This window comes from Neovison vison, chromosome 6 (genome assembly GCF_020171115.1).
Source record: "Neovison vison isolate M4711 chromosome 6, ASM_NN_V1, whole genome shotgun sequence".
NCBI classification, from domain to species: domain Eukaryota; kingdom Metazoa; phylum Chordata; class Mammalia; order Carnivora; family Mustelidae; genus Neogale; species Neogale vison.
Genome location: NC_058096.1, coordinates 209,297,930 through 209,427,702, shown reverse-complemented (window position 1 = coordinate 209,427,702; position 129,773 = coordinate 209,297,930). Strand labels below are relative to the sequence as shown.

General features: G+C 43.1%; 3 protein-coding genes and 2 pseudogenes across 6 annotated transcripts; 4 read left to right on the top strand and 1 right to left on the bottom strand.

Moving 5' to 3' along the window:
• Positions 1 to 12,731: 12,731 nt before the first annotated feature.
• On the top strand, positions 12,732 to 13,489 carry LOC122910690 (annotated as a pseudogene).
• Positions 13,490 to 23,918: 10,429 nt separating this feature from the next.
• Positions 23,919 to 47,657, top strand: ZNF502 (zinc finger protein 502). Of its 4 annotated transcripts, XM_044253767.1 has the most exons (5): positions 24,065 to 24,683; positions 33,732 to 33,845; positions 34,385 to 35,194; positions 44,394 to 44,468; positions 47,430 to 47,657. In XM_044253767.1, exons 2-5 carry the CDS (start codon positions 33,791 to 33,793, stop codon positions 47,465 to 47,467), a joined length of 978 nt encoding a protein of 325 aa, XP_044109702.1. In that variant the 5' UTR covers positions 24,065 to 24,683; positions 33,732 to 33,790; the 3' UTR covers positions 47,468 to 47,657. The 4 variants fall into 4 exon arrangements, with proteins under 4 accessions (XP_044109699.1, XP_044109702.1, XP_044109701.1 ...); XM_044253764.1 differs by lacking the exons at positions 24,065 to 24,683; positions 44,394 to 44,468; positions 47,430 to 47,657 and adding an exon at positions 23,919 to 23,991 and having other exon boundaries at positions 34,385 to 37,671; XM_044253766.1 differs by lacking the exons at positions 44,394 to 44,468; positions 47,430 to 47,657 and having other exon boundaries at positions 24,065 to 24,679; positions 34,385 to 37,671.
• A 3,609-nt stretch (positions 47,658 to 51,266) lies between these two features.
• On the bottom strand, positions 51,267 to 56,258 carry KIAA1143 (KIAA1143 ortholog). The gene is made up of 3 exons (XM_044253762.1): positions 56,087 to 56,258; positions 52,302 to 52,446; positions 51,267 to 51,616 (listed from the first exon to the last, which is right to left on the bottom strand). Exons 1-3 carry the CDS (start codon positions 56,192 to 56,194, stop codon positions 51,402 to 51,404), a joined length of 468 nt encoding a protein of 155 aa, XP_044109697.1. The 5' UTR covers positions 56,195 to 56,258; the 3' UTR covers positions 51,267 to 51,401.
• Positions 56,259 to 56,359: 101 nt separating this feature from the next.
• On the top strand, positions 56,360 to 129,378 carry KIF15 (kinesin family member 15). Its single transcript, XM_044253761.1, has 35 exons — positions 56,360 to 56,473; positions 67,414 to 67,456; positions 67,976 to 68,159; positions 69,979 to 70,055; positions 75,585 to 75,622; positions 78,866 to 78,963; positions 80,487 to 80,666; positions 83,127 to 83,336; positions 85,524 to 85,649; positions 85,816 to 85,938; positions 88,588 to 88,711; positions 90,995 to 91,071; positions 91,303 to 91,512; positions 92,430 to 92,607; positions 94,504 to 94,645; positions 96,564 to 96,705; positions 103,649 to 103,846; positions 104,904 to 105,011; positions 105,644 to 105,749; positions 107,139 to 107,304; positions 109,839 to 109,989; positions 110,198 to 110,283; positions 111,236 to 111,305; positions 111,708 to 111,794; positions 112,395 to 112,499; positions 113,823 to 113,945; positions 118,014 to 118,160; positions 118,728 to 118,829; positions 119,121 to 119,285; positions 121,076 to 121,182; positions 123,834 to 123,906; positions 124,379 to 124,416; positions 127,902 to 128,067; positions 128,288 to 128,419; positions 128,761 to 129,378. Exons 1-35 carry the CDS (start codon positions 56,455 to 56,457, stop codon positions 128,821 to 128,823), a joined length of 4,164 nt encoding a protein of 1,387 aa, XP_044109696.1. The 5' UTR covers positions 56,360 to 56,454; the 3' UTR covers positions 128,824 to 129,378.
• LOC122910919 lies at positions 64,934 to 65,253 on the top strand (annotated as a pseudogene).
• Positions 129,379 to 129,773: the final 395 nt, after the last annotated feature.

Sequence of the window (129,773 nt, the reverse complement as noted above, 5' to 3'; positions counted from 1 at the left end):
ACCTGTATATTTAGAATTCACTTACTAGACTCAAGAGCCCCTTTCTTTATCCCAATCCTCTTTACTTAGATATAAATTAATTAGAACTTGCCTGAGGACACCCACTCACCCCTGAACTGCTGGGTCGCACTTCTGCCCAGGGGATCTGCCACAGTGTGCTCCAGGCCTCTATCCTCTTAGGCACCAGAAACAGAAGTCTCATTTAGGGTGAAATTGGAGCTTTTTCCAGAGTCACACTGTTTGGTAAGGTCACTGAAGAGTTTTGGGACGGTCCTTGATTGAAAATCCCGTGGTGGCTTTTTTTGGGCATGTCCTCTAGGTTGAAGTGCAACACTTTGGCACAGGCTTTCTTGATTATCAAAGTGCTTGGCAAGTAACAGTGCTCCACAAATAGCATTTTTCCTTTTTTTCTGCGGGGGAGTTACAAAGAATTGCAGGGAAATTTTGGAAGGGAGGAGAGACAATTAGGTACAGCTGGGATGAGGATCAGGAATTGTTTTTGTTCTTTTTTTAAATTTTATTAATGTATTTGACATTGACAGAGAGAGAGCCAGAGAGCATGAGCGGAGGGAATGGCAGAGGGAGAGGGAGAAGCAGGCTCCCCACTGAACAGGGAACCCGACACGGGGCTCAAACCGAGGCTCCTAGGATCACGACCTGAGCCAAAGGCAGATGCTTAACCATGTGAGCCACCGAGGTGCCCCCAGGATCAGGAATATTTTGTGGATGAGGCAGATTTGAAGCTGAGGCCTGACCAGAACTCCTGGGACCCTGAGTCCTCATGTGAGGCGGGTCACAGATTCTTCTGAGGGCTGTCATTTCTCTTCCGTGGCAGCTGCTGGTGCCAGTTCCTAGGCGGCCGCTGTGGGAGGGCAGTTTTGAGTTTGTACACAACACAGATCCATTGGTGGCGGTTGCCTGGAGCCCTGGCTGAAAAGAAGCCTGAAGTCAAGGTCAGGCTCAGCAGTAGAAGAGTCCAATTTTTCAGGTACCTGTAATGGTTACAGTTCCTAGTACTGCCTTCATTGTGGCTCCCCTTGTAATGAGATGATGTTAAAGGGCTCTGGGGCAGTTAGGAGGATGAACATAACTGGTCAGTACAGGAGCTTCTGGGTCGGAGAGCTCTCTGATCACCGCTGCATATATCTGGGTATGCTATATTTGCAAGTGCATGTTATTTATAGGCACTACAATTGTGTTTTACATTTGCACCCTGATCCAGGTATTAATTTATTAAAAGAGTATTTTAACATTTTCAAAGAGGTGAGCACCTTTAAATTCTCTATTTCTTTTATTTCTAATTTTATTGCATTAGGGCCCAGAAATGTGTTAAAATTATTGTTCTTTTATATATATGTTTTTTTTAATATTTTATTTATTTATTTGACAGGAGAGAGAGAGAGATCACAAGTAGGCAGAGAGAGAGGGGGAAGGAGGCTCCCTACTGAGCAGAGAGCCCGATGCGGGACTTGATCCCAGGACCCTGAGATCGTGACCTAAGCCGAAGGCAGAGGCTTAACCCACTGAGCCACCCACCTTCCCCTGTCCTTTTATATTTACTAAATATATCTTTTTGTTTTCAAAATATAACGAGAGGTATTTCTATTTCTTTGTAAGTTCTTTTGGTTTGTTAAAAAAAACTCACTTCATTATTTGTTACTACATTCTTTGGAGTAGATACATACAGATCAGTTATAGTTTCATTGTTTTGCATATTTTTGTGTTTTTCAATCACTGAAACCTTCATTCTCTCAAGACTTTTCCTTCCGTGCCTCCCATGCTCTAGATTCTATGATTTAATATTTATTTCTCACTTAAGATCGCTTTTAGTTCCGGGGCACCTGGGTGGCTCAGTGGGTTAAAGCCTCTGCCTTCGGCTCAGGTCATGACCCCAGGGTCCCGGGATCAAGCCCAGAATCAGGCTCTTTGCTCAGCAGGGAGCCTGCTTCCCCCTCTCTCTCTGCCTGCCTCTCTGCTTACTTATGATTTCTGTCTGTCAAATAAATAAAATCTTGAAAAAAAAAGATTGCTTTTAGTTCTAGATACCCGAAAATCTGACACACAATAGTGCGAACAAGAAAGGATAAGAGATGAGGCCAAAAAAGTAGGTAGAGGCCAGGTTACCTAGTTATCCAAGCATTTATTTTATGTTATCCCCACCCCTCTAAGCTTTTATTTTGTCGCAACAAGAAGCCAGTGGGAGGATTTAATGGGGGTGGGAGGGAGTGAAGGGGGAGTTGCGGGGTGGGGGGGTGTGGAGTTAAGATGCTGGATGCTGACTGGAGAATGGACTGTAGGAGAGGAAAAGGGGAAGCAGGGAGCTGGGTTGGGAGGCAGTCCTTGCAGAAGACCAGTAAGAGGGGACGGTGGCTGAAATTGGTATAAAAGTGGAGACAGTGGGGAGAGGCTGCCATCAGGATGCGTGGCAACAGAACTTGCTGGAGGGCTGGATGTGGGGATAAGAAGGGAAAAAGAGCCAATGATGACTCCTGAGTGCTCCCCTCAGAAAAGAGGACCCAGGCCTGGGGGTGCTCAGCAGATAGATGGTATTCAACGCTGGGAGCCTCTGTAGGTTTGTCCTGAGAAGGGAGGGCCCACAGGAAAGAGAAGGGGGCAAGGATCCCAGAGAACTGGTGGAGGAGGAGGAGCAAGACGAGGAGGACAGAGTAAAGCAGGAATGAATCTGCAGAGGGGCAAATCCAGAGAGAAGTTTTTAGATGGAAGAAGTTCTCAATAGTGTTTCAAAGGCAGCTGAAAGACTGAGAGAACAACAACTTAATCTTGAATTTAGTACAATGGCAATCATCCGTGACCCCCCTGAAAGCCATTTTGGTGAAGTGGTGTGGAGGGAAGCTGGACTGGAATGGGTTTAGGTGAGAAGCTGAGGAGAGGTAACTTGAATGGAGCAGAGAGCAATGGGAAACGGAGAGGACCCGGGGGCGGGAGTGTCAAAGGAGGTCTGCGTTTAATACACAACATTAGGGCACGATTGTATGCCAAGGTTGGCAAGGGATCACTACTGACTCGGGACTGCAGAACTCTGGGGTCAGAATCTGAAAGGACTTCTCAGCCCCAACTCTACTAAATCTTTAAAAAGTTCCTTACAACTTACAGCCCATTGACAAGTCCTTGAGACAGGCAGAGTAACCTTCCTTTAGGAAATTAACTCAATACTTTGCTAGAAGCAAAAGGCAATCTTAGCCTAATGTTAGCCCCACCTCCAAGATCTTGTAAATCTTCTTTAACATATAAAAATTCCGGGACGCCTGGGTGGCTCAGTGGGTTAGGCCGCTGCCTTCAGCTCAGGTCATGATCTCAGGGTCCTGGGATCGAGTCCCGCATCGGGCTCTCTTCTCAGCAGGGAGCCTGCTTCCCTTCCTCTCTCTCTCTGCCTGCCTCTCCATCTACTTGTGATTTCTCTCTGTCAAATAAATAAATAAAATCTTTAAAAAAAAAACATATAAAAATTCCTTTGGAGGGGCACCTGGGTGGCTCAGTGGGTTAAGCCGCTGCCTTCGGCTCAGGTCATGATCTCAGGGTCCTGGGATCGGGTCCCGCATCGGGCTCTCTGCTCAGCAAGGAGCCTGCTTCCCTCTCTCTCTCTCTGCCTGCCTCTCTGCCTACTTGTGATCTCTCTCTCTCTCTCTGTCAAATAAATAAATAAAATCTTAAAAAAAAATTCCTTTGGAAATTTCCTGTATCTCTACTACCCACCCCCACCCTGCCAAGTACATGTTTGCAATCATCCTCCAAGCATATGGCCCACTGATACACATCTGATGGGTCTCATGACTAAGGTTTCACCAGACAGTAGTAAATGCCCTTTTCCTAACAACAGCTGACCCCTGGCTTCCAAATTCCTTCAAGACTTAAGCTCTCTTTATCTCCCTCGCAACTTGAAAAGTATTTAACCAGCTACTCCTCCCCAGTGTAGTTCTGCCCAAGGATCCTGTCCCCTCTGCTTTAATAAAACCATCCTTTTTGCACCAAAGATGCCTCAAGAATTGACTGTTCACTCTGAACCCCAACATTTTCACATCAAGTAAACTCTACCCCCAACATGGGGTTCGAACTCACGACCTGCAAGAATTGTAAGCTCTTGTGAATGAGCCAGCCAGACGCCAAGAAATTGGCAGGGTTTTTATTTGATGGACTTGCTATGCCTTATAATTTTTTCTATTTAAAATAATGGGAAGTAAGATCCCCTTAGAATTTCTTCTCAGAGAAAGACCTGACAGTTCAGGCATAGACTATTAACAATCACTAATGTCATATGACTTCCCAGCTTTGCCTTAGTTTTAAGTTTTTAATTACTTACCTTGGAAATTACTTAACTTCATTTCTTCCAGAACTGGCAGTAGGATTGATGCTCCAGAAAGTCGTACCATGGATATTTTGCTTTCTTTGCCTCCTCCCTGCACAGAATTGGAGCTTTGCATAAGTGAGTTTGAGGCGTGTGTAGTGATGGAGTAATGGTAGTCAGAAAAACTAAATGGAAAAATGACTTGGGAAATTATCACTATAACCCCCAGCAGCAACAAATTGTTCAATTATTTTGTGGTTCTGAAAGGGTATTAGGGGTTCCAAAGGAACGGGACAGCAGAGCAGAACCTGTTGTTCTACCTTCCTCCACAAACTTCCCTGATCTTTTGGGTAGGACCAAAGGGAGTTTGTGGTCCTGCTGGCCTGTGTGAATGAGGTCAAGAGGGCCACTATAGATTAACCAGAGCGGAGCGGGGAGTCAGAGAAGTGGCTTGGGCATGGTCCTCAAGGGGATTAGGAGGTCACTGACCTGCCTGCCTAACTTTCCCAACTGTACCATGCAGCATTGGGCCTGTCCACCGTCCAGTTTCTCCCTTTCCCAACACCGCATTGGGCAGTCCCCCTAAGAGGACTGATGAGATACGGTCCGATCAGCCAGCCCAGGGGTACAAGAGGCACTCTGGGCAACCACACCATGTAGGGTCCATGGGGACGATTGTGGTAGCCCCGACGCACAGAAGTGACGGCGGGAAAGGTGGCTTTGAAAAGGTTAGGTTTCCAGGTACCGGTATTTCCATCGTAGCCGGTGAGTTTACGTTTCAAATACCGGCTTAGGAGTTTCCACGCGGGTTCCACGAACCCTAACCAACGGCCAGTCCTCGCGAGTCGTTAAGCCCCACCCCCACAAGGAGCGACCTCAACGTGCGCGTCCCAGCGGTACCACGCATGCCCAGGGGGCGTGGCTCGGAGGGCGTGGCTCGGAGAGGAGGGAGAGAGGAGGTGGGAAGGGTGGGGCGTGCTGAGCCCTGGAGTCTGGGCTGCACCCATGGCTAACCCCTGTCAGAGTGTCCGGTGTGCCGGCTTGCGAGAAATCCGGGTTCGGCCGCAAGAAGTGGCGCCACCCGCAATTTGTGAAGAAGTTCTATCACGATTACAGCGCTACTCAGGCGGTCCGCTGGGCCGCGCTGTGTCTCTGGGTGCAGGGCTTGGGGGAGATCCGCGCTCCTCTGGGCGTGGCGGGACCGCCCCTGTACACGGAGGGGCGGGGCAGAAGGAACGGTGAACCTCCAGGCTTTCTGGGAGCTGTAGTCCTTCAATTGCCCCCAGCCGGCTGCTTTCAGGGTTGCAGGACTACAATTCCCAACATGTGCTGGGGCGCTGGGTGCTCTTTGTGGTTCACTGTCTTCAGCTGAGATTTTGTGGCTCTCTTTCTTTACCCCATTCCCTTTCAGTTGCTTTGTTGTCGTTTCCTAGGAGCCGTTTGGTTGCTTCTGTATCTCGCAGTGTTTTTAGGGAGTCTGCGCTCAGTGCGTAAGTCACTGTACAGTAAGAACAATAGTTACCTAGTTGTAGCTCTCCTGTTTGTCCTCTCCGATGGAGATGAGAAGAATCTTTGTGGCGCAGTTCTCATTCCCATGCAAACGGAGCCACTTACAAAGCTGGACATTTCATCTTGGGTCTCATTGATGTTATTCTTTTCAGCTATTTTGAAATATACTTTGCTAACAACATGGATAAAACACTTGACAGGCATTTTTACCTGGCATCTCTATGAAGGAGGTCTATGATCCCCATTTTACAGTTGTGGAAACTGTGGCTTAGAATGGTTAAGTAGCTGCCTAAACCTCACATAATTTCTCTGCACATTTTGAATCTTAACCTGGAGCTCTGCCTCCCTGGTGTATACACTTTGCGTGAAAGAAGATGAGTGTTTGCAGAATTTTGGCAGAAAGAGCTGAAAGCAACTTAAATGATATAACTTTGAATACAGCTTTGCGCAAGTTCTTTCTGTCTTACTTCAACCTCCTGAATGCCTGTAACTCTCAAATATGCATTGGGTGTTTCAGGAATTCACAAACTTTTTTTTTTTTTTTAACTATTCAGATGGCCTTACGTGGTGTGTTTTAAGGTTCCGGAGAATCAACGGTGATGTTATAATTTTTCAATTATCAAATTTAGGACCATCAGCCAACTTAGTACATTGCAGCTGGACAGATCTGCAGTGCCTGATGCTGCTGGGCAGTGAGCTCTGGGAAAGGGAGAGATGTCCTACAGCGCTGGCAGCTGCTCCTTTGGTTGGGCACTGTCTTCTGTAACACTGGCCTATGGGTATGTGAGTTCCTGGATCTTACATGGCTCTGGCTGGCTTCTTGTTTTTTGTTTTGTTTTTTTTTTTAAAAAGATTTTATTTATTTATTTGACAGAGAGAAATCACAAGTAGATGGAGAGGCAGGCAGAGAGAGAGAAAGAGGGAAGCAGGTTCCCTGCTGAGCAGAGAGCCCGATGTGGGACTCGATCCCAGGACCCTGAGATCATGACCTGAGCCGAAGGCAGCGGCTTAACCCACTGAGCCACCCAGGTTTTTAATAGTTTTCTTTCTTTATTTATTTCTAAGATATTTATTTATTTGACGGGAGAGTGAGACAGCGAGAGAGAACACAAGCAGGGGGAGTGGGAGAGGGAGAAGCAGGCTCTCTGCTGAGCAGGGAGGCTGATGCAGGGCTTGATTCTGGGACCCCAGGATCATGACCTGAGCTGAAGGCAGAGGCTTAATGACTGAGCCACCCAGGTGCCCCTTGTTTTTTATTTTTATAAGAAAAGTGAAGTTTAGATATTTTGTTATTTATTTATTTATTTATTTATTTGACAGAGCCAGAGAGCTCGGAGGGAAAGGGAGTAGCAGACTCACTTGCTGAGCAGAGAGCCCGACCTAGGACTTGATCCCAGGATCCTGAAACCATGACCTGAGCAGATGCTTAACTGACTGTGCAACCTAGTTGTCCTGGCTTCTTGTTTTTAATAAGTTTAATAGTTTGAAAGTGATCATGTGGTAGATATGTGTTTTCTTTCACATGTGTTTGTGTGTGTGAGAGAGAGAGAGAGAGAGACGGACAGACAAACAAATAATGAGTCCAATAATTTCATATGAACCCATGGCTGTTCTCAACCAAGGACCTTTCTATAGATTACAAGGACAGTGGTGGAAAAGCTGATTTATGTATAATCACCGCCTTCGTACTTCATACAGAGAAGACTTGTCTCCTACTGGAACAGCTGTGATGAGAATTCTTTGCCGTTTATATCTTGCTCGTCTGTGCCAATGTGCTATTTTAGGGGCAGTGCTAATGGTTCAGATTGTAGAGTTCCCTCACATACATTTCCAGTTTTTTCCTTCTTTGGGCTTAAAATGTAATAACATTATTATTTTAAATGGCATAAGTATCTTTGTTGATGAAGAAATTCTATTGCCAAATACTTGTCCTTTTAAAAAAAGATCTTATTTATTTATTTGATAGAGAGCACAAGCAGGGGGAGGAGCAGAGAGAGAGAGAGAAGCAGTCTTCCCACTGAGCAGGGAGCCTGATGTGGAACTCGATCCCAGGACCCTGAGATCATGCATGACCTGAGCTGAAGGCAGACGCCCAACTGACTGAGCACCCTGGCACCCTCAAACACTTGTCCTTATGAAAAGAAAAAGCAGTGTCAGAGAATCTTGATGCAGTGTCCTGCATTCTGCATGACCAAACAGGCTTTATATACTGAAGGATGGTCCTAGTCCGGCCCTTTCTGAAGACAAGTTCTCTCCCTTCTATTTTCTCTGGGACCTTACTTCTTCCACTGTCACTCTTTCTCTTATAACTTCACCCTCTCTGTTCACAGAGTAACAGAAACCTTTTTCAATGAATTCAGGTCTCTCCATTCCCTCAAAACTAGGCAAAAACAATTTTTTTTGGTTGGGGAGGGGTAGGGGAGAGAGAGAATCTTAAGCAGGCTTCACACCCAGCTCAGAGCCTGATGCAGGGCTCGATCTCACAACCCTGAGATCATGACCCAGGTGAGCTGAAACCAGAGTCAGATGCTTAACTGACTGAGCCACCCAGGTACCCCTGGCCACGTTTTCTAAATTTTATTCTACCTATTATATTCCTTCTCGATGCACTTCCAAAATTAAAAAAAAAACCAACTTTCTATAGATTACTGCCAGTTTCAGAACAAAGATTACTTATAAAGGGGCAATAATGGCTGGTTTGGAACAAGGATAAAGAGAAGTATAAGTATTTTCTTTGTATGTTTTAGAGTTTTGCCAAATATTCAACTGTATTCTAAGAAAACAAAATTAAAATTGAAAAAAAAAAGCAAAACTGACTCTTTACTGTCCATTCAGGCCCAGTCCTTTAGAAGTGCCTCTCTTCCTCCTGCTCCCTCCATCCTGCATAGACCTCATAGCAGCACATGGAACCCTGGACTGACAAAACTCACCTGCTGATGCACCTGCCTGCCCAACTAGACCTTGAGTATCTGCGCTTACTAATTCTTCCCACCCATGTCTAAAACATGGCCTAGCTCGCTGCTAGGCTCGCTGCTAACCACAGAGATGTGGTTATGGAGTCCGTCATTTCTATATCAAGGCCATGATCTAGAGAGAAAATGTAACCTCTCATATTCCCTCTTTGCAAGCATAGCTTTCATGGAGACTGGGACACCTTAGTACAAATGTTGGAAAGGAACTGATTTCCCCATCAGTCCCTGACCCAGTACAATCATCACAGAGACATGGGACAATGACCGTAGCTCAGAATCTTGGACACCTTCCAGATGCGCTTAGAAGATGCACTTGATCCAAGTGGAGACACCTTCCTGTCTACTGGAAACAAGTTTTCAATTCAGGAGAAAAAGAAAGGCCCTGCTAACCTGTATGTGACAAGATATTTCATGGGTAGAAGTAGAACTCAGATGAGTTGAAGAGAGAGACATCCCAAGGACAAGAGCTCTATCGGCTCAGTCTGTCACCAAACTCAGGAAGCTCAGGCTCATCTTTTCTCTCTCTCATTGAGTCCATCTACTAGTGTGTGTGTTACTGTTACTGTTACTGACCTGTCTTCCCATATGCAACTTTCCCCAGTCCATGACCTTCTTGTCTTAAAGGCCCCCTGGGCTTCTAAGACTCTTCCGCCTCATTGAACTCAGGTTTGTGCCTCAGAAAAGGTGTGTGGGAAAGTATTTTTTTAAAGATTTTTATTTATTTCACAGACAGATCACAAGTAGGCAGAGAGAGAGGAGGAAGCGGGCTCCCCACTGAGTAGAGAGTCTGATGTGGGGCTTGATCCCAGGACCCTGAGATCATAACCTGAGCCGAAGGCAGAGGCTTTAACCCACTGAGCCACCCAGGCGCCCCAGGAAAGTATTTTTGAGCAGAGGTTTTTCAAATGGCCTCAGGACAAGCCAGGTTAACCCTCCTTCAGAGGGAGAGACTTGGAGCAGGTGACAGTGATCCTTTGAGCACGTTAGGTCTCAGGGTAAAGCCCAGAACTTGATATTGGAGCAGATCTCTGACACTGAATGAGCGCATTTAACTTTATGTATGAGGAAACTGAGCCCAGAGAGGTCAGGTGACTTGCCCATCCTCACACAGCCTGTATATGACCTTGCACCTGGGAGTAAAGTGCCCTTCACACTCCATTGGCCTGTGTGCTTGTCTTCTTCCACACCTTTACCTGCTAGAATCAGATTGAGATGAAAACTGGCTATGTTCTGGGGTACAACAGTGGTTCTGAAACTTTGTTTCAGATTAGAATCACTTGGAGAGCTTAAAATAATATTGACGTCTGGCTGCATACAAGATCAGTTAAATCACAACTTCTGGGCTGAGTTCCAAGTGACCGGGTACCGGAACCAAGGCAAATAGCTTGACTTGGCTGTGCCTGGGAGTGAGGAAGGGTAGGAGAGGACAAGTGGCTTGGAGGGTCCAGTCCCGTTCTGGCATCCTGTAAGCCTATGATTCTGGTAGAGGGAAGCAGTGAGGCAGGGGGATTGCTTTGGTCTACTGGGATTTAGGACTGTTTTTAAGTGGGACCTGCATCTACCAGAGAATTTTGATGGTCTACAAATTATTTCTGCATCCAGAGGAATTGGACCAGTCCACCAGGCTCTCTTGATGCTGCCATTTAGAAATAAACACCCTCACTGCTTGGGGACAGGGGAAGGGCTGAGTACGTGACAGAAAATTTCTCCTTGACCTCCGGAGAATATTCTGACAGTGTCTCTGTAGATGGAGACAAACGTCTTCTTTGGATAAGAAGCCTTTAGATGATTTGAACATAGGTTTACAAGTACTTTTTTGGTAAGGTAGAAAACTGTAGTATTTAAAAATTAAGAGCCAATTTTTTATGATTTGAGAACCAAATAAACTTAGATTGATAAATTGTTAAATGCAGACACTGGTAAGAATAAAAGCTAAGGGATAAGGGGTTTTATCAGTCATTTCTATTTTTGTAAATTTTACATTCAGTATAGTCTAAAACTGGAGCCTATCTACCTCTATATATTTCTATGTATCTCTATGTGGCTTTGAAATGTGTCACTATATGGTAGGTGCCAATTCTCCTGCCTCACCCATATTTTCTTCCCTTTGGAGAAGTTGTCACACTTGTTCATACCAGCGTAAGTAAAGAGATGTTTGGAGTGGGCTAGGGCCTCTGTAATGTGGCCAAAGAAGAGAGGGAGTTGGCTAAGAGGGCTGATCCCTGGCTCTCTAGGCTTCTGCTTGGACACCTGGGAAACCCTTATTCATTCTTGACCAAGTAACAGGGCACCTAGAGGAGTGGGGTGAAACAGCTCTAGCCAGCCAGATATCCTCCATGCAGTTCTCTCAGCTTACATCATAGCTGTGGATTACCCTCAAAGATCTTCAAAGTTCTGGGTTCTTCTGATTTTTTTTTAGTTTTCCTGGGAGTCTTGCTAGGGATGTCACAAACTAAATCAGTCTACCATAAGATTTTGTAGAGTGATTATATATTTCCATGTCTGCCATGATCATCTGCCCTCTCAGTCCCTGAGATAGCTCTTTGCTCTTGGTGGGAAAATATGTTAAGGAATGGTTATATATTATTTTTCAATGTACAATTTTATATAGTGATTATTTTATAATTATGTTATTAATCTCATTTTATAGAGCAATTATGTACATATATATTTTTGACAGAGCGAGAGCACATGAGTGCTTCCTGGGGGTGGGGAGGAAGGGGCAGAAAGAGAGAAAGAGAGACAATCTGGGTAGGGCTGGATCCCATGATCCTGGGATCATGACCTGAGTCAAAATCAAGAGTGGCATGCTTAAACTGACTTAGCCATCCTCCCACCCCAATTAATATTATATAATATAATAATATAATATTATAATATTACAAACTTTGCTGCAGGCTTCCTGCAAGGTCAGCTTCTATCCAGAGGGCAGGTTCACCCAGGGATGGGGCCTTTCCTGGGGCTGCTGAATCCAATGGTCCAGTGTGGTGGGACAGTGGCCCAGTTGCAACAACTGTCAGCTGTGATGGCTACAGGAGTCAGCCTTCCATAGGCTGCACCACAGATTAACTTCACCCTCTGATCAATCCTGCTTCCTCCCTGCCCTGCCACAGAGGTCGAGAGCTAATCCATATCCTGCTTGCCAAAAATCAATCTCAAAATCTGCTTCCAGAGAAACTAACTCGAGACAGCTGAGAGCGGGAAGGAAGGCAATTTGGAGGGATTTTGGAGCTAGATTGCATCCCATCTGGCTGGAAACGAGAACCCCTTCATGGACTAGGTGGAACAACCATGGCCCGGATACAGCTGGCAGTCTAAGCATTAACACCGTCACGGGCAACGGGATAGTAATTGCTTATTGCCACTGAAGCAAATAGAGATGCTTTGTGTATCAAGAAAGCTGAGACCCAGACCCAGGATTAATTAGAGTGGTCAAGCTCTGGTAAGGTTAGTCAGTTACCCACAGGAGACCTGTTAGGCTGTGCGGTGTGTGTGTGTGTGTGTGTGTGTGTCCACCTCATCTGAGCCTGCAGCAATGTGTGTGTGTGTGTGTGTGTGTGTGTGTGTGTGTCCACCTCATCTGAGCCTGCAGCAATGGCCCACCATGTCCCTAATAAAAACAAGTGCTGTCTCTCCATTTTCTTCCTACAACCAGAACGATCGCTCTAGTTCTTCTTTATTCTCAAGTCCCGCCCTTTGAGCTACCAGTTAGGGAGAGAAATTGGTACTCCCAAATAAGCAGGCGAAACGGGGTCGGATACAGAGGAGCGGAAGTAGAGAGTTTTCGTTAGAGCCGTAAAGTGCGGCTGACTGTTTCCCTTTCGGGATAACGACATCTCCCACTGTCACTGTGGGCTTTCCCGTGTCAGGGGAGCTGCCCGACCCTTGCTAATTCAGTTTTTCCCATTCCAGTCTTCTCCCTATCGTCTCCCCCTTCGCCCTGGAACATGTTCAAGAAATTTGATGAGAAAGAAAATGTGTCTAACTGCATCCAGTTAAAAACTTCAATTATTAAGGTTATTAAGAATCATGGGGTGCCTGGGTGGCTCAGTGGGTTAAAGCCTCTGCCTTTGGCACAGGTCATGATCCCAGGGTCCTGGGATTGAGCCCCGCATCGGGCTCTCTGCTTCCCCCTCTCTCTCTGCGTGCCTCTCTTCCTACTTGTGATCTCTGTCTGTCAAATAAATAAATAAAATGTTTAGAAGAAAAAAAAAAAGAATCAATTCATAGAGCAATTTCCAGTTGTGGAACCATGGCTTACTCATAATGCCTAAGAAAGAGGCTGTCAGAATAGTGTGGTGCCATGAACATATAGAAATCCTTACAGTGAATGGAGTGTTACTATTTTTTAGACAAAGAGAAGGGCCTTTTTATCCAACCCGAAACTTACTTCACAAATATCCTTTTATCCTGCGGCACCAGCAGGTTGATAAAGGAGCTTTCAAATTTGTACTCAGTGGAGCAAATATCATGTGTTTGCTTACTCTTCTCCTGGAACAATAGGTAGGATTGTTGCAATCATGGCAGAAGGAAAACAGTGTGCTCTGTGGGTTAGAGTCATGAAGATGTTTGCATAAGATATTGAGAAAGTCAACAAAGGAGTTGACATTGAAGATGTCCATTGTTTAAATGATGGTCTGTGGCATATAAAAATATATCAGTGAGGCTCAAAACAAATACAGTTAGGCAAACTGTGGATATGGTGCTTTATCATTGTTTTTGTCTGTGTCTGACAGCATGAAGACAACACTCCTGTGGTTATGCTGGATAAATTCAATGGATGCTAAAAAAGAAAAAAAAAAAGAACTTGTTATCACCTTTCTTGGAGACAATGCAGGCATCTCTCTGCAAGGCAGCATCACTATCTATAAGACCTGTACCTGTCTTCTCTCCCAGCCATCAGGCTATAACTCCCCCAGAAGAGTGGCATGACCCAGCTGGGAGAAGACATGTGGGACTGAATTCTCAGGGTACTTGACCTTTGTGGCCAGACCACAAAGATGGGAAGCTCTCCTGAAATACAAGATTTAACACCCTGGCAAATGCCCCAGAAGATAGTGTGATCTCAATACTGGGGATGGCTCCTGGGAGGAGGGGGCAGAGAGAGAGGGAGAGAGAATCTGAAGTGGATAAGGAGTGTGGAGCCTGATGTGGGGTTCGATCCCAATATCCTGAGCTCAGACTGCAGCCAAAATAAAGTTTCAGCCACTTAGCCAACAGTGCCAGCCAGGCGCCCCAAGATTATTGTATTTTTATTTTTGCCAGGAATAACTTCACTTGAAACCAGTGGCTATTTCTGGAAGGGGTATGAATTAACCAGCACACTCTGGAATGAAAACCATCTTCCTTTTCAGAGGACTCAAACAGGCCGTTCCGAGGTATGCCAGAATATGGCCTACAGAGAAATACATTTTGTTTAAGAATAAAAATAACAGCGTGCCTGGGTGGTTCAGTCATTAAACATCTGCCTTCCACCTAGGTCATGATCCCAGGGTCTTGGGATCAGGCTCCCTGATCTGCAGGGAAGCCTGCTTCTCCCTCTCCTACTCCCTTTGCTTGTGTTCCCTCTCTCACTGTGTCTCTCTCCGTCAAATAAATAAAATCTTAAAAAAATAAATAATAAAAATAACCAAAATCCGTCAGGGAACTGCTTTTCTGTTTAGCAGAAACTTCTGCAGGGCCAAAAAGCCTTAGCATCCTATCTGCAAATCAGGGTTCTATGCTACCAGAGACCGGGAGGCTGGAACTGCCTTCAGGCTTGGGGATGAGCCTCTTAGGAATGCTGGGAATTCAAGGAGGGCCTGTCCAAGGGAGATAGGTTCATCCGGCTGGTAAAAATGGTACTATGTGTTTTAATCTTTGAAGACTTAAAAATAATACATTTAGGGGCACCTGGATGGGTCAGTGGGTTAAGCCTCTGCCTTCGGCTCGGGTCACAATTCCAGGGTCCTGGGATCGAGCCCCATATCGGGCTCTCTACTTGACGGGAGCCTGCTTCTCCTCTCTCTGCCTGCTGCTCTGTCTACTGTGATCTCTCTCTCTCTCTCTCTCTGTCAAATAAATTTAAAAATCTTTTTAAAAATAATACATTTAATTTCTTGGGGCACCTGGGTGGCTCAGTGGGTTATAGCCTCTGCCTTAGGCTCAGGTGATGATCTCAGGGTCCTGGGATCAAGCCCCGCATCGGACTTTCTGCTCAGCAGGGAACCTGCTTCCTCCTCTCTCTCTGCCTGACTCTGCCTACTTGTGATCTCTGTCTGTCAAATAAATAAATAAAATTTAAAAAATAATACATTTAATTTCTTGAAATTTCTGAAGAGTTTATAATACATATGCATGGCACACCAACTCCCGTCTTTGCCCAGGACCTCCTCCCCTTCGTATTAGCCACTGTGTTTGGTTTCCTGGGTACCCTTCCAGAATGTTGTATGTATATGCAAGCAGGTATGATATATTTTCTATATCATATATATGTGTGTGTATACCTATACACATATATACACATGTATATTTTAAGATATATTAGTCTGTAGTGTATTTTTAAAAGATTTTATTTACTTACTTAACAGATCACAAGTAGGGAGAGAGGTAGGCAGAGAGATGGGAGTGGGAAGCAGGCTCCCTGCTGAGCAGAGAGTCCAATGTGGGACTCGATCCCAGGACCCTGAGATCATGACCTGAGCCGAAGTCAGAGGCTTAACCCACTGAGCCACCTAGGCGCCCCTATACGCATATATTTTTATATATTATATATCTCTCTATATATATGTCCTTCACCCCCTCCCATTTAAAGGTACAAATTGTAGTATACTAGGCACAGGTTTTTTAAATCTTGCTTCTATTCATTTGATAATATCTTGTAAATCATTCTTTCAGCACATAGTTTTTTTTATCTTTTTCTAAGGCTGCATGGCAGCCCACTGAATACATTTACTATAATTCATTTAGCAGCTCACATTGGAATAAACACTCATACTCAATAGCCTTTTGATATTACAAACAATGCTGCAAGATATATTGGATTATATTATTCCACTGCTGGCAAATCTTTTTTTTTAAATGATTTTATTTAATAACTTTTTTTCACAAAATCTTTTTTTTTTTTTTACAAATTTTATTTATTTACTTGAGAGAGAGAGAGATGGCGTGAGCATGAGCGGGGGGGAGGGACCGAGAGAGGGAGAAGCAGACTCCCTGCTGAGCAAGGAGCCCGATGTGGGGCTCGATCCCAGAGCCCCAGGATCATGCCCTGAGCTGAAGGCAGATGCTTAACTGACAGCCACCCAGGTGCCCCTTAAAAATTGCTTTTAAAATTTTATATTTATTTAACTAATCCCTACACCCAACATGGGGTTTAAACTCATGACCCCGAAATGAAGACTCACACTCTTCAGACTGAGCCAGCTAGCCACCCCTCTATATGAAAAAGTTCTAAAAGATTTGTAACTTGGGGTATTTCCAAATAAATGAGTAGTTGATATTACCAGTAAGATATGCTGTTCCTGAATTCTTCTGAGGCTTCTAGCAACAATCCTTTCTCTCTTCAAGGTCAATCTCTCTTCTACCAGATTGTTTCCCCATCTGTGTTTAGAAACGTTGTCTAATCTCTTCTACCCTCAGAAGCCCTCCGTAATCTGCCCTTCTTCTCAGCTAATGCCTTTGTTCTCATACCCATTACCAACTCACCAGGTCCATGCCTTCTGTCTCTACTTTTCCTTCTGCCCATCATTCCTCAACCCACTCCTCTTGGAGCTAGAGTCAACATGGCCAGATAACTTCTTGAACATAGGATAATAGATCATGGATTATTCTGGCCCATTGAACCTGTGTACCCAGGAGCGGGGGGGATCCACAGGGGAGTTTGAAGTAGCTGGTGGAGGTGGAGAGGGAGAGAAGTATGCTTTTATCCATGATGACCATTCAGACGAAGATGATACAGAACCCAAATGTGAGGTCTGGAGAAATCAGGGTTGGAAGATAAGTATTTGGGGGTCGGTTCCTAGAGATAATGGTTGAATTGAAAGGTAGGACCTTCACAGGTGCTAATACTTCTCTGTCCTCTAGAATGTTCTGATTCTAAGTCAATCACAACTCCCACACCCATTCCGTGTATAACATTTGGCCTGAAGCCTGGTCTCCAGGAACCCATTTCTTCATCTGGGAAGTGTGAAAACTCTACCCATCTTATGAGGTCTCCAAGGACTCAGTGTCATAGTACCATCATCATTGTTATTGCCCTTTCCTCTCCATGTGGAGCAGAGGAGAAAACTCAGCACATTTCTTTCCTCCCTTGAGCCTCATCTCCACTCTGTGAGGTCTGGTCAATGGACATTATCTATTTTCCATATGAAGATACAGAGGCCCCAACAGGGGCAGTCTTGTTCAGGGGCCCACAGTGCAGAGGCCACTTGCCCCTCCCTGCCAGAGGCCATGCCCCAGATACCTTCACCCTATCCCCAGCCCTACCACAGATGACAGTCCTGTTGATTGAGCTCTTTATGTGTGTCCTGAGGCAAGCTGTGGATGGAGTGAGATGGGGTGTCTTGGCAGGCTGGTTGAGTGGCACCTGCTTACCCCATCTCCACTGGAGTCTCTGGCCCCCAGACTGGAACTGAGGCTATGTCAAAGTCTTCACTTCCCTGGAGAACCCCTTAAGCCATGCTCTGCTCTGTGGAGTGCCTCAATTCACTCGAGAAAATTTCCAGATGAGTAGGTCTCTCTCTGTAAAAGAACCAGAGTGGATGAGGAAGAAATTCTTGAAGATTTGACACTCCTGAGTTTGGGAAGAGCTGTGTGCTGGGGAGCTGGAGCTTATTTGTCCTAACTTCAGTCCCCCTCAATTTAAATCATCTCTCCTGGATGCCCAGGGAGTCCCAGAAGGGCCTATTCAGGACCCAAAGAATAACACTCTCAGGCAGAAGGATTTATTTCATGCCAAGGAAGTCAAGTAGCGAGTGAGCATCCCACTGCTGGGACATGCAAGTCAAGATCAGGATGTCCCTGGAAGGAAGAGCCTAGAAACAGTGCAGGGGCTTAGAAAAGAAGCTTAAATCTCAAGAGCTAATAAAGGAGAAGGGGACAATTCCCAAGCCAACTGAAAGCAACTTGGCTAAGTCTTCTGTAACATACCCTGGTCACCTTTATCCAATGCTCCATCACCTTGGCCCTACCCTTGCTTGGGTTGCCAAGGCAATTGGCCACACTGTTGAACTGAGTTATGGTGACATGGACTATGGGTTCCAGGTGTTCATTGCCGGGCTTATTCTTCTGGGATCAGATGGGGCCCAGGCACTGATGTGGGCACCACCTAGAACAGAACCTGGGGAACAAGGGGAATGTCACTCAGCTCTGCCATACCCCAGTGTAGTGTCCCAGGCAGGGGTCACAGGTCAAAGCTGGAACTCAGGAAGCTGAAGATGTAGCCTGAGCCTTTTGGGAGTGTCTGGGTTTAGCTGTCTTTTCACGTAAGCACCCACTACAGGACAATCCAGGACCCATTGCTGGCAAGGAAGGAAGAAAGACATTCGTATCCTGGCCATCCTACTTTTTTTATGATTTTATTTGTTTATTTGACAGACAGAGATCACAAGTAGACAGAGAGGCAGGCAGAGAGAGAGAGAGGGAAGCAGGCTCCCTGCTGAGCAGAGAGCCCAATGTGGGACTCGATCCCAGGACCCTGAGATCATGACCAGAGCCGAAGGCAGCGGCTTAACCCACTGAGACACCCAGGTGCCCATCTGGCCATCCTCATTAACCCCAAGCTCCAGAAGGCAGTTTCAAGTCAGCTCTTCCCAAAGGGACATCTCCCACTCCTCCTGATCACCTCTCTGGTCCTACCCCCCATTCAGATGCATATTCCAGGGTGGGTGCTACAATCCTGGTTTTTTTTTTTTTTAAGGCCTTCCTTGTAGTTAGGTACACATCAGATGCCTAATAAGTACTAAGGCTGTTGAGTGGGCAGATGCATGGGTGACCCTATGGATCTGGCCGTGTGCAGTGAGTTCCCCTCCCCCACCCAGCTTTCTATTTGTTCTTCCTCATTAAATCTGCACAGCCACTCTGTACAGTAGATTCTATGAGTGTCCATCTCTCCTGTCTGCAGGCAGACAGTAAAGGCTTCAGGGTTAAGAATGTTGCCCAGGTCACAAGTGGTGGAGCTGGATTTGGACCCAGATCATAAGAGCCTAGATCAGGGAGAGACAGGTCTGGGGCAGCTTATAGCAGAAGGAAATCCTGCCCCAACCCCTTCCTGAGAGCCCAGCTGCTCACTGCATCCATCAAGTCAACTACTCTGTCAACAGATTGGGAGGGAAGTCCATGAGGTCAGAATTCCCTTTTAGCTGGTTCTACCTGGCAACAAGCCAGGGGCAGGGAGGCCCTGGGGCTGCAGCTGGCTCTGTCTCTAATTTTGGAGCTAGAGATGGAATTCCCACTACAGCTGATATTTGAGCTGACTCCATCTCAGGACCTGACACGTACATGCTGAAGAAGATGTTAGCACTTGCCCCAGTTCTAGAGAGCCTGATGGAGGTGACACTAGCCTGACACTTGGGAGTTATGGTAGAAACAGGTCTTGAGGGGTGTCTGGGTGGCTCAGTGGGTTAAAGCCTCTGCCTTCGGCTCAGGTCATGATCCCAGGGTCCTGGGATCGAGCCCCACATCGGGCTCTCTGCTCCTCCCCTCTCTCTCTCTGCCTGCCTCTTTGCCTACTTGTGATTTCTCTCTTTGTCAAATAAATAAAATCTTAAAAAAAAAAGAAACAGGTCTTGAGCTGTTTCTGGCTCTACAGTAAGCCCTGTTTCTGGCTCTGCATCTGGAAGGAGCCCCAGAACTGGTGCTGGAGAAGAATAAAGAGAAAAGTTTACCTACATAACTGACTTTCTATGTGCCCTTCCCCAAACAGGAATGATCCTACTCCCTTGAAAGGAATACCCACTCCGTGAACCCCACCCCAGGTGGCCTCTCCAGTTCACAATTCTCTTAACCCTGTGACTCTGCCTCAGTGGGCTCTAGAGGTTCCATAAAAGGAGAATAGTTCTTCAGGTCTTAGTTACACAAATTGATATGCACAGGGGCCACCTTTTGCTTGAAACATGGATGGTGCAGGGACTGCTAGATATCCTGCAAATTCTGGTCAGGCCAGGTACTCAAGATGAGAGTGAAGGCACTGAAGAGAGTCATGTGTAGGGCAGAGTCAGAGGTCTGGCCTGGCACTCCTCACTAGGCTATTTTAGCACATTTTTATCAGTATGGGTCCCAGAGGACAGAGTCAGCACAATTCCAACCCCTCTGAGGCTGTCCTTGTGATGGAAGTCTTGGTCATTCATCAGACCTGACAGAGAACCTGTGGACATCTGGTCTTCCCTGTGACATTCTTCTCCCAATGGCCATGGAAGAACCTGCCCATTCTCCATGCAAACAGACAACAAGACAAAGGTTTGAGGCAGTTTTGTGAGCAGATCACTCACCATACCTCTGTTCTGGGCCCCAGTTGTGGAGGTTAGGTGATGGAGAGGGGCAGCCAGAGCAAGATGGAACTATGGAAGGGATGGGTCTCTCAGGAACCAATTCATCCCACCTTGCACTATGCTTCCTGGGCTAGGGAGTTGGAACTACATTCATAGCTCCTTTTAATTCATTTCCTCATGCAGGGAAAGGCCCCAGACTTCAGCCCTCTCATGGAAATCAATCAGATTTGATCCATGAGATCCAAGGTTCTGCCAGTTCCTCCCCAACTAGAACCCCTATACTCTCCCATCCTTCTCTGTGGAGACAGGGGGTCCCCTCTTGTTTTATTTGGTCCTGTTATCCGTCACTGTGGTCAGAATATGAAAGAATTCACTCATATCTAAGGAAGCCTCAAGGATGTCACATCTAATGTATTGCAGATATGACTACTTACAATGCCTAGAGTAATTGCCTGACTCAGACTTTAACTGAGCCCCAGGGATTGTGTTGAATTATCTGTGTCTAGGAAAGTGTCTTCATGTATTAAGTGCTGATTGCCACCTTTGTATGAAAAATTAACACGTGATTATGTTGTGCATTATATCCCCAGTACTGATTTAACTTACAACTGGAAATTTGTACCTTTTGACTATCTTCTTCCAATTCCTCCTCCTCTAGGTGTGGTTATTACTTTTTAATTGTGTGTTGAGTTTGGGGATATCTCACCATATCTTTTAATACTTAGTGCCTCAGAAGATCTAAAATCTAGCACTGACTATATTCTGTGTTGTCCTCTTGGGAAGAAGACCTGAGTTACTAGCATGGGTATCTCACTTAGATTTTACATATATGTATATAGTGTGTTGTTCATATTACTTGCTTTGATGATAACCAAAAACAACCCCCACCGAGTTTTGAGTCATTGTATCCTACAGAGAAATTCCTCTCTGTGGGCTACATGCTTCCTGTATACTGGCTGGGCTGAAAAGCTCAATTACAAGTAGTTTCATCTTTTCTAGAGAAAAAACTTTTAGGTGAACAGACCATACCTTTTCATTTATTTTCCTTGTGTAAGTGAATCAGTTGGGAAAGTATTTGGTGGCATATAAAGAAAAGTCAACTAGGGCAGATGGTCTCAAATAGGTTAATTTTTTATCACTCAGTAGGGTGTCCAGGAAAGGCAGTCTGTGGCTGGTGTAGTAACTAACCTTTCCTTCAGTCAGCCCATTCTTACAATGCGATTAACATCTTCATATTTGCATATCATGGTTACAAGATGGTTGCTGCGTCATCAGCCTCAAAACTGTGTCCCAAGAAGGGAAATGTGAAGGAAAAAAAATTTCCAACTCAGTCTGTTCTTTTTAATTAGGAAAACAGTGGGGGCGCCTGGGTGGCTCAGTGGGTTGGGGCCTCTGCCTTCGGCTTGGGTCATGATCCCAGGGTTCTGGGATCGAGCCCCACATTGGGCTCTCTGCTCTGCAGGGAGCCTGCTTCCTCCTCTCTCTCTCTCTGCCTCTCTGCCTACTTGTGATATCTGTCTGGTCTGTCAAATAAATAAATAAAATCTTTTAAAAAATTAGGAAAACAGTGGTGTTCTGGAAGCTCCACCCATAAGCCCATATATTTATCTCTTAGGCCAGAACTGTGTCATATGGCCAGCTCTAGCTGAGAAGAAACTTGAAAAGTTTGGGTACAGTGCTACTCTGAATAAATATTTGGTTTGGTTAGTAAGGAGCATTATGAGAATGGATACTTTATGGGCAACATGTAGTGTTTGCCATGGTATCCTTGCTAAAATGGTGATCATCAAATCTAAAATTTTTGTACATAGTTCTGGCCCCTTTAGAGATAGTATAAGGAAAAAGGAGACGATCTAGACAAGGACAACTTAAATCATGAAAAGGGAAGGGGAATTGTCTGCTGTAACCTGCAAAGGGCATTGGATTTGGAGTTAGAAGTTCTAACCTTCTGATCTTATTCTTTAACTTACAATCTGTGTGATATTGGTTGTATCCACCTCTCTTAGCCTTTTTTCCTTGATGGTAAATTGGGCACAGAGTGTTAGAGAGAAATAGATATTGGGTAAGCAACTATGAATGTTACTGGTTGTTGCATCTTGCATAGAAAAACAAGATATCTGCATGGCATATTCTTCATGTAATCTCTTTTGAAGGGTGGTTAAATATGATTTACCAGGAGTTTCTATTTCCCAAAGGGGAGTGACATTCAACTATTTAGAGTATGTGCCTTAGGCAATATGGGGGAAGAAAGATGATATTTCCAGCAGTTTTCTCTCCCATGTACAAGAAATACACATCTACTTGGAGGAACTACTTCATGTAACTTGTTAGAACATAGACTGTAACCAGCTATCATATCTCCTATGAATCTGGTAATGATGCATTTGAAACGATTTCTCATGTATTGTTGGTGTTCCTCAAAAATTTCATGATTTTAGTGACCTACTTATGTTTAGGGATGAAACTCTAGATGGATCAGTATCAGTAATGGGATTGTAATTCCTCAGCTCAAGGACGAATTCTAATTTTGGTGGTTTAGTCAGTCATTCACGAAATATCTACTGAGCGCCTACTATATGTCAGCCACTGTTCTAGATGTGGTCATCGTGAATAAGAGAAAGAAGGTCCCCACCTTCATAAAGCTTATATTCTACTGAAGGATACAGCAGATGTATAAACAGGTGAGCTAGATGGCCCTTCCTTTTGGATGTTCAGAAACTTGTTCCCTGGATGAAATTAATGACATATTTTTCAATTTCTCAAAAATGCAAATACCTGAACTTTACTTTTGTATTTGATTAACAGATTCAACACTTTGCCACACACTGCTAAACACTGGGATATGTATCTGCTTCGAGTTGTATAGAGATAAATTGGGTCCTTTACAGTCACCCTTGGGTGGAATATTACACGTATTGCTCTCTAATAATGTTTGAAAGTGGACAAGTGTGTGTATTTAGGAGACCAGCTAGAGCTGGAATTACTTGTAGGGGTGACAGTGAGAGTAAACACTAGCGAAGGTCAAGTAAAGATTGGCCCTGGGTCTTGAAGAACCAGTAAGACCTGAATGGCCAGCGTGGCCGACAGTAGGCAGAAGGGAGGGAGAATATTCCAGAAGGGCAAATCCTGGAAAGAAGATCCAGTGTCAAGAACAAACAAGAGATTTCAGGGGCCCAATGGGAATTCACTTAGGATGGAATGTGAGTAATAACAGAATAAGAGATATTCCCCGGTAAGGTCATTGTGTGGGGGCCTAGAATGGGAATTTGCCCATTATTCCCACTAAATAGTGGATCCTTCAAGATTCTTAATCAGGCTATCCTTTAGCAGATGGAATACACTAGTGCCTCGATGAGACAGCCGATTCCGACTCCCACTCAGCAGTCTCTCCAACCCTAACGCCCACCCCAAATACAGTTTTCCTTAGGGATGAGGTGGTCACCGTGTTCCGAGCAAAGATAGTGTTTAATGGACCCTCAGGCACTTGGCTGGGTAGGTTTGGAGGGAAACCAGGACCCCCCGCATCGACCTTCCTTGAGGACCCCAACGAGACTCTCCTCCCGCTTCCTAGAGAAGCGGCGGAAGGATGCGCGAGACGAGAGGCGAGGAGCCGCTAGTGACGCACTACCGGCCGCGCCACTGCTTTTCCGGCTTGGGGGGAGGGTAAGCCCGTGCCCTGGGCCTGCGCGCACCTGTGGGACCATAGTCGCCACCCCGCGGGGAGCCCCCGGACCTCACGGTGAGCGGGCGGGGCCTCAGGGAGGGGAAAGGAGTGGCTCCAGGCGCCTTAGGCTGGGACGGCTGGCGGGAGGCTTCTGGAGGAAGCCCGCCCCGGCCCCGCGTCCCCTCGGAGTGCTGTCTGCGCGTGCGGCCCGGAACTCCCAGCGGCTGCCGCATAGGGCCCGGCACAGAGCTGGCATCTAAGAAGATGGTGGCGGGAATGAACGAATGAGTGATGACTGAGTGATGATGGATAGATGACCAAGAGCTAGGACCCGTGTTCGGAAACGAAGTCTCGGGGCTCAGAGTTCTCGGTTTGGATACCACCTGCTCCCCCGCCATCAGTCCTGCTGCTCAGAAACTTTTTTTAGGGACCGTCGTACTAGGACCCGGCAGTAGTGTAGAGCGCACGAGGTGGCGAGTCTCGAGTCTCTTGAGCTATAGAATTCCTGAGGACACAGAGGCTGTTGCTTCATTTCTAAAGTTGGCCTGTCTAGTAGTCCTTGCCTGCCTTTCTTTACAAAGTTCAGTTGACAGCATGTCTGGGATAGCACGTACGGAAACGTGATTGTTTTGCAACGGAATTTTACTATGCGAAGCTCGCCGAAGAGTACTCAGAGCTCGGGGGCGGGGCTACAGAATGAATGACGTTGGAGCCTGCCAAATGGGAAGATGCGTCCAGTGTAGCAATGGAAGAAGATAGATACGTATGTAAGAAGATTTTTGTGATAATTTAAACTTAGTGCAACAGAGCCCTGTTCGAACAACTATTATCTGTAGTTTTTAATGAGGATATTGAGGTACGGAGAGAATAGATGACTATCTAAGGAGGCATGGCCACTTAGTGTCCCAAGGCTGCAGAAGAGGGAGATCTAGTGCGCTGCTGCGGCCTGGATGAGTATGTACTTTTGGCCAGCCCACAAACCCAAGAAGGGCTTCAGAGAGGTGCACGTTTGAGTGTGGTCTTATTGAAGGAATTGTGTTTTCAAATTTGTGAAATAGCCCACGTGGCTTGTCTACAATTCTTTAGCTCATTATCGAGAGGTAAGGAGGTGGCAGGGAGGAGAAGGGGTTTACAAGGTAAGAGGAGAGAGCTAGGTCCCTATTAATCTTAACAGGATTAAGCAGTTAAAAAGTTTGCTTTTTTCCTTTTACCCTTCGCCATAATACCTATCTCTCTCCTAAACCTGGATTCGGACAGACCCTTTTATCATCTTAAAATCACTGACAATCAGATTATTCTACACTAGGCATTGGTGGAAAAACCTTCCTCTGTGCCTTCCTCTTTGGGGAATTTATAGACGAAGAGTCAGTACACTGTGGTCCACAGGCCAAATTTGGTCTGTCACCTGTTTTTGTTTAAAAAAAAAAAAAAAGTCTTACTAAAACGCAGCCAAGCTCATTTGTGTACATACTGTCTAGTTGTTTTCAGACTACAAAGGCAAAGTTGAATTGTTGTGACAGAGACCATATAGCCCATGAAGCCTAAATTATTTATTTTTTAGCCCATTACAGATAAAGTTTCCAGTTTGACATAAACTGCTAACAGCTCAGATAATTCACAGTTGAAGGAGAGGGTTGTCACCAATATGTCTTTTCTTCTCCATAGATTTTAGTATCAAACATAATAATGCCTGACCCCTGTGGAATTCCTGCCATGGGGCAGGTATCTTTATAAATGCTTTACATGAATTAACTCATTAGTTAAGGAGTCAACAGAATGTTAAAGCTGAAAGGACTCATGGATACTCTCTCCACCCCAATTAGGATATTTTTAAATTTGTCAGCTTTGTGAGCCAGATAGCTAGTCATGTAGGTCCATTCACATGGGCTATGGCAGAGCAGTTTCCTGACTCCCATTTTAGTCCACTTTAATCTTACTTGAATAAGCTCTTAATTAAGATCCATGTTCATTGGATCTAGCATTTTTTGTTGTATTTGTTTTTGTTTCTGTTTTTTTTGTTGTTGTTGCTGAAACCCATGAGCAAGGACTGTCATTTTTTACATGTTTATTTCTTTAATTATAAAAGTAATACATTTATTTTAGGGAAAGTGAAATATATAGACAAGTATAAAGGACAAAGGAAAGTAACCCATTAAATGTTCTAGTCATCCATATGTTAACATTTTGGTGGATTTCTTCTGTTCTTTGTGTCTTGTATATATCCATGTATTTTTTTTTTTCAAAGATTTTATTTATTTGGCAGACAGAGATCACAAGTAGGCAGAGAGGCAGGCAGAGAGAGAGGAGGAACAGGCTCCCTGTGCAGCAGAGAGCCCTATGTGGGGCTTGATCCCAGATCCTGGGATCATGACATGAGCCGAAGGCAGAGGCTTTAACCCACTGAGCCTCCCAGGCACCCCAATATATCCATGTATTAATAATACTTCCTGCTTATTGAATGTTTGCTTAGTGCTGATGTGTGTATGCATATTTTTTATTTTAGTGTTTTATATTCTGTTTTAACATCCTGTATTTTCTCATCGATATTCTTTGAAAGCATTTTTTTTTTTTAAAGTTAAGGAACTCTAAGAGAAGGAAAACGTGTAATTCATTCATTAAAAGGATGTTTAAAGAAGCAAATCCTCCCACAAGGGGCACCTGGGTGGCTCAGTGGGTTAAAGCCTCTGCCTTCGGCTCAGGTCATGATCCCAGGGTCCTGGGATCGAGCCCCATATCGGGCTCTCTGCTCAGCGGGGAGCCTGCTTCCTCCTCTCTCTCTGTCTGCCTCTCTGCCTACTTGTGATCTCTGTCTGTCAAATAAATAAATAAAATATTTAAAAAAAAATCCTCCCAGGGACGCCTGGGTGGCGCAGTTGGTTGGACGACTGCCTTCGGCTCAGGGCGTGATCCTGGAGTCCCGGGATCGAGTCCCACATCAGGCTCCCAGCTCCATGGGGAGTCTGCTTCGCTCTCTGACCTTCTCCTCGCTCATGCTCTCTCTCACTGTCTCTCTCTCAAATAAATAAATAAAATCTTTAAAAAAAAATATTAAAAAAAAAAAATCCTCCCACAAAACTACCTCTTGTATTAAGGATGTAAAAGATCCCAAGATATACATTCATCTGTTGCCTCACACTGCAAGGCTGAGGGTTAATTGTGCAACTCACCAAAATGATCTTTTTAAGGTCTGTTTTTCCACAGTATAGCTCTTATATTAACAACCATTACATCTACATATTAAGACAGATTGTTCCAGTTAGTCAGTGAGGTCCAAGTTTTTTTTTTTTTTTTTAAAGATTTTATTTATTTATTTGACAGACAAAGATCAAAAGTAGGCAGAGAGGCAGCCAGAGAGAGGAGGAAGCAGGCTCCTGGAGGAGCAGAGAGCCCGATGTGGGGCTCGATCCCAGGACCCTGAGATCATGACCTGAGCCGAAGGCAGAGGCTTTAACCCACTGAGCCACCCAGGCGCCCCGAAGTTCAAGTTTTTGAGGGCTCTTAATATGTACATGAGCCATCACTGTAGGAGAGTTAAAAGGTGTGCCTTTGGGAACTTTAGATTATTAGTTTCATTCACAAACTAAGGCAGGAGCCCTGAGAATTACGTGCTTTATTTCTCTGCACATTCATTAACTAGAAGGTCCTCCAGTGCCCATACACAAAAGTTTTGTGAAGATTCCAGATTCCTCCTCTCTGCTCCAGCCTCATCCTGTCCCAGAGCAGTAATCATTGAGAATCAGTCTTCCTCTGTAAACATTGAGAGCCAGACATTTTGATAGCATTGGAAATTTTGCAAACAAGACATACAAGTCCCTTGACTTCATGATACCAGGAGACCAGGAGAGTGAGTCTCAACCAGAATTTACATCAAAACCAAGCAGGCATTTAAATAATTTTTCCAAAATCAAATTTATATAATTTTCACTTGTTCCTTTTTATTTATGATTCCGGTATTGTTAGCATTCAGTATTACGTTCGTTTCAGGTGTACGATATAGTGATTCAGCAATTCTCTGCATGACTCAGTGATCATCGCAAGTGTCCACTATATTTCCCCTCACCTCTTTTACCCATTCCCCCCCATCCCCTCCCCTCTGGTAACCATCAGTTCTCTGTAGTTAAGAGTCTGTTTCTTGCTTTAGCGCTCTCTCTCTCTCTCTCTTTTTTTGCTTGTTTCTTTTTTCTTAATTCCACATTGATTTCTTAAATCCCACATCTGAGTGAAATCATACGGTGTTTGTCTTTCTCTGACTTATTTCACTTAACATTATACTTTCTAGCTCCATCCATGTTTTTACAAATGGCAAGGTTTCATTCTTTTTTATGGCTGAATAATATTTCATTGTGTGTGTATATCACGTCTACTTTATCCATTCATCTGTTGATGGACACAGGCTGTTTCTACAATTTGGTTATTGTAAATAATGCTGCAGTAAACAGGGTACATGTATCCCTCTGAATTAGTGTTTTTGTATTTTTTGGGTAAATACACAGTAATGTGATTATTGGATGGTAAGGTAGTTTTATTTTTAACATTTTGAGGAACTTCCACACTGTCTTCTACAGTGACTGCATCAGTTGGTATTCCCATCAACAGTGCACAAGTGTTCCTTTTCCTCCACATAGTCTTCAACATTTGTGTCTTGTGTTTTTGATTTTGTATTCTCCTGCTTTAACATACTGTATTTTCTAATGAATATTTTTGAAAACTTGATTTTTAATAGTTTAAAGCTATCATATTGCTGTGCTATCAATATTTATTTGCTTATTTTATAATTATAGTAACAGTGTGACCTTTGTACATACATGTCTGTGTTCATCTCTGATCATATTTTTTCACTTTTTTAAAAAAAATCTGATTACAGAAGCTGTTTATTCCTACAGGAAAACTTTGAAACATTACACAAAGATAGGCCCTAACATAAAAGTTTGCCATAATCCTTTTCTTCAGAGATGGTCATGGTCAACAATTTGATACATATTCTTGAGATTAGAGTTAGTTTTTAAAAAAGCATAAAAAAAAAAAAGAAAGCATGCTTTAACATACATATATATGGTGTACTTGAAGTCCTCCATTTTCTTTTCATTTACATAGAGATAAGTATTTTTCCAAATGATCACATATTTTCATTTTTAGTTATCTTAATGTCTGTATAATTTCCACCAAGAGGAAGTACCATAATTTCCTAAGCCTCAGTGTCCACTGGTAGGAAGATTGTGTTTTCCAGCAACATTGCAGGGTAATTTTTTTTACAAGTAACAAAGGAATTCAGCTTTTTTCTTCTGTGGGAAATTACTTTTTCTTTTCTTTTCTTTTCTTTTTTTTTTAAGTAGGCTCCACAGTCAGCATGGAGCCCCGTCTGTGGTTCGTACTCAGGGCCTTGAGATCAAGATTCAAGCTGAGATCAAAAGTCAGACACTTAACTGACTGAGCCACCCAGATACCCTAGGAAGTTGCTTCTTTATGAAAAAGTTCTAATAGTAGAATTACTAGATCAAAGAATATAGGCATTTTATAGGCATCCTGATGATTTTGAGAATCTTCTGAGATACATATAGGTGTTGTATATACTTAGTATTTTTTTCTGAGTTCCTATACTTACAAAATGATGATCCCAGGATTCCAACTGCAACTCAACCTACGATTTTATTTTTTTTTTATTTTTTTAAAAGATTTTATTTATTTATTTGACAGAGAGAGATCACAAGTAGGCAGAGAGGCAGGCAGAGAGAGAGAGAGGAAGAAGCAGGCTCCCTGCTGAGCAGAGAGCCCGATGTGGGACTCGATCCCAGAACCCTGAGATCATGACCTGAGCCGAAGGCAGCGGCTTAACCCACTGAGCCACCCAGGCGCCCTCAACCTACAATTTTAAAACCTGATGCATATTGCCAAATTATCTCTAGAAGGATGGTACTAGTTTACATTCCCACTGCTTGTGTATGAGAAGCTCTCTTTCCCCATAACTTTGTCAGTGTTGACTTTTAACACTTAAAAGAAAATTTCTAATTTGATATAAAAATAGATTCTTTATTCTTTCAGCTTCCATTTCTTTGATTGCCACCAAGATGGAACTTTGTTTTGATGTTTATTGGCCTTTTGTAATTTTGCTGTATACGTTGTATATTTCATTGTTTTATGAGTTTTTCTTTTTTCCTTACTCTTCATTTTATTTTTCAAAGATCTTATTTATTTATTCGAGAGAGAGAGGGAGTGAGTACACAAGCAGGTGGAGCAGCAGGCAGAGAAAGAGGAAAAGCAGACTCCCCACTGAGCAGGGAGCCTGACGTGGGGCTCCATCCCAGGACTCTGGCATCACGACCTGAGCCAAAGGCAGACAGTTAACTGATTAAGCCACCTAGGTGCCCCTTTCCTTACTCTTTAATAAGAAGTCTTTTATCCATTAGGTGCATCTGCTTACTCCTTGATGTATAAATCAAAAATACTTTTCCTAGATTGTCTGTCATTTAAATTTATTTGTATTTTTGATAGAGAGATTGTTGTCTTTCTGTGACCAGATTTATCCAGTTTTGTCCTTTGTGGTTTGTGTTTTTTTATATGTTGCTTAGAAAAGACTATCCTATCCCTAAAGTTAATTATTTCTTAGTATTTTATTTTGTGATTTCATTTTTTATATTTAAACCTTTAACTAGTTTAGATTTATTTTGGTATGTGGTGTGAGGTAGGACTCTCACTAAGTGTTTTCCAGGTAGTTAAGCAACAGTTCCAACATAATTTATAAATACTTAATATTTTATGACTAGGGATGCCAATTTTATCACATTAAATTCTTTTATTTCAGGGGATTAGGAATCTCTAAAATCAAAAGCCAGAATTAAATTTCCTTTTAATATGTAAAGTTGTTGTTGAGGTTTTCCTAGCCATACTCCTTTGATGTTTCTATCTGTTCCTTCCAGAATGGTAGTTACTCTTTTCATGACACCTCTCTCCTCTATTCCAGATGTGTATGCCTACTTTCTCTTTGGATATTTGAAAACTAAATGTATCTTCTTTCTCCCTCAACCAGTGTTCCCATTCTCTCTAAAGGTTGCTGTCATCACTCAAGCCCCAAACCAGCAAATTATCTTTTTTTTTTTTTTTAAAGATTTTATTTATTTATTTGACAGAGAGAGATTACAAGTAGGCAGAGAGGCAGGCAGAGAGAGAGGAGGAAGCAGGCTCCCCGCTGAGCAGAGAGCCTGATGCGGGACTCGATCCCAGGACCCTGAGATCATGACCTGAGCCGAAGGCAGCGGCTTAACCCACTGAGCCACCCAGGCGCCCCACCAGCAAATTATCTTGACTTCTCCCACTCCCTCACACCTCTACCCAATATTCATCCAATTCTGTGGATTCTGTCTCATAGTTGGTCCAGTCTACTTACTGGACTGCTGAAACAACCTCCCAGCGAGGCCTTCTAGCCTTCACCTTGCCTCCCCACCTTCCACTGTTCATACACAGTTTCCGTCTTTGCTATGGGCAGAAGGATGTGTTTTTTTGTTAACAGCAGATGCGCTCATGTCTCTTTTCCCCCCAAACCTTTTCATATTCCTTTTGTGGCTTTCTACTCACTTAAAATAGTTCACAGGTTGTATTTGATCTGGCTTTTGCATGCTTCAGTCTCCATGTCTTATTTTTGGTGCTTAATACTTTGTCTAACTGGATCTTTTTCATTTTTCCAAAGTACTGAGCTCGTTTCCTTTTGTATATTATTTCATATCTCTGGTCTATTCTTTTCTATCTTCACCTGTTTCCTATTTACCTTTTTTTCCAGGAAGGCTTTTTTGCTGAGACTACATTAGGTCCCTTTTTCTCTACATTCCCCCATCCCATATTTCCACTTTTATAATTTCCATAATTGTAACTACACTTTAATGCCATTGTCCAACTGTAATGTAAGTTCTAGGCAGGTGGGGGCGTGTCTGACTTTGTCCGCTAACTCTGATTATACTGAAACCCTACTCTACTAAATGGTTTTCTGTAGGATTGTGTGGTGGGTTCTTTTTACGCTTAGAGGTGGGGGAGGGGCAAAGGGAGACAGAGACAGAGGATTTTTTTTTTAAGATTTTATTTATTTATTTGACAGAGATCACAAGTAGGCAGAGAGGCAGGCAGAGAGAGGAAGGGAAGCAGGCTTCCCGCTGAGCAGAGATCCGGATGTGGGGCTCGATCCCGGGACCCTAGGATCATCACCTGAGCCAAAGGCAAAGGCTTTAACCCACTGAGCCACTCAGGCGCCCTGGAGACAGAGGATCTTAAGCAGCCTCCACTTTGGGCTGAATGCAGGACTCCATCCCACACTTCTGAGATCATGATCTGAATTGAAATCGAGCTGGATGCTTAACCCACTGAGCCACCTGGGAGCCTCCCAGATAGGATCCTCCTAAACCTTTAAAACTCAACACAGAGGTGCAGACTTTGATGAGAAGCCCATAGTACCAGCCTTATTACATATGTACTTCAGCAGACTCATGCCATTCTAACTGCCTTCTGAGCTCTTAATTTTGGTAAAATAATCTTTCTGTCTTCCTTTTTCCTTGAAATAATGCTGCTGATTCTGCTTCTCAATTCAGGGTTATATGGAGAGACATTTTTGGATAAACAGTTGTGATTTCACATTCCAAACTTCAGAAACTCTGTACTATTTTTTGTAACTTTCTTGTAAGTCAAAAATTACTTCACAGTATAAGTGTTTTTTGTTTTGTTTTTTAAGGAGGTTCCACACCTAGCATGGAGCCCAATGTGGGGCTTGAACTCATGACCCTGAGATCAAGACCTGAGCGGAGATCAGGATTCGGATGCTTAACTGCCTGAGCCACCTGGGCACCTCCTTTTTCTTTTTTAAACTGCAGCCTACACTTTTAATGTTGAGCTGTGCTTGAAGAAAAACTGTTTAGTTGATCTGACATCTAGAAGAATGGGCAGTCAGTGTATCTCTAATTTGTACAAATAGAGTTCCCTAACTACTGTCCAGCTCCTTGGCAGATAGTGAAGATGGGTGGACCAAACTTACTGCATTAGCCTTGCTATGAGTCCACTTCCACATGCAACTCCTTTTTTTTTTTTTTTTTTAAAGATTTTATTTATTTGAGAGAGAGAGAGAGTAAAAATGGGAGGGGCAGAGGGAGAGGGAGAAGCAGATTCCATGCTTAGCAGGGAGCCTGATGCAGGGCTTGATCCCAGGACCCAAGGACCATGACTTGAGCCAAAACCAAGAGGCGGATGCTTAACCAACTAAGCCACCCATATGTCCCTACCAGTGCAACTTCTTTTTTTTTTTTTTTAAGATTTTATTTATTTATTTGACAGAGATCACAAGGAGGCAGAGAGGCAGGCAGAGAGAGAGGAGGAAACAGGCGCCCTGCTGAGCAGAGAGTCCGATGTGGGGCTCGATCCCAGGACCCTGAGATCATGACCCGAGCCAAAGGCAGCGGCTTAACCCACTGAGCCACCCATATGTCCCTACCAGTGCAACTTTTGATTATGTTCATTGGCCTTTCATATTGATTGTTGTATAAAGACATGAATACTTCTATCTACTTGATAGGTAGCTTTATCATTATAAATAGAATTCTGGTTTATCCATCCAGCACTTGAGTGTTTGCTGATCTATCACTCTGGCTATCACTTTTTACACAGCTGACAAATGGAATTTGTGAAGCTAGAAGGCTAGAAGCCAGCCGTGCGGTCACACTGCTATCTGAACAGATTTTGTATGAATTATTAGATAGTATCCCTAGGCAACAATTCTTTGTCCTTTTCCTGTTTACTGGGACAGTGATATCCCCTTCCCCACCTTTTCTCTCCCCTATGAGCAGGGCTCCCAGTTTTCCAACTCTGAAGTGTTTTCCAGTCAAAACAAAGAGAAGGTTTGTGGATGTTGAATATGCAAGGAGCTGAAGAGAGAGCGCTTGGAAGAGAGGTTTGTCCAGGTGAGTGAGTAAGGAAAAAGAAGTGGGAGAAATAGCAGGGCTTTGGAAATTTTATAAGAGAAACTGATTGAAACTCAGGAAGTAGAATTATCCTTCTTTTAGGGATGTTGGAGGGCATATGTGGGTGAGCATCTCTGGGGGCCAACTTTTCCCCGATATTCATTTTGTCTCATTTCCAAAATTTGCTTTTACATTCATTCTCCCACTGTCCACTCTGAATACAAACCACCCATGTTTCTTCTTTTGACCTAATTCTAGATTTCTGCTGTTTGTTATTTTCCCTTTATTTGTATTGTCTCTGGTTCTGTGGCTTCCTAAATGTCTGTAAGTGCCCATTCCATGGGGTTCCTTATTAATGGAGAATTCCACCCTGATACAGATCTCTTTTAGCACTTGTAATTGAGTTATGTGCTCTACTTGCTTTTATTGGGCCTTGTTTATATGCCAGTATTGACATATGTTAGAGTTAGGCCCCTGCAACCTCAGGGGCTTCCATTCTGTCCTATTTAAGAAATACCCACTCTGATGTTTTCTTTCAGGTTTGATGGAAAAATCTGTTCCAGAGGAGGATGTCTCTGAAATTGATTCACCAGGGAGAGTAGCAAAGAGATTACCAGAGGATGCAAACCAGGATTCTGTATTTGGAAAAAAATACACATGTGAAAGCATGAAGGAAAGCACTTCTGGAGAGGTTCCCAGACCATGCCTTTTCCAGGAAGGAGGTTTTGGGGAAATAACTTTCATCCACAAGGAAGCATCTCCTGAAACAATTAGCCAAGAATATGATTTTGAGAGAAGCTTGCTCTTGACCTCCAGCTTTGTTACACATCTCAGGGTTTCTACAGAAGAGAGCCTACATCAGTGGGAGACCAGTAGTGTACACACTGATGAGATTTCAGACCAAAGTAAATGCCCAGCTCTCTCTACTCAGAAAAAGTCTTGGGAATGTAATGAATGTGGAAAAACTTTTACTCAGAGCTCATCCCTTACCCAGCATCAGAGGACTCATACTGGAGAGAGACCCTATGCATGTGAGGAATGTGGGAAAGCCTTTAGTCGCAGTTCCTTCCTCGTTCAGCATCAAAGAATTCACACCGGAGTAAAACCATATGGGTGTGAGCATTGTGGGAAAACATTTCGATGTCGATCATTTCTTAATCAGCATCAGAGAATCCATACTGGAGAGAAACCTTATAAATGTAACGAATGTGGGAATTCCTTCCGCAATCATTCACATCTCACTGAACATCAGAGAATTCACACTGGAGAGAAACCATACAAATGTAATAGATGTGGGAAGGCATTCAATCAGAACACACACCTCATTCATCATCAGAGGATTCACACTGGTGAGAAACCTTATTTATGCAATGAATGTGGCTCTTCTTTTCGCAAACATTCAAATCTCACACAACATCAGAGAATTCACACTGGGGAAAAACCCCATAAATGTGATGAATGTGGGAAAACTTTCCAAACAAAGGCAAACCTCTCTCAGCATCAGAGAATTCATACTGGAGAGAAACCTTATAAATGTAAGGAGTGTGGCAAAGCCTTTTGTCAGAGCCCATCCCTTATTAAACACCAGAGAATTCATACTGGAGAAAAACCCTATAAATGTAAGGAATGTGGCAAAGCTTTTACTCAGAGTACACCACTCACTAAGCATCAGAGAATTCATACAGGGGAGAGACCCTACAAATGCAGTGAATGTGGTAAGGCCTTCATTCAGAGCATTTGCCTTATTCGGCATCAGAGAAGTCACACTGGAGAAAAACCCTATAAATGCAATGAATGTGGGAAGGGCTTTAATCAGAATACCTGCCTCACTCAGCATATGAGAATTCATACTGGAGAGAAACCCTATAAATGTAAAGAATGTGGGAAGGCCTTTGCCCATAGTTCATCTCTTACTGAACATCACAGAACTCACACTGGTGAGAAGCTCTATAAATGTAGTGAATGTGAGAAAACTTTCCGCAAATATGCACACCTTAGTGAACATTACAGGATTCATACTGGTGAGAAGCCTTACGAATGCCTTGAATGTGGAAAATTCTTCAGACATAGTTCAGTCCTTTTCAGACACCAGAAACTGCACAATGGTGAATAACCCTGGCATTCAGGTTGTGATACCTTCTCTAGAAAGAGTCGCTGGGAATCTGGCTGGGGGCAGTGGGGCAGGCAGAGTTCCTGGAGGGAAGGATGAAGGAACACCGACTGTTACACTCGGAAGAGTATTTCCACTTATGGAGGCAGGAGCTTGGAGAATGCAGTGCCTACTCCAGCTGGGCATCTGGGAATATAGGGTAGAAAGGAAGTTCTTGCTTTTCGGATAAATCCTGGCTACCTACCACTCCTCCTTCCCCTTGTGACTCTCATTACTTTAGGGGCCATTTGTTAAGTTAGCACCTGTGTTTCCCTTACTGCATTCCTGCCCCACATTCCCAACTTGTGACCTGTGTTCTCTGACCAGTAGGCTGAGGTGCTTTTCCAAATATTCAGTGTGCTTGTGGAAGCAATTCAGAGGTAGTGCTAAGTAGCCTTCTGATATCTGAGAACATGCCATCTCTTAGAAGCGGTCTCATGAAGGGGCATTGGAAATAAGGGAAAATGAAGAATCCTTATTCATTCAGCAAATAAGGAGATATGTGGCAAGAACTGGGCTGATGTCTACAGATAGTTCATGAAGAAGGCTTTTATCAGGGTTAAGAGAGATCTTTCCTGATCCTTTCAAGCTGGAAGGCAATTTGGGGCCAAAAAGGAAGTAGGAGGTCAAGAGAAACTTAACCTTAAATGATGCCAGTTTGTGGGAAGAGAGTCAGATCTGCTCAGAGGGCCAGGAAGAGGAAGGGCCAAGCTTTGTCCCAGATGAATACTTACCCATGAAGAAAATGGTTTGCGCTAGACTGCTGGTGCCGAGGCTCAGAGCAGGAAGTCTGCGTTTGGGCAGCTTACCCACATACCCCAGCCCTGGACTAAGGTGTGCTCCTGTCTCATAAGTTTGCCTGGGCCACTGGTTTGTAGGGTCCAGGGGAGAGAGACCTACGAGGGTCAACTATGTCCAAACAACTGTTAATTGATGTTTAGGGAGGAGAAACCATTAATGAAGAGAGCAGTCAGCTTTTTAGGTTGGACGGAGTTGAGGCTGCTGGACTAGTCTCTAAGAGAGTGTTGGTCACTGTAGCAGAGAGGGCTAGGTTTCATGTAGTTATGCCATTGAAGGCTATAAACAGATTTGTTAGATTTCAGATATTCCTGTTTTTATTGGAACTATCTTATTCTTGTATATTTACCCTTCCCTGAAGGTTAGGAGTATCTAGGGAAAGACTTTCATGGAATAAATTTGGAAAGTATTCTACCTCTTTTTCAAGTCCCTGAGTATTGAGCTAGTACAGTTTGCCACTATGATGGTGTTTTATTCTTTTAAGAAAAAGGGCATGGTTTTCCCCTTATTTCCTTACTCCCTTTTATGTTCTTTACTGCTACCCAATGTTTGAGCTCTGAGAGATTAGGGGAGGATTACCTTTCACTGCTATTTGGAATAGTTTCTATGCCCTGAAGCTTATATCGTTTTTAAAATAATGACTGTTAAAAAAACAAAGTCAGTTGATTCTGGGATGGTTGGTTATTTAGAACTCAGCATTAATTAATTACTATTAATAGGAACATGGCAGAAACAGCACTCTCTCCCCCCGCAGCTGTGAAGATTCTGTTCCCAAAACCGGCCACAGGGCAGTTCATAACTGAGTAAATTAATACCCTATGGACAAAGATAACCCTGTTAGAATTTTATTTTTGTGAAAAAATTATAATACTCAAAGGAGATACTGATGTATTTGAACTTTCTTTTTTTTTTTTTTAAGATTTTATTTATTTATTTGAGAGAGAACATGAGAAGGGAGAGGGTCAGAGGGAGAAGAAGGACTCCCTGCCAAGCAGGGAGCCCGATGCGGGACTCAATCCTGGAATTCCAGGATCATGACCTGAGCCGAAGGCAGTTGCTTAACCAACTGAGCCACCCAAGCACCCGTATTTGTACTTTCTAAGTGAAAATGACACTAGAGAATTCATTGCTGGCACACAGGAAATATTCAATAGATATTTGTTGAATTAACATATTTTAATCAACCTCTGCCCACCAGAAACTTTAGCAACTTCCTGATATGTAGGTATTTAGTGTAGTAATTATACAGTACTGTCTTTAGAGTTCTTGAGTTGAGATTAGAGAGAGTTGGGAGAGTTTTCTTAAGGAAGAAATGGGACCTCTAAGGATGAACGATATCTCCAAGGTCTTTTTAGGAGATTTTCTAAAAATCCAAAAATGTTTTAATCCTCAGGTTAAGAGTCTGATACCATTTTTACTTCCTGGGAAAACAGGAAGGAAGAGAATTTGTCCTCTTGCTACCGTCCTCATCCTGTAGTCTCACACTGACAAATATTTGTTCTCAGTTTTCTCTCAATTACTGGACAGCCAAGTGCCCAGTCACTCCGGTGCCAAATCTTGGAATTGTTCTTGGTCAGTCTTTTACACAGTCCTCATATCCAAGCAACCACTGTATCCTGCTTATATCTCCCAAGTCTGGAAGCCATGTCCACCGCTGTTGCTTTAGTCCACATCCTAGTTTATTTCCTAGACCATTTTCCTACTTTCCCAGTCAGTCTTCCAGTTGCCTGCCCCATGAGGCCATCTTCCACATTTCTTCTGGATGGTCTTTGCAAAGCACAACTGGCAGCTCTGTTACCTCAGAATATCTGAGCCCCTTCCTTAGAAGGCATCTAAAGCTCCTCCACATGCACAAAAAATAAAAACAAACAAACAAATAAATAAATAGATAGAGCTCTTCAAGGGCCCATGCCTACATTATCCCTCTCAGCTGCCTTCCCTGCGTTGCACACTTCCATAGTGTTAATTCCTGTGACTCTGTATCATTGCTGACCTCAACTTTGGTGCCTTTTGCACAGCCTCTTCTGTGGCCTCGATTGCCTGCCTGCCTTCTGCTTGCCTGGAAAGCTCCCGTGAGTCACTTAGGAATATGTTCACCCAACACCTGCTTTGAAGCTGTCTCTGACCTCACTTGTTTTTTATTTCGGTATTTTGACACCTTCATTTTACTTATGTTCCATTGTAGTGGCTAGTTTCCAGATCTTTCTCTTCCCACTGAACTGTCAGCTCTGTCAAAGCAGGGGCCCTGTGATACTTATTCATCGTTCTATCCACAGTCCCTAGCACTTCAAATTTGCTCAGTAAATATTTGTTGAGCTCAACTAAAATACCCAAGTCAGACACTTCTCCATGCCTGCTTGCAGGTTGTGACTTTAGGTCCACAGCTGCCAGCAGAAGGGAGGTATGGAGAGGATATGAGTGTGTCCATGAAGTGTTTGCCAGGTGCAAGCATTCCAAATCTTTCCTCAAGATACAGATTGTGTGGTTATATTAAGCAGAGGGTTCCTTAGGAAAAAGTAATATTTTGTACAAAACAAAACCCTTGTGTTAAAAATGAGCTGTTTAGATGTTGCATCACAGTTTAACAAAGTACTTTCAGATATGTTGATGTCCGCATCACCAGGAGGAGGAAAATGCTTGCATCTGTAGAAGCAGAACCAGGTCAATCGGAATATCTCCGAAATAAGGAAAGCAGGAGCTGAATACTGATGCTGGTGTAGCAGGAGAGCTTTTGAGTTTAGCAGTCCCAGTGTGGAAGCACTACCTGAGCTCACAGCTTTCCTTGGCTCCAGATGATAAAGAACTGGAATGTGGTGCTCATTCTCAGTGTGCTGAAACTTAACTTGTGATTTCACAAGGACATGGCATGAGGCCACATCAGATCCTGAGAACAACAGTAGAGAAAACAAGTGGTTGTACTTGCCCAAAGTCACACAGCTAGGAAGTGACATGTGAAATTTAAACTCCCATGTCCTTTCTCACTTTTCCTTCAGATTCCTCTTTATTGGTCATACCTCTGCTCCATGATTCCTCTTTAGTTGTGTTTATTATAGATTTGACTGCCTAGAGCTCCAATCTTGCCCTGCTTGTGAGGATAGGAGGAGCTCATTTTAAGATTTTATTTTTAAGTAATTTCTACACTCAACATGGGGCTTCAACTCAAAACCCTTAAATCAAGAGACCTGCGCTCTACCAACTGAGCCAGCCAGGCAACCCTGGGAGCTCATTTTAAATCAAAAAGCTTTTTTGCCCTCAGACTTTCCAGTGTGTGAGTGTGAAAAATAAATTGGTTTCACATATTCATTTCACCGTTCTGCCTACTTAATGCAGAAGTCTAGCTTTGACTCCAGGTGGCTTCAGTTTCACTCCCCTTTAGCTACTGGCCACTGCAGGGCTAAGGTCACTTTAGTTTTGTGGAATGTTTTTGGTGTCCACTCTTCCCCTGCCCACCACCCCCCACGGCCTCCCCACCCATTTCCCACCTCAGTGAAAGAAGCTCAGCCCAAATTGTGTTAAGTCCCAGACTAATGTTTCTAGTAAATTGCTCTACTTAGGGTACCCACTCTAAGTAGTACCCACTCTAGAGTTAGTTCCTACACAGCAGAGCCTGCTGATTTGGATTCTTTGAAGCTTAAAAGTTAGGGGGAAAATGATTAGGCCTAGGCTCTTTGGCCTGTGAGATGTTAGGGCTTGGTGGGGGTGGGGTGCATTGGACGGGACGAACTTGCTATCTGACTCCAAAGAAGTGCTGAGAATGTGACTCTTGGTAAAAAGCAAGGTGAGCTCAACATTACTGTTTCCTGTCATGTCAGCTGACAGTTCTACGAAGGGTTCTCTTTTAGCTGAACAGGGTTAATAATGGCCTTAGTCTGGAGCATCTACACTCCTAATTTCAGACTCCTAAAGGGACTTCATTGTGTTAAACCAGCCAGTCTGGAAGTTTAAGCAGATAACTTCTCTGCTGCATCTCATTCATTTTTTTTTTCAAGGGTTTGCTGAGGGCTCCTTATGAATTGTACAGTAGGGATATGGTTAGCAGACAACCATATTTCCCACAGCGTGCACATCCGTAAGAATGCCTGGAAGTGGATCAGGTACCCTGTTACCCATGCCTTCATCCCAGGAACACACTGTCAAAAGGAGCCTGTATGTGCAAGTATTCCCTGCGCGAGTCTCAGCAAGATCTGAAGTTTTGCAGCAGTGGGGATGAGGGTCTTGAGGGCTGGCAAGGTCCCTTGAAGCCAATGCAGAGAACTGGAGCTGGAATTTGCGGAGCGTGACAGAACAAACATTTACTGAACTTTTTAAAGATGTTGGAACATCTTAGTAATTACACGCATTAAGCCCATTTAATCTTTATGATAACCTTTGAAATTCGGTACCATTATTTATTTATGTCCTCTAAGTCAGGAAACGTACAGAGAAATTACTTGCCCAAGTTTACACGCTGATAATCTGGGACTTAAACTGAAAACAGAGCTCTTCTGTTCTCAGGGCCAGTTGTCGAACAAAACCTAAAGCAGAGGGTGTTGAGGTTCCTGTGAAGAAACCAGTTTTCTGGCACGTGAGAATGTAAGGAAGGTTAAGCCAGCTTTGTGAAACCTTTGGGAAGACCTCCAAAAGGCAGTGACGTGGAAGAGTTTTTAGAAAGATCAGTGTGGCCAGGTTTTAGAATGAGTGGTGAGAGCGACTTGTGGTCTGCCACGAGTCTCCAGTTCGGTTTCCTTACTCTGGGAAGGAGCGCGGTGAGGTGGGTTTGCGGGCTGTTTCTGCAGCAGCGTCTGCGGCGTCGGGCTGAACCCCCAGCTCTGGGCGGGGGAGGAAGCACCGAGATGAAGCCGCTCCCGCCTTCCTAGAGAGGAGACCATAGTGTTCTGACCGCGGCGCGAGCTGCTGACGTCACGCCGGCGCGGCGGGGACTGGCTCCGAGCTGCCCGGGGTGTCTCCGACGCCCGAGTGCCGCTCTGTGTGGCGGAAGGCCTGCGGGCAGCGCTCTGCGTGTCAAGGCGCCGTGCTAGAGTGCGACGGTCTGGTCTCGCAGCCGGGTTTGGTCTCGGAGCCCGGGCTGACCTGCGGCTGCTCCTCTTCCCGGCGCGCGGGAATCTTTGGAGCGAGGGGTCGGAGCCACCTGGCCCTGAAGAGGGAAGGGAGAAGCTTGTTGGAGAGCCCTGTTCTGGGAGTCGGGAGACCTGGGTTCCGTTTGTATGTACTTAAGGGAGGAAGTGAACTTCTGATTGCTTCGGTTGTCAGATTTCCAGAAGCCAATGCTGTTCCTTGCTTTGTCACTTGACAAAGTTGCGTGGGTTGAATGACTATATGTGAGAGTTATCAACTTCCTTTAAGCTCTTGTCTAATAGCAACAGAACAGGTAATGTATGAAGACGTAGACTCAGTACTGTAATAACAGATACTATTTAATGACGGCATTTTTCTAAATACTTCCCATGTATTATTTATGCATCATCACACCCGTATGAAATAGTTATCTACTCCATATAACATTTGAAAAAGAGCCTCAGGAAGGTTAGGTAACTTACCCAAGATCACTTGGAAAATAAATCTAGAACAGCGATTCAAACCCAGGGAGTTCTGGTCCCAGAGCCCATGCCATACTTCAAGTTTACCGGAGGAAGACATGTAATCAGAGCATCAAAACAATGGGAAGGATGGAACTGGAGGGTATTACGCTGAGCGAAATAAATCAATTAGAGAAAGACAATTATCATACAATCTCTCTGATATGAGGAATTTGAAAGGTAGGGCGGGGGGGGTGCTTGGGGAGCAAGGAAGGAAAAAATGGAACAAGATGGGATCGGGAGGGAGACAAACCCTAAGAGACAATCTCACAAAACAAACTGAGGGTTGCTGGGGGGTGGGGGGGTAGGGATAGGGTAGTTGGGTTATGGACATTGGGGAAGGGTGAGTGCTGTGTAATGTGTAAGTCTGATGATTCACAGATCTGTATCCTGAGGCAAATAATACAATATATGTTAATTTTAAAAAATGGGAAGTGCTATGGTAGAGCCACGTAAAATTCTTTGAGACTACAGAGGAGAAAGGACCTTGGAAGTGAAGAATTATCCACCTATAAGATGTGTAGTGGTTCACATTTGAGCTGAATATTAAAGTTGAGTATGAGTTTGAAAAGAAGTAGTTTGTTCAGTGAAAAACAGAGGGGTGCTAGTGGATTGGGATTTATTAGACTGGTTACCAGCCTTTTACTAGTGTTCTGAGGGAGTTCTTAAAAGCTTTCCTCCTAGGAGGGATCCTTAACATCTTCCAAAAGATTCCCCCATCCTTTCTTGGAGATTCTGCTTCACATAGATGTGGTCTTATTTTCCTGAAATTCCTCTACCTCTGGTTGTGGTAAGATTACTGTAGGGGAGTTTCCTTGATGTTGATTCAGCCTATTCTCAGAAGAGCTAACTAACCTCCTTGTTTGACACATAGTACCTGGCCAGTTAGTTTTTTTTTTTTTTTTTAAGATTCCATTTATTTATTTGACAGAAATCACAAGCAGATGGAGAGGCAGGCAGAGAGAGAGAGAGGGAAGCAGGCTCCCCGATGAGCAGAGAGCCCGATGTGGGACTCGATCCCAGGACCCTGAGATCATGACCCAAGCCGAAGGCAGCGGCTTAACCCACTGAGCCACCCAGGTGCCCCCATTTATTTTTTTAAAGATTTCATTTATTTGACAGAGATCACAAGTAGGCAGAGACACAGGTGGGGCGCGGAGTGGGGGAAGCAGGCTCCCTGCTGAGCAGAGAGCCCGATGTGGGGCTCGATCCCAGAACCCTGGGATCATGACCTGATCCGAAGGCAGAGGCTTTCACCCACTGAGCCACCCAGGTACCCCTCCCATGTGTTTTTAGAATCAAAGGATCACAGAATGTTGGTACTAGTTTTCCACTTTCATTTCACAGATACGAAAACAAATCACAGATAAGACCAAGTGACTAGCTTTACATTATTGAACACATTCAGAGCCCAGACTCAAACCTAGACTTCTTGACTCAGGCCAATGTTTGTTCTAATGCCCTCTACCATAACCCCGGTTTTTGACTTTTGAAGTCAATGGCTTTTCCAGTAGCTTTTTTTTTGGGTGGGGGGGGGCTTTGGCTCCAACTTTCTCTCTTGTGGAGGATATTTTACCCCAGGATAGTCCTTAGGAGCACCTGCCCCTTTTCTTTGTGCATTGTCAGGTCTCTTGGAAGACAACCCACTTACTGACTTTTGTCATTGGTGATACTTTTTTTTTCCCCTTTCAGATTTACTTATTTGAGAGAGTGCCTGTGGGGGGGCAAAGGGAGAGATACTGAGAGTATTAAGCAGATGCCACACTGAGCTTGGAGGCCAATGCAGGGCCTCACCACCCTGAAATCACAACCTGAGCTGAAACCCAAGTCGACCACTCACCTGACTCTGCCACCTAGGCACCCCATAGGTGATAGTCTTTTAAGAGAATAATGATATTCTTCACTCAGACTTAAAATAGTTATTTCGTTAGGGATTGGTTATTCCTGAGTTCCTCTGAATTCAGATTAGGAAGGAAGTAGGCTGACAATTTATGGGTGCTTTTTTCTCCTCCCTCCATGCCTCAGATTACTGCCCTTCCTCAAAAGAAGGCCCCAGGAGACAAACTAGTGTCGCTTGTGTTCCTCACAGCTTATCTCTGGGTAAGTGAAATCTAACTAGAGAGCCCAGGATGGGTTGTTACGGGGGTGCTTATTCCAAAGTGGTGGCAAACCTGTAGTGGGACCCACCAGTGGCCACTAGAGCTAAACCCTGCAGACTGAGAATGCAGAACCACTGGAAATGGCCCCCCCTTATTAAAATCAGAGTGAGTGTGGCCCATTGTGGAAACAGGCAATGGAGTAATTGGTTATAGGATAGATCAGAGAATGTACTAATTTTATATCACATGTACTTAAATTGTAGCAAGAATAGCTCCCCCTGTGCAGTTACCTGGTAGCTACTCACCGAACTGCTAAGGGTAATGCTTTAATGGGCGTGGGAAACCTGGTAAGTAAATTACTAGAAGACTTATAGCAAAGGTGATTTAAATATGTTTCCTCAGAGAATATGAATGGGCTCCTGGCTCTGTTTGGAATAAAAGCCTAAGTATTAGCAACTTACTGGAAATCAGAAGGCAACATGGAGCCTGCGGATCTGTCTAATTCCGTAAGAACAGTACTTTATGAACTGGATTCTTAGGCTATGGGAATTCTATGAATAGATTGTGACTATTTATGACCTGAAGAATTCAGTCTAGTTTAATATGTACGCATAATATATGTACATGTGTGTCTGTGAATGTGTATATGCACTGGGAGATGCTTAGAAGAAAAGATTCTTAGAAGAAAAGAAGATTGTCACAAAACTAACTGTATTTTCATGCGGTGGTAGGATTTTAAGTAATCTCCGTTGTGGACTGTTTTTTAGAATGAGTATGCATTTTTTGTATGGCAATAAAACTCCAGACCAAAAAATAATTTTGAGACACTAAAAATAAAGGAAATAGAAGCATGGTTAGAGTTTTGGTTTTATATTTAGCTATTTAAACCACCTGGCATTAACTTTTGTATATACTGTATCTACACTGGAAGTTTATACAGAAGATAAAGATAGATACGTTCTAGAAAAATACTCAATATATTTAATAATCAGTGCAGTACAGTACTGCCTAATCAGATTGGTCTCTGACTATAAACAATTTGTGCAGAAATACCAATATGTGCCAACTAAGTCTTAGCCAGGGTAGATCTGTATGTACCAACAAGAAATCATCTTGAAGGCACATTCTTTAGTTGGGGGGAATAAAAGCAAATAGCACAGAAGAACCAATGGAATAATTTTATTTATGTAGAGAGAATCAAATGGTGTGTGTATAAAAATATGTAGAAAGAAGACTAAAAAGGGGCATCTGGGTGGCTCTGCCTTTGGCTCAGGTCATGATCCCAGGGTCCTGGGATCGAGCCCCACATCAGGCTTTCTGCTCAGCGGTGAGCCTGCTTCCCCCTCTCTGCCTACTTGTGATCTCTCTGTCAAATAAATAAAATCTTAAAAAAAAAAAAAAAAGAAAAAGGACTGAATGAATATGCTCTAAACTTAATGATAACCTCTGGGAGGGAAATGGGCTTTGTTTTGTTAGGGTGGGATGGTGATAAAAAAATGACTAAATTTATCCTATATCCTCTGTAGTATCTATTATAAAGTGAGGTTATATTTATGCATAACTTATATTAAAAAACTAAAATTAAAAGGGGCCTCAGAGAATCAGAATGTGTCAGTGTCTCTAGCACCATCCAGGGAAGACGTTGGTGATGTTTGGCACCTGAATATCTGTTCTCAGATTGTGTGCCCTTTCTCGGAGCATCAGGGTTTCAAAGTCTGATGCCATTAAGATCATCTAAGTATTTCTCTTTTTGGAGTTCTAAGGAGTATCCTGATGACAGTGATTTGGTTCCTAATAGGGTTTTTTTTGGTTTTTGTTTTTGTTTTTTTTTTTTTTTGTAGTGGAGAGAGTGTGTCAAGGAGCTGGACATTGACCATATAAATTTTTCATCGTAGATCAGTGAAGTAACTGTTTTCTACATCATTTTGTGAATTTGATTAGTGTGTATCAGCTTCTGAAGCATTTCATTAGTATCAAAGGTGAGGGCCAGATTCTGGGAATCTCTTCCCCAAGGACCAACCCAATCCTACTTTTCCTGTAAATAAAACAATGATATCTTACTTTCTTTCAGTAAGCAGGGCTCTAGTTTTCAAACTGAAGATCTTCCAGTTGGACATAGCAGGAGAGCTACAGATGCGGTATGTTTTGGAGAGAGAGTTCCAAAGAGACACCTATCAAGGCGAGTGAATAGGAAGGACTGGTGTTATGGACCTAGTAAAAGTTACAGCCTGGATAGCCTTTAAAAATTTTTATTTATTTTTAGAGAGAGGAGAGGGGAAAGGGGCAGAGGGAAAGAGAATCTGAAGCAGATTCCCCACTGAGTGCAGAGCCCGATCCCAGGACCCTGAGCCAAAACCAAGAGTCAGACACTTAATCAACTGAGCCCCCCAAGTGCCCCACCTTTGAAATCTTAAAGAGAAACTTTAATTGTCACTAAACAATGATGTAAATCTGTACTTTCTCAAAAAGCATGAGCAAGATACTGCTTACAGGCAACCTAAGGAAATGTAATTACTTTTCACCTATTCTTTGAATAGACTGTAGATAGGTAGTATTTTTCCATTAAAACTAATTTACCCAAGATTAGTGTACTTATCCTTTTTTTAAAAAAATATTTTATTTATTTGACAGAGATCACAACTAGGCAGAGAGGCAGTCAGAGAGAGAGGAGGAAGTAGGGTCCCTGCTGAGCAGAGAGGCTGATGCAGGGCTCAATCCCAGGACCCTGGGACCATGACCTGTGCCAAAGGCAGAGGCTTTAACCCACTGAGCCAGCCAGGTGCCCCAGTATACTTACCCCTTTCACATTCTACTATTTATCACTCTGGATGATCCTAAATTATCTGGATCCGTTTTTAGTACTTAAGTATTCCAGAATCAATCATAATAGGGAATTTTATAGATTTCCCAACATTTGTCACTACTTAAATATCTTCTCTCTATTATCTAATTTTTTCTCCAGGTCACTGTGATCTATCTCAATTATTGAGAAGAGGATAAAATAAAGATTCCACAATGCACGTCCCCCGTTTTGCACAGAGGACCCTTTCCTTCGTGATATTTTTTTCAAACAAGAAGATGAAGTCTGATGCAAGTGTTAAGTGACTTTTGGAAGACATGCAGGGTCAGAAAACCTGGTTGTCCGGGATTTGTGTTTGGAGAAGGAAACATCCTGAAGAAGGAAGAGGGGTATCCTGTAGGAATGCCTGAAGGGACAATACGTGCACACATAAACACCCAGAGCTTTCCCAGGACAGTGTTACTGTAACCATTTCCATCTTTGAGAAAGTTCCTTTTAAGTGTCATGAATTTGAGAGACAGTTTCCTCTAAACCTGCACCTACTGGACAGACATCCCTTGTGTCACAAGCAGCATGAGTTCTAGCCAGATTTCACTGCAAATGAACCCTCAGAGACTTAACATGCAGAAGAAACCTTCAAAGTGTAGTGAATGTGGAAAATTCTTTACTCAGAGATCATCTCTTACCCAGCATCAGAGGATTCACACAGGAGAGAAGCCCTATGTGTGTAGTGAATGTGGAACTTGTTTCCGTAAACAGTCAAATCTCACTCAACATTTGAGGATTCACACAGGAGAGAAACCGTATAAATGTAATGAATGTGAGAAAGCCTTTCAAACGAAAGCAATCCTTGTCCAGCATCTGAGAATTCATACTGGAGAGAAACCCTATAAATGCACCGAATGTGGCAAAGCCTTTTGTCAGAGTCCATCCCTTATCAAACACCTGCGAATTCATACTGGAGAGAAACCGTATAAATGCACCGAATGTGGCAAAGCCTTTAGTCAAAGCATTTGCCTTACCCGTCACCAGAGAAGTCACTCTGGAGATAAACCTTATAAGTGTAATGAATGTGGGAAAGCCTTTAACCAGAGTGCATGCCTCATGCAGCATCAGAGAATTCATTCAGGAGAGAAGCCTTACACATGCATGGAATGTGGTAAAGCCTTCACTCAGAACTCCTCCCTTGTTGAACATGAGAGAACTCACACTGGAGAGAAACTTTACAAGTGTAGCGAGTGTGAAAAAACTTTCCGCAAACAGGCACACCTTAGTGAACATTACAGAATTCATACTGGAGAAAAACCTTACGAATGTGCTGAATGTGGGAAATCCTTCAGGCACAGCTCGGCGCTTATTCGACATCAGAGGCTTCATGCTGGAGAATAAAACCTGGCGTATAACCAGTGCGGAGAGTCTATGAAAATGCCATTCCTACCCGCCCCCAAATTCTTAGGAGTTTAAGGCTCAGTCTTCAGCCAGGATGTACGTTCTGTACGTTGAACAAGACGCAAGGTGTCCTGAAAGTTAAGAAAGTAGACTCAAAACTAGACAGTCTTGAGTTTGATGACTTCTTTGCCACTTAATGGGTGTAAGACTGGATCCTTCTGAGCCTGTTTTTCCCATCCTCCTCAGAAGAATAATGAGGATACTTACTAGGGTTGTCTTGAGAATAAAATGAGTTGTATGTAATAAATAACTACCATTCATTGTTTTTTTTTTTTTTTTCCATTCATTGGTTTTGAGCCATAGATGTTCCCAAGGTATATAAATCTGGCTACTGAAAACAAGCAAAGTACAGCATTAGTTTTTGGTTCTCAATGTGTTTTTTAAGAACTTTTTTTTTTTTTTTTTAAAGATTTTATTTATTTGACAGACACACAGTGAGAGAGGGAACACAAGCAGGGGGAGTGGGAGAAGGAGAAGAAGGCCTCCCGCAGAGCAAGGAGCCCAATGCGGGGCTCGATACCAGGACTCTGGGATCATGACCTGAGCTGAAGGCAGACACTTAACGACTAAGCCACCCAGGCTCCCCAGAACTTTTTTTTTTAAGAACATTCTTGAAATTGGGCTATGATTTCATGCTTACTCTACAGAAAATTATTTAAACTATGTTGATTTAAATAGAATACAATTTAAGACCAGTTTATCCTCAAGAAAATGAAGATTTAATCAGAGAAAAAAAATTATTGGAATTTGATTGGACACTGTGAAGTGTACTTCTGGGTACCCAGAAGAGCTTGCTAAGATTTGGATACCTCCGCTGTTGGATCTTAGTTCACGTCAAGCTCTAGACCTCTCTTTCCCATGAACAGGGAAGCCTTGATGACACTAACTAAATAAAAACTTGCGTTGTAGGACTTTTGTGTGTTTGTGGTGGGGGCAGGGAGAGTTGGTAAGGAGAAGTCATATGCGAATAAAGAGGGGTGGAAATGGAAGAAAACATAAGCATGTTGATTACTATGTGGCTGTATTTGTTTCAAATTTGTGAAACTAAATAAAGAAAATGTCACTTAAAATAGAGTTGGGAGGCCAGAAGGGGGAGCTTACACATATCATACCTTGCAGCCCTTTGCAGAACTAACAGAAAGAGCCACACCTTGCATTCCTAACAAGAAGCCTACTTTACTAACCCCAAGCAGGAAGAAGGAAGATTATCTCCTTGCCTGGCAATAGCCTAGCCAATGAGATGGCCACAGCTCAGCCAATGAAAAGCCATTACGTTTCGAACCCCCAGTGTACTCCAAAGGACATTTTGTTTCTAACAACTCCTCCAATTCCCCCTTCCCTCTATAAAAGAGCAGTTCCCTCCTTTGTTTTTCTAACTTGCCTACAGTTTTGTTGTAGCCTGTATGTCCTGAATTGCAATCATCCACTATTCTCAAATAAGCCCATAATGCTGATAAAATAATTGGCTTTTATTTTTGAGGCTGACAAATTCTTGGAGCACAACACTAAAGGGGGCCTCTTAAGGGAATAGGAGGGCAGGAGACATTGAATTCTCAGGTGTCAGCAAGCAGTATTACTGACTACAGTTTTTGGTTTATTCTCATGTATCAAGTCCTGAGGTTGGCAGTCTGTGGGTGGTGCAGTAGCTCCTTGAAACATGCTATCAGGATCCAAGTGCCTTGAGTCTTTCCACTAAACCAGCCACAGAAAGGATCTGCCTTCCTTAGGCCAAAAAAATGGCTCCAGTACTCCCAGGTTTCATGTATGTGCTCCTGGATGTAGCAGGATGTAGAGAGAAGGACAAAGGTTCAAGCTTGCCAGATCTGCTTTCTTGTATCAAACACCTTGTAGCTTTATAAAGCAGACTTCTATTTGTATCTCTCTTTTCTACAGTGTATTAACTACAGTCTCCATGTTATACATTAGATCCTCTCTTCTGTCAAGATCACTTGTGTTAGAAGCTCACTTGTACAAGATCCATTTTTATTTCTCAAATTGCCAGAGCTGTGATATAGCTACCTTTAGCAGGAGCTGGGGAGGTATTCTTAACTAGGCATATTATCATCTTCCTCGAAAGTGGGCTTCTGCTAATGAAGATGCAATAGGTGCTCTGTTCAATGACAAAATCCTCTATAGCAATTAAGTTTCTGAACTTTACCGGTCTGGAAAAATGCTCAGAATATAAAGTTATGTGAGAAGCAGGACAGAAAACATACACAAAATAATCTCAATTTTGTTTAAAAAATATAATTTACATACATACATATCCCACATGTGGGAGTTCCAAAATGTTAATAATAGTTAATATCTACAGAGTTAGCCTCATGTCAAAGGGGTATTGATAGACAAAATTTTTATCATACTCATTTTTTAATGAATTTTCTTTTCTTTCTTTCTTTTTTTTTTTTTTTAAAGATTTTATTTATTTACTTGACAGACAGAGATCGTAGGCAGAGAGGCAGGCAGAGAGAGAAGAGGAAGCAGGCTCCGACGCAGGGCTCGATCCCAGGACCCCGGGATCACGACCCGAGCCGAAGGCAGAGGCTTCAACCCACTGAGCCACCCAGGTGCCCCTGTGAATTTTCTATAATGAATTTGTGTCATCTTTAAATAGAAATAAAAAAGTGTCACTTTAGAAAACACCCTATATACTCTTAAGGAAGACTAAGTCCAAAATATTTACACTTACTGACTTTCATCCTCATTGTCAAAAGAAAGGAGGCAACTGTTTTTGACTTGCTTTTGTGAGTTCTTTTTAACTGAGTCCTGCTTATTAATTTCATCTTCATTTGCCTTCTTCTTTTTCGAGCTTGCTGTTAGACCTGAATATTTTTCATCCGAGGAACGCTTGACCGGTTTTCGATACATAATTCTTCCATCAACTACAGCCGGTTCTTCATCTGCAGCAAAAACAAAGTTAAGGAACTTTCTTCTCTCATTATTTTGTCTTTATTAGAGACTCCAATGGCAAGAAGATCTCAGATGGCATTTAAGGATGTTCTGAGTCAGTTCAGTCCAGTCTTCTCCACTGTTTCTATTTTCTAGCTACACCCACAAGACATGCAGTCCCTTAATAAAAATTCATTTCCTAAAGTAGTCCATCATATTGCCAGTCCCCAATGAATGACAATCAGGCTGTATTTTTATGTATTATGAAAAATGATTGTTTGGAACTCCAGCATTTTTCCTTAAAATAATGTAAGAAGTATTTAGGAAACATGAAAACTATACCATATAGCATAGTTCACCTCAGGCACTTACTAAATACACCTCTGTTGACTAATGTGTAAACCTAACCATCTATTTTTTTTTTTTAAAGAAAACAGGATATTTTAATTTAAATTTGCACTTAATCCTCATAACAACCCAGTAAGATAGGTACCATTGTAAGTCTCCATTTTACTGATGAGGTACCTGAGGTTGGGAGGCAAAATAACTCGTTGAGGATCACACACCTGGTGTGAGTTAAAGCCAAAGTTTGAACCTAGGACTCTCTCCTTCGAACATACCATACTATTACATATGACAATTTCATATTCCAGGCTCTCTACAATGTTAGAAAAACCAGATTACTTTCGGACATACCTGCTTTGGCAGCCTTTATTTCTGCTTTAATCTTCATGACTTCTTCAACTGACAGGTCTCCCTTTTTTAAAACCACCACTTGGGGCTGTTCATCTTCTTTGTCACTGTGATCACCATCTTCCTCTGGGAGCTGAGGCTGGATTCTCTAGGAGAAAACACAAACACAATATGGAGGCCGCTGACCTTGAACCGAATACAACTATTATCTCTGTGACACACTGTGATGACTAACTGACAAGGGTAACTTGAATCAATAAATATATTTGGCAAAGAATTTTCAAGTAACTCTTAAGGGCCTAACCTTGCCACTCTCGGAAAGAGGTCTACTGGCCAGTTACCCTGCAGTGCCTGCCCAAAGGGATTAATTTCCTTCTCAGCAGGACCCCAGCACACAGTTCCCAGCGGCAGGGGCCTTGGTTTCATGGACTGCGAGCATTCCCAGCCTCCTCAGGGCCTGCTGAACCACAACTGTTCTCTCTGCTCTCATCAACTGTTTTCACTTCCATCTCTTCTCAAAGCCTGACCAAAAAAAATAACCTCAAAGTAGAGAAAGCAGCAAGTAAAAGGTTGTCTCTCCCCTACCTCTGATGATCTCTCTTCCCTTCCAAGGGCTTCAGTTTGGTGGGCATCCTATCAGCTGTTTTCTAAGTGTATAAAGAATGAGAAAGTATAGGGGCGCCTGGGTGGCTCAGTGGGTTAAAGCCTCTGCCTTCAGCTCAGGTCATGATCTCAGGGTCCTGGGATCAAGCCCCACATCGGGCTCTCTGCTCAGCAGGGAGCCTGCTTCCCCCTCTCTCTCTGCCTGCCTCTCTGACTACTTGTGCCTGTCTGTCAAATAAATAAATAAAATCTTAAAAAAAAAAAAAGAATGAGAAAGTATAGAAAACATTCTGTATACAAACAGAACACGTACATAGTACTATGTGACTTGCTTTCTTTTCTTTATGAAATTTCCCCAACATAAAAAAGTACAGAGAATACCAAAAGAAACCATGTATTCAGTATATATATGTAACAAGGGTTAAACTTTGGCCAGTTGATTCAGAATTTTGAAAAATGATAGATACCATAAAAGGCCCCTCCAACTCTTTTACTCAAAAATATATTTGTATAATGCCTAGGAATTATCTATTAACATGGAATTACCTATTTTAAAGACTTTTTAAAAAGATTTTATTTATCTGTCAGAGAGCGAGTGAGAGTGTACAAGCAGGGGGAGCGGCAGGCAGAGGGAGCAGCAAGCTTCCTGTTGAGCAAGGAGTTCCATGAAGGGCTTGATCCCAGGTCCTGGGATCATGACCTGAGCCAAAGGCAGATCTTAACCGACAGAGCCACCCAGGCACCCCTAAAAATAGAATCTTTAAAAAAAAATTCTTGGGTTCATTAGCTTGAGAATCACTAATTCTGCTCTTCTCTTTTTGTTTCTATGACTGGCCAGAAAATAAGAGAAATGGTCAAAGAAACAGTGACTGTTCAAAGCCACTCCTGAATTAATGCTCAAGAACATGAATAAGGTCATTTAATTCTATTATATAATCATTTCCCATGAAACTCTTCTTTTTGTTAGCACATCACTAGAACGCTGGTTTCTCAAACACAGAAACAGGGGTTATCCCTCTATGGAAAAGTCTCTTAATTTAGTCAGTTAGTCTAAATCACTGATATGAATTGGAAAGTGCCCCCACCCCAAGTTCTCCTAAAATAGCATTCCAAGCTAGAATCTTCAAGGTGTTAACTATGTACACATGATCATCACAAGGACCTCAAGCAAACGATAAAAAGGTCTCATATTCTCCTCATTGCTAAATCCATGTCTCTTTCCTCAAACCTCATCCTCTTTCTCATTCTCACTGTTTTGGGGCCTGAGGAATCAACTACTCCCTGATCATGTTATCTCTACCCCAAAATGGCTCCTTGTCGGCTACTGAATAGGCCATGTGGTCTCCCCCTCCAACAGTTCCTCAGTCACCTCTATACACAGTCCAAGACTGACCATCATTTTTTCTTTTTCTTTTTTTTTTTTAAATTTTTTTTTTTTTTTTTAAGATTTTATTTTATTTATTTGAGAGAGACAGTGAGAGAGAGAATGAGCGAGGAGAAGGTCAGAGAGCGAAGCAGACTCCCCATGGAGCTGGGAGCCTGATGTGGGACTCGATCCCGGGACTCCAGGATCACGCCCTGAGCCGGAGGCAGTCGTTTAACCAACTGCGCCACCCAGGCGTCCCTCATTTTTTCTTTTTAAGATTTTAGTTTTAAGCAATCTCTAACACCCAATGTATGGCTCCAACCTACAACCCTGAGATCAAGAGTCACATGCTCCACTGACTGAGCCAGCCAGGTACCTCACTGACTCACCATCTCTACACTTTCATCCATCCTTCCTCCCATCTCTACCTGCTGTCTTACCCATTCTCAAAATTCAATCTAAGTAGCCCTTCCTCCATAAGGTCTTGCCTGATAAGCACAGGCAATACAAATGGTCACCTACTCCCTGGTGCCAGGCACTGTGCCAGGTGCTGGGAAAATACAGAAAGATTAAGATACTAACTTCGAGAATTTGGTTTAGTGTTGGAGATACCCAGGAAAGCAAGTAGTTGCACTGCAAAATGACGAATACCCCAGATATGGGCAAAGTGAAGAGAAACACAGAGGAAAAGTAACGGTTCAGAGGGGTTTTGAAGAGGTTCACAGAAGTGTAACCTGTGAAGGCAGAGAGGAGGCAGGAAGGAAGGTTTTAAAAGAATACAGTATTTTGTAGATCGATCTCTTTGTCCTTTCAGAGCTCGGCACAAAGTCTGGATTTAGCACATACTCACTGGCTTGAATAATTTCACACAAGTCAATCTTGTTTCCTTTACTAAGCTCTAAGTGACTTGGGGAGTGGGTATTAGTGAAAGTACTAGACACAGAGTGCTAAATAATTATTTAGCCACACAATCCCTAAGCCTAACAGTCTCTTCCCATTAAAAGAAGTAGGGCAGGTTTTGGTGTGAACCAGTTGGATACTGGGAGGGCTCGGAAGTTGATTCCCACCGATCCTCATCCCTAAACTGTCCAGGTGTTGCTCTTTCCTGAAGCTCCTATTCTTAGATCCAGGATATTCTTTTTTTTTTTTTTTTAAAGATTTTATTTATTTGACAGAGAGAGAGATCACAAGTAGGCGGGGAGAGAGAGAGAGAGAGAGAGATGCAGGCTCCCTGCTGAGCAGAAGGACCCCAGGACCCTGAGATCATGACCCGAGCCAAAGGAAGTAGCTTAACCCACTGAGCCACCCAGGCGCCCCTAGATCCAGGATATTCTTAAATATGCTTTTTTTTTGGGGGGGGGCGGTAAAAAACAAAGCATAAAAATGGATCCAGGCACTCTCCCAAAGATGCTCCGGACTCCAGGCTTAGGACATCAGATCATTTGATTGAGTGGCCTCTGTTTCTTTATCTGGAACACAGGACTAAGTTACCACTCACCCTGCTAACTATAGGTTTTGGGTTTAGCAAATAATACGAGAGAGAAAAGTGATCCTTTAACCATCTCCCAGGGACAAAGCGCTCTACCGGGGTGAAGTCATTTCCAAGAACACAACAACACTAAGATAAACGACAAACATCTTCCTGGGCATACCAAACTATAGCTGTTTGAAGAAGACCAGCCTGGGGACTGAGGCCCATCCGGATTCTGGGCTGGGCACAGGTTGAAAGGAGGGATCCCTCACTGCCCGGCCTCCAAGTCGAGACAGAAGCCGGAAGTGGAAGGGCGTTTCTGAGATAACGCGACTGGCCTGGGCTCACCTTGGTTTCCACGGTAGGGCCCTCCCTGTAGCCGACCCGTTCCTTGAAGCGAGCCAGGAACGCCGGTTCGGCTGGCCGCACGTACGAAACCTGGTTCCGCTTGCTCATAGCTGCTCGGGGGAAAACAGGTTCCCAGAGCCGCCTGGTGACGGTACATTGGCGACGGCGCCTACTCGTGACGTCACGTCGTCCACGCCCCCTGGCCAGAGGCCGGGCAACATGGCGGCCTCCTTGCTGGCGTCAACGTTCGACCCGAGCGCCAAATTCAAATTTGCGGCCATCTTGAGCGGGGGGAATCTCGGCGCCTCGCGTGGTTGGAAGTGAGGGTATCCGGTGCGCTGGTCTCGGGATTCAGGGGTGAGGGCGCCATGGCGCCCGGCTGCAAAAGTAAGTAAAGACTCCCGGGCTTCATGACCCCGTCCCGGCCCCTAGATACAGCAGTGAAGGGCGGCCCTCCCCGCCCAGGGTTCCCGGCTGGGCGTGAAGGGCAGGAGCGGACTGAGCGGCGCGGGGCGTTTGGGATCTCTGTGTCCCTCAGACAGACAGTGTTTGGCTGGCACACTTGTTCTCCCTTCCATCTGTGCATTGGGCCCGTGTCACGAGCCAGGCACAGTTGTAGACGCTTGGGCTGAGCGGTGAACCAGAGAGCCCTCCTGCAGGAGCTTGCGCCCGGGACCTGCAGGTTTCTCCCTTCCCGTTCTCGGTTCTGCTCTTTCGTCGCTGCCCTATTCCGGTGTCCCTAGTGGGGCTGCCTGTACTTACCCCTGCCTGAGGTTCTCCGCTCCTTCTGGCTCTCACCACCTTCTGCGTATTTCCACACTATTGACTATCATGAAGGGGAGAACTTACTCCTGTTCCAAGCACATCTTTGTCTTCTGGAGGGCTTGCTGTCGAATCTCTTTAGATAAGCCCAGGGTTATCACAAATCCCTATTTTTCTTTTCAAGGGGACTCGTCGGTTTCTTCCTGTTTTCTTGGAGGGGAGGACTGCCAGTTTTCGCTTTTGATAAACCCTCACTATATTTAAACCCTTAATTTTCACTAAAATCTTAGTCTTTTGCCGTTCTTGTTTACGTGCTCCGTCTCTTACGTTTCCTAATCCTTTTAGGAATCTTGTTTTTTAAAGCCGATTTTGAGCTAATTCGGTGGATCTCGGTGAATGGTACTATTTGGTAATGAGGAGAGGCCTATGTTAGAAGATTGGAGAAACTGAATTTGGGGGCTCTAAGGAGACTTTCGACAACGTTAATGCTTCAAGCTGTCAGTTGTAATTGTGTTCCGATGTCTTTGTTTCATTAACTTTCTAGGTCATCACACTATTCACTGCCTACTCACCGTGCTCTCTTTTTCCGCCCAAAATGTTTCTCTTCTGTCGTCATTTTCAGTATGCAGGGAATAGTAGCACACAAATTTTTACGTTTTTGGACTGAAATGTGCACCGGGGTTCCTGCACAACCACAGTATTTGTTCTGCAAATCTGGACTCAAACAAGAGAATTTGATATCTGTGATATAATTAGAGCATCTGCTTACATAATGGAAAGTGATGTTTGTATGTCACTGTCTATTAAAGGACTCTGTCTGGCCTGCGTACATCACTTTCTGGGAAGTGATGAGAACAAGGGTATTGATAACTCCCATGTGTGAAAATGATCATTTCCATGGGGAACTCTTCTGTTCTTGCAGTCTGTAAGCAATGTTGAGGTTGATGACATCCCATCGTGCTGCGAATGTTGCGTGAATGTTCGTGCGTGAATGTTTGTGCTGCGTGCTTTCCCAGCAGCCCAGAGATCTGGAGCCTGCATTGGGGAACTCAGCTGGTGCTGTCCACAACTTTTACTTTTGTGCCGGTGACGCCATTGGCACCATGGGTTGCTGACTGTGAAATCAGAGAAATGAGAGTGTGAAGTACAATCCTAATGAAATTAAGTTTAAGGTTCTGTTTCTGAACTTAATCATATTTGGTCAAATGTTCCATAGGTATTTATCTAGACTGCAGAGTAAAACATTATGGTTTTTTTTTTTTTTTAACAGCAGGAAGACTTAAAAAAAAAAATAATGCTTTTTGAGGATTAATATACATACAGCAAAGGACACAAATCTTAAGAATACTGTGTGATAAATTTTTTTTTAAGGTTTTTTTTTTATTTGTCAGAGAGAGAGAGAGAGCGCACAAGCATGGAGAGGAGCAGGCAGAGGGAGAAGTATCCTCCCTGCTGAGCAAGGGGCTCCATCCCAGGACCCTGGGATCCTGACCTGAGCCACCCAGATGTCCTATGCGATGAATTTTACATACGAATACACATTCTTGTCACTGCCACCAAAAACAAGAAATAGAATGATCTCTGTGGGGCACCTGGTGGCTCAATGGGTTAAAGCCTCTGACTTCAGCTCAGGTCATGATCCCAGGGTCCTGGGATCGAGCCCCGTAACGGGCTCTGCTTGGCGGGGAACGTGCTTCCCTTCCTCTCTCTCTGCCTGCCTCTCTGCCTACCTGAGATCTCTGTCAAATAAATAAATAAAATCTTAAAAAAAAAAATGATTTCTGTGCCCAGAAAGTTCCTGGGATCCTTCCTAGTTAGCAACTATACTGATTTCCATCACTGTTGACTAGTTTTGCCTATCATGTAAATGGTACAGTATTTATCTTTTTGTTTTGGCTTTCTATTGAAGCTTACATCTGAGCACTGCTTATATGTCATCTGCAGCAAGTAATTCTTTTACATTGCTGCTGACTGTTCCATCCTGGTAATATGCCACAATTTGTTTATTCTTTTGATGTACATTTGGGTTTCTAGATGGATGATTATGAATAAAGCTGCTGTAAATATTCCTCAACATATTTTAAGGTAGTTGCATCAAAGACCTCAGAGCTAAAAGAATTTTACAATGAAGGACCCTTGTGTCAACCTTTGGCAGCAGCCACATGATGAATTTTTATATTCTGTTTATCCTTTGCTTAAGATACAGCATACTGAAGGGGTTAAAAGTATGAGCTCTGGGAGCGCCTGTGTGGCTCAGTGAGTTAAGCCTCTGCCTTCGGCTCAGGTCATGGTCTCAGGGTCTTGGGATCGAGCCCCGCATCAGGCTCTTTGCCCAGCAGGGAACCTTCTTCCCCCGCCCTTTCTGCCTGCCTCTCTGCCTACTTGTGATCTCTCTCTCTCTCTGTCAAATCGATAAATAAATCTTAAAAAAAAAAAAAAAAAGAGTATGAGCTCTGGATCCTGAATGCCTGGGTGCAAACGGCAGCATTTCTCAGTGACAGCATTGCCTCAGCACTCAATTAGGCTTAATGCTAGAACTACCTCTGTGTAATTTTTTGTTTCATTTTATCTCAGTATTGGCTTACTAACTTGGCTTTTTTCTTTTCTTTAGTAAACATTTCATTTTGGAGTAATTGAGGTTTACAGAAAAGTTGTAACACATGTTCATCCGGTATCTTCTTGACTTGGCTAGACCACCAGGTGCTGTACGGACTCCCCTCCCTCCACTTCAGACTGGAATCTCTAGGCAGTTGAGCTGGGGAAACTGGAAGGGCTCACTGCCTTTGTTTCCCACTCTCAGGGCCACTTTACTGTGCTGTCTGTTGTCCAGTGTCTGAAACTTACTGTGTGTTTTTTCCCAGTTTCCTAGTTACTTAAGAGAGGGCAGTCAATCCAGTCTGTTACTCCATCACGGCCTTAAGCAGAAGTCTGGGTCTCAGTGTTATTTATTTGACAGATAAAGATCACAAGTAGGCAGAGAGGCAGGCAGAGAGAAAGGAGGAAGCAGGCTCCCCGCTGAGCGGAGAGCCCGATGTGGGGCTCGATCCCAGGACTCTGGGATCATGACCTGAGTCGAAGGCAGAGGCTTTAACCCACCGAGCCACCCAGGTGGCCCCATAAATTGGTGGCTTTTAAACAGTGGACACTTATTTCTCACAGTTCTGGAGTCTGGGAAGTCTAAGATCATGGTGTCTGTGTATTTGGTGTCTGGTGAGGGCTTACTTCCTCACCGATGCTCTCTTTTTGCTATAATCTCACATGGTGGAAGGGAGGAGCTACATAAAGTGTCTTTTATGTGCCAATCATGAGGGCCTTAACTTCAAGACCTAATCACTTTCCAGGGGTCCCCACCTCCTAATACCACAACCTGGGGTTTAGGCTATCACCATATGAATTTTGGGGAGATACAAACATTCATACCACAGCAGTGATAAAGAGATGACTTATTCATCATTTGTATAGAATTAAAGGTTGACTGCTTTTAGTGTGGTACAATGCCTTTATTTTTCTTTCATATTTAAAGATCTTTCATTTATTATAGAGCAAGCATGAGCTGGGGAAAAGGGCAGAGGCAGAGGGAGAAGCAGACTCCACGCTGAGCAGGGAGCCCAATTCGGGGCTCGATCCCAGGACCCTGAGATCATGATCTGAGCCAAAGGAAGACGCTTAACCAACTGAACCACCCAGGTGCCCCACAGCGTGGTACACTGCCTTTAGATAGCTGAGGTGTAGAAGTGTGTTTTGAACTTCTTCCCCCTACAACCTCCGGAACTAATGTGAATACTTGTCTGACTCAAGCCTTTGTATTTTTTGCTTACCTTTTCTGCTGTCAGGATATGTGACCCCTGCTCACATCATTTGTTCTAATCTCTGTTTTCCTCTTTACCAAACTCTTCATAAGAATCAGACTTAAGCTTTCCTAACATGAAAGCCTTCCTTTCGTATTCTGGCATTCTTATTTGTTTTTATTTTTGCTAAAAGTACAGAGGGACTGTTTCTTTGCTGCCAACTCTTGTAGAAACTCTGAAGGGCAGGTGGGGAATTGGACAATCTGATCTATTTCACTTCACAGTCGTTCATTTGCTTGAGGGTATAGCTGCAAAGGGTGGTTTCCAGAGCAGTAGTTCAGTGGTGAAAATTTACTTTGAGCCTCTCTGCTATGAAATGAATAGAAATAAACAATAGAAAGAATAGAAATTAAGGGTTTTTTTCTTTCTCTTAGTATTCATTCATTCAAAGATTTACTGACTGTTCACTGTGTGTCAGGCACTGCTCTAGACAATGCTTTACAGTTAATTTGGAAGAGAAAGAGAGTAGACTAATATATATTATGGTGGCAATATATATTATTGAGGGAAAATAGGGCCAGGAAAAGGAGTTAGGGTGATAGGTGGGTGGGTGGGTGGGTAGGGAGATAAGCTGGTGTTTCCCATAATGCGAGGTCATGGAATGCCTTATTCTGAAGACAATACTTAAGTAAATGGCGGAGGAAGTGTTCCAGGCAGAAACGTGCGTGGATGCCTTTACGGCATGCGTGAAGGTCCCAAAGTGTGACTTGTTCTAGAAACAACAAGAAATCTAGTTTGGTTGTAGTGCAACAAGGAGTGTAATAGGAAATTACTCCACACTCCAAGGAGTTCTGGAGGTGGTCATGGGGGAGGCAGGTCCACTAGATCATGTAGGCTCCTTTAGGCGGTTCTAAGAACTTTGCCTTCTGGGGCACCTGAGTGGGTTAAGCCTCTGCCTTCGGTTCAGGTCATGATCTCAGAGTCCTGGGATCGAGCCCCACATTGGGCTCTCTGCTCAGTGGGGAGCCTTCTTCCCCCTCTCTCTCTGCCTGCCTCTCTGCCTACTTGTGATCTCACTCTGTCAAATAAATAAATAAAATCTTTAAAAAAAAAGAAAAAAGAACTTTGCCTTTTAACTGATTGAGATGGACAACCACTGTGGAGTTTTGAACAGAGGAGTGACTTGTTATGATATGCACATATCCTTATTTATTTTAATAGCTTTTCATTTTGCTATAATTTAAAGTTACAGAAAAATTGTGAGAGTAGTACAAAGGACCCGTGGATAATACTGTTTACCCATATTAACCATCTTGTATTTTGCCACATCCGCTTTAGCATTCTCTCTCCCTCCTCCCTCACCCTCCCTCTATACATATTTTTTATTAGCAATTTGAGAGTAAAATGGATACCTTTACCACAAAATACTTCAGTGAGTAATTTCTGTGAATAGGAGTGTTCTGTTGGCTAATCACATTACAGTGATCAAAATCAAGAAATTTTACATTGGAGGGGCGCCTGGGTGGCTCAGGGGGTTAAGCCTCTGCCTTTAGCTCAGGTCATGATCTCAGGGTCCTGGGATCGATCCCCCCCATTGGGCTCTCTGCTCAGCAGGGAGTCTGCTTCCCTCTCTGTCTCTGCCTGCCTCTCTGCCTACTTGTGATCTCTCTCTCTCTCTCTGTCAAATAAATAAATAAATAAATAAAATCTTTAAAAAAGAAAAAAGAAAGAAAAGAAATTTTACATTGGAGTGCTTAGATGGCTCATTGGGTTAAACCTCTGCCTTCAGCTCAGGTCATGATCTCAGGATCTTGGGATCGATCCCCCCCATTGGACTCTGCTCAGCAGGGAGCCTGCTTCCCACCACCCCACCTACCCCCCACCCCCTGCTTGCCTCTCTGCCTACTTGTGATCTCTCTCTCTCTGTCAAATAAATAAATAAAATCTTTCAAAAAAAAAAAAAAGAAATTTTTACATCGATATAATACTGTTATCTAACAGTTATCCACATTCCATATTTTCCTTTTATGCAGGGTCCCAATAATCTATTTTATAGTTGTTTCTCTCCAGAACCAGATCTGTCATTGTATTATTCAGTTTTTTAACAGCTTGGTTGAGATGTAAGTCAGATACCATGTAATTCACCCACATAAAAAGTAAAATGGTTTTTAGTATATGCACAGATATGTGCAACTATCAACATAGTCCATTAGAACATTTTCTTCACCTCAGAAGAAAGGTTATACCTTCAGTCCTCTTTCTTCCCCCCTCTCTACTCCCCACCAGCCCCAAGTAACAGCTCCTCTCTTCGTTATTCAGAGTGGCATAGTAAAGTCTCTGGCTGTTATTGTTCAATTGTCTATTTCTCCCTAATTTTCTGTCCATTTTTTCTTCGTGTATTTTGGTGATCTGGTATTGGGTGAGTATATGTTTACATCTGAATTACCATCCTGAAGGATTGCCTTTGTATCTTTATAAAATGTCCTTTTTTATCTCCTTATCAACATTTTTTTGTGGTTTTTGATAATTTGTTTTGTCTAATACCAGTGTAGCTACTCCAGCTTTCTTGTGGTTGCCTTTTGAGTGAGATATCTTTTTTTCATTGTTTACTTCTAGTGTATTTTTATCTTTGAATCTTAAGTGTGTTTCCTGTAGGTAGTGTATAGTTGGAGCATGTTTTGTCAAGTAGTCGGGCAGTCTCTGCCTTTTAATTGGGCTATATAATCCATTCACTTGTTACTGGTATAGTTGGATTTTCATGTGTCATTTTACTTTTTGTTTTCTATGTGTCTCACATCATTTATATTCCTCGGTTCCTCCATTACTGCTTTCTTTTGGGATTTTTTTTATTATTATATTAATGGTTGCTCTAGGGTTTAACATGCTTGTCCTATCAAAATTAGCTTCAGATTTATATTAGCTTAATTCCAGTGACATAAACATTACTCCTATATAGTTCTATTCCTTCTCACCCAATTTTTGATATAGTGTTAAATATATTACATTTAATAACATTATAAACCCAACAGTGTATTGCTATAATCATTGTTTTGCCAACTTTAGTTCTTTCTTCTGGCCACCGCTTTGCTCTTACCCACCTTGTATGTATATTACATTCCCATATATTGTAGACCCAACAATACGTTATGTACATTTTATTTTATTTGTTTTCTGTAAAGACTTTATTATTTATTTATTTTTAAAAATATTTTATTTATTTATTTGACAGAGAGAGATCACAAGTAGGCAGACAGGCAGGCAGAGAGAGGGGGAGAGGAGGAAGCAGGCTCTCTGCTGAGCAGAGAGCCTGCTGTAGGGCTCTATCCCAGGACCCTGGGATCATGACCTGAGCTGAAGGCAGAGGCTTTAACCCATTGAGCCACCCAGGAGCCCCTAAAGATTTTATTTTTTTAAGTAATCTCTACAACCAGTTTGGGGCTCAGACTCACAATCCTGAGATCATGAGTCACGTGCTGCATCGACTGAGCCAGCCGGGCATCCCCATTGTGTACATTTTAAAGCAACAATACATTATATACCTTCTAAAACTTTAAAAATCAATTAAGAGAAGAAAGGAGGAAAAAATAGGCATTTGTACTGTCTTATGGGCTATTATATCTTTGAAATGTTTTCTGCTGTTTATCTTTTTTCTCCTTCTGGAGCTCCCCATTACATGTGTATTGGTGTGTTTGATCGTGTCCCACATTTTCTCTGAGGTTTGCTTTACTTCCCTTCATCCTTTTTTCTGTCTGTTCTTTTGCTTGTATAGTCTCTGTTGCTCTTTGTGTTTGCTCATTTTTTCTTCCACTGGTTTATGTATGCTGTTGGGTCCTTCTAGTGAATTTTTATTTCAGTTATTGTACTGTTTGAACTGCAGAGTTGCAATTTTTCAAAATAATGTCTATCTTTATTCCCTATTTGATGGGACATTGTCATTATACTTTCCTTTAATGCTTTAATTATGATTTTCTTCAGTTCTGTGAACATGTTTATAATGGTTGCTTTGAAGTCTCCCAACATCTGGATGCTCTGACAGGCAGTTTCTGTTGCTAGCTTCTTTTCTTCTTTTCCTGCTTAATGGCTCGTACTTCCCAGTTTCTTTGAATGCCTTGCGTTTTTTTGTTGTTGTTGTTATTGGATACTTGACATCTTAGATAATATACTGTAGCAACTTTGAATACTGGTCTCTCTCTCCTCTGGGGGCTGTTATTTGCTTGTTTGTTTAATGACTGACTGGCTCATTTTAGTGGCATCTCTTTCCCTCTCAAAATGTTAAGCCTTTGATGTTGCTCCTCAGAGCTTTGCACAGTGGCAGTATCGTAGCCAATGAGGTTTATCCGAGGCGCGATTATTGCTAATTGATGTTGCTCCTCAGAGAAGCCCAGCTTCGGGTATGCCCACAGTAACCCTGACGACACTGGTTTTGGTGGGGATTTATTTCCCTCTTTCCCTGACCACATTTAGTTCTTAAACTTCAGGAATACCAGCGGATTGCCCTGTTTTGAACAATGCCCGGGACACTGCCCTACAAATTTGTCTAATTAGAGTCTTCCCCACCCCCCTTTTTTGAGGGGGAGGAAGAGGGGAGAAAAGGGAATTTTTAAAAAAATGTTTATTTATTTATTTGAGAGAGGGAGAGAAAGCACAAGCAGGGAGGCAGCAGGCAGAGGGAGAAGCAGGCTCCCGGCTGAGCAAGGATCCTGATGGCAGGACTCAATCCCGGGACCCTGGGACCGTGATCTGAGCGGATGGCAGATGCTTAACTGACTGAGCCACCCAGTCGTCCGGAAAAAGGAGAATCTTAAGCAGGGTCGATACTCAGCCAGGGCTCGATCTTACAGCCCTGAGATCACGACCTGAACCAAAACCAAGAATCAGACACTTAACCAACTGAGCCACGCAAGTACCCCTGATTCCTGCCCCTTTGAAGGAAAAGTTCGTGAGGTCTGTCATGCTTGTTTTGATCCCAAGAAAGCTGCTCCCAGCTGTCTGATGCCCCAGTTCTCTCCTGTAAATTAATAGGCCTGCGGTTTTGTTTGTACCTCTCGCCACAACCTTCACTGTTCTTGAGTATGTGATGAGACTTGAACTTCTCCATGCTCTGTTGGAAATGAGGTCAGCTCCTTTGGAGCTATCTGGTTTATGATCTGTTTCTCTCCTGAGGCAAAATCTCTGAGCCTAGATTCTGGAGCTAGGGGTAGGGAGAAGATCGCCTTCTTTCAGAGTGACACGTCTGCTCTAGTTGCTGAGTATTTGATGGGGAGGGGAGTGTTTGTGTATGTGTGTGGCAGCTGGGGTCCCTTTGACTTGCCTCTCCTAGTGTAGAACCACTACCTTGTGAGCCAGACCGAGGGTGATCAGGGTCCCAATGTTCTCAGTACACTATGTCCAAGGTACAGCCTCATTCCATGAGTGGAGGCTGAGTGGGAGAAGGGAACCCCCTTCTCTCAACCATATTTATCTGGGATTTAGCTTCAGCTAGAGGCAGAATGAGGTTATCAAACCTACCTGCTCCTGGAAGAAAGCCCTCCAAATGGAAGCTGAGGGAGGGGAGGAGGATCCTTGTGTTCTTGGCTGTGCAGTCTGGAGTAGAGCCGCCAGCGTGCTGGGCTGGAAGGGAGGGACCTTGGTTGAACTGCCATAGATTCTCACCTTCATTGTGGAATATTTGTTGATCTTCTTGGCTCGATGTTTTTTCATTTGTCTCTTTGCCTTTATGGCTGTTACTAGAGACCGTAAATGTTTTTGTTTGTTTGTTTGTTTTGTTTTCTGTCTTTTATTTTACCAGTTTTACTGGGCAGTGGGTCAATGGAGTTCCTCATGCAGCCATGCTGAAAGTTGATCTCTGGGTTCTTTTTTAGCATTCATTCTGCCTTCTGGGTTAAGAATAGGTGGGAGTCTGGGGATAAGGGAATGAAGAAGAGAAGCAGGGAAACTTGTTGTAATAACTCAAATGAGGGATGTTGCTGGCTTGATTCCATAGCATTATTTGACCAGAAGTTATAGGATTCTGGATGTATTTTGATGGTAGAGCCAAAGATTGGCTAACAGGTTAGATATGAAGTATGAGGAAGAAAGGGGTCAGGAATGACTCCAAGGCTTTTGGCCTGAGCAACTAAAAAAATGGAGTTTTTGGGGTGCCTGGGGCGCACAGTCAGTTAAGCATCCAGCTCTTGGTCTCAGCTCAGGTTGTGATCTCACGGTCCTGTGATTGGACCCTATGTTGGGCTCTGTGCTCAGCGAGAAATCTGTTTAAGACTTTGTCTCCCTCTCCCTAGATCCCTCTCCCCTGCATGCTCTTTCTTTCTCTCTCGCTCTCTCAATAAAATAAATCTTTAAAAAAAAAAAAAAGGAAGAAAGAAAGATGGAGTTGTCATTGATATGGAGAGGCATGTTTGGGATGGGTGTAGGGTGAACAGGAGTTCAGTTTTGGATAAATTAAATTTGAGACATTGCCCATTGGGCATCCACCTGGAGACGTCAAGCAGGCAATTAGATGTGAGAGTCTGCTGCTTAGGAAAGTGGTCTAGAGTTGGTAGTCATCAACATATACTTAGCATTTAAAACCATGACCTTGGGTGTCATCACAAATAGAGTGGATGCAGATAGAATAGAAGGAAGATCAGTCTTGGGCCCTGGAAGTCCAGTTGTCAGGAAGTCGGGAAGCTGAGGAGACAGGGGAGTGTCAGCAACAGAAGACTGGGCTCGATAAGAATGAGATTTTTTTAATAGTACAATTTTAGATGCCTGTAATAACTTCTTGTCTTTTTTTCCTAGCTGAGTTACGCAATGTGACAAATTGTCAGTCTAGCCAACCAAGGTAAGGAAAAAAATCTCGTTGATGAGACCAAAAGAATTAGGGATATAGTGTTCCTAAAACAACCATTTAGCATAGGTAGGGGTACTTGTTTCAGAATTAAGCTTGGACCTCAGCCACCTAGAAATCTGGAAACATCACACTTCTTCCCCAACCCACCCCCCCTTATCCTCTCAACCTTCTGGCTAAAAGATGGAATCAGTAACATAATTCTCTCTTGGGGTGACTTATTTTATTACTGCTACTAAGAGGGAAAACAGAGACAAGCAGTGCTTGGAGCTCCATAGAATCAACTCTCTTTGAGTTGATTTCAAATAAAAGCTTATGAAGATGAGTATTGTATCATGAAACAAATCAGTGAAGGGTGTGAGTCATGTGAGACTCTTTTAGAAGAGGTAAATGTATGGGTAGATTGGGGCTTTGTTGGGGAAACTCAGTATGGAAACATTAGAGGCAATGTAAGACTCAGATCCTTTTTTAGTTTTCCCAGTAAACTTAGGCTGGTACATTTCTTGTCTTCAGTAATGAAGGTGATGCCATCAAAGTTTTTGTGCGAATACGTCCACCTACAGAAGGTTCTGGATCAGCTGATGGAGAGCAAAACTTATGCTTATCTGTGCTCTCCTCTACCACTCTCCGGCTTCACTCCAACCCTGAGCCCAAGACCTTCACATTTGATCATGTTGCAGACATGCACACCACTCAGGTAATGATAGTTTTGGAAACTTAACTTTCCATTTGGATAAGATTCTGTTAGTGAAGTTTTCGTTTCTGGTCTCTTTAGTTTGGTAGATTTCGGATAAGTACACTCAAAGATGTAAATATTTTAGATTTAATATATTTTAAAATATTTTAAATTTAATTATTATTTTACTTCTTTCATCAAACTTTGTACCAGAGTGACAGGCCTGCTTTACTTTCACTCACCATCCCGTGATGGAGGTTAGTGGAGGTGTATTTTTCAGGGCTACTTGGATGGTTGATAAGTCTAGTTGAACTTCCTAGTTTAAGGAGAGGATCTTAATTGTAATATCAAAAATGGGGTGGCTTAATCAGCAAACATTTATTTCTCACTGTTCTGGAGGTTGGGAATTCTAAGATCCAGGCCAGGAGATCCAGTGTTTGATAAGGGCATGCTTCCTGGCTTATAGACAGCTGCCTTCTCCCTGTGCAGAGAGAGAGAAAGCAAATTCTCTAGTGTCTCTTAGAAGGGCACTCCTCCCATCACAAGTTCTCTACCCTCATGACCTAATTATCTTCCAAAAGCCCCATCTCCAAATACCATCTCCAAATACCATCCATTAGGGTTTCAGCATAGGAATTTTGGGGAGGACACAAACATTCAGTCCATGGTAGAGAGTAACAGGATTAGGATTACTATGATGTTAGTAACTTTTTCTAATTAAGGACAATTTAGTTAAGATCTAGTCAGTACTCTCCATTAGGACTTTCTGTAACAAGACAAATGTTCTAGATCTGTGCTGTCCATTACAGTAGCCTCTATCTGCGTATAGCTATTTAAGTTTGAACTTGTTAAGATTGAATAAAATCTCTCAAGTTTAGTTTCTCAGATATACTAACTGCATATGACAATGGAGCCCCTGAAATGTAGCTAGTACATCTAAGGACCTGACTTTTTTACATTTTATTTAATTTTTATTAATTTGAATTTAAATAGCCACATGTAGTTAATGGCTACTGTATTGGATATCACAGATCTTGATTATTCCCTTACACACATGGATGTTTTTGGTGAGACATTCAGATATTTAGATCTTTTTTTATCTAGGACATGGCTGATCAGTGGAAATAGAAAGTTAGTCCCATATATAATTTAAAATTTTCTGGTAGCTATGTTGAGAAAAAGTAAAAAAGAAACAGGTTAACTTAATTTTAATCCTATATTTTATTTAATCCAGTGTATCCAAAATATCACTTCCACATGTAAAGCAAATTATTAATGAAATATTTTCCATTCTTTTTATTCCTGTTCAGTCTTCCAAATCTGGTATATATTTTACACTTAAAATACATCTCAAGTTGGGCCTCGTTTCAGGTGCTCAGTAGCCACATGTGGTTCATGGCTATGGTGTCTGACAAGGCAAGCTTAGCAATTCTTGCAGTATTGATAAGATTGCATCTATTTATGTACAAAAATGAAAATAAAAAATCACATATTGATTAGTTAGTATAAGCTGGTAAGAAAAGTATCAAAGAACATATAGGGCCATGTATTTGATGCTAATAGCAGTATAATATTTGCATGCAACTTGCTGAACAAAATTCTGTATCAATTGTAGATGTAAGCTTTAAATCTATAATTGTATATGAGATTAATAGAGATACTTGTCTAATATTTTATCATTTTAGGTGTTGTAGCCTTTTTTCTATAGTGATTGCAATTTTCATGTTTTCACAAGCATTGAAAAATCTAAACATTATTTTTATTCTGTTCTCAGATATAGTGTAGGAAAAATGTTTTCATTTCTATGAAATGTTAAAATGTTTGGTGCTTACATTTGTAGGAGTCTGTGTTCTCAGCTGTGGCCAAGGGCATTGTGGAATCTTGCATGAGCGGTTACAACGGAACCATCTTTGCCTAGTAAGTTCCTGGCTCTGTCCTTATACAAGGGTACAGCAATACATACTTCTTACTATAGTTGCTGAAATCAATTATCACAAACTTTAGTGGCTTGAAACAATACAAATTTATTATCTTTCAGTTCTGTAAGTCCAAAATCTCACTGAGCTACAATAAAAGTGTTGGCAGGGCTGTGTTCCTTTCTGGAGGCTCTAGGGGACGATTCCATTTCTTTGCCTTTTCCAGCTTTTAGAGGCCACTCAAACTGCTTGGGCACAATCCCCTTTCTCTATCTTTGAAGCCAAGAACATGCAACTCTCCCACTCTTCTTCCTCAGTTACATCTCCCTCTGGCTATGACTGGGACAGTTTCCCTGCTTCTATAGATTTATGTGATTGGATTGGCCCCACCAGGATAATCAAGGTGGAGAGGAGAACATCTACTTATATTATTTGGAATTCTTCTTCTTCTTCCCTTTTTTTTTTTTTTTTTAAAGATTTTTATTTATTTATTTATTTGACAGACAGACATCACAAGTAGGCAGAGAGAGAGGAGGAAGCAGGCTCCCCGCTGAGCAGAGAGCCCGATGCGGGGCTCGATCCCAGGACCCCGAGATCATGACCTGAGCTGAAAGCAGAGGCTTTAGCCCACTGAGCCACCTACGTTCCTTTGGAATTCTTTGAGGAATATTTGTCCCCCCCATTTATTTAATTCTACTTGAAGTTATAATTCAATATATTGTTTTTATCTTACTGCTCATATCGTCCTAGCTTTGCCATTGGGAGCTATTTGAGGTTGGTTTCCGTGTCCCTTTGACATGTCTCATCCTTTTGCTTGAGCACTTCCTTACTTTATGATACTACAGGTTGCTCCTGGCTTATCTGTATTTTCCCTGTCCTAGGCCTAGACTCAGCCATTTCACCAAGGATCCCTGGTTCCTTTTATTGGAGAATGGTATTTAGAAACCAAGATGTGGGGCACTGGGTGTGTTTGTTGCTACTGGAGTATCATTGCTTCTAGGTCTTCTCAGCAGACAACTAGGTAATAAATGTATATGTACTAAGTCACGTATATAGGCCTATCCATAATTGTTTGTTTATATCCATTTGTATATATGTTAAGCTAAACATGAGTTCATGCTTATGTCTGTAATCCAAGGGTTTAGAATCCACATGGGTTCCTACTAACTTTTCTTTTTTGTGTATCTGTAACTTCGCTTGCTGGCAGTGAGAACCATGGCACCCACCTTCCATCATCCCTTTACTTCTTTGTTCAACCCCAGTATACACATAAAACACTTTATGAATTGTTATCCTGTATCCCTGTGCGAAACAAATTTATTGAGTATAGTTTCGAGGTACAGTTTTGTTTGTTTTTTTTAAGCCTTACAATTTCTAGTCAAAACCTCCTTTTCTAAGGTTTCTTAGGTCAGCTCCTTTACTATTCACTCACTCCAGTGCAGGTACGTCATGCATTCGTCGTGCATTCCATCCTGGGACCACCGGCATGCGGGTTGATGTGTTTTGCTTGTTTTTTTAGTTTGCCTGCCTTAAAGTTCACCCTTCGTGATAAACAGAGGTAGAGAGTCATGTATTTACCACCCCAATACTGAAGAGGACAGTTGTTCACCTTAAAGGTTTCCCATTTGCCCCCTTGTAGTTAGCCACACCCCCTTCTCCTATCCGCTGACACCCAGGGTACACTAACATATTTTCCATTCCTAAAGTTCTGCCTTTTCCAGAGTGCCATGTGAATGGAATCATACAATATGTAATCTTTTGGATCTGGCCTCTTCCTCTTAGTAAAAATGCCTTTAGATTTGCCTGTGTTGTTGCATGCATCAATAACTTACTCCTCGGGGCACCTGGTTGGCTCAGTTGGTTGAGACCTCTGCCTTCAGCTTGGGTCATGATCCCAGGGTCCTGGGATCGAGCCCCTCATCGGGCTCTCCGCTCAGTAGGGAGCCTGCTTCCTCCTCTCTCTGCCTGCCTCTATGCCTACTTGTGATCTCTGTCTGTCAAATAAATAAAATCTTTAAAAAAAAATTTTTAAAAACTCCTTTTTTTTTTGTCAATAGTATTTTATTATTTGGATGAATCACGATTTGTTTACGTGTTTCCTTATGAAGGGATAGCTTAGTTGCTTCTAGTTTTTAGTGATTATGCCTAAATTGCTACAAATATTTGAATATTGATTTTTGTGCGAACATAAGTTTTCAAATTGTTTGAGTAAATCCCTAGGAATGCAATTGCCGGACCATATGGTAAGTCTATGATTAACCTTATGAGAAACTGCCACATTGTTTTCCAAATGTATGTTTAAAGTGATTCATGATCCTGAATTTCTAAATGTTGGCAGCCTTAAAATATCGCTGTAGATTTAATGTTGGAATGTAAGATGGCGGTCCAGAAAACATTGTGACCTTGGCAATTATAAAAGGTGAATTTTAGTATCATTTCAGATTTATTTCATAAATAGGAATATAACTTGTAATCTTTTTTCTTAGCAGTAGACTTTTTAAAATTTATTTAGAAGTAGAGCTTTTTAACACCGTGGTGATTTATATGAGACATTTGAGCAGCTGCTGCTTTGTGTGCATGTGACCTTGTTCGTTTGTAATTGGTTCAATGCACAAGAAAATAGAAAACACATTAAAAAGTATAAGTTTTAGACTCATATTGCATATACTTCCTTGAAAATTCAGCTTTGCTTTTCATGCTTACTTTTCAGTTGTGTTCAGGAAAACTGAATATTGTCTCATTAGCAGTGAGACAGATACTTATTTTCTCATCTGTCTTCCCAAGAGAAAAAAGATTTTTTTTTCATAGAATATCTTGAGTGGTGAAGTTCAAGAATGAGTTTGAAATAAGAGTCACAGTTGCAGAGATTTTATTATATATAGAACTGTTATTTTTTTTTTAAGATTTTATTTATTTATTTGACAGACAGAGATCACAAGTAGGCAGAGAGGCAGGCAGAGAGAGAGAGGGGAGGAAGCAGGCTCCCTGCGGAGCAGAGAGCCCGACATGGGGCTCGATCCCAAGATCCCGAGATCATGACCTGAGCCGAAGGCAGAGGCTTAACCCACTGAGCCACCCAGGTGCCCCTAGAACTGTTATTTTTTACGACCTTATAGGCATACTAATTATGTTTAATTTGTGATGTATTAATAACTTAATGAAAATTGCTTTTCCTAGAAGGTAGAAATGAGAAACACTTGGGTAGAATTGAATGTTTGATTTATTGGTTGGGGAGCGTACTTTTTGGTTTACCTATGACAGTCCCAATTCTAGGGTAGTTACTATTTTTTTTTAAAAGATTTTTATTTATTTGAGAGAGATCACAAGTAGGCAGAGAGGCAGGCAGAGATCGAAAGAGACAGGGAAGCAGGCTCCCGGGTGAGCAGAGAACCTGATGTGGGACTCAATCCCAGGACTCTGGGATCCTGACCTGAGCTGAAGGCAGAGGCTTTAACCCACTGAGCCACCCAGGAGCCCGTCTTTGGGGGCATTTAAACAAAAAATGAATTTAAAAAATTTTTAAAAAGATTTTTATTTATTCACTTGACAGAGAGAGAGTGTGTACAAGTTGGGGGAGGGGTAGAGGGAGAAGAAGAAGCCGACTCCTGGCTGAGCAGGGAGCCCGATGCGGGGCTCAATCCGAGGACCATGGGATCATGACCTGAGCTGAAGGCAGATGCTTAACCTACTGAGCCACCCAGGGTCACCTCATATTTTTTAAATATTTGTGCTATGAATCCAAGCTAAAGACAGTTGACATCTATCTTTAACATAAGCATTTTTAGTTTTAGTTTTTGTTACTCTTGTTTTTTGGGGTAATAGAGAAAATAAGACACTACATACAAAAGAAGGCCTATAACATAAGGAATTTTAAAATTGCTATATTTTTAAAAGATGACATTTTAATATCTTTTTTTTTTTTTTAAAGATTTTATTTATTTATTTGAGAGAGAGACAGTGAGAGAGAGCATGAGCGAGGAGAAGGTCAGAGAGCGAAGCAGACTCCCCATGGAGCTGGGAGCCTGATGTGGGACTCGATCCCGGGACTCCAGGATCACGCCCTGAGCCGAAGGCAGTCGTCCAACCAACTGCGCCACCCAGGCGTCCCGACATTTTAATATCTTTAAAGGCAGAATTTAGGAAAGGAATTGCTAACTTAGAATAGAAAAAGTTGGAAACAGAAGTCCAGTTTCTGGTTAAATCAATTATATATGCATAGAATATACAATGTAGCTATTAAAAATAATGAGGTAGGTTGCTATTTACTGGCTTAGAAACATCTGAGATAAAATTAAAGGACAAAACAGATTACAGAGCAGTATGTGGAGCATTTCAGTTTTGTAAATAAAAATTTACTGAAAATCCTGATGTCTGTGTTTGTATAATCCTGAAGCATTACCAGATAATGAACAGTGTATTTCCTAGTAGTAGAATAGGAAAGAAAGAAAATGAATCAGGGGCACCTGGGTGGCTCAGTGGGTTAAAGCCTCTGCCTTCGGCTCAGGTCATGATCCCAGGGTCCTGGGATCGAGCCCTGCATCGGGCTCTCTGCTCAGCGGGGAGCCTGCTTCCTCTTCTCTCTCTGCCTACTTGTGATCTCTGTCTGTCAAATAAATAAATAAAATCTTTAAAAAAAAAAAGAAAATGAATCATTCACTTGTCACCCCGTATATATATTTTTTTTTATTAAAGATTTTATCTATTTGGGAGAGACAGAGAGCAAGAGCAAGAGAAGGGGCAGAGGGGAGAGAGAGGCAGAGCATGGAACCTGACATGAGGCTCAATCCCAGAACCCTGAGACCATGACCTGAGCCAAAGTCCAGTACTTAACCGATTGAGCCACCCAGGTGGCCCCAATTTTTTAAAAAAATTTTTATATATATATATATTTTAAATTTTATTTATTTATTTGACAGACAGACATCACAAGTAGGCAGAGAGGCAGGCAGAGAGAGAGAGGGAGGAAGCAGGCTCCCTGCTGAGCAGAGAGCCTGATGCGGGGCTCGATCCTAGGACCCTGGAATCATGACCTGAGCTGAAGGCAGAGGCTTTAACCCATTGAGCCACTCGGGCGCCCCCTTTTTTAAAAAAATTTTAAGATTTTATTTATTTATTTGTCAGAGAGAGAGAGTGTACACAAGGAGGGGGGAGCAGCAGGCAGAGGGAGAAGCAGGCTTCTGAAGGAGCAGCAAGCCCAATGTGGGACTTGATCCCAGGAGCCTGGGATCATGACCTGGGCTGAAGATGGGCGCTTAACTGGCTGAGCCACTCAGCCATTCCCCCAGTTTATTATTATTATTTTTTAAGTAAGGTCTGTGCTCAACGTGGACCTTGAACTCACAACACCGAGATCAAGAGTTGCATGATCTACCAACAGCCTGGCAGGCTCCTCTACCTAATATACTTTTAAAAAAGAAATAAAATAAGTTTTTGTGGGAAAATGTATAAACTAGTAGACCATATTAAAGTAGGAGGGTAGTCTTTTAAGTTTCATGTGTAAAAATAACATGTAAAACATTTATTTTTACAGTGGACAGACCGGCTCAGGAAAAACATTTACGATGATGGGTAAGTGAGTTAAGATGATCATTTCCTGACTTAATCCACACCTTCTCCGATGACAGCACCGAGGCACCTAGTACATTCTGGGGGAAGGCATACTTTCTATATACGATGTTGATCTCATAAAGGTAGGGCTGTTTCCCAGGCTTCTGTCAGATTGTGATAGCAAAGTCTGTGTTTGTAGCTCTGTTCCCGGTCAACGCTCAGCACAGAGTAGGTACTCCATGGACAGTTTTTGAATTGGGTTTGCTTTTGATTTTTATTTTTTAAGATTTTATTTATTTATTTGAGAGAGAGAGAATGAGCGAGAGAGCCTGGGAAGGGTCAGAGGGAGAAGTAGACTCCCTGCTGAGCAGGGAGCCCTTAATCCCAGGGGGCCAGGATCATGCCCTGAGCCGAATGCAATCATTGAACCAACTGAGCCACCCAGGTGCCCCGAACTGGGTTTAGTGACTTTATATATTTATAAATCTGTACAATCACCACCCAGATCAAGATTCCCAATCAGTAACTACCTCACTCCTTCCCCTGAAATATGTATTATGCCGACTTCTCTGTCACCATCAGTTTTGCTTGTTTTTAAGCTTCTACAGATGAAATTTTACTATGTGTCCTCTTATGTCTGGCTTCTTCGCAGCATTAAGTTTCTAAGATTCACCCATGTTGTTGGCTATCCTAGTAGTTATTCCATTGCTCTGTAGTGTATCATTGTACGGATATGCCACCTTTTCCATTCTAGTGCTGATGGACGTTTGGATTATTTCCAACTTTAGACTATATGTATAATGTGGCCGTGACTGCTTTTTCCTATATGTGTTTTTTATTTTTATTTTTAAGATCTTATTTATTTGACGGAGATCACAAGTAGGCAGAGAGGCAGGCAGAGGGGTGGGGGGAAGCAGGCTCCCTGCTGAGCAGAGAGCCCAATGCGAGGCTCGATCCCAGGACTTCAGGACCATGACCTGAGCCAAAGGCAGAGGCTTTAACACATTGAGCCACCCAGGCACCCTTGTATGTGGTGTTTTTTTTGTTTTGTTTTGTTTTTTTATCCTTGTATGTGTTTTTTAAGGTTCATTTCTAGGAGTGGAATTGCTGGGTCATAGTTACATGTTTATCACCAGTAGATATGGTCATGGTCATGATAGATATGAAAGTTCTAGGAACTCCATATCCTTGTCTATATGTGGTATTGTCAGTTTTTAAAATTTTAGCCATTCTGGAGTATGCATAGTGTTATCTCATTGTGTTTTTGTTTGCAGTTCCCTGGTGTCTGTAGACAGCTAAATACCTTTCACATGTTTGTTGGACATTTGAACAGCCTCTCTGTAAAATGCCCATTTAAGCTTTTTTCCCATTTAAAAAATTAGCTTGTCTTTTTCCTACTCATTTGTGGGGATTTTTGTAAAATAGAGAGGTTAGTCCTTTGTCTACAATATAGGTAGCAGATTTTCTCTAGGTTTCTCATTTGTTTTTGCAGTTAAGGTTTTTCCTTTGGTTAAGTTTTTTATTTTCTTGTGGTTGAATTTTGGTTGTGGGTTTTTTTTTGTTTTTTTTTTTTAATGGTTTCTGAACTGTGAGTTGTAGTAAGAAAGAGAATTACTGAGTGAAATGAAAAGGAACCATGAGACCCTCTGGGAGAAGCACCTTTCAGACATTAGCCTCTGAGTTGGAAGCATGTTCAAAAGTGTTCATAGAGGGCACCTGGGTGGCTCAGTGGGTTAAAGCCTCTGCCTTCGGCTTAGGTCATAATCTCAGGATCCTGGGATCAAGCTCTGCATCGGGCTCCTTGCTCAGCATGGAGACTACTTCCCCTTCTCTCTGCCTGCCTCTCTGCCTGCTTGTGATCTCTGTCTGTCAAATAAATAAATAAAATCTTAAAAAAAAAAAAAAGTGTTCATAGAACAGCTGGAAGACCTGTGGGGCTAGAGGGGAGTTTTCCAGAATAAGGGACTAGCAGGGATGGAAGTTGGAGTTGTACCCTGAGGCCAGGTCATGTAGGACATGGCGATGATTTAGGATTTTGCTGAGTGGGATGTGAAGTCATTGGAAGGTTTTTTTTAAAAAGAACTATGTGATCTGATGTATAATTAAAAAGATTTCTGAGGCAGATGACTGGACTAGACTAGGAGGGGCTAGAGTGGAAGCTAAGGAGCTAAGGCATAGAAGAGGCAGGTGGTGATGAGGGTAACTAAAGAATATATATATATATATATTTTTAAAGATTTTATTTATTTATATGACAGAGAGAAAGATCACAAGTAGGCAGAGAGGCAGGCAGAGAGAAAGAGGGGGAAGCAGGCCCCCCACTGAGCAGAGAGCCCGATGTGAGGCTCGATCCCAGGACCCTGAGATCATGACCTGAGCCGAAGGCAGCGGCTTAACCCACTGAGCCACCCAGGCGCCCCACTAAAGAATATATTGATTATTTTTGTTTATTATTTAACAGGAAAGGGTTATAAAATTATCTGCGCACATATTATTTGTCCTTTTTGATTACTTACTTGCACTTTTCTACCTCCTATATGTTTGTGTGTATATATACACATACACACACACGGTACAGTTTACAAGGGCCATTTATTTTTTGAAAGCTTTTATTTATTTTAGAGAGAGTGCAGGGGTGAGGGGTGTGGGCAGAGGGAGAGAATCTCGAGCAGCCTCACCACTGAGTGGCTGGGCTCCGTCTCAAGAGCCTGAGATCATGACCTGAGCTGAAACCAAGAGTTGGATGCTTACCTGACTGCATCACCACCCGGTGCCCCTACAAGGGCCATTTAAAATATCCCAGGTTAGGAGCACCCAGGTGGCTCAGTGGGTTAAGCCTCTGCCTTCAGCTCAGGTCATGATCTCAGGGTCCTGGGATTGAATCCTGCATCGGGTTCTCCGCTCGGCGGGGAGCCTGCTTCCCCCTTTCTCTCTGCCTGCCTCTCTGCCTACTTGTGATCTCCCTCTCTCTGTCAAATAAATAAATAAAATCTTTTAAAAAAAATATTCTGGGTTATAGCAACCAAGACAGTGTTAGTGGCTGTCATGGGCCCTTCCTTCAGGCCCATTGATGGGCAAGTACTATTCAGTCTCTCAAACTGAAGTTTAACTTCAGTTAAACTTTGTGTGGGGCACAAAGAAGGAACTGATTATACAGTGTGTCATCTTATTTCTGTATAAGTTTCCTTTCAGTATTGTCATTTTGAAGGACTGCTGTAGAATTAAGATGAATAGCTACTTAAGTATTTTTTTACATTTCTTTAGGACCATCTGAATCTGATCATTTTTCTCATAACCTGAGAGGAGTAATCCCACGAAGTTTCGAATATTTGTTTTCCTTAATTGATCGTGAAAAAGAGAAGGTAAAACTTGTAAAACTAAAGTGCTTCTATGAAATTCTGGTTTCAAGCAGTTAGCCACTAATAATTAGCTCATAACACATGGAAGGTCATAGGTGCTACTCTACAATGTGGATAAGCTAGTCTGGCATAGAAAAACCTCTCAGTTCTTAAGAAAAAATGAAGGATTCTGAGTTTTTAATTTTTTTAAAATTTTTGGGTTTTAAGCCATGCATCCTCCGTGAACTCAGAATAAAAGAAAGAAAAATGTACTGCTTCTTAGGCCCTCAGGTTTTTGCAAGAGCGAAAGTGTAAAGAAAATCTTAGCTGAGGAAAACAGACTTATTAAGCCCCATCACTTTCCTGCACATAGGCTCACAGTTGAACGCAGGTATCTCTAGACCCTCAGTATGCCCTGGAGCGATGGGCCCATCCTTGCCTCCTTTGTGGCACCTTCTGCCACCTGATCATAATTTAGTTTTCATACGTGGTGTGACTCCATCATCCTGGCGAAATGAGCTGCTTTCTTCCACTGGCTCTCAGGGTGGGCATTTCTCGTGATTGTGCTTCTTTAGCTTGATGAATTCCATGTTTAGGAGCCCTTAGTGGAACATTTTCTATCGCATGCATACCAAGGAGGCGGATGCACAACATTGGCTTACCATTTGTTCTTTTGCAGAAATGATCCCTGACCTTTACAGTTAGCCCAGTACCTTGGGTGCCAGTGAAAGAACTTCAGCGCTCCACATTCCTGTGGTTAAAAATCCTAGAGAGAGGCTTTTGAGATCAATTATTTTCCGTCTTTTCAAGAATGTAACACTTGATGGAAGTAAAACTTTCTGAGTAAGTCCAATATATGACAGATAAAAAAGGACTTGCTCTTTCTCATCACAAGGAAAAAAATTTGTAACTGTACAGTGATGGATTTAACTAGATTTGCTGTGGTGATTTTTTCTCAACAGATATAAATTCTGAATTAATATGTTGCACCCCTGAAGCTAACATGTTGTTTATGTCAGTGATCCCTCAGTTTAAGAAGGTGGAATTGCCCATCTGGACTGCTCAAGTCCCACCTCCCTGTCTTGCTTCTTTTTTTTTTTTTTTTTTTTTAAGATTTTATTTTATTTATTTGAGAGAGAGAGACAGTGAGAGAGAGCATGAGCGAGGAGAAGGTCAGAGGGAGAAGCAGACTCCCCATGGAGCTGGGAGCCTGATGTGGGACTCGATCCCGGGACTCCAGGATCACGCCCTGAGCCGGAGGCAGTCGTTTAACCAACTGCGCCACCCAGGCGTCCCCCTGTCTTGCTTCTGAGTCACTTCCGGAGACCTAGGCCTCCTGGGATCACAGTTTGATGCTGCCTAAAGTTGTCACGATATGTTAAAACTAGTTACCTAGATTTGTAACTGACTTTTGTATACCTTGTATTGTGTAAAGGATAGCATGGAAGGAAATGTAGGCCTTGCGAAGCATGAAAGATGGTGATGCTCATGAAGGATAGGGATGGACTCGTGAGAAGAAAATGTTTAAACGAGGCTTCACTTTCCAGGCTGGAGCTGGGAAGAGTTTCCTCTGTAAGTGCTCCTTTATTGAAATCTACAATGAGCAGATCTATGACCTACTGGACTCTGCCTCAGCCGGACTGTACTTAAGAGAGCACATCAAGAAGGGAGTCTTCGTTGTTGGTGCTGTGGAACAGGTGGTGACCTCGGCTGCTGAAGCCTATCAGGTACCGGACACCTTTAGGCAACATCGCATGCTGTGAAAAGCACTTTGATCTCAAAAAAAGCAAGAATTGAGCTACTAAAAATAATTCCATAAAGGCGTGACACAGAATGTTCATGAGAAGAAAAAAGAATATGACTGTTACAGATCTCCCCTTAGTTCAAATAGGACTTTGAAAGCCTCTTGATTTTGCATGATTTTGGTGCTGTTCGCTCCAGTCAGGGACCCTGCAGGGCCCACAGGGATAGTTAGTGTCGTATTTCTCCAGTGATTCTAACTGGGAGCTGCCCCTTTGAGGAGCTTCTGGGATTGCTGCTTTTTAAACCAATGGGCTGTTCTCTTCCCTTTATTTTCTACCCTTGTTTACTTTATTAGGTAAGCAAGTTAGCACTTGGCTCAGGGCAAATAAACCATTTTTATTTTAAGATTTTATTTATTTATTTGACAGAGATCACAAGTAGGCAGAGAGGCAGGCAGAGAGAGAGAGAGGAGGAAGCAGGCTTCCTGCTGAGCAGAGAGCCCGATATGGGGCTTGATCCCAGGACCCTGGGATCATAACCTGAGCGGAAGGCAGAGGCTTTAACCCACTGAGCCACCCAGGTGCCCAGGGCAAATAAACCTCTTGACAGGAATTTACAAGATACGGCATTTTTATGCCATCTGATCTGGCCAGTTGATTTTAAACGGTTTTTTTATTGTGTGATATTTGACACATACAAAATACTACCACATGCATAGAAGTTACTAGCTTAATGTGAAAATGAACGCAGAGGACCTTAAGAATTCAAGACCCAGATATCATCAATACTATCATGTCAACCTCTGTGCCCCTCCCTACCTCATGTCCCTGGCTCCTTCCTAAAAATCAACACTGTGCTGAATGTCATGATCATTTCCTTCTACTTTTTTTTTACAATTTTATTTATTTACTTGAGAGAGAGAGAAAGAGAGACAGTGAGAGGGAGCATGAGAGGGGAGAAGGTCAGATGGAGAAGCAGACTCCCTGCTGAACAGGGAGCCCAATGCAGGATGTGGGACTCAATCCCTGGTCTCTGGGATCATGAGCCGAGTCAAAGGCAGTGGCCCAACCAACTCAGCCACCCAGGCGCCCTCCTTCCACTTTTAAATCACCTACATATGTATTTCTGAAAATGTTGGTTTTGCCTGTTTTTGAGTTTTAATAAATCATGTGTATTTAGCTTTCTATAACTTTTTAAAACTCAACGTTTATGAAATTTATCCATGTCGTATATCACTTATCTTCACTGCTGTGTAGTTCATTGTATGAATATTTGTGTGTCTGTGTTGTGTGTGTGTGTGTATGTATCACAGTTCAGTAATTTATTCTTCGATCTTCAAACTTTTTAAACTGTGACTCTCATAGTAAGCAATAGGTTTTACCTGTGACCCAGTGTGTGTATGTGTGTTTTTGTGTATATATACATACCAAAAAAAATTATGTTGAGATTTTGGTTGGAATTCCATTGCAGTTTTGGCTAAAATCAATGGTAAAAATTCTGTATTAGAGCCATGCAGGCATTTTACAAACTCTTCTTGGGTCAGAAGTTTTGGGAAGTTTTTTGTTTCTAGAAAATTTCAGTTTCTTCTCAGTTTTCAAATATATTGACATAAAGCTGTTCTCAGTATTCTCATTTTTAAAATACTTCGCTGTATTTCATTTTCTTTTTTTACATAGTTGATATTATTTACGTGGCTTTGCTCTTTTAATGTTTTCTTTGTTTTTCCTTGGGTTCATCCTGCTGTCCTTGTTCCAACTAATTAAGCTGGGTGCTTAGGTTAGTAGGCCCTTTCTTTTGTGGTGGAAGTGTTTAATGCTATTAAATGTTAAATGTTACCACTTATTATTGCTTAAACCTCACACAGGTTTTATAAAGCTTTTTTTTTTTTAGTTTTATTTACTTACTTGAGAGAGAGAGCACAAGTAGGCAGAGAGGCAGGCAGAGAGAGAGAGGGAAGCAGGCTCCCTGCTGAGCAGAGGGCCCAATGTGAGGCTCAATTCCAGGACCCTGAGATCATGACCCGAGGCAAAGGCAGAGTCTTAACCCACTGAGCCACCCAGGTGTCCCCACACAATTTTTTAATATCTTAATTGTCTTATGAATCTAAGTATTTTTCCATTATAATTTTATTTTTTGACCCATGAATCGCTTAGAAATGTGACTTGAAATTCCAGATTTATGGTAATTTAAAATTTATTTATCTTGTTGACTCTTAATTGCCACAGGGTCAGAGAATATGGTCTTATGTGATGCTTTGAAATTTACTGAGAAATGATTTATGAATTAATACAGTGGCCAGTTTTGTTAGTTTGTGCATGAGAAGAATATATATCCTTGGGTACGGGGTTTTACACTTTTACTAATATTTTTGTCTGTATACTCTGTCAGTATGAAAATGGCTGTTGTGTCACTTATAAGTTGTAGCAATTTTCCCTTTTGCATAGGTGCTGTCTGGAGGATGGAGAAACAGACGTGTGGCATCGACATCAATGAATAGAGAATCTTCTCGGTCTCATGCAGTCTTTACAATTACAATAGAGTCGATGGAGAAAAGCAATGAGACTGTGAATATACGGACCTCCCTACTCAATCTGGTGGACTTAGCAGGATCTGAAAGGCAAAAAGACACCCATGCAGAAGGGATGAGGTTAAAGGTAATAGTGGAGTTATGATCTTCAACTTGTGTGTGAATTAATTACTAGAAGTCAGTACCAACGTGAGTGTGTGGAGGTTACAAAGGAATCAGAATGTGCTCCCATTCTAAAGATGCGGAAATTTTTGTTGTGGGGACATTAAATATACGTGGGCTAGAACAAGTCTGTCGGTAGCCAGAGTATTTGAATTCATGCCAGAAAGGATGGCAGTACAAATATCAGCCAGGGCCAGAGGAAGAAGGGACTGGATTGCTTGGGGGAAGCATAGAAAAGAAGGAGTTCTTGAGTTGGGTTCTCCAAGGGGGCAGGATTTGGATTGGGAGAGAACAGGGAATACATGCCCAGCAGGGGGACACCTCAAGGGTCATTATGGATGCAGAGGGAGTATGGCATTCGGCATTTCAGCGCAGATCAATGAATGGGTTGGGTCCTAGGTGCAAGCAGGCCCAGATCACCGAGGACCAGGAGGGCCAGGCCAGGTTTGCATTCAGTTCTCCACAGGCTGGAAAACACTGAAAAGTTTTGAGTGATTTCATGCAAAAGTCCGTTTTACAGAAGTTTAGCCATCTGGCCAGTCACTACCAGACTCATGAGGGGAGGGTCTGGAGAGAAAGGAGGGCAGCTAAGGTGGTTAATATTTCAGGGGGAGAGCAAGCACCCAGTCCTAGGCTGAGGGATTGGCAGTGGGACCTGAGGTTCTCCGGATACATTTTACTGCTCTGTAAATGTAGGTGAAGGTGTATGAGGGCTGGGGGGGAGTGTCAGAAATGGTGAAGGACCATCTACTATTTACATTGAAAGTGAGGATCTGGGACGCCTGGGTGGCTCAGTGGGTTAAGCTGCTGCCTTCAGCTTAGGTCATGATCCCAGGGTCCTCGGATCGAGTCTCGCATCGGGCTCCTTGCTCAGCAGGGAGCCTGCCTCTCTCTCCGCCTCTGCCTGCCTCTCTGCCTGCTTGTGTGCTTTCTCTCTCTCTCTTTCTGACAAATAAAATCTTTAAAATCTTTCTTTAAAAAAGAAAAAGAAAAGAAAGTGAGGATCTGAGCTTCCTGAGCTCTCAGGCAGTTTCAGGTGAACTTAGGCTCATGTTTCTATGGAGACACGAAGCAGAGAGAAATAGCCAGTTTTTACAATAGGACATATGCTGGTCTTGTTTCAAGTGCTTCATGTGTATTAACTTATTTAATCTTCCCAGCATCTCTGGGAAGTAGGTACTGTGATCCTTTCAGTTTTGGAGAAACAGGAGTGAAATTGTCTGGGGGCTTACACCTAGGCGTAGATCGGAATTCAAGCAGAAGTAGCCCAGCTCACAGACAGTGCTGTCAACACCTTTCTGATTTACTGACTGCTAAAACAGCTGCACTTGAACTCCATGCATCTTGCTTGAGAATACACACATTCTCTCTTCTGTACTCTTACCACTGCAGACCCAGTTAGTGAAGTATGATAACTACAATAAAAATCCAGTGTAGCATATTCAACTCCAACATTTTGCCCTCCCCAAACCACTTTTTTTTTTTTTAAAGATTTTATTTATTTATTTGACAGAGATCACAAGTGGGGGGGGGGTAGCAGGCTCCCTGCTGAGCAGAGAGCCCGATTTGGGGTTTGATCCTGAGCCGAAGGCAGAGGCTTTAACCCACTGAGCCACCCAGGCGTCCCCCAAACCACTTTTTAAAAGGGTCTTATTACACTTTACAGACTTAGACTGAATAATCTCTTCTGAGAAGTTCATCAGTGACTTTGTGGGATGTGGAATGAATGGGTTATTATTCACACTCTTAATGTAGCAAACATTTTAACATAAAAGGATTGAAAAATACGCCTTATTAATGTACTGCTGTCGCCTTTTTTCTCTGTTCTTTCCCAGCTTTTATCCCTACTATAGGTCAATTTAAAACTCTTAGAATTATGAGGTGGCTTTTTGTTTTCTTTACATAATTTCTGTGTTTGTCTTTGAATATGAAAATTGCAGAGTGGGTCAAATAGGAAAAGGTTAGGGAGTAGTTGAGGACATCTGGTAGAAAGTCAGTTATCCTTAGTAATATTGTCTGTGACCGAAAAAAAAAAAAAGGTAATATTGTCCATGACTTGATGTTCCATTCAAAATTCACTGCTAGGCATATTTTAATTCAAAATACTAAAATGAAACCAGTGCATCTCGATTTTTATTTTTTTTCCCCTTAGGAGGCAGGTAATATAAACCGGTCTTTAAGCTGCCTGGGCCAAGTGATTACTGCGCTTGTCGATGTAGGTAATGGAAAACAGAGGCACGTTTGCTACAGAGACTCCAAACTTACCTTCTTACTTCGGGTAAAGTAGACCATTGGCTTCCTGGGCCCTTTGTTGGGTTATGCTCACTGTGGTTGACAGTCATGTACTCTCTCAGCCTTAGTGGTAAGAATATCCATTTTCTTTGCTTAACAAAGTACTTATGGTTTCTTCCCTGAAAATGTATACCATTCATATCATTAAACAGGATTCCCTTGGAGGCAATGCCAAAACAGCCATAATCGCAAATGTTCATCCTGGATCCAGGTGTTTTGGGGAAACACTGTCAACACTTAATTTTGCTCAGAGAGCCAAGCTGATTAAAAATAAGGTAAAATACTGAGTACAATTAAGTAAATTAGAAAAATACTTGTAATTGCCCTAATATAAACACTAACTTCTATTTATTTCTCTTTGAAAGCTTAATTCTAAGCAAGATTTGTTTAATCTTTCCTAGCTTTCTGTATTGCTCAAGGAATTTGAGATCTAGATTAGGTCTTATGGTTGGTATGGTTTGGCTTGATTTTTCTTAAAGGAAGGCAGAGTTTTTCCTTTCTAACTGGATTGGAGACTAAATTTATTTACCCAAACCATTGCTAACAGAGGGGTGTGTGTGCGCGCGCGCGCATGTGTGCCTGCTGGGGCTTCACTATGAAGACAGTTTGATGTTGACAAGCTTTGCGTTTTACGTTGTTTGTACCTGCAAGGATTCCCCATTTTTCTTTCTTTCTTTCTTTTTTTTTTTTTAAAGATTTTTATTTCTTTGACAGAGATCACAAGTAGGTAGAGAGACAGGCAGAGAGAGGGGGTGGTGGAAGCAGGCTCCGTGCTGAGCAGAGAGCCCAATGTGAGGCTCGATCCCAGGACCCTAAGATGATGACCTGAGCTGAAGGCAGAGGCTTTAACCCACTGAGCCACCCAGGCGCCCCTCCCCATTTTTCTTATATATAAGAAGCTTCCTTGATATTTGTGTACACCAGTGGTCAAAGAAGCTTTTCTGTAAAGGTAAATATTTGAGGCTTCTTGGATAGCGTCTGTCCCAGCTACTCAGCTCTGCCTTGGTGGTGAGAAAGCAGCTGTCAGTAGTACGCAAACATAAGGGCATGACTGTGTTCTAGTGCAGCTCTACTTACAAAAACAGATGGCAGACATATTTGGCCCATGAGCAAGCAGCTCTTTAACAGCCCCTGGAGCAGGGGTCCCCCACTTCTTTTGGAAAGGCTGGAGGCCCCTTTGGTTCTAGACAAAAGAATTACAGTGCCATGAATTGGCAGATTAATTTCCTCTTTCTTTCAGATGAGAAGTTGGTCATTTCTGTCCCCCAGGTAGACTCCGTGATCATCCTAGCGTGTAAAAGTAAAGAGGTCCATGTTGCCTTTTCTCCTGGATAAGTCAGAAGAGTATATAGGTCTAGTTGTTGATTTATTTTATTGGATTAGGACTCTGTAGTGGCGTATTCATAATATAAGGAGGATAAATCACTAGGGCTTCCTGACCCTGTCTCTTGGGGCTTACTAAGAGTTTTTGGAGAGTGGAGAACAGCAGGGATAATTAGGATTATGATGTCACTGATGGGGCAGTGATGTCAGAGTGTACAGGGAGTGCCTAGAAATGAGACGGGCGGTAAGCATCAGAAGCAACTAGAAATGGCTGCTGAATACATCAAACGGTAAAACCAGGAGGAGCCTTAGTACTAATTATTAGCAATGGTAAGTCCTATTCTGCAGCCTGCTGGTGGGAAGTGACTAGGATATCTGGGACTCATCTAAGGATGTGCTGTTTAGATTTTTCCCAGTGGGCAGACCTGGCTAAAGACAAGAACACGGAGACCTCAGGACTGTGTCAGAAAGTTTTCCTCCCTTTTTAGGATATTGGGTATTTCACAGCTGGGTCCCTTTGAGCTGATTGGTAGTTAAACTGTTAGCTCTTATTATCACCCTCTAGGTTTTATGGGCCTTTTTGAACCTCTTAGAAGTTGTCTTAACGAGGGGCACCTGGGTGGCTCAGTTGGTTAAGCATTTGCCTTCAGCTCCGGTCGTGATCCCAGGGTCCTGGGATGGAGTCCAGCATCATCTTCTACCTGCAGCTCCCCCTGCTGGTACACTCACACGTGTGCACGCGCACTGGCTTTCTCTCAGATAAATAAAATCTTTAATAAAAAAAAAGTTTTGGGGCGCCTGGGTGGCTTAGTGGGTTAAGCCTCTGCCTTTGGCTCAGGTCATGATTTCAGGGTCCTGGGATCGAGCCCCGCATCAGGCTTTGCTTAGCGGGGAGGCTGCTTCCCCCTCTCTCTCTGCCTGCCTCTCTACCTACTTGTGATCTCTGTCAAATAAATAAAATCTTTAAAAAAAAACTTATCTTAAAGAAGTCATTCCTTTAAGATAATTTTTTCAAGAAACGTTTCTTTAAAATAACATTTAGTGTGGTAATAAAACAGAAATATAGTTGTCCACCAACTCCTCTCTTCAGGAGGGCTATTAGGAAATACAGGGGTGGATTCTTTTGGAGAAGGGGGTTTCTGTTAAGCTGATGGAGCTCAGGCCAGCTCTGCTGTTCATCGTCCCCTTAGAGTGGGCCAAGACAGAGGGGAGGGGATGCTCCTTCCAGAGGGGAAGAGCTGTTTGCTCTTCTCCATGGGGTTGGGGCTCTCCCAAGAAGCAGCAGGGTTAGGTGCACACACCCAGATCCCTGGGTGGCTCAGCCCAACAGGGTGGACCCCTAAGTAGGAGCATCCAGGAGGGGTGATGAGGGAGGAAAGACCGTGGCTGTAGGTATGAGGCAAAGGGAAGGGAGGCTTCCTCCCCTCTCTAGCACACTGTGAATCTAGGGGCCTTGTGACCGTTTGTGGGATGGGAGTGTGGTTTTGTTTGGTGTTTGTCACTCTAGATCCTATACCAAATAGATCCTATAACAAATAGAATCACAAGATTGTATGACTCAAGAGTATTCTTTTAATGCTTTTTTAAAAATTCCTGAACAGGCAGTGGTCAATGAAGACACCCAAGGAAATGTGAGCCAGCTCCAGGCTGAAGTGAAGAGGCTCAAAGATCAGCTGGCCCAGTTTACTTCAGGGCAGCTACTACCGGAAGGCTTTCTGACCAAAGGTGAGATGAACACAGTGTCCTTCATCCTGAGGAAGACCACATGCAGATATTAGTTTGAGAACCCTCTGATGACAGGCACAGTACAGTAAAGCTACCTCCATTTTTGAACAAGTGTATTTGTTTTACCCACGTGGGAACACGGTACAGGCATCTCAGGGATTCTGCAGGTTCGGTGCCAGACCGTTGCGGTAAAGCCGATACTACAGTAAAGCCAATCAGTAAATAAAACTTAGGTTTGCACTATACTGTAGTATATTGTGTATGGTTTTGTTATGTGTAAAAACACAATGTACATACATACTTTAAAAATACTCAGTTGCTGAAAATCGTAGCCACCATCTGAGCCTTCAGCAACTGTAACCTCTCTGCTGCCGGAGGGTCTTGCTTGCACGATGATGGCTGCTGACTGATCGGGCCGGTGGCCGCTGCGGGCTGGGGCAGCTGTAGCAATTTCTTAAAATAACAACAGTGAAGTTTGCTGCATCGATTGCCTCTTTCTTTCGTGAATGATTCCTCTGTAGCATGAAATGCTGTTTGATAGCACCTTACCCACCACAGGACTTCTTTCGGAATGGGAGTCGGCCCTCTCAAGCCCTGCAGCTGCCCTATCAGCTCAGGTCATGTGACGCCCTAAACCTTTTGTGGTCATCTCAGCAGTCTTCACGGCACTGGTCTTCCGCACGAGTAGATTCTAGCTCAGGGAACCTTACGTTCCTTGTCGCGTTAGAAGCAACTCCTCATCCGTTCATGTTTTATCAGGAGCTTGGAGCAATTCAGTCCCATCGTCAGGCTCTGCTTATGGTTCTAGTTCTGGGGCTATTTTCCCCACATCTGTGGTTATTCCCTCCACTGAAAACTCGAATCCCTCAAAGTCCTCCACGAGGGCTGGAATCCACTTCTCCCAAACTCCATGTTGACATTTTGATCTCTTCCTCTGAATCCCGATTACTCTTAATGGCATCTAGGATGGCGAATCGTTTCCAGATTTTCAGTTGACTTTGCCCAGATCCAGTAGAGGAAAATTAGCACTTGATGCTTTGCCTTGTACTTTGACATTAGGGAGATGACTTCTTTCCTTGAACCTCATGAGCCAACCTCCGCTGGTTTCAGACTTTCCTTCTGCAGCTTCCTTAGTTCTCTGAGCCTTCACAGAATTGGAGAGAGGCAGGGCTTTGCTCCGTGTGATCTTCTATCCAGACCACTAAAAGATCTCCCTGAGAGCAATAAGGCTGTTTTGCTTTCTTATCATTCATGGATTCGCTTGAATAACACTTTCCACTTCCTTCCAGAACTTTTCCTTCACATTTACAGCCTGGCTAGCTGTTTGGAGCAAGAGGCCTCGCTTTCAGCCTGTCTTGAGTTTCAGCGTGCCTTCCTCATTAAGCTTAATCATTTCTAGCTTTAGGTTTACAGTGAGACATGTACAACTGTTTTGTTTTTTTTTTTCACTTGAACACTTTGAGGCTATCATAGGGTTATTAAAGGGCCTAATTTCCTTATTGTTGTGTTTCAGAATATGGAGGCCTAGGGGAGGGAGAGAGATGGGAAGAGCCAGGCAGTCAAGCAGTCAAGCATTCAGAAAACACATTTATTCATTAAGTTTGCCATCTGATATGGGCATGGTTTGTGGTGCCCAAAGTAATTACAGTGGTAACATCAAAGATTACTGATCCCAGACAGATAACTGTAACAAATATAATAAAAATACTGAAAAATGTTGAAACGTTGCAAGAATTACCAGAACGTGACATAGAGATGCAAAGTGAGCAAATACTATTGGAAAAATGGTACCAGTAGGCTTGGTCAATGCAGGGTTGCCACAAACTCTCCACTGGTAAAGAATGCAGTATCTGCAAAGCATGATACAGCAAAACACAGTAAAACTAGAGATGCCCATACTTTGTAATCAGATAACAGATACCATATGTTCATGATATCCCCATATCTGTGGACGTGATGGGAAGGAGGTGTAGAAATAATCTTGAATAATTCATTCCTCACAGGTGCTGAAAAAAGATACTAATTTTGTTTAGATCCACTTCCAGGATTCAGTCATAAGTAACATGTATGTGTTTACTAAACAGGATGAAAGAACTTATTTTTCTTCAAAGAATCGCTAATATGTAGATAGGATTGATTTGAAATCTGTGATCTGGGTACGACAATCTGATTCTTTTAGATTGAGAACAGTCAGAGGCTGTTTTAGCTCAATACTTGGTCCTAAAATTTGAGAGATAAACATTTTTTTCCTTTTTCTTTTCTTTCTTACTGGATCAATTACAGACAAAGATCAGACTAATTACATGAAGTATTTTCAAGAGGCGATGTTGTTCTTTAAGAAATCTGAACAGGAAAAGAAGGTAGGAAACTGAGTCGGTATAAAGGGCATTCTGGATATTTTAGGTTTTTGCTCCATGGCACCTTTCTGAGTGAAATAAAGGGCACAAGTAAATAAAGAAAATGAAGAAAAACTGGAAAATTTAATTTTGCCCTTGGGATTAAGTGTCAAGTTAGTGTTTATTGCTTGGTTTGTGGAAATTCAGGGAGGCTGAATTCCTTTTCATGCTTAACCAAATTATGAATTTCTTAAGTCTCTGGTAGAGAAAGTTACCCAGTTAGAAGACCTCACCCTCAAAAAAGAAAAATTTATTCAATCTAATAAAATGATTGTGAAATTCCGAGAGGATCAAATAATGCGCCTGGAGAAGCTCCTCAAGGAATCCCGGGGAAGTTTTCTGCCTGCGGAGCAGGATCGCTTGTTGTCGGAATTAAGGGACGAAATCCAAACACTGCGGGAACAAGTGAGTGTATGACATTTGTGGTATTTCTAAAAAGAAGGGAGGTTCGGGGCAAATAGAAGTTTGCCACCAAATTCATGTGAGTTAATATAACGGAAAAGTGTTTTTGAATGAATTTAGCTGACTTGTATGATTGCACAACTTCTTCCCCCCATTTTCCATGATGGTAAAAATAAGAGGGAGGGGAGGAACTGTGAGATGCTGCATTAGCGTCTCACCCAGCAGGCAAGTGTCCCTTGTCCCTTGTCCCGGTGAGCAGTTGTGGTTGTCTGAATCAGCGGTCTCTGTACATTGGGGTCCTTCCAGCTTCTTCCCCACATCCCTTGGGGCCCTTCCAACTTCTTGATGCTGGTTTTCCTTTTCCCTGGGGAGGATGGGTAGTTAATACAGGCACATCATTAGGGAAAAAAAAAATCAAATCTGTTTCTGACTTTTGTACTTTTCTGAGGCTTTTTAATGCATATACAAACTAATATGGATATTTTTACTTTTATAATCATTTTCAACACAAAAGGCAACTTTGTGTACATACTTTTCTGCTGTCTCTTTCGCTTAATGTATTTTGGAGGAGGTGGTATCCTGGTCGATAGAGCGAATCCTTCTTTGCTACAGTGTGTTAATGTCAACAGCCCCGGTTGCATGAAGAGTCGGCCACAGTGTACACTCTTGCACGTTTTTCCCTATGAGCCCACGCCTGGGTGAAAATTTCAAGGCACAGGCCCAGACACGTTAATGGCGTCGTAGGCTACGCACATGCTCCGTGTGGTCACAACTGCCAGGTTGCTGTCCACAGCCCTTGTGGCGGACCACTGCGTGCAGAGCGTGCAGCGTTCCTAACGTTTCCAAATGGCTTGGCGGCAAGACTGGTTATTGAGGAAATGTCTGTCTGTCTGTAAATCTGTAACTGTTCTATGTCACAGATAGAACACCATCCCAGAGTTGCAAAATATGCTATGGAAAACCATTCCCTCAGGGAGGAGAACAGAAGATTGAGATTATTAGAGCCTGTGAAAAGAGCCCAAGAAATGGATGCCCAGACCATTGCTGTACTAGAAAAAGCTTTCTCTGAAATATCTGGCACAGAGAAAAAGGACAAGGGTAAGAAATGATTGTTGTCTACATGTCTTCTAGGGACGTGGTGACAGGGGGTGCTGTTGAAAAAGCATTTTATTGTCTTACCGGTAGGGTCTTCCTTTTGGCCTCAAGACCTAGTATGCTAATTACTTTCTTTCTTTATTTTTTCTTTAAGATTTTATTTATTCATTTGACAGAAAGAGAGAGCACAAGCAGGGGGAGCAGCAGAGGGAAATGGAGAAGCAGGCTTCCTGCTGAGCAGGGAGCTGGATGCAGAGCTAGACCCGCAGACCCTGGGATCATGACCAGTTGAACTGCAGGCAGACGCTTAACCAACTGAGTCACTCAGGCCCCCCTGAGTGTGCTAATTTCTTATGTACATACTTAGGCTTTTATGTTACCAAAAGGCATTTTCCAAACTCTTTTCTCATAAATCTCGTAGTATTGAGTTATGCAGGCTAAGAGACGTTATCAACAAAATACTTGTTATGGTTCTTTTTGGTTGCTAAAAGTTTGACTCAGATATTTCTCTTAATTTTTATTAAATGAAATTTTTCCTGCTTTAACTATCTGAAATGAAAAGTGTTTAAGTAATGAACACCAGTGATTGTCAAGTGGACAATGTTTACCTCTCTGGCTAAAGTCTGTACAGTGTGAGAGGCGTCTGTAGGTCAGACTCCTGATCCCAGCTCGGTGCTTGTGTCCTGAGGTGGTGGGTGCTGGCCAGACCCTGTTAGTTCTACACTGGCCAGCATGCACTGGTAGTTCTACATTATTTCTGTCTGCTTTTGCTCTGTGAAAAGTGGTTTAGTTGGCATCAAATCTCACACGTTGGGCAGCTACTGGTGTTAATGCCTTGGGACTTGGCAGCAAAGTCTGTGTTTGCCCCACTCTGAGTGAATATTTTCGTGGGCTTTCATCAGATTCCATCTCAGCCTTTGTCATTTCAGATCAAAATTGAGAACACCGTAATCTCATTCTGCAATTGCAACAAAGCCTGTTTGTGTCCACTTAAAATTTTTCATTTTTCAAGTCTTCTTCCACTCTGTTATGACTCAATAAAAGAATAAAATTTGGTTGTGAAGAGACTGATTTTAGATGCAAAGTTAAGATCAGGTTTTGCGTATTATTTCAGCTATTTTTCCCTACAATGGTCTGTATTTTGTTGGCCATTTTGACCTCAAATAATTCCTTGACTTACTACCTTTGAAAGATACTAACAGTCATTTCTTGATCCCATCATCTTTTTTAAAAATTAATTTATTTTTAAAATTTTATTTCAATTCAATTAACTAACACATAATATATTATTAGCTTCAGAGGTGGAGTTCAGTGATTCATCAGTTGCATGCAACATCCAGAACCCACCATCTTCTAAACAAAGATCATTCTCTAAACAACTTTACACGATGTTTTCCCACAGTGGAACTCGTCAGAACTCTATTCAACATATCCATCTGGTCCTAAGCAATCCCTGAAAATATTTCCTACCAGTTAGATGACCCCAAGCTCTTTCAGCGTGTAGCCTTTGCTCTTTAGTTCCTTTCCTGAGTAATTTATTGACTGTTCACTTTATCCGTTAGCACGAATTTCTGCAGTACTGGCCTGCGGACATCTCACCGGCCGGATGCGTGCTGTACTTCATGGTTTGCCCTTTCTCCTGATGGCAAAGGTCTTGCCTTCAATATGCCCCTACATCCTGGGGCTTCTCAGCTTCTCAGAAACAACTTCCAGCACTCTTTGACACACTGCATTGTGTCTTATCTCCGGCTGAGTTACAGACTCTTGTTCTTTGGGGTCCACTTTCCAATCCCTCTCTCATTTTCCCTTCTTTGCTTCAAAATTAATACCCAGCAGAGAACTTAGAAAACAGGTTCTGTTCTTTCTCTTTCAAAGACTAAGTTGTTTCCTTATTACCAGGTCAACAAGGATTTTCTCCTAAAGCTCCAAAGGAGCCATGTTCATTAGTGAACACCGAGAAGCTGAAAGCACAACTCTTGCAAATTCAGACAGAGCTGAATAATTCAAAGCAAGAATATGAAGAATACAAAGAACTAACGAGGTAAAGTATAAATCCACATTTATGCTTACCTGTCTTAGTATTTTTTTTTTTAAGATTTTATTTATTTATTTGACAGAGATCACAAGTAGGCAGATAGGCAGGCAGAGAGAGAGGAGGAAGCAGGCTCCCTGCTGAGCAGAGAGCCCGATTCGGGGCTTGATCCCAGGATCCTGGGATCATGACCTGAGCCGAGGGCAGAGGCTTAACCCACTGAGCCATCCGGCTCCCCTGTCTCAGCATTTTTGAATGTGGATTTATTTTAGCGTTTAACACTGACTATTCATTTATTTATTTTTAAAGGTTTTATTTATTTATTGACAGAGACACAGCGAGAGAGGGAACACAAGCAAGGGAGTGGGAGAGGGTGAAGCAGGCTTCCTGCAGAGCAGGGAGCCTGATGCGGGGCTCGATCCCAGGACGCTGGGATCTTGACCTGAGCCGAAGGCAGATGCTAAATGACTGAGCCACCGAGGCGCCCCTAACAGTGACCATTTGATTGAGCATTTTACGTTAAATATTAATTCTCATATAGCAACTACCTTGTTTTGACATGAAGAAAAAGCTCCTTAATATATCTAATGAACTAGATGAAACAGACATTTTCTTTTTTTTTTTTTGAGTCCTTTCTTTTTAAAGATTTTATTTATTTTTTTGACAGAGATCACAAGTAGGCAGATAGGCAGGCAGGGAGTGGGGGGAAGCAGGCTCCCTGCTGAGTGGAGAGCCCGATACAGGGCTCGATCCCAGGACCCCAAGATCATGACCTGAGCCGAAGGCAGAGGCTTAACCCACTGAGCCACCCGGACCCCCTGATACAGATGTTTTCACGAATACACCCGTATCTGTTTACCAAATTTAAATCAATGTTGTTATGAATTGAGTCCGAATTTTTAGAAATTACAGGTTTGTTAATATTCTTAATGTTCCTTGTGTAAAAAAAAACAAAGATAAGCCACATTCATAGTATAATTAAGATTATGCTATCCTAAAATAGAAGTATTTATTTTATTTTTTACATTTTTTAAAAGATTTATTTGTTTTAGAGAGAGACAGAGCACACATGGGGGTAAAGGGCACAGGAAGAGAGAGAATCCTAAACAGGGAGCATGAGCATGGAGCCCAGTTCAGGGCTCGATCTCACGACTGATTTCATGACCTGAGCTGAAAACAAGAGACGACACTCACTTGACTGAGACACCCAGGCACCCCAGAAAGTGTTTATTTTAAAAATAACGTGCTGGGGTGCCTGAGTGGCTCAGTGGGTTAAAGCCTCTGCCTTCGGCTCAGGTCATGATCCCAGGGTCCTGGGATCAAGCCCTGTATCTGGCTCTCTGCTCCACGGGGACCCTGCTTCTCCCTCCCCCTCTGCCTGCCTCTCTGCCTACTTATGATCTCTCTCTGTCAAATAAATAAATAAAATCTTTAAAAAAAAAAAAACATGCCATCTGTGGTATCGTCACAGACTATTAGTGTTTTTGGATTGGAGGTCTACCATTTATTAGTCAAATGCTTTATACTGTAGTTAATTCTTTTTTTTCTTTTTTTTTTTTTAAAGATTTTATTTATTTATTTGTCAGAGAGAGAGGGAGAGAGAGCGAGCACAGGCAGGCAGAGGCAGAGGGAGAAGCAGGCTCCCTGCCGAGCAAGGAGCCCAGTGTGGGACTCGATCCCAGGACGCCGGGATCATGACCTGAGCCGAAGGCAGCTGCTTAACCAACTGAGCCACCCAGGCGTCCCTACTGTAGTTAATTCTTATAGCCAAATATTACCCAAATGGAAATTGAGGGTAATAATTTGAGAATATCTTAGATTTAGAGGGTTAAATATCAAGTTATGTGAGAGTATAAAGTGTAAAGTACTCTACAAGTGTATGACATTACTTATTACCTGAAATACTCAATTTTTAAATATCCCTTAGGAAAAAGCAGCTAGAATTGGAATCAGAGCTTCAGTCTTTGCAAAAAGCAAATCTTAATCTTGAAAACCTTTTGGAAGCAACAAAAGCTTACAAGCGACAAGAAGTTTCTCAGCTGAATAAAATTCATGCTGAAACGCTTAAGGTAGGTGGTCTGAAACAATTCTTTTTTTTTAACTTTTATTTATTTATTTTAAATATTTTATTTATCTATCTGCTTCAGAGAGATCACAAGTAAGCAGGGCAGTAGGCAGAGAGAGAGGGGGAAGCAGGCTCCTTGCTGAGCAGAGAGTCCGATGTGGGGCTCGATCCCAGGACCCTGGGCTCCTGACCTGAGCCAAAGGCAGAGACTTAATCCACTGAGCCACCCAGGCACCCCTCTAATGCTTACTGTTCAGAAGTGAGTGGGTTAAGCTGCTGCCTTCAGCTCAGGTCATGATCTCAGGGTCCTGGGATCAAGTCCCGCATCGGGCTCTCTGCTCGGCAGGGAGCCTTCTTCCTCCTCTCTCTCTGCCTGCCTCTCTGCCTACTTGTGATCTCTCTCTGTCAAATAAATAAATAAAATCTTTTAAAAAAAAAAAAAAAAAGAAGAAGTGATATTTTTGGTGTCACTTTTTAGGAGACTGCTTTTTTTTAAAAGAAACTTTATTCATCCGTTTGAATAGGCAATTCACTTGGCCGGAGTTTTTAAAGGTACAAAGAATATACAGTGACACGTTCCTCTCTGTCTACTGTCCTTCCTGCCAACCAGCCAAGCCCCTTCTTGGAGGCAGTCGCTGTCAGCAAGTCTTTGTGGGTTTTATTTTCCATCTTTTAATTTTTTTTTCTTTTCTTTTTTTTTAATTTTAACTTAAGTACAGTCGGCACACGGTATTATTTTAGTTTCGGGTGTGCAGCATAGTGATTCGACGATTCGGTACATTGTGCAGTGCTCCCCAGGGATGCAGACACCATCGCTCACCGCAGAGTCATCACAGTATTGTTGACACTCATCCCTATGCTGAGCATTACCTCCCTGTGGCTTATTTATTTTATAAGTGGGAGTTTGTACCTCTTAATCCCCTTCGCCCCTCTCGCCCATCCTCCACAGCCCTCTCCCTTCTGGCAACCACCAGTTCTCTGTATTGATGAATCTGTTTCTGGTTTGTTTTGTTCTTTAGATTGTACATAGAAGTGAAATCAGATAGCATTTGTCTTTTTCTATCTGACTTACCTCGCCTAACACACTATCCTCTAGATCCATCCATGTTGTCACCAATGGCAAGACCTTGTTCTTTTTTATGGTGGAGTAATATTCCAATGTGTGTATATGTGGGGGTGTGTTTATATACACATACACACACGTGTATAAATGTGGCACATCTTTTTTTTTTTTAATATTTTATTTATTTATTTGATAGAGAGAGATCACAAGTAGGCAGAGAGGCAGGCAGAGAGAGAGGGAGGAAGCAGGCTCCCTGCCGAGCAGAGAGCCTGATTCGGGGCTCGATCCCAGGACCCTGAGATCATGACCTGAGCTGAAGGCAGAGGCTTTAACCCACTGAGCCACCCAGGCGCCCCTAAATGTGGCACATCTTTATGCGTTCATCTGTTGATGGACGCTTGAGTTGCTTACATATCTTGGCTATTATAAATAATGCTACAAAAAACATAGGGCTGCATGTATCTTTTCAAATTAGTGTTTTCCAGTTTCTTTGGGCAAATACCTAGTAGTAGAATTTTGCTGGGCCATATTATACTTCTATTTTAATTTTTTTTTTTTTAAGATTTTATTTATTTATTTGACAGACAGAGATCACAAGTAGGCAGAGAGGCAGGAAGAGAGAGAGGAGGGAGCAGGCTCCCTCCTGAGCAGAGAGCCCGATGTGGGGCTCGATCCCAGGACCCTGGGATCATGACCTGAGCCGAAGGCAGAGGCTTTAACCCACTGAGCCACCCAGGCGCCCCTTGAGGAACCTTTGTACTGTTTTCACAGTGGCTGTGCCATTTACCTTCCTGCCAGTATTGCTCTGGGGTTTCCTTTTCTCCGCATCCTTGCCCATATTCATTGTCTCTTGTCTTTCTGATACCATCCTAGCAGGAATGAGGGGATATTTCATCATGATTTGCATTTCCCCGATGATGAGTGATGTTGAGCATTTTTTCATGTGTCTCTTGGCCATCTGGATGTTTTCTTTAGAAAAATGTCTGTTCAGGTCCTCTGCCCATTTTTTATTGGATTATTTGGGGCTTTTTTGGTGTTGCATTGTAAGAATTCTTTATATATTTTAGATATTAGTCTTACTGGATGTATCATTTGCAGGTATCTTCCCCTATTCAGTAGGTTTCCTTTTTATTTTGTTTATTTATCGTTTCCTTTGCTGTGCAGAAACCTTTCACTTTGGTGTAGTCCCACTTGTTTATACCTTTTTTCTTTATTTTACACGGTGGTAGCATATTATACAAAACATTCTACACCTGGGTTTTTCTGTTTTTGTCTTTTGTCTTTCTGAGTTTGTCCCATGACTACAGGGAAAAAAAAAACTTTCCCTCCCTTTTTTTTTTTTTTTCCCCGTTTTCTGACAGCTGCACAGGAATCTATTGTATGGATGTAGTACCATTTATTTAAACTAGAAAATGCAATTTTTAAAAATAAAAGTAGAATGTTTTTCTTTACTCTCTAAAAATGATGGCCTTTAAAAAATCTGTGTAGGAAATTATTTTAAATTAACTGTGGAACATGGCCAAATGTTTTCTCATCCTGTGTCTATAACATAGCCCTTAGCACAGTGGAACTGGAGAGCTTGAAGCGTGTGGGGCAGGTTGGTCCTGCTGCTTCCACTTCTAGGTCAGCAAATAAGACCGAAGTGATTAAAAGTTTTACCAAGAGCAGCATAGCAGTTCAGAGCTATTGTTCATTCTCAGTTACACGAGAGTACTTTATGAATACATTTTTCTTGTTTAAAAGAGATATACATACATATGTAAATTTCAGTTCAAGGTCATTTTGAGCACTGTTGCCAATCTGGCTCTAATGTAGTCCTTCACGCCCCATCTGTGGGGGGTAATTTGTTCTGTTTGGGAATATTTTTACTTAGCAGGTTTTTGTTTTTTTTTTTAATTTTAAGATTTTATTTATTTGTCAGCGAGAGAGAGAGAGAGAGCACAAGTGGGGGGGCAGCAGGCAGAGGGAGGAGCAGTAAGAGGAAGGAGCCAGCTCCCTGCTGAGCAAGGAACCTGATGCAGGATTTGATCCCAGTACCCTGGGATCGTGACCTCAGCCAATGGCAGATGCTTAACCGACTGAACCACCCAGGCATATGTTACTCTGTAGTGGGCTTTTGTTAACTCTAGGATATGCCTTGGGTCTTCCCATATTACATAGTACGTAGAACTCTACCTCATTTTAAATCTAGGCTTCCGGGCGCCTGGGTGGCTCAGTGGGTTAAGCCACTGCCTTCGGCTTGGGTCATGATCTCAGGGTCCTGGGATCGAGTTCCGCATTGGGTTCTCCGCTCAGCAGGGAGCCTGCTTCCTCCTCTCTCTCTGCCTGCCTCTCTGCCTCCTTGTGATCTCTGCCTGTCAAATAAATAAGTAAATAAATAAATAAAATCTTAATAAATAAATAAATCTAGGCTTCCATGTTTTGGACAACCCCTGGCTTGTATAGGTGGTTGCCAGTGTGAATGTTCTTTGGGGAGAGTCTGTGAAGGCGTGGTCGTCATCTGATGTCTCAGCACTGGGGTCCTGCCCACCATGTGTCTGCACTATGTGCTCTCCCGGGAGGTATGGGAGCACTCACTGCCCAGTGCCAGTCCCCGGAACTGGTTGTCTCCCTCTTTAATGTATGACAGTATTATGGATGGAAATGGTATCTTTTGAAAATTTTAATTCTCATTTCCTTTCTTTCTGATGAGGTCACACATCTATGATCACTGTCCATTTGTGTATATCCTTTTCTGTGAGAAAAACAGAGGGTCCGTTTTCTTACTGGTTGTTTTGTCTTCTGATTGTAGTTTTTAACATGTTACTTTCTTATATGTCATATACTACTGCCTACATATTCTGCCATGCTACTGTCATAATGTTGCTTGTCTTTTATCTTTGTATGTGATACTTTTGTTATACAGAGGTTTTAAAATTTTAATATAGCCAGGTTTATTCCTCTTCTACCTTTTTTTTTTAAAAGATTTTATTTATTTATTTGACAGATAGAGATCACAAGCAGGCAGAGAGGCAGGCAGAGAGAGAGAGAGGAGGAAGCAGGCTCCCCGCTGAGCAGAGACCACCCCCCCCCCATGTGGGGCTTGATCCCAGGACCCTGGGATCATGACCTGAGCTGAAGGCAGAGGCTTTAACCCACTGAGCCACCCAGGCGCCCCCTCTCTTCTACCTTTTTGACTTGTGTATTTTTTGGGGGGTACAGAAGACTTCATCGATGGTACAAGATAGAGCTCCCCAAGACCCTGTCCTTCTCAGTTAGTCTGGGGTGGAAATTGGGTAGAGGTTGGGAGATTCTCAGTGTGTTGGGGGATGAGTTGGGGCAAGGATTCCCCAGCAGCTGAGGGACTCTCTTCCTCTTGTCTCTCAGGCTGGTGGTCTAGATGGCTCTTACTCCTTGGAGGCCCCTCTGGACCATAAGATCTATCACCCAGTTGTAGCCAAATTCATTGTCATACTAGGAAATGAGCTTAACAATGAGGTCACTGAGGACTATGCCAGCCCCAGCATTAAAGATGATAGAGTGGATGTCACTGTTAACCTCACAGGGCAAACCTGATCCTCGGTGGAGCCCAGGATGCCCTTGAGGGGGCCCTCTGATGCCTGCATCACCACCTTCTTGATGTCATTGTATTTGGCATTTCTCCAGGCAGCAGGTCAGATCCATGATTGACACGTTGTGGGTAGGGACATGGAAGGCCATGCCAGTGAGCTTCGTATTCTGCCCAGGGATGACCTTGCCTACAGCCTTGGCAGCACCAGTAGAAGCAGGGATAATGTTCTGGGCAGCCCCTCGGCCATCATGCCACAGCTTCCCAGAGGGGCTCTCCATAGATGTCATGGTGACAGTGATGGCATTGACTGAGGTCATGGGTTCTTTTACCATGCCACGGTTGTCATGGATGACCTTGGGCAGTGGGGCCCAGCATATGGTGGTAGAGGAGGCATTGCCAACCATTTCATACTTCTCATGGTTCACGTCCATTACAAACATAAGGGCATCATCAGAAGGGGCAGAGATGATGACCGTCCCCCTGTCCCTACCCTCCAAGTGAACCCCAGGCTTCTCCATGGTGGTGAAGATTCCAGTGGACTCCACAACATGCTCAGCACCAGCATCACCCCATTTGATGTTGGCGGGATCTCACTCCTGGAAGATGGAGATGGACTTTCCATTGATGACAAGTTTCCTGTTCTCAGCCTTGACTGTGCTGTGGAATTTGCCATGGGTGGAATTATACTGTAACCTGTAGACCATGTAGTTGAGGTCAATGGAGCGGTCATTAATGGCAACAGTATCCACTATGCCAGAGTTAAAAGCAGCCCTGGTGACCAGGTGCCCAATACGCTGAATCTGTTTACTCTGACCTCCGCCATCATGTCATCATGTTTTGGGGACGCGGCTGGAACTACACCAGAGATGCAGACTGTCTGTCGAATGGGGAGGAGCAGAGAGCCTCTTTTATGTATTTTTATTTATTTTTTTTTTATTTTTTTTTTTTTTAAAGATTTTATTTATTTATTTGACAGAGAGAGATCACAAGTAGGCAGAGAGGCAGGCAGAGAGAGGAGGAAGCAGGCTCCCCGCTGAGCAGAGAGCCCGATGCGGGACTCGATCCCAGGACCCTGAGATCATGACCTGAGCCGAAGGCAGCGGCTTAACCCACTGAGCCACCCAGGCGCCCCTTATGTATTTTTAAAGACACTCTCAAGATCATCAATATATTCTACTTTTTTTTTTTTTAAAGATTTTATTTATTCAACAGGAAGAGAGAGATCACAAGTAGGCAGAGAGGCACGCAGAGAGAGAGGAGGAAGCAGGCTCGCCGCTGTGCAGAGAGCCCAATGTGGGGCTCGATCCCAGGACCCTGTGATCATGACCTGAGCAGAAGGCAGAGGCTTAACCCACTGAGCCACCCAGGCACCCCAATATATTCTACTTCTTTTTTTTTTTTTTTTTTTAAAGATTTTCTTTATTTATTTGTCAGAGAGAGAGGGAGAGAGAGCAAGCACAGGCAGACAGAGAGGCAGGCAGAGGCAGAGGGAGAAGCAGGCTCCCTGCCGAGCAAGGAGCCCGATGCGGGACTCGATCCCAGGACGCTGGGATCATGACCTGAGCCGAAGGCAGCTGCTTAACCAACTGAGCCACCCAGGCATCCCTATATTCTACTTCTTAAACTACTTTTATAATTTTCTTTTTACATTGAGATGTTTAGTTCATCTGCCTTTTTTTAAAATATTTTATTTATTTATTAGAGAAGGAGGGAACAGAAGCAGGGGGAGTGGGAGAGGGAGAGATAAACTCCCCACCAAGCAGGGAGCCGAATGCAGGGCTCTATCCCAGGACCCTGGGATCATGACCTGAGCTGAAGGCAGAGGCTTAACGACTGAGCCACCCTGATGCCCCTGCCTTTTTGTTTCTAAATGGTATTACATAGGGATTTAACTTTGAATAGTCCTTGTTTTTCTCGCTAATTTGAACTTTCCACATATAAATCACTTTTTCTATGTATTTTCTTCGAGTGTCCTATTTAACTATTTGTATGCTGATCACTGTTTTAATGACTGTACCCTTATCATGTATTCTTATGTGGGTCAGGGAAGTCTTCCTAAATTTTTAATTGTCTTTCCTTGAACTTTTATTCTTTGTTTGAACTTTGGAATCAGCTTATTAAGTTTCAGTTTTAACAATCTTACTAGAATTTTGCTTGAGACCACATTAAATTGCTATATTTGTTTCAACTTAGGCATTTCTCAGTTGCCTCTTGAGGATACTCTTTTGATGATTAGAATTTCAATTTTATCCTTTCCGTTCACACAATTAGTAAATACTTTTGCTCTTTTGTTCACATGTGCTAATGCTGTTTCATAATCGCTTTTTGCTACAGATTATAACTACACCAACCAAGGCTTATCAACTTTGGTCTCGACCAGTATCAAAATTAAGCCCTGATGTGGGGAACTTTGGCCCTGCGGGCACTCAGAGTTCCAGTGAGTTAGATGATAATATCTTGAACGAGCCAGTTCCACCTGAGATGAATGAACAAGCTTTTGAGGCCATTTCTGAAGAGCTTAGAATGGTGCAGGTAATGTTTGTTTTTTTTGGTTTACAAAAACGTGAGTCATTAGACGTTCATTGAAAACAGACTTCCCTTACCATTTCAACTCTCATTTGTAGTGTTCAAAGCTATGTAGTATTAAGCCTGTGTTTCTAAATATGGGCGTGTGAAAGCCCCTGGCCTCACAATCAGCCTGCTTTTGCTCTCGTCATTTGCAGGATTTAGCAAGTCCCACACTATAGCCTCCTCAGGCTATAGGGTCTCTAACATGTGAAGAGACCTGTCTGCCTGCCACCAGCTTCAGGTTCCAGAATTGGGTTGATATGGCACAGTACTGTATGTGCTAAAGAAAATGAAAATAATGGAGAGAATCTTATAGATCAAATTTCCGACAGTTTTTGGTATATTTGAAAGAACATTTGAAATGTTCTTATCCCAGAGTTCTGGTGACTTATTTATTTATTTGGTGATTTATTTATTTATTTGGATTTCTTTCTTTCTTTTTTCCTTTTTTTAAACGTTTTTCTGCTGTCTAGTAAAACTTAGAGTGAGCCAGACCACCCTCAAATTCCAAAACTTTGTCCCTTCCAAGGTCTGGAGAGCATTCTGGTAAAGTCAGTCACATGCAGCCTTAGAAGTCTCAGGATGGCTCTAGGACTGAACCCATTTAATTTTAATCACCTTTTCACTTTGTGTTTCAATTCTCCATTTTGACGGACCGCAGTGTAATTCTGAGACATGAGAAGTCATTAGTGCAGTCTTTTGAAATTGTTTTCTGACTCCAGAGTGACCTTTGATATCTTTGTCCATGTGAGGTTTAAATTTTTTTTTTTAAGATTTTATTTATTTATTTGACAGAGAGATTCAGCCAGAGAGGGAACTCAAGCAGGGGGAGTGGGAGAGGGAGAAGCAGGGTTCCTGCTGAGCAGGGAGCCCAATGGGGGGCTTGATCCCAGGATCCTGAGCCAAAGGCAGACGCTTAACCGTCTGAGCCACCCAGGCACCCCTATTTTTTGTTCTTCTAATGCAGAAGAGACAGTGGAATGTTTGAGAGTTCCATTAAGAAGTGTTTGTGTTGCTGCAGGAGCAGATGACTGCCCTTCAAGCGAAGCTGGATGAGGAAGAGCATAAGAACGTCAAGCTTCAGCAGCACATTGACAAGCTGGAACACCACTCCTTGCAGTCGCAGGAGGTCAGACCCAGATCACGGCCCCAGGACACACATGAGCCAAACCCTCAAAGCGACAGTATCGTGAGACGAAAGCAACTTGGCAGAGCCTTTATCAATGCTTATTTGAGTTGTATTCTTTATTGTGTCACTTCACACACTGCTCCGAGGATGACACACACACCCCTAGTCTGAATTCTAGCTTCCCATTGTCGATAGCACAGAGGCACCTTGTTGTTAGCTCGGAACGAGACAAGACGGACGGCCCAGGTGCTTACTTACAGTGATCCTTCCCTTTGATGGTCATCCTCACTGTAATTGATGGCAATGGCCAGTTTACTCCTATCAGAGACCTTAAACTAGATTTTTTTTTTTTTTAAAGATTTTATTTATTTACTTGACAGAGAGAGATCACAAGTAGGCAGAGAGGCAGGCAGAGAGAGAGAGGAGGAAGCAGGCTCCCTGCTGAGCAGACAGCCTGATGCAGGACTCGATCCCAGGACCCTGAGATCATGACCTGAAGGCAGCAGCTTAACCCACTGAGCCACCCAGGCGCCCCTTAAACTAGATTTTTAAAACAAGACATAGGTAATGATTTGGAGTGTATCTTAGCATGCCAGTGTTCCTTTTCTAGTAAATGTATCTCTTTCTCATAGCTTTTCTCATCAGAAAGAACTGACTGGGTCAGACAGCAGCAAGAGCATCTCTCACAGTTGAATGCCCTTGAAATGCAGCTTCGGGACACTCAGACTAAGAATGACTGTAAGTTCGAACAAGTGGGAGCTTTGGGATCTGCAGTCAAATGCTCTACCCCTGAGCTATACCCACAAGTGGGAGCTTTGGGATCTGAATACCTTAACTCAGTATCTTGATTCCTATGAATAAATCTTGCCCCTGTGTTTTTGGTGCCCCTGTTTTTTTTTGTTTGCTTTTGTTTTTTATTTTTTATTTTATTTTTTTAAAAGATTTTATTTATTTGACAAATCACAAGTAGGCAGAGAGGCAGGCAGGGCCGGAGGAGAAGCAGACTCCCTGCTGAGCAGAGAGCCTGATGCGGGCCTTGATCCCAGGATCCTGGGCTCATGACCTGAGCCGAAGGCAGAGGCTTAACCTGCTGAGCCACCCAGGCATCCTAGTACTTTTGTTTGTTTTTAATTAGGTGACCAGACTTGAGTCTGCATGACAGTGGTAAGTAATTGTCATATATCATAAAGGGGAATTTGCACCAGAACAGCTCACAAACAAGTGATCGAGCTGTTGGCTGAAAGTTTTAATACTGCTTTGAAAATGAAATGTCTTGAAATCACAAGATGAATAATGTTTTGATAGTAACAAAATAGAGCATAAATTAGATATTTGTACATATCCATAAAGGTGGGAGTATCACTTGATTCCCAGTTATTTCAGTGTATTTCTTCTATCATCAGTGTTTGCAGCAGTTTATAATAGAGCCGACAAAAGACAGCTGTTGTGTTTCCTTTGCTCTAAAGAGTTACCTAATTTTACCTCCAGTTGGAGTTTCCTTAGAAGACCAGAAGCATTTAACCCATTTCGAGAAGTATATTACCAAGGAGTTTTCAATAAGTAAGATCAGGTCACTTAAAATATGCTAAGTCTCTTGATTTCTTTCCCTTATGTTGAGTTTTCATGCACGTGCCATGGGAGAAGCATAGAACAGTCAGGTGACCTGCAAATCAGGGACAGATGTTAACTCTTCCCTTTTTCATAGAAATGTATCAAAAATCCTAAGAGGGAGGGAAGAAAATAATTTCCATGTTCCTCGGAACCAAACACTTGGTTGTTAAATTGGTCTCTTCAACTTGTTTTTGCTCTTTGTGTGAAGATACCCTTTGAACTGGGGCGCCTGGGTGGCTCAGTGGGTTAAAGCCTCTGCCTTCGGCTCAGGTCATGATCCCAGGGTCCTGGGATCGAGCCCCGCATCGGGCTCTCTGCTCTGCAGGGTTCCTTCTTCCTCCTCTCTCTCTGCCTGCCTCTCTGCCTACTTGTGATCTCTGTCTAATAAATAAATAAAATCTTTAAAATAAAAAAAAAAAAAAGATACCCTTTGAACTAATTTGCCTACTGTTTGAAAAAAAATTTTTTTTTTGATATAAAGAAACCCGTTGAGTATTTGTTTTGTTTGTTTTTTAGTCTTGAAAAGTGAGGTCCATGACCTGCGAGTCGTTCTTCATTCTGCAGACAAGGAGCTGTCTTCTGTGAAACTGGAGTATAGTTCATTCAGAGAGAGTCAGGAGAAGGAACTGAGTAGCCTTTCTGACCGACACACGCACGCGCAGCTACAACTGGACAGTGTCAGGTAGAGTTGTTCTGTGACGGTGTCCCCTTTCCTGGTTGGCCTGCAGCCCAGGCCTGCTTGCCGTGCAGGAGCTGCAAACCCAACCCAAACTAGTTGAGCAAAAAAGTAAATTACTGGCGCACAATACTGAGGAGGCCTAGAGGTGATTTGGATTTCGGGAACAAACTAGATTGAGTCTCAAAAGATATTGTCAATGCACGTTGTCTCTGTCTCTGTCTGTCTCTGTCTCTATCTCTATCTCTCCCTCTCTCAGTCCCTGCTCTGCCTGCCTCAGTATGTTGCCCTTATTCTGTCCTACTATTGAGGGCCCACCTTTACGTGACAGGGAACAGATTGCCTCATCCAGCAATGAAATTCTCTCGCCCAGAAGCTATGTATCAATCCCAGGGAAAATCAGAATTGCTCTTGCTGGAGTCATCTGCTTATGGACCAGTCAGTCACTCATCAAGGGTTTGAGGTGGCGTAGGCCCAACATAGGTGATGAGCCTTTTCCAGAGGGAAAGGTACGCTCTTCCTGGAGGTAGGGGCAGTTGAAGGCTGACCGGATCAGTAGCTGTCACTGTTGTCCACAGTGACTCGCCAGAGGCTGGTGGGAGTCAGGGCTGGTAACCTTGAACAAAGGGGTGACAGATGTAAGTTGTTTGTTTTCACTGTTCTTTTTCTTGCTCATTTCAACTTTTTGTAGAACGATTTTGTGTTTTTGATACCATCTCATGGGTCTGTGGCAATAATTTAATAGTGGACATCTGACATGTGATACTGTGAGCGTGAGATACATGGCAAAGATTTCAATCTGCATACATAAGGAATTCAAATAGAGGAAGAAAACATGAGATCTGCAGACCACATCCATCCATTGACATGTTTTTGCTGGGCCTGCCCGACGTGGCTTTAAAAAGTTGAGCATAGGGGCGCCTGGGTGACTCAGCAGGTTAAAGCCTCTGTCTTCGGCTCAGGTCATGATCCCAGGGTCCTGGGATAGGGCCCTGAGTTGGGCACTCTGCTCAGCGGGGAGCCTTCTTCCCCCTCTCTCTCTGCCTGCCTCTCTGCCTACTTGTGGTCTCTGTCTGTCAAATAAATAAAATATTAAAAAAAAAAAAAGTTGAGCATAGCATTCTCAAAATTGAGAGCTTTCTTATAAAAATCTGTTCGCATCCTCTGAAAATCCCATCCCTGCCATGTGAATGACTCCTTCCCCATAGGACAGGGGTGTGTGCCAAGGCAGCATGCCCTCCACTGCCCCGCGCTCTTTCTCCAACACCAAGGCTCTGGCAAGTGGCCGTTTGTCATCTGTGGTGCGATGTCATTTTTTCTGACACATGGCATTTGTTTTTAACATCTGAGTCCCTGACTCTCATCTTGGCTCTGTTGTAAATTAATTTTTTGTGATTTTTTTTTTTTTTTTTAAGGTCACTGATCTCACTGGATTTTCATTTCCTCATGTTTCTATGTCAGTTGAACTAGATCTAAAATGTTAAGAAGCCACTGTATCTGAGCTGTGTACTTAAATTCTGTCTTAAAAATCGGAGCATTTCCACACTGTTTAAATAAGATATAACTTAATTTTTCTCAGTTTCTCAGGCTTGACACCGAGTGCATCACTCTGTGGGCAGCTTGTACTCTGTGGCTCTCAAGGCACTGAGAAGGCCTCTACATGAAATAGCACGATACCACTGTGTTTCCTGAATCATTTGGCTGCTTTATATATACATTTGTATCATAAACACACACATTCTCCCTCCCTCCTGTCTCTTTTCTGTATGTCTATCTTAGCAGCTGATTTATACCACTTTGTAACTTGCTGCTTCTGCCCTGCTTCCGGTTGGTAAAGGAGATAGATCCCTGTCTAATGACCTATGTGTAAGCTGGGACATCTGTTTTGGATGGTGCACAGTCAGGTTCATTGTTTACGAGTTCTTGGCTGAGCTCTGGCTGTTTGGGTGCGTCACAGCCTGTGCGGAGAGGAACGAGGGGGTTAGAACCTAGAAAGCAGGAAATAATATATGATTTAAGAGATTGTTCTGTCTGAGGGGTTTACTCTCTTGCTCAAATCAAAGCCACGTTTGCCATCTTAAAATCTTCCTAGAAAAAAAAAAAAAAAATCTTCCTAGAGTTGAGAGAATATGTGATAAATAGATGGAGATGAGCTATCAGCTTAATGGCCAGTCCCCAGCTTACATGAGGGAGGGTTCGGTCCCGAACCCCCTAAAATGAATGCGTGATCCTACCTGCCCATCAGTTCTGCCTGTCCACTTGAGACCACGGAAGGAGGAATGAGGAGGTGGACGGCTACAGGCTAACATGCCCACTCTACCTCTTCCATTCCCGTTACACTGCTCGGTGGATCCGGTGTGTCTTCTGTGTTTGTGCACTGTGGACACTCCACACAAGTTCACGAGGAATTTACACCTGTCCGGGCTTCTGTAAGTTGGGAATGGTCTGTAGATGGGAGAACTGGAACTGCTGATGATCTGACTAGCAGAGCTGCATTCACTGTTTATATTTACCATTGTAAAAATGTTTTCCTGATAAAGATTAGAAAATGAAAAGCTTCTTGAGAGCAAAGCCTGCCTACAGGATTCCTATGACAACTTACAAGAAGTAATGAAGTTTGAAATTGACCAACTTTCAAAAAACCTCCAAAACTGCAAAAAAGAAAATGAAACTCTGAAATCTGATCTGAATGTAAGTTAAGAAAGGTATTGGTTATTGGTGCTTTTGTCCTGGATGTGTGATTGTTGCCTGGAGTGCAGGGCAAGGCCTGTTTTGACCTCTTCCTAACTTACTGTCCTGGCCCCTCGTGCCTGCCAACATAGAAGGTACTTGATGTGTTTGTTGACTACACGTTGTTAGTAACAATTATTTAAAATCTGATCTGACTGTTGTCTTTTAGAATTTGGTGGAGCTTTTTGAGGCAGAAAAAGAACGCAATAACAAATTATTATTACAATTTGAAGAAGATAAAGAGAACAGTTCTAAGTGAGTGTTATTTATCTTTTCCGTTAGTTGACTGGAGTATCGTTTATTACAACATTAACTTGAGTTATTTTTTTTTATTGCTACTACCCTGTAAAGTTTCTTTTTAACCATTCTAAAATGAATACCAGATTCTTTTGTATAAGAGGGTATATAGAGAAACTTACTTAAGCTTGAAACGAGTAGCAGTGGGTGGTGATCAGAACTTAGGACCTTCTCTAAATAAATCACAGTAATTTTATAAGTGGAATGGGGGGACTGATTTTTATTTCTGTCTCTACTATTCTTTTCTAGCTCTCTGTTTCTCCTGATCTCTTAATATGAATGCCATTGTCTGTCTTCCCCTCTCTCTTCAGTTCTTTCCTTGGTGATATCTGTCAGTCTCTTGGCCTCAGCCAACAGGATGATCATTACTCGAGTGAGAAGAAATTGCATTTGTTTATTCAGTAGATACTTGTAGAGTTCTTAACATGACTCAGATTATCCTCTAGGCCTGGGAATACAGAGGTTTATACATCTAGTGGGCATACATCCTAGCCGGGAGACAGCTAACGTTTAGTCTTTGCTCATATACTAGGTGATCTCCCAATAAGCCAGGCACTATTCTGGTAAATGCCGGAACATTTCTTTAGAGGTAAGACAGTAAGCAATATATCCCCATCCGCATGAGTTTTACATTCTAGCAGAGAGAGATAGGTAATAAACAAGTGCTTAGGTCCACAAGTCGTAAGTGCTCTGAAGAAAAAGAAACTCATAGCACAAAGATGGGATCTCCCTTAATAGTCGTTGAAGAAACGGGTAGACGCCTGACTGCTGCTGGAACACACCACCTCTCCCCAGGTGTGTGCCACACAGAGTTCCCTTGCAGTTCATCCAGTCTCTTCCGTACAAACACACAGGTTCCTGTTTCCCTTGGAAGAAGTCATGAGTAAAAAAGATCATTCTTTCCTTCCAGAGAAATCTTAGAAGTCCTTGAGGTCGTGCGTCAGGAGAAACAGAAAGAGATGGCCAAGTGTGAGCAGCAGGTGAGTGAGCTGTGCTCTAAGTCCAGCACTGGAGGTCTGTAACTTCTTCTCTTCCTGGTGTCAGAAGAGGTGTGTTAGAAACGTGATTTCAGCTGCCAGCTGTCGAAAATTGGTAATAAAAAGGATTTGTTGCTTGGTTGTATTATTTTTGAACACTTGTTTTTCTAATTCCTAAATAGCTATAATCATACATTGTTGGTGGTCCCCTAGAAGGAACCCACAAAATCATCGCCTTTTAACCCAGCTTCTCCTTTTCGAGTGTTATCCTAGGGAACACTATATAATGTGAAAAACAGATTGCATCTCCTTTTTTTTTTTTTTTCTCTCTATGTGTGTGTGGTTAACTTTGTGATTTAATTCTTTTTCTAAAAATATAAATAAAATAATTTTTTTCCCCCACAGATGGCAAAAGTTCAGAATCTGGAAGAGAGTTTATGTGCTACGGAGAAACTAATCCGTTCTCTGGAGAAGTCTAGAGATGCTGACAAGGTTGGCAGAGGCCCAAGCTGCATCCCTGTGCATTGTCTTTATGAGTGATGCCTTAATGGTCCAGACTCCTGCCTCTGGGGTGACTGGCAGCTAGCTTTTCGTAGACACTTAGGCCTTGTTCATCTTCTGAGATTGCCAGAGAAAGAGGTCTTCTATTTAAGTTAATTAATTCTCCCTGTCACTGCAAGAGCAAATCGTTTTGTCCCTTCTGATGGTACTGTGTCTGAAATACATCCTTCCCCTTTTAACTAGGATGCTGTTAGTAGGACCCTTTCTTCTTGGTTCTGAGTCCCGTAATGCAAACTGTCAAATCCCTGCTGTTTATTTTCACCAGAAAAGTAAACAAAATATATAGGTCCAAGTGTAAAGTTAGGTGTAAATTCATTATATACCTTCCTCTAATTCATTCAGAAAAACTAAAGCAAATGATTCAGTAAAATAGAATAAAGCCATTAAAACACAAACTTATAATAATATAGGTGACATATTTTGCTAAAATAAATTTGATTTCTCTTATTGTCATTAGGAAAGACAAACTATTTGTTGTTTTAATGTCCTTAATGTTTTTGGTTATGAAGATGCTGTTTCTGTCCTTGTCAGGAAGTTGTAGCTGACCTTATGATCCAGGTCCAGGAGCTGAGAGCTGTGGTCTGTGAGAAAACCGAAACCATAGACACCCTGAAGCAAGAACTGAAGGACTTAAGTGTAAGTTCTGCTGCCAACGAGATACCACACTTCACAGATTCCTCAAGAGTTTAACAAATGCTTCACCAGAAAACAGAGTTCTATGGTCAAATCACTTCAGAGCTACTCAAAGTTCCACAGGTTTTTGGCTTGGCAGCCCTTAACAGAGAGTTTACTATGGCCCTGTGTGCCTCTGGGAGGCAGCATGGGCTATGGACCTGCCCCGATTGCCCTGACCCAGGAGCGGTGTGTACCAGGTGGCAACCGTTCATGAGGAACGGACTGACCCTGGTCTGTGGGAGTGAAGGGTATGTGGTATTCCTTAATTGCTTCAAGAAAAAACAATGACACATTTTAAGTTCAGATACGCTCATATATAGTGACTTTTTTCCACTGTTGGACTTTTTGACCCCCTCAAGTAACTACTTTCGTCAAGTAACTACTTTCCCTCCCGCATATCTAGGGGGGGGAATGTTTGTGCTTCCTCCTCAGGTCAGGTCAAGGTGACGGTTTTTTGTCCACATTCCTCATTCGTCTGCTACAAAGGGAGCTTGCTATTCTCTTGCTATTTTGTTTGCAAAAGGCAGTGTCCTGATAAAAATGTGATAAGACAGGGCGCCAGGCTGGCTCAGTCAGTGGAGCGTGGGACTCTTGGTCCTGGGGTGGTGAGTTTGAGCTCCACGTTGGGTGTGGAGATCACCAAAAAAAACAAAAACAAAACCAAAAACCTGGATGTATTTTCACGTACCTATGGGACTTTTTGATGTCTTTTCACCTTTCAAGTGCTTACTTTTCCATCCCTTCATCCAACAAGTACTAATTGAATGATTTGTGGTAATCTCATCATCACCTTGGAGCTCTGAATCCTTCTTGTTATTATTATTATTATTATTTAAGATTTTATCCATTTATTTGACAGAGAGAAAGATCACATAGGTGGAGAGGCAGGCAGAGAGAGAGAGAGAGAGAGAGGAGGAAGCAGGCTTCCCGCTGAGCAGAGAGCCCGACCATGACCCAAGCCGAAGGCAGAGGCTTTAACCCACTGAGCCACCCAGGCGCCCTCTTCTTGTTATTCTCATCTAAAAATAAGTACAGGAGGGGCACCTGGGTGGCTCAGTCAACTGTCTGCCTTCTGCCTTTGGGGGTGATCTCAGGGTCTTGGGATCGAGCCCCGTGTCTGGCTCCCTGCTCAGCCGGGAGTCAGTCTGTGCCTCTCGCTTACCTCCTCCCACTGCTTTTGCTCTTCCTTTCTCTCAAATAAATAAATAAAATCTTAGATAGATAGATAGATAGACAGACATAGTAAAGCAGATAGCTCTTTGTATCATAAGTTTCTTTTTGCAGTGCAAATATAACTCTGCTTTGGCTGAAAAGGACGAGTGCCAAGTGTTGATTAAGAAACAGGAAGTGGAGATTCTGGATCTGAAAGAAGCCCTGAGACTGAGAATCCTCTCGGAGGACATAGAGGTAGATGTCGACACCCCCTGACGCTTTTGCTTCTTCACTCGTTGATGTCTATATGTGCATGTGTGTGGGGAGGTTATTTGTAAACAACCAGAGAGCTTTTTAAAGGAATAAGTCATAATTACAGACATTTTCCCTAGGGTTAGGCCATTAACAGGTAACATTAAAATTGTTCTATTTTATTCAGTTGATTGATTTTCATTCATTTGTGCTGACACCTGGAAAGCTCCTAGAACTGACCCTCTTCCCGAAGGGGAGCAAAGCTGTGTGTCCTTGGTAGGGGTGGCGGCAGCAGGGAGCAGGGAAAGAGCTGGGTAACAGGTTAACCTCAGGCTTGCCTCTTGTGTTTCGTTAAAGTAGTTTTTATTTTTTGGTTGTAAGCATAAATTTTCTTTTTTAGTATTAAGCCGTACTGTCACATGGTTCAAAATTCAAATTATGTAAAGCAGCGTATCTTTCATGTATGCTTCCAGAGATATTTTAGGCAAGTCTCATATACATTTAGTTTTCCTTTTTTTACATGGATGGTAACCCACTGAGTATATTGCTCTGTGGTTGCTTTGGAAATCAAGTTTTTCGGGGCACCTGGGTGGCTCAGTCCTTAAGCGGCTGCCTTCAGCTCAGGTCATGATCCCAGAGTCCTGAGATCGAGCCCCGTCCACATTAGGCTCTTTGCTCAGCGGGCTGTCTTCTCCCTCTCCTTTCCAGCCCCCCAGCTTGTGCTCGCTCGCTCTCTCTGTCAAATAAATAAACTTGCCTGGCATTTGGGAACAGAGGAATGATTGAAACACTGTTACCTACCTCCAAACATGCCATCTAGCGTAAGAGTCAGATGTATTTAGATGTAATCAATGACCTGGGAGCACAGGAAGGGAAGGAAGGGAGTGTTGATGCTTGGAGAATTCCAGAGCACTTCCCAGAGGAGATAAAATTTTTTGTAAAACTTGGCTGGGGAAGGGAAGCTTGGCAGCTGTGGGGGTTTGTGGAGTTGGAGCATCTCCAGCAAGGGGGTTGGTGGGGCATGTCCGGCTGGAGGCAGGGAGTCTATCACGGAGGGCCTCAAGTGTCCCCTGTATCTTTTAGGAAACTTGGGTGGCATAGAATTTAGGTAAGGCCAAAGGCGATCAGGCCCGGACCAGGGCAGGATAGACAGACCAAAGCTGTAAGAATCGGGCCCAGAAGTGCTGGTGGGGATAGAGGGCCGAGCTAGAATTGAGCTGTGCCTCCTAAGTACTGCTGACAGTTGCTGGTGTCCGTAGGAAGGGTGCTGTGGTGACAGGAGCTATCAGAGTGGGCACCGAGGGCTCCAGCCATGGTGGCTAAAGATGGTTCTGTGTACCCCTGGGATGGACTAATAGAGGCCTAGGGCAAGTTAGTGAAATACATTTTGTATATACTAGTTTTGAGCTTTGAGGACCAGTGGGGGTAGATAGCCAAAGCCCATATACCCAGTAATTTGTACTTATAACCTCCTGTACCCCAGAAGGGACTTGCAGCTGCAAATGCACATACAATGCAAGGAGATTGAAACAGGCAGGTTGGGGCGCCTGAGTGGCTCAGTCTGTTAAGTCACTGCCTTCGGCTCAAGTCATGATCCCAGGGTCCTGGGATCGAGCCCCGCATTGGGCTCCCTGAGCAGGGAGCCTGCTTCTCCCTCTCCCTCTGTCTCTCTACTTCTGCTCTTTCTTTCTTTCTGTCAAATAAATAAATTAAATCTTTAAAAGAATAAATACAATGAAACAGGCAGGTGAAATCCAGGTCAAAGGAAGATAAGACAAGTAATAAGCTGGTGAGGGCACGGGCTGTGGAGTTGGACTGCTTGGGAGTCTGCGTCCTGGCTCTGTGACCCTGTGAAAGTTACATTTCCCTCTGTGCCTCATTCATCACATCCCTGGAGCAGAGATACCAAATACTGCCTCGTGCGTAAGAGGAGAAGATGAGACGGGGTCATACGCGGAGAGTGCTGAGGCCACTGCCAGGCAGCTCGTGAGTGCTCAGTCCTCGGGAGCTGGCAGTGGTTTTAGGAAGCTAGTTGAAAAGTTCATACACAGGGCCAACTCTACTTTGATTTTTTTAAAAAAAGAAAGAAAAATTTAAAAGAAAAGAAAAGTTGGCACACAAAAGCCACACCCAAAGGTCTTATACAGAGAAGAAAATGGGGACTAAATCTTCCGTTGGCCACTGCCTGTCACCAGAGCAAGGAGGGGAGCCCGACTGTGTGAGTGGGGGTAGCTGCATGATGTGCGCTCAGTATGATTCACCGAAAAGCCCTTCCTTACTCTCTTTGGCTCCTCGTGTCTCGCTTTCTCTTCCTTCCTTAAAGAAAGGGTGACTCTACACATTGAAGTATCTTAGACTCGAGTGGAACTCACCCCACAGTCAGTTCACATGCCCTCTTTCCGAATCTCCCGGCTTCATTCGCTGAAGTATTTACACCTGAGGACAAAGAGGTCCTTGCCTTAATCCATACAAGAGCTCTTAGGAGTCCGAAGATGCACAAAAGGATAGACACACCCCTGCGGGGAAAGGGAGACGGGAAGGTGCATGACATGCTCCCCCGGGAGGAATAAACCTTGCTAAAGTAAAAAAAAAACCTCGAATTACAGAGCTTGCAGGGGCGCCTGGGAGGCTCAGTGGGTTGAGCCTCTGCCTTCGGCTCGGGTCATGATCTCAGGGATCAGTTCCCACATCGGGCTCTCTGCTTGGTGGGAAGCCTGCTTTCCCCTCTCTACCTGCTTGTGATCTCTCTCTCTCTGTCAAATAAATAAAAATCTTTAAGAAAAAAAAAAATAGGATAGAAGAGTGAATACATGGAAAAGTGTAGTACATCAGGTGTCTGTGTATGTGCACATGTACCTGATATATCCACATTTTCCCACGTACACTTGTCATATTTACATATGTGACATGTATATAACATATATCCTATATATGTATTCTCTAAACTGTACATGTTAATTCATACATAGTTATATAAGTTAATATACATATGTACACATAACATGCACATTTGGAAAGTTAGAGTAAGCAGATCTGCTCTTAACCTGGAAGGGACTGCATGCTTTGTACATAGTGATTATGTACACAACCCACAGGACTCCTAATTCTTCCTGCTCCTTCCCATCATGCTACTCGTCCGAAACTGCGATGGCCTATGACCATGTCTCAGTGTCTGGGGAATGCCCATGTCCTCCCCCAACTGGTGGAGGGGCGGTCATCTTTTTTTTTTTTTTTTTTTTAAAGATTTTATTTTATTTTATGGTGTTTTGTTTGTTTGTTTTAAAATTTTATTTATTTATTGGACAGAGAGAGAGATTACAAGTAGGCAGAGAGGCAGGCAGAGAGAGAGGAAGAAGCAGGCTCCCCGCTGAGCAGAGAGCCCGATGTGGGGCTCGATCCCAGCTCCCTGAGATCATGACCTGAGCCGAAAGCAGAGGCTCAACCCACTGATCCACCGAGGCGCCCCTGTTTGTTTGTTTTTGAGAGAGAGGGAGAAGGAGAAGGAAAGGGAGAGCATGGGAATGGGGAGGGTCAGAGGGAGAAGCAGACTCCCCACCGAGCAGGGAACCCAACTCGGGACTTGATCCCGGGACTTCAGGATCATAATCTGAGCTGAAAGCAGTCTCTTAACCAAGTGAGCCACCCAGGTACCCCTCATCTTTACAGCTCTTACCTTCCAGTGTATAAACGACTAGAGTCAGTTGGTCAGACAGCAGGTAAGGTAGAGACCTGTGGAGTCCTCCTAAGGGAAGAGCGATCAACTTGGAGATCCTGGGGGTGAGGGGAAGGGTTCAATGTCAGGGGAAAGGGGGAGAATGCAATGAAAGCCCAACAGGGATACCTGTATGAATCTCCCATACTGTTTCTCTTCAGACCCATTCCCGTCAATATTAACTGCTTGGTTTGCTTTGGAATGGATTTGCACATAAGCTTCCCCCTCCCCCCAAAAAAGTAAAAGTTCTTAAAACTTTCTTAACCTTGTAAAATTGCCCGTTGGGGTAATTTGCAAATCCTCAGTGGAGCACCCAGTTAAGAGGGGACTCTTCCTTTGTGGGGATTGTCCCCTGACAGAGGGATATGCTTTGCGAGGACCTGGCCCACGCCACCGAGCAGCTCAACATGCTCACGGAAGCCTCGAAGAAGCACTCGGAGCTGCTGCAGTCCGCGCAGGAGGAGATGAGCAGGAAGGAGGCCCTGATCCAAGAACTTCAGCACGAGGTGAGATCTGGGGCCTCGGCGCCTTGACCCGGTAAACAGAAAGGCGGGGCCGGTCGGGCGCTGAGGAGAGCCGGCTGCGCCGCGGGCTCTGAACGACGCGGCTGCTTCCGTGGGTCCTGGCTTGCTTGGCTGCCTCTCTGGTCGCCCCCGGCCCCCTGACCTGCGCCAGCGCGTTCTGACATCTGGGGCAAGGCTATGGCTGACTCTTGTCCTCTCTGCTGGCTGTTGTTTTGTATTTTATTTTCCTCGATGACCCTTTGATTACCTGTGAAGCTTCAAGTTTTTTTAAACACTGTAAAGTTTGTGAGAGAGCAGCAGACGAGAGGGTCAGAACAGCAACCAAGGCCCATGGCCACGAGCGGCAGATGCGGTGTTTATAGCTGTAAACACTGCTGTGGTCTGGGTTGCTTTTAATACCTTGCTGCGTTTCAGATTATTACGGAAGTCCTGACAAAATAACATGACATCTGTACCCTCCTACCTCGGGCAGCTCGCCTGTTCTTAACAGGACCGTGGGCCCGGTGTGATTTTCTAACACATCATCTCACCTCTGTTCAATTCTCCCAGCTGAACCAGAAGAAGGAGGAAGTAGAACAGAAAAAGAATGAATATAACTTCAAAATGAGACAGCTCGAACACGTGATGGATTCTGCTGCCGAGTATCCGCAGGTGCTTGTCAGAGAAAGGGTGTGTTGTGGGAAGAATGAAGTTTCGTGAGTGATAAACGTTTGGAAATTCCTTCTTTTTTTTTTTTTAATAGAAAGATTTTCACCAACACCTTTTCTGCTTTTTACTTGATAAAAAAGCACCGGTGTTTTTATTTGTTTTACTTGGACAGGAATTAGGATAGCAAGCTAAACAGCTGAGTGTTTTCTGTGTGCTTGGTATATACATTTACAATGAAATCTTTATCAAAGCTCACTTAATTGAGTATTCGGATAAAATTTAATATTTTCATAGAGCCCTAAAACACCACCTCACTTTCAAACACATTTGGCAAAACTCCTGGAAACACAAGAACAAGAGATAGAAGATGGAAGAGCCTCTAAGATTTCCCTGCAACACCTTGTAACAAAGCTAAACGAAGATAGAGAAGTAAAAAATGCTGAAATCCTCAGAATAAAGGTAACTACGTGATTTTTTTCCCCATAAACCCAATCTTTTAAAAATAAACAGTATCCAAAATAAATAAGTAAATAATATCTTTGTGTTTACTGATACAAAATTCAAAAGTCGCAGAACTGAAGGGTACACAGAAAAGCCTGCCTCCCCCTGCTGCCTTGACCCTGCCTAGTTGACCGTCCCTGGCGGCTGCCCCTGTAGCCAGGTTCCCATGTGTCACCACGACTGGAACCATTGTCTCCCTGCCCGTTTGGTTTTTATGATGGTATCCTACCCGGGCCTTACCAGCTGCTCTGATCCCAGTGCTGCCTGAATCAGATCCTTGCCAGTTTCATGGCTAAGGCATGCTCGCTTGATAGTTTTAAATTTGTATTTTTCTTATTAGGAGTAAGATGGAGCATCTTCGGATGGCCTTTGCCCATCTTTCTACTGTCGCCCTTCTCCTTAATGATTTGTAGGCATTCTTCCTGTATTAGATTTGCTTTTGTCTGTGATAGTTAAAAATACTCTCTTCTTGTTTGTCCTTCCTTTAAATTTCCTTCTGGTTTTGGTTTGGTTTGGGGTCTACCCAGGGACTTGGGAGTGTGGTGATTACATGGGGGGAGTGTGTTTAGAGGAGTGTTGAGGGGCGGGAGGTATGTGGAGGAGCGCCCAGGTGGGTGGTGTGTAGCTGTGGGGCGGTGTGGGCAGAGCAGATACGGCGCTTCATACGAGATCACGGTTAGCCTGGGAGGCCATTGCTCTGCAGTGAGTTTTTGTTCAGGAACAAAATTAAGCTTACTGTAACCAAGTGGCAGAACGTGCACGAAGACAGCATCTCTCTTGAGTTTTGTTCCTCATGGAGGCGATCATTCCTGGCTTTTTTATTTAGGGCCGCTCCCAGTAAGCCGCTATCCCAGGAACGTGGCTGTTGCCCAATTGGCATGATATTAGGACTCGGAAGAAATTGGGTCAGGTTAAAAGAAATCAAATAAAAGGGGCACCTGGGTGGCTCTGTTGTTAAGTGTCTGCCTTCGGCTCAGGTCATGATTCCAGGGTCCTGGGATCGAGCCCCGCATCGGGTTCCCTGCTCTACGGGAAGCCTGTTTCTCCCTCTCCCACTGTCCCTGCATGTGTTCCTCTCTTGCTGTCTCCCTCCCTCTGTCAAATAAGTAAACAAAATCTTCAAAAAAAAAAAAGAAAGAAAGAAAGAAATCAAACAGTGGACAAGTAGAAGCAAAGGAGAAAGGACAGTCCCTGCAGACAAGTATTTATTTCTTCTGGATGGTTAATGCTCCTGATTTTCAACGGGGCGTTCACTAAGGATTTTGAGTGATGGGCTGTGGGCACATCGGTTGGACCCTCCGTACAACATAGTGATTTGACATTTGCATCCATTACGCTGTGCTCACCACAGGGTGTAGCTGCCATCTGTCGCCAGACAACGTTATTACTGTATTATTGACTATATTCCCTGTATCAGTTTCTTTAAAATTAGGATTTTTATTAAGTAGAATCAAGTAGAACATTTACCAAAGTAGACTAGACTTTTGAACCTGTTTTCTCATTAAGGGATTTTAATGAATTATGTGATCCTGACACTATATTTAACACACCGTGGGTATGAAAATGAGTCATTGTTTCAGGTCCCCAAGAGCTCGTCCCAGTCTCCTGTTCATCCAGCGACACCCAGTGCAGTGTTCTATGCATAGGACGAGGTTCGCTTAGGCGTTTGTGTCTCGTGTGTGGCCTTGGGGAGCAAAATCACACCGCCTACGTGTTTTCTGAAAGGACGGGATTTGCTGTCTTCGCAGGAGCAGTTGTGTGAAATGGACAGCCTCCGCACAGAAGCCGAGCAGTTGCGAGAGAGGAACTGGCTTCTGCAGAGTCAGCTAGATGATCTGGAAAGGGAAAAGAACAGGTGAGAAAGAGCTGCCAGAACCCTATGAGCTAAATCTTGGCCTGTCTGGGTGTGGCTAGGGAGAAGCGGCTGGGCTCGGTTTCCCGGCGGGCTCAGCGTTCGCCGCTAGTCCGGGGGATGCCCCGTTGGTTGAGTTGAGTCTGATGAGGGCACTGCTTTTTCCAGAATGGGGGATTAAGGCCTTCATGATCTTGCCTACTCTGTTAACCTTTGTGTTGTTGTGGAGCTATTAAAATGAATTTCAGACATGTGAAGCTTTTGGTCTACTGCTGTTTGACAGGAAAGGTACATGGGGTGAGGAAGCTATGACCTCGACAGGACAAGGTTCCAGAGGTCCAGCAGGAAAAGGGAGGATTTCCTACCAGATGATTTTGCTTCATGACTCCAGGGAGTGCCCTGCGCAGAAGGGGCTTTCGAGAGGAGTGCTCCCTTGGGCTTGGGTATCTGAGCACGTGGTTTGCCTTTAGCTGTGGCAGTTTTCTAGTTGTATTTGCTAATGGCATGACATAGTGTCACGGGCAGTCACATCTGGGCTCTGTCCTGTCTCTGACCCTTGAAAGTCCTGTGACTTTGAACACAGTTTTTAACTTCTAGTGCCTCAGTTTCCTGAGGCATAAAATGAAGAAAACGATGGCTCTCTCTCACAAGGTGGTTTTTTTTTTTAAGATTTTATGTATTCATTTGACAGAGATCACAAGTAGGCAGAGAGGCAGGCAGAGAGAGAGCGGGAAGCAGGCTCCCTGCCGAGCAGAGAGCCCGATGAGGGGCTCGATCCCAGGATCCTGGGATCATGACCTGAGCCGAAGGCAGAGGCTTTAACCCACTGAGCCACCCAGACGCCCCTCACAAGGTGTTATAAAGACTAAAAGTAACGTGGGTAAAGTGCTGGTTACAGTGCTTGGCTGAGGGGTGTCACCCAAGAAGTGGTAGATATTACGTATATGGGGTAGACTTATGATCTTGACCTTTTGTGAACTTGCCAGAGGGATTCGAGTTGAGGGTGGTCTGGAAAATTATGCAGCAAGTTGAAGTGAATCAAGGGGGGCGGTCTCCATGTGGGATGAAGGCCCTGACTGAATTCACCTTCCCAGATTAGGGGTGTCTGCTGTTCCTACCGTTGCCAGTGGGTCTCGGGCAGACGCGCTCCCTTTCCCCGTCCAGAAGCAGCCCTAAGATACACTGTCCGCGCCTTAACTAAGACAGCAGATGCTCGAGGATGGTAGCAGTGGCTGTGCTGACAGGCTGCTCCTGAGCGCGTTTCTCCAGGGGTCCAGGGGCACTGGACATGCTCAGTTTAGTAGCCATGGCCCCTTCTAGCCCATTCTGATGGGGCCTGTCTGCGGTCTGCTCACCTGTTCACATGCTCCCGTGTGAGCTGCTCACACGCTTCCCTGTGCAGAGAACAGCCCTGTACTCGTACACTGCCTTTTGTCAAGAGCTGGTTCGAACACGGAACATAGAACGTTGCTAGCTCATGTATAAAACCATAACTAAAAATGCTCACAGAGCCACGTGTCCCTTATGAGGAGCCATACAGAGCCTCCTTCCTGAAAGATGAGAGTGGGGCAAACTGGCTCGGGGGTCAGATCGGGCCCGCAGCCTGTCTGATCGGCAAGGTCTTACTAGAGCCGAGCCACGTGCTTTCATTTAGCTACTGTGTTGGCGTTATGACAGCCAAGCAGAATAGCTGTGACGGGGACCCCCGTGGCTCCCAAAGCCCAGAATATTTTCTGTCTGGTTCTTGACTGAAAAAGTTTACCCACTTTTGGGTTAGAGCATAGACAACACTTCTCTAATGGTTTCGGGCGTTTTCCTCACTGAGGTCTCATTACCGTTTCTATCTAGGCTGCCAGATTCATTAAGTGAAAGAAACTACTGGACCTTCTGTTTTCCTTCAAGAAACGATTTTTTGCTCATCAGTGAGAGATATTTCTAGAGGAGTCTGTGGCGTTCAGGCAGGTTCTCCTGGGGGATGTCCCCTTGGTGCAGGGGCTGCCCTCAGAAACTCAGTGTATGATCCTGCCCTGGTCAAGCTCAGAGATGGACTCCCATTAATCAGATTCACGTGACTCTGATGCAACGTCCAGAATGTAATTTTCTTTATGTAGAGGAACATTCCTTTTCCATGAAAAGATTTATGTCCGGTGCCCAGGGAATCCCCTTCCTGGTGTCGGCATACACGGGATGCCAGAGTGCCATCAGAAAATTGCCAACGGACACCGAAATCCCAGCAAAGGGGGTGCTGAAGCTCCATGTGCGAGGCTGGCCTGAGGAACCCTTCCCATACCCAGAGATGCCCCCTCCCAGCTGATCAGGCTTCTGGACCGCCTGTCTCAGCTGCCTTCCCTCACATCTGATCTTCATATGGTACCACTCTTGGCTCCATTTCTGCTGTACTTTCCACCAGGCCTCGATTGCATTTCCCAGCTCTGTTCATCTCAGTTTTGTATCGGAGGCGTCCTGAATTCCGGGGAGATGCCTTATTTCACCCCCACATATCAGTCACACGTGTGACCTGTGCTAACTTGACTTAATCACCAGAGTTAGCTTTGCATTGTGTAACTTGGCATTGCTGCCTTACAGCAGATAGAAAGGTGATGCTTGGATATGCCTAACCACAATTCCCCAGCCTCCCTTTCTCCTCTCTGCAGTGAACAGAATCATCCAGATCATCAACAGCTGAAGAATGAACAAGAAGAAATGATCAAAGAAAGACTTGCTAAAGTACGACTTTTTTTTTTTTTTAATGTAATAGTTAGGTTTCTTGTCTGAGAAATGCTTTTCTACTTAGCATTTGTGGTTATAGATTCTAGAAACCATTTTACTCTTGAAATTTCTGTCTTTCCTGTATTCTCACTATTGAGTTTGATATTTACCATCAATATTGAGACCTTGTTGATGAAATAAGAGTGAATTTGTCTTCGTGTTTCAGCGGATAGCCTCCTGCTGGCATCCCCACACAGAGTTTTCCATGTAGAATAGAAGCAGGTATAGGGTGCCCGTGGGAGGCCTCAGAGGGCGCAGTGTGTGAAGTCTTAAGAGACAGGCACCCCCCTTTAAGGGGTACACCATTGGGATGTGGAAGAGGATGTTGGGTTAAGTGATCTCATTACTATGAGGGAGAGTGGACTGCTTACTATCAATTTTTTTCTTAGCAATGGTAAAAAGCCATCTTTTTCTTTTTATCTTATTACAGAATAAATTGGCTGAAGAAATGCTGAAAATGAAAGCAGAGTAAGTTCACGGTTTTGTAATTCAAATTCTTGTAGGTCTTTAATTTCTTTTCCTCTAAGGGAAGAAATACTATATCCACAAGGTAAGTAATTCCTTTCCTTCTTCTGGTTTCCTTCGATTTAAAACCTTGGGTCTCTTTCCTATGTGTTCTGTAAAGAGGATTTTAATTTTTTCATCTAGTTTTCATATGAATTTATGGAATCTTATAAACTCATCTCATTCTTAGATGAGGGAAATACACTCTCTTTCCTCTTGAGTTCAAAATATGTAAACTGGTTGATATTAACAAATAAAATGGTAAAACATTAGGAAGAGAGTATACTCTGAATATTCATCCAGAGAAGAGGGCCTCAAACATTTTCACTTGTTAAACCTCCTAAAAGAATGATTGATTGATTGATCATTGATTGATTTGGCAGAGAGAGAGACAGCGAGAGTGAGAACACAAGCCTGGGGAGAGGGAGAATCAGGCTTCCTGCTGAGCAGGGATCCCGAAGCAGGGCTTGATCCTAGGATCATGACCTGAGCCGAAGGCAGATGCCCAACAACTGAGCCACCCAAGCACCCCAAATCTCCTAAGAGAATTTTGAAACACCGTGTACCCTTCTGCACATTTTTTGGAGTCGACTTTATGTCTAAAATTTCTCACTGAAACTTTAAATCGAAGCAAAGGGTAGAAGTTCTCACATACTGAAAATAGTGCCGTGTAGGAATAAAGTTCTTGGTGTCAGGGTGGCCAAATGGTCTTAGTCACAGACTCCAGCTCCTGCTTCTCGTGGTCCAGCCTTCTGATCTCTGCAACAAAGGTGTGGGTTCAGATTCCACTTCTGACACGTCTCCAGTTTTGTTCCAGCCATTGTCCTGTAGAGAGCCTCTCCTTGAACTGGCCATAGAAATAAAGCTCCGGTAGTGTTCTCTTCAAAGTATCCAACTGACCTGCTACTTTCTATCCATTTAATGATACAGGAACAAATTCCTAAATCAAAAATTGTACATTGTTCCTTTTTCCTTTCAAATTGAATTTCCGCTTCATACCTACCCAGAATTATATCCTAATTTATTAATTGTCCTAATATATTTTTGGGGAAATTTTTTGTTGATTACCCTACCATATCACTAGGCAGCAAATACATATATATAAATGGGAAGTAATTTGTTAAAGTTTCTTGTGTTGTGAAATTAATTTGTATTTGTATAGCTGGCTCTAGTGCTGTATTTTCTTCTGGATTGAGTTTTCATTTCAATTATTATTAATCATGGTGTCCTTTATTATAACTTTTTATAACTTATGATATGTAGTAATATTTAAATGGAAATTCATCTCCCAGTGCATTTTAGCTTCAGTTACTTATTCTGTTATACTTAATGCTGGAATGAGACAGCATTCAGTATCCCCTCTGTTCCTACTTTCTGTTTTTATAGCTGTAAGTGCTAAGAAATCGCATTCACGTAGTAAGTAAACGGCAGCAGCTGGAATTTTGTTGAGTCCTGTCATGCAATTATTTGAACTCCATTCAAGTTAGCATGTCAAAAATTACATAATTATCTGTCATCAAAAATTCTTTTTTTTTTTTTTTTAAGATTTTGTTTATTTGACACAGAGAGAGAAAGAGAGTTATAAGCAAGGGGAACAGCAGACAGAGGGAGAAGCAGGCCTCCCACTGAGCAGAGAGCCCCATGTGTGGTTCTATCCCAGGACCCTGGATCATGACCTGAGCCAGAGGCAGACGCTGAACTCACTGAGCCACCCAGGCGCCCCAGTCACAAATTCTTTCTAATAATCAGCTGACAAAGACCACCCATTTTGTGTAAAGATTTGTTACCCAGTTATTGGCTTTATAGCATCAGAGGGTATTGTGGAACAGAGCTCATTCCATGCTTTGCTGTACATATGAGCAGTTCAGGGATTGGCTCCCAGACGGTCAATCATTGTAGAGCTAGGGTGGAAACGCGGCTCACTTACAGGATCTCTGAGAATCCCGCTGTGCAGTTTGTAGAATTGCAGCTCTTTCAGAAATAATAGCTATTTTAGACATTCTCGCAAAAAGAATAAAAGCTCAGTTGGCATGTAATTTATTTCATAATCTAGGAACCAAGAGTCTCCAGTGACACACTGTCCCTAGAATACAGGACCTCACGCTGTGGGCAAGGGAAGCACACAGTAGAAAGCGGCACACCCAGTTTTATCGGTCTCAACCTACAGCAGTGATTCTCACAATAATGTTATCTATTTGTGGGTGCCTGGGTGGCTCAGTGGGTTAAGCCTCTGCCTTTGGCTCAGGGTCCTGGGATGGAGTCCCACATTGGGCTCTTTGCTTGGCAGGGAGCCTGCTTCCTCCTCTCTCTCTCTCTCTCTCTGCCTGCCTCTCTGCCTACTTGTGATCTCTCTCTGTCAAATAAATAAATAAAAGCTTTTTAAAAATTATCTATTTGTGTATGTGAGGATGCTTAAAAAGCTACAAGGAACTGAATTCCACGCTAACTGGTATAGGCAGGAGATGCTTAATTTCGTATCACAAGAGGTCTGGAGGTGCATTGACTGAGTAATGCCATCAGGGACCCATACCCTTCCCATTCTTCTGCTTTGCTTGCTTGTGGCCTCTTGGCAGAGAGGCAGGCAGAGAGAGGGAGAAGTAGGCTCCCTGCCAAGTAGAGAGCCCGACGCAGGCCTTGATCCCAGGACCCTGAGATCATGGCCCAAGCCGAAGACAGATGCTTAACCTACTGAGCTACTGAGCCACCCAGGCACCCTAAAGCAGTGCAGTTCTATGTAATTCCATGGTAACTTTGTTCCTTGTTTTTCTTTTTAGTTGATAGTTGTATAGTGTCTGAATTCTGAATAGCACATCCTTGAAGAAATGACTGGTGCCCTATGGTTTGAGAATCAGTTTTTTTTAAATCCAAAAGAATTAAGATACGGGACATTGAATAAACTATGCATACTGTAATAATACTTAAATTACATTTGCTCCAAAGGGGCCAGATCTAGAAGTTTCCATTTTAAATTTTTATGATTTAGAAAATGGTTTGGGGTGCCTGGGTGGCTCAGTGGGTTAAAGCCTCTGTCTTCGGTTCAAGGTCATGATCCCAGGGTCCTGGGATCGATTCCTGCATTGGGCTTTCTGCTCAGCAGGGAGCCTGCTTCCTCCTCTCTCTCTCTGCCTGCCTCTGCCTACTTGTGATCTCTCTCTGTCAAATAAATAAATAAAATCTTTAAAAAAAAAAAAGGTTATCATTAAAAAAAAAAGAAGAAAGAAAGAAAGAAAATGGTTTGAGGAGTTTTCCAAAATGAAAGTCTTGGGTAAGATAACCCAAAAAAGCCTATCTGCATCCCTTGTTATCTCCCCATGCCGTCACTAGGGGAGGGCTGAATATTTGTGACGCTTTCAAATCAAAATTCTGGGCTTGCGTGAAACCTGTCTCATTTGAATACTGTTGCAGTTATCTGCCTTTGGAATCCCACAAACCGCTGTTTGTTGTTACAGCCTAGAAGAAGTCCAGAGTGTTCTCCTGAACAAAGAGATGGACTGCCTTAGAATGGCTGAGGAAGTCGAGCGAACCCGGACTTTGGAATCTAAAGCGTTCCAAGAGAAGGAGCAACTGAGGTCAAAGCTGGAAGAGCTGTATGAGGAAAAGGAGAGAATATTCCAGGTGCATTTGTGTGTTGCTCGTTTTCATATGCTCAGGGCATGCCCGGGAGGGGGCGTCCGTGGTTGAGTCGCTTGGGTGCGCGCAGGGATGACTGGCCAGGAGAGCCGGGCACCTGCGCCCTCTGGCGCCTTGTGCTCTGGGGAGGCACGAAACAATGTGATTGTAAAATTAGAATTAAGAGCAGCTCATTTTCCCCCTCCCTGGATTGATTTGCCTGCAGGAGATGGAAATGTTAAGGAAGCAGGTGGAGTGTCTTGCTGAGGAAAACGGGAAGTTGGTCGGTCACCAAAACCTGCATCAGAAGATTCAGTACGTGGTGCGGCTGAAGAAGGAGAACGTCAGGCTCGCGGAGGTAAGCTCTGACAGGTACCTTGAAGAGATTCAGCCTGGTCTTAGAATGATTGTTTCACTAAAGTTGAGTGTCATCATCAAATCGCATTTATGCTTCCTTCGGGGAATTTACTGAATTAAAAAAAAGAAAACCAGTCATTATTCCAAGCCTAATTCAGTCCGTTGTCAGACTGCTACATAATCAGGTTCTTGTGTAATGTTATAAGTAGTTTACAAATTGAAAGTTGGAGTCTTAATTTTTAATATAAGCTTAATGAATGCAAAGAATAACTTCCTGTAAGCATTTGAGTCTTAATTTTTTTTCTTTTCTTTTTTCCTTTTTTTTTTTAATTTACTTCTTAGGAGACAGAAAAGTTGCGTGCTGAAAATGTGTTTTTAAAAGAAAAGAAAAGGAATGAATCTTAAGAAGCTTGGACAACTACCTACCTAGGCATCACCTTTCTGGAGACTTTCCTCTTGCAAAAGTAAGCCCTACCCCAGCGCATTTAACAGCTGAACCAAGGAGTGTAATTACTAACTGTGTATGTGGCATTGGGGGCTGACCTTCAAGTTTCCGATGCATGTTCTGCATCCGTCCTCACCGTGTGGCAGTCGGCAGTCTGCTGTTTCAAAGTTACCATCCCATTTCAAAGCTTTCAATCAACTGTAAATACTGGGGGAACCTTTTGCCATTTTAAAATAAAAAGCTGTAGTTAAGATTTACAGTGGTTGTTGGCCAGGTTATTTTTTCCTTAGATATACTCACCAGAATCTTCGAGTGTTGTAGTGGAAGTTCTAATGGTATGTGGTGACTTCAAAACTTGCCATGATGTTAATCCTGTTGCGTAGCATATAGGATAGGCAAATTTGTTAATATAGATTATTTTTGTATTCTTAACTTTTTAAGTATTCTCCTGAGCATTTTTTATGACTGTAAATATGGCCATTTTTCAAAATGTAATAAAATCTCTTAAAAATTAACCATTTAATGAAGTGCTTTATTCTCACTTGGGAGCGCCAGATTAAAGACATGTCCATTCACCATGGACTTAATGAGCACCTGTTACCTGCCCTGGTCATCTGCGAACACAGCAAACAAACCCTCCTGCCCTCAAGGAACTTCTGTGTTTCACCACCTCATTCCTTTTCATTGCGAATCATACCCTGTTGTGCGGAGATGCCGCGTTTACCTTACTGACATTTGAGCTTGTTGGCAATTTGGAGTTCTTATGAATAACGCTGCTGTAAATATTTGTGTACCCATCTTGCTGGGGATCTGCGTTTCCTATGGCTTGAGCAGACAGATATCCAGGAATGGAATTGCTGGTTCAGCTTGTCTCATTTTTATTTAAGACCCTGGCTCCCCTCTGCGGAGG

Excerpts from the sequence above, each read along its gene's own strand:
- ZNF502 (XM_044253764.1), top strand. The coding sequence starts at position 33,791 with ATGTTGAATATGCAAGGAGCTGAAGAGAGAGCGCTTGGAAGAGAGGTT. Across the intron at positions 33,846-34,384 it reads TGGAAGAGAGGTTTGTCCAG|GTTTGATGGAAAAATCTGTT; the intron begins GTGAGTGAGTAA and ends GTTTTCTTTCAG.
- KIAA1143 (XM_044253762.1), bottom strand. The coding sequence starts at position 56,194 with ATGAGCAAGCGGAACCAGGTTTCGTACGTGCGGCCAGCCGAACCGGCG. Across the intron at positions 52,447-56,086 it reads GCCCTACCGTGGAAACCAAG|AGAATCCAGCCTCAGCTCCC; the intron begins GTGAGCCCAGGC and ends GTTTTCTCCTAG. Across the intron at positions 51,617-52,301 it reads AATAAAGGCTGCCAAAGCAG|ATGAAGAACCGGCTGTAGTT; the intron begins GTATGTCCGAAA and ends TTTTTGCTGCAG.
- KIF15 (XM_044253761.1), top strand. Across the intron at positions 91,072-91,302 it reads AATCTGAACAGGAAAAGAAG|TCTCTGGTAGAGAAAGTTAC; the intron begins GTAGGAAACTGA and ends GAATTTCTTAAG. Across the intron at positions 105,012-105,643 it reads ACTCCTTGCAGTCGCAGGAG|CTTTTCTCATCAGAAAGAAC; the intron begins GTCAGACCCAGA and ends TCTTTCTCATAG.